This window comes from Myxine glutinosa, chromosome 2 (genome assembly GCF_964187855.1).
Source record: "Myxine glutinosa chromosome 2, kmMyxGlut1.1, whole genome shotgun sequence".
NCBI classification, from domain to species: domain Eukaryota; kingdom Metazoa; phylum Chordata; class Myxini; order Myxiniformes; family Myxinidae; genus Myxine; species Myxine glutinosa.
This window is the reverse complement of record NC_136262.1, coordinates 160,710,239-160,829,099: the sequence shown is the minus strand read 5'-3', so window position 1 is coordinate 160,829,099 and position 118,861 is coordinate 160,710,239. Positions and strand designations below refer to the sequence as shown.

The window sequence follows — 118,861 nt, the reverse complement described above, 5'->3', positions numbered from 1 at the left end:
CCTCCGTTCCACACCTTTCTCGCGCGCCTTCTTTCGCACTCTCTCCCGGTACATACCCCGTACCACTCATGGGGGTGCATTCTTGCACACACCCGATCACCGCCGCACACCCCGGCTCACAAATACCTTCCGCACTCCCCATAGTCGGACATCCTTGCACACCGCCTCTTTCCACACACTCTGCACCTGTCGCACACCTTACCAGCGGCCTCTCACGAACGCCCAGGTCCAAACCAACACCCAAGCCCACTGAATCTCCCCTCACACCATATACATTCCCGAGCATATCGCCACTCACCTCAGCACCTCGTCTTCGCTCCTCCTCCGCCACCTGCAAACTCTTTATTTGGTCAGTAAGCACATCATCACGATTTGAGCACAGACCTTGCACCAATTCCATCACTTCCTCCTTCAGCTCCTTTTTAGTCTCCCTCCGTCTCTTTTTTATTTCACTTACCCCTTCTTCCACTTCCTCTAATTTTTGTCTCACCTCCTTTATTTCCCGGTGCGCCCCCTCAATTTATTCCTCTAAGGCCACCTTGGTCGTTTCTATGTGCGTCCTTACTTCCCGTTCTTTTGTCTCCATTGCCTCTACCACCCCCTCTAACCTCTTCGTCAGTCCCTCTTGTACCATCTGACATTCCCTCTTCGTCGCTATTAGTTCTTTTTTTTATCTCCTTTTGTGTCGCTTTCAACCCCCCTATCACCGCCGTGTTCTTTTCCACCTGCTCCCCCAATTCCTTTTGTCCCACCATCAGCTGCTCTACTCCCCGCGTCAGGTCTTCTATACCCCCCTGTAACCTAGCCGTACTATTCCTCACCTCTTTCTTCATGCACTCCTCACCCTGCTTTACCTCCTCGCGTACCCCCGCGACCTCTTCGCCCACTCCACGCCCTATCTCCTCCCCCATCTCTCCCATCTCTTTGGTAGATGCCGCCCTCATCTGTTCCAAATCATTCCTCTGGGCATCCAATTTGGTTTCCAACCCGATTTTTACCTCCTCTATCTGGTTCCCCATCTGTTTAATTTCCCGGGCGGATTGCTCCCCTATTTCCCTCAATTTGCCTTCCATGGTGTTTTCTAACCCCGCTAACCCATTCTTCACCCCTTCCATTTGGTTCTCCTGGGTGGCCATTCTATTTTCCAACTCCGTTAACCCATCCTTCATTTCCCCAATTTGATTACTCACGTCCTTCAGTTGGCCCCCCAATTTACCTTCTAGCCCTTCCACCGTGTTGTCTAACCCCTCAAATTTATTGTCTAACCCCTCAAATTTGTTATCTAACCCCTCAAATTTGTTATCTAACCCCTCAAATTTGTTATCTAACCCCTCAATTTTGTCATCTAACCGCTCCCCCATTCTACTTTCCAAACCTCCAATTTGGTTTCCCATGTCATTCCTCAATTCCCCAATTTGGTTTCCCACATCATTCATTGTATGGTCCGTCTTTACCATATAGGCCATCATCTGTTTCATAAATAGGCCCCAGTCCATTGACGCCGCGGGCGCGGCTGCTGCAACCTCGTGCGCAACGCCGCCATCTTGTGCACCTGAAATCTCCGCTACCCAATGCGTATTGCTCTCCTCTAGTTCCTCCCTGAGGTCCTGGGCTGCTTCTAACCCTTCTTCTTCTCGCTCCCCTACCGGCATCCGATCACCTTGATCATCCATGGCATGATTTTAAAATTTAGATGTTTTAATAAAATTTCGGCCGCTCATAATTTCGAGTGCGTTAAGCGCACTTCGGGTCCAAATCTCACTCCCCGACACCAATTGTTATGGAATCGGACGACGGCACTCCCCTTACCGAGGGGGGTTTAATCTCCTCGTCTTGTTAAGCTGGCCGTCTCCGTTCCTGGTACCTGTAACGCTCCTTTGCGAGGTGGGATGGATCAGGGTTATTGGTCAAGGTGTTCTCCCGAATACCTTCACCAATCCCTCCGCAAAACAGGGAGACAAGTACCGCTCGAAACCACGGACAAGATGGTATTTGCCGAGCGGGTTAGCAGTCCGAAGTTCGAGCCATTAACAATGACTAACCCGATTGCGGAGCTTTGGCCGGAATCATGCCACGTATATCAATTGGAAGAAGGAACGAAAGCGATCGGAAACGAAAGAAGAAACCAAAAGGTAGGAAGAACAAGGATTTATTCATTACGTACAAAAAAACCTGAAGAGGACACAAAAGTAGGGCATGTACAAGGGAAGAAGAAGAAGCAGACACAGGGCAAGCTTATACAGGCTTAACTTATCAAACACCCCAGGCAGAACGAACACACTTACATGAAAGGATGGAATCGGAAGGATGGTACGGGAAGGCAGTGAAGGGTCCAGGCAGATGGTAGGCGTCGAGGTCCGGCTCCAAGCGTGCGCTCCGATCCAAGCTTTGGGGTCGAGGCGAAAACCCGGCAAACGGCTCCGCGTGTCGTTGGACGCGACCGGACAATTATATAGCAGGGGAAAGTTGGTATGTTGCATACGCAATTCTCGGCCGGGCAATTTCCATGGCCCTCTTTCTCCGTGCTCGCTTCACTCGACCTCGATCTCAACCTCGACCTCGACAGAACTCACAATTCGTCCGACCTCTCTCGTTTTCGGTGGGGGCTTCCCATAACGGGTTATATAGCCACGCCCTGGAACCTTCACGAACCTGCTCGATCTTTCTTTCTCCGCCCTCTCAAGCCAAACCCACTCATTCTTGGTTGGTCGGCAAGGGCTTTCTTGGCTCCACCTTCTGATGACGATGGGCGGGCAACGCCCTTCTTCTCCGAGTTGGAGCACATGGGCAATGGAGGGTGAATGCAGTTGGAGATGTAGGCGAATGCAGTTGGTAATGTAGGCGAATGCAGTTGGTAATGTAGGCGAATGCAGTTGGTAATGGAGGCTTTGGGACGATTGAAAAAGGGGGGATCTATCTTATTTGATTTGGTGCAGCGTAAGATCGACTATGGGACACATGGCCTCAACTGAAACACAGAATAACGAAATAACTATAGAGAGGTTCTAGGATTGGCTACGTGCTTGTACATGGACTAGCTAAGGTGCGCATTTCAATTAACAGCCAATTAAGGGGGAAATGTACACAGGGGTTATTTATAAGGAATTTTAATGCTAAATTTGATGTGAAAGTTCTAAAAACTGTAACAATATATTTGCAGTTTTAATTTAATTTACAATTTAATTGTTTACAAGTTTAACTTTTAATTAAATGTAATGATTGTTTTCCTGATTTTCTAAACACTTGAGTTATAATCCAGCATTGCTTACAGGATTATTTTAAGCCGTTAATATGCGGTTGATTTTTGAATTTGGTCAGTAACGTCTCCGTTCACGAGAGTGGTGTGATACGGTTTCATTGGCTGTCCAGCTTTGCCCACCCCACTTTGCATATACCTCGCCCACTTTGCATATAAGGGGATGTTGAGATGATTTTATCACTCTTGAGGAAGATTAACGGAGGCGAGTGGCTTCACATGTTGTTAATCGAAATGTTGAGTCATTGTTTGTTCAATTAAAGGTTGGAGATCTTACCATGGAGTCATTTGGATTTACTCCCAACCGCAAATCTTTGCTTCTATATATATAACTAGAACTATATATATCTGTCTCCCTCTTCCAAATCCTGGTGGCGTCTCGTCAAATCTGTTTCTGGTGTTTGTTCCCCCTCCATCCCCTCCCTTACCTCAAACGGCCACACAGCTGACACCGCACGTGAAAAAGCTGAATGCCTCAACTCTGTGTTTGCCTCTAAATCTTGTGTCCCAAAGCCATCCCTCGCTGTACCCACTATACCCAGTCATACCCAGCTGCTCCTGGACTCTGTGTCCTTTCCTCCTGACAAGGTGGAAAAGTTTCTGTCAACCCTCGACTCAACTGGATCTGACGGCATCAGCCCACGGGTCCTAAAATCCTGTTCTTCCGCTCTTTCACTCCCTCTCTCTGTTCTCTTCACCCTCTCTTTTGCTCAAGGTCATCTGCCATCTGCTTGGAAATCAGCCAACATCAACACTTTACACAAAAAATGTGCAAAAACAGATCCTAGCAACTACAGACCAATCAGCCTTCTCCCAATTATCAGCAAAGTCATGGAATCCATCATTGCTTCGGATATGAAATCTTTCCTCTTCTCCAATGGCTTGATCTCTGATCATCAATTTGGTTTCAGACCAGGTCACTCTACTCTGGACATGCTGCTTCTGCTGTCTCAACAATGGATGGAGGTCCTCAATGCCAAACAGGAAATTCGAGCTGTCTCCCTTGACATATCACGTGCCTTCGATACAGTCTGGTACCCCGCTCTGCTCACCAAACTCTCCTCCTTTGGCATCCATGTAAATCTCCACACATGGCTGGCGGACTTCCTCTCTAGTCGTAGTCAACGTGTGGCCCTGAATGGGTTTCTCTCATCTCCTCTTCCTGTTCAGGCTGTAGTTCCCCAAGGCAGTGTTCTGGGCCCTGTGCGTTTTCTGGTCTTCATCAATGATCTCTCTGACCCTCTTGAAAACCCTCTCTATCTCTTTGCTGATGACTCCACTCTCTGACGCTCCTTTCCTCATCCCTCAGATCGGCAGTCTGCAGCCTCCTCACTCTCTGCAGACCTGGACAAAATCACAGACTGGTTAAACAAGTGGAACATGTCTTTCAATCCTGACAATTCTCACACTCTTACGATATCTCTCCGAAAAGACCGACTGGACAACCCTCCCATCCAATTTCTGAATAATCCTCTCCAAGAAGTTCTGTCACTCAAGCTTTTGGGTCTCACTATCTGCCATGATCTTTCCTGGGAAAACCACATTTCAAATCTGGCCTACAATGCCAGTCGCCGACTGGGCATCCTCCGTCATGCGAAGTCCTTCCTTGGCACACCGGAGCTCCTCACCACATACAAGGCTTTCATCCGCAGCTCAATGGAATACTGCTCTCCCCTCTGGCTGGTGCTCCTGCCTCACACCTAGCTCGTCTTCACGCTGTTGAAACCAAAGCGTTCAGAATCATTGGAATCCCCCACAATGAAGCTAACTCCGAGGGCCTTTCACTTAATCACCGCAGGCAGTTTGGTGGTCTTTCCGTCTTCTACCGACTCCTCTCCGGCCTTGCTCCCCCAGCTCTCTCTGGGCTCTGTCCCCCAAATATTCCTACAGGTCGCACAATATCTGCCTGCAACCCTCTTATGGTTAAACTGCCAAAATCAAGACTCTCTGCTCACCTTCACTCCTTCATTCCTCTTTTCTCCCACCTCTGGAACAAACTCCCTCACTCTCTTCAATCCCACTCCTCCCTCCAGGTCTTTAAAACAGCTGTTCACCACCATCTCTTATCTTCCCCCATCCAAAACCTTGATCTTTTCTACCCCCACTAATTTCACCCCAAATCCACTTTTTTTGAAATACTAACTTCTTTCCTGGAAGTCCTTGGTGTCCTTGTGTTTTATGCTCCTCCCATCCCCCCCCCCCCCCCAATCCCTCTCCCTCCCACACATCTCCCGATGTCCCTGCTCTCAAATGTTGTGTTTGTGTGCTTCCCCTTCTCTCCCCATCTTGTCTACCACTCCCCTTTTTATATACTTTGTTTGTCTGTTTGATTTGTTTGTGTGATAAATGTTAGCTCTGTTTGTGTACCTCGATTCTGTACACAAAAAAAAAAAAAATTCCTACCTTTATCCTCCAATTGGATTTTGTTGCACACCTCGGCCACCCATACCTCTAACCGATATTTAAACTTCCCCAACTTGAGGGTTAAAAAACCATGTCCTATGATGGGGGCCATTACCCTGGGAGCGAACTGTAAACTATGGTTTTGGCAAACACTGGATCTGGTCCCAACCATTTGCACTCAAATTTTCAGGACCACAGAGCTGATGATTGTGGTGGTTGCTCCTGTGTCCTCTTTTGCGTCGACCCCAAGGCCTTCAATTTTGCATCGAATTGTGAAAATACTGTCCTGGGATTTCCCACGTTGAAGACCGGGAAATCACGGATAGCAAATCGAGCGTTAATTCAAGGCATTCGGTTCAATAGCAGATTTTATATGTGCATGTGGGTCGAAGGAAGAAGAAGAAGAAGCTGGAAGGTTTTACCTGGACGGCCTCACATATGTCTTCTCACCATCCAATGACACCTTACGTGATGCCACCAACGATGCCAACCAACTTCGTTCAGCCGTGCAGGGTCTCTGGGCGACACCAACACATTCACCTTTGTCACACCCGGATTTTATTCCCCAGGAAATGTATACATGCATCCACGTATTCATACGATGTGACTTTGGACAGAACCCTTGCAGCAACCTTATGACGGACCTTACGAAGTTCAACAATGCTCCAAGTGGATGCAGCATTCAGGTCATTCTCCAAGTGTCTGAAACATTCATATCATTCTCCAAGTGTCTGAATCATTCATATCATTCTCCAAGTGTCTGAATCATTCATATCATTCTCCAAGTGTCTGAATCATTCATATCATTCTCCATGTGTCTGAATCATTCATATCATTCTCCAAGTGTCTGAATCATTCATATTGTTGCGGATCTCGAACTACGGCGCTCCCCTTACCGAGGGGGGTTTAATCCCCTCGTCTATTAAGCTGGCCGTCCGAGTCCTAGAAGATATCGCGCTCCTTTGCAGGGTTGAGATTGACCAGGGTGACTGGTCAATGGAGTCCCAGATACCTTCGCCAACCTCGCCGCAAAGCAGGGCGCTATTTCTGCCCGAGCCACGGACAAGATGGAATTTTGCCGAGCGGTTTAACAATCCGAAGCTCGAGCCGTTAGCGGCAGTCTAAACCCGATTATAGTGGTTCCTATATTGTGCCACTGATATTCAATTGGGGACAGGACGCAAGCGATCGGATGAGAGGAACCAAAGTAAAGCAAGAACAAATATAATTTATTAATTATTTACAAGAAACCCAAAGAGGAAAGGAAAGAAGGGAATATACAAGAAGAAGCAGAAGAAGCAGTGCCACAGGGCAGCCTTAAACAGTCTTATATTATCACACGCCCAGGACAATACAAACACACTTACACGAATGGGGTGGTGGTGGTGGGAAGGAAGATAAGGGTCCAAGCAGATGGTTCCAGGCTCCGGGTCCACCGCGAAGAATGGCAGGCAGCTTCGCGTGTCGTTGGCGCATGACCGGACCTTACATACGCGAGGGGCGGGGATGCTGCATGCGTATAGCATGTCGAATGCTCTCAAACCAAACGACAGTTCGTATCAAACGATGGTTCCAAGCGATCCTCTGTGCAGTGTTCTTATCATCCGCCATCTCTGCGCTGTTCTCTCAATCGCAACGGTCCCCTGCGCAGTTCTTCATCAATGGCCTCCCCTCGCGCATCTCTTGCATCTCTTTAGGTTTGACTCCTTCTCTCTCCCTGGCGCATCTCTGTGAGAGGGCTTGGCGCTTGCGCTTTTATAACCCGCTTAGAAATCAAGCCGCGCTTCATCGAGCCACGCCTATTAACGAGCTCACCTCAGCCCTGGTTGGTCAGAGAGGGCTCACTGGTTCCACCCTCGACGGCTCGTGGGCGAGGCCACACCTCTTCCCGTGGCTCCGCCCCTTCTTTCCTCGAGCCGACCGCATGTTCAATAGTGTTTGCAGTGAGCGCTAAGGCAGCGACGACGGCAATAAGATTATGTGACACCATTGGGAAGGACAAGCCCCGTCTGTAGGTGCTATTGGCACTTTTGGAGAGAGAGAGATTGGGGGTAATTGAAGGGGCCTAGGTTATTTGATTAATACAACGCAGAGTCAAACTATTGGGAACAGATCCTTAACTAGAACACATACAAATGAAATAACTAAAGAAGAAGCCTATGGTGTGCTACGTGCTGCTCGTGGCCTAACTAGGGTGCGACCTTTGACCTTTACACCAAAAATGGGAATATTTACAGGGGATTATTTATAAGGGAATATTACAGATATTTACAACGTGGAGGGTTCTAAAAACCACAACAATATCATTATCCAAGTGTCTGAATCATTCATATCATTCTCCAAGTGTCTGAATCATGCATATCATTCTCCAAGTGTCTGAAACATGCATATCATTCTCCAAGTGTCTGAATCATGCATATCATTCTCCAAGTGTCTGAATCATTCATATCATTCTCCAAGTGTCTGAATCATTCATATCATTCTCCAAGTGTCTGAATCATGCATATCATTCTCCAAGTGTCTGAATCATTCATATCATTCTTCAAGTGTCTGAATCATGCATATCATTCTCCAAGTGTCTGAATCATGCATATCATTCTCCAAGTGTCTGAATCATTCATATCATTCTCCAAGTGTCTGAATCATTCATATCATTCTCCAAGTGTCTGAATCATGCATATCATTCTCCAAGTGTCTGAATCATTCATATCATTCTCCAAGTGTCTGAATCATTCATATCATTCTCCAAGTGTCTGAGTCATGCATATCATTCTCCAAGTGTCTGAATCATGCATATCATTCTCCAAGTGTCTGAATCATGCATATCATTCTCCAAGTGTCTGAATCATGCATATCATTCTCCAAGTGTCTGAATCATTCATATCATTCTCCAAGTGTCTGAATCATTCATATCATTCTCCAAGTGTCTGAATCATGCATATCATTCTCCAAGTGTCTGAATCATTCATATCATTCTTCAAGTGTCTGAATCATGCATATCATTCTCCAAGTGTCTGAATCATGCATATCATTCTCCAAGTGTCTGAATCATTCATATCATTCTCCAAGTGTCTGAATCATTCATATCATTCTCCAAGTGTCTGAATCATTCATATCATTCTCCAAGTGTCTGAATCATGCATATCATTCTCCAAGTGTCTGAATCATGCATATCATTCTCCAAGTGTCTGAATCATTCATATCATTCTCCAAGTGTCTGAATCATTCATATCATTCTCCAAGTGTCTGAATCATGCATATCATTCTCCAAGTGCCTGAATCATTCATATCATTCTCCAAGTGTCTGAATCATTCATATCATTCTCCAAGTGTCTGAATCATGCATATCATTCTCCAAGTGTCTGAATCATGCATATCATTCTCCAAGTGTCTGAATCATTCATATCATTCTCCAAGTGTCTGAATCATGCATATCATTCTCCAAGTGTCTGAATCATTCATATCATTCTCCAAGTGTCTGAATCATGCATATCATTCTCCAAGTGTCTGAATCATGCATATCATTCTCCAAGTGTCTGAATCATGCATATCATTCTCCAAGTGTCTGAATCATTCATATCATTCTCCAAGTGCCTGAATCATTCATATCATTCTCCAAGTGTCTGAATCATTCATATCATTCTCCAAGTGTCTGAATCATTCATATCATTCTCCAAGTGCCTGAAGCACTCAAGGATGCACGCCATGAGAAACCGTCCATAACCGTCAGGAACCCCATAACCGTCAGGAACAGGTGGCTTGGCAAGTGCCACCTGCCTGGTTAATGAACACGCACCTGTTAGTTCTCCTCACGGTAAAAAGGTGTTACAATTGTCTCTGTGTTGGAAAGCAGCGTCTGCATTATAAATGTCGATCTTCGAATGGAGACGTTAAAGCCCAAACAAGTTTAATTGCTTGTGGCATGTGGCGTGCATGTCTGCCATCACCGGGTGTGGCATGAGGTACAATGGCGTGGGTATCATCCGGCAGGTGCGACACGGCGCCACCAAAACTCTACCTTTTTGCTATTGGGATGCCAGACCGACGGCTTAAAGGTGTCCAAATGACGTTGGGGATCGAACATCTCCAGGTGCAAGGTGAAGTTACGTGTCCCGAGATCCATTGAAAGGGATTGGCTAATCCAGGTAACGTACGGTAAAAGTAAAAGGCTCCTTCGGATCCATGAGCAACGCTTTGTGTTTTTAAGCCGGCTGTCCCATTTGCAGTTATTAATGAAAAACAAAACGAGCGTTTCATAACTCAACCAAACAGGTAACTTGACCTTCCACTAATATAAACCAAATATTCATGTTGTTTACCTAATGAGGTGTATCGAGCCACGCCACGGTAATGATGCAACCAGCACCCGGAATTTTGAATCCAATCTCGTAGGAGTTTGCGTTCTGTGTTTCCATTCGTGGGAGAGATTCAGAGAATTAAGGTAAATGGAGAAAGAACACAAATGACAACCACGCCCACCCGAAGTGGGAAACACGTGACGTCATCGTGGTTTTAACTCGCGCGAAAAGGAAGTCGTGTCCTGTATAAGAGTGTAAACGTAAGTTGAAATCATTGGTGCCCGAACTTTGTTGTGTGAATCGGTGGAACTTATGCCGACAGGTACGTACGGTTACCTTACTACCTTTACACGTTCATTTGTACTCGTTAACGCGCAGGAAAACTTGTACATTAAATTGTTCGCCGACAGGTGAATTATACATAATCTTCATCAATGTAATTTCGAGAGTTTAATCCTTCAGGGAAACTAATTACGATGTACAGTTTGGACCAATTAACTACAGTTTGGAACATCAATGAATGGCGGGAGTTTGTAATTTCGATCACATGACTTTCACGATTCGTATCGTTGCTGCGTGAAAACGCTGTGGTTGTTTCCATTTTATTTAGTTATTTGTTGTGGGCAGATGGACGTCTTTCAACCATCGGTCATGGCGTCGTGTGGCCTCAGACGCATTCGCCTGGTCGAGCCGCTCATGGCGTTGTTCCTGTTCGCCGGGAGCTTGCCCGGTCCCCTGATAAGTCCGTACATCTACCGGAGGCTGTGCGAGGACATGGCCAGCAAAAGTGGTTTCCCATTTCCCGCCAACATGCATCCCAACGGCACCTGCTACTTCAACGGGACAACGCACGAGGAGGTAGGTTCACGCAGATCGGAAACGTGCAGCCATCTGTGTACACGAGAGCTACCTACTTTCAGTATCGCCTTTAACATGTACATGTAATATATAAAAGGAGCTTGGTGGAAGTGTGCCTGCGTCCAGGGGCGCCGCCAGGGATTTTGGGCCCCATGAAAATATATCACAATGGCCCCCAATGAAGCACGTGCGCACATTTTTACCAAATGTTCTCATAATTTTTAGGGCCCCTGTCAGTGCAGGGCCCTTGGAATCATCCTAACTCCCCCCCCCCCCCCCCGGCGCCCCTGCCTGCGTCCGTCCGTCCGTTAACAAACCCTCGCCTCCCTTCGCTCATTTCCCACACACCCCCAAGTCCCAACTCCCTTACGCCTCCCCCTCTTCCTCAGATCTCTCGCGCTCTCCCTCACGCTCTCCTTTTCTCTCTCTCCACCTCTCCTTTTCTCTCTCTCCACCTCTCCTTTTCTCTCTCTCCACCTCTCCTTTTCTCTCTCTCCACCTCTCCTTTTCTCTCTCTCTCCACCTCTCATTTTCTCTCTCTCTCCACCTCTCCTTTTCTCTTTCTCCACCTCTCCTTTTCTCTCTCTCTCCACCTCTCATTTTCTCTCTCTCTCCACCTCTCCTTTTCTCTCTCTCTCCACCTCTCCTTTTCTCTCTCTCTCCACCTCTCCTTTTCTCTCTCTCTCCACCTCTCCTTTTCTCTCTCTCTCCACCTCTCCTTTTCTCTCTCTCCCCACCTCTCCTTTTCTCTCTCTCTCCACCTCTCCTTTTCTCTCTCTCTCCACCTCTCCTTTTCTCTCTCTCTCCACCTCTCCTTTTCTCTCTCTCTCCACCTCTCCTTTTCTCTCTCTCTCCACCTCTCCTTTTCTCTCTCTCCCCACCTCTCCTTTTCTTTCTCTCCCCACCTCTCCTTTTCTTTCTCTCCCCACCTCTCCTTTTCTCTCTCTCTCTCCACCTCTCCTTTTCTCTCTCTCTCTCCACCTCTCCTTTTCTCTCTCTCTCTCTCTCTCTCCACCTCTCCTTTTCTCTCTCTCTCTCCACCTCTCCTTTTCTCTCTCTCTCTCCACCTCTCCTTTTCTCTCTCTCTCTCCACCTCTCCTTTTCTCTCTCTCTCTCCACCTCTCCTTTTCTCTCTCTCTCTCCACCTCTCCTTTTCTCTCTCTCTCCACCTCTCCTTTTCTCTCTCTCTCCACCTCTCCTTTTCTCTCTCTCTCCACCTCTCCTTTTCTCTCTCTCCCCACCTCTCCTTTTCTCTCTCTCTCCACCTCTCCTTTTTTCTCTCTCTCTCCACCTCTCCTTTTCTCTCTCTCTCCACCTCTCCTTTTTTCTCTCTCTCTCCACCTCTCCTTTTCTCTCTCTCTCTCCACCTCTCCTTTTCTCTCTCTCTCTCCACCTCTCCTTTTCTCTCTCTCTCTCTCCACCTCTCCTTTTCTCTCTCTCTCCACCTCTCCTTTTTTCTCTCTCTCTCCACCTCTCCTTTTTTCTCTCTCTCTCCACCTCTCCTTTTCTCTCTCTCCACCTCGCCTTTAATGGATTTGCTGTTACATATAGTAGGGATTCAAGACTTTCTGGTAATTATGAACATCAACTGTCAATCACCCCGAGCACGAGCAGTGAAAAGCGGGAATAAGCAAATGGGTCATGTCTGTCCATCTGTCCGTCGGTCTACAAACGTCAGTTTATGATCGAGAAACGACATGTATTTTTTTTTTTTTGCATACCAAGTCGAGGCCCGTGTAAGACGTAACACATATCTATCTATAATTCCAGCAATCTCTGTGTGTCTGTGTGTCTGTGTGTCTGTGTGTGTGTTTGTCTGTGACCGCTGTTTCTCGACAACCACGGGTCCGATATACTTTAAACTTGCCAGGTATATTGCTGGGGACCCGAGGATGTGCCTTTTCAAGGTTTTAAATTAATCGGACAAGTACTTACCGAGCTATGGCGATTTAGCCGTTCGCCGTTCGCTTTGGCGTTGCGAATGGACCAAACCATTGCATGTAAATAGAGGGGGGGGTTCTGTGGTCGTTGCGAATGGACCAAACCATTCATGTAAATAGAGGGGGGGGGGGGGTTCTGTGGTCGTTACTGCCACGTGGTTTCAAAGTTTTTTTTTGTTGTTGTTGTTTGCACGCATGTTTTTTTGCACCCACGTACGGGCACGCCCTAGGATGTTTACACACACACACCCCTACACAAATTTTTTTTTTTTGGCAAGGAACGGGCACCCACGTACGGGCACGTCCTAGCTTATATATAGTACGGGCATGCCCTAGTCTATCTATAATTCCAGTAATCTCTGTGTGTATGTTTGTTTGTCTGTGACCGCTGTTTCTCGACAACCACGGGTCCGATATACTTTAAACTTGCCAGGTATATTGCTGGGGACCCGAGGATGTGCCTTTTCAAGGTTTCATATTAATCGGACAAGTAGTTACCGAGCTATGTCCAAAAAACGATTCAACCAATCAGAGAGCAGCGAGCTATCACGTGTGCCGAACGTGCCGAACAGACTCTGCCTCGGACGGCACATTTGAGAGCGTATTCATTTATTTCACGTTGGCAAACTATGTTGGCGTTAAACTATGTTTTAAAACTAATTAAAACTAATTTGCGATTCTTTCGCTTTCCTGCGCGTTTGTGCACGCTATGGCGATTTCTTTACCAAACTCCGCAAGCCGTTCGCTTTGGACCAAACCATTTCATGTAAATAGAGGGGGGGGGGGGATTGTCACCGTACTCGCAAGCCGTTCGCTTTGGACCAAACCATTTCATGTAAATAGAGGGGGGGGGATTGTCACCGTACTCGCAAGCCGTTCGCTTTGGACCAAACCATTTCATGTAAATAGAGGGGGGGGATTGTCACCGTACTCGCAAGCCGTTCGCTTTGGCTTTGCGAATGGACCAAACCATTTCATGTAAATAGAGGGGGGGGATATAATTTTAGATATATATATAGTACGGGCATGCCCTAGTAACATATAATAAAGGGAGCTGGAGACAAGAGGAGACGAGAGAGGGAAGCACAACAGAGAATCCCAGTAGGGAACAGGGATATCAAGAGATCTGTGGAAGGGAGAGGGCTTGGGGGGAGGAGGCATGGGAATGGGGGGAGGGGGGTTGGGAGACACATGCACACTGCTAGGATTTCCAGAAAAGTAGTCGGTATTTCAATTCATAAGGAAATTTCAATTTCCTGCGTTGCCAGGATTTCGTTAAATTTCCTGAAATTTCAATTCATATCAAGAGAGCGTGCTGATGAGGAGGGGGAATGTCGTTGAAGCTGAAGGGAAAGGTGTATGCTGCATGTGTGAGAAGTGTTATGATTTATAGGAGCGAGACATTGGTCATGAATGTAGAGCAGCAACGAAGGCTGGAAAGGGTGGAAATGCGAATGGTTCGATGGATGTGCGGAGTATCGTTGAGAGAGAGGAAGACAAATGATGAATTGCGAAAGATGATGGGAATAGAGCCTCGCCTGTGATTGATGCTGTGAAGAGGAACAGGTTGAGATGGTTTGGTCATGTGTTGAGGAAGGATGAAAGTGACTGGTTGAGAAGAGTGATGGAAATGAATGTAGAAGGAAGTAGGGGACGGGGAAGACCGAGAAAGACTTGGCTAAAGATGGTGGAAGAAGAAATGCGGGCAAGGGGGTTAACAAGGAGAGATGCAGAAAATAGGGCAAAATGGAGAAGATTGTCATGGGGACCGCAAGGCTAACCCCTGCTCTAGCAGGGAAAATGGCCTTAAAATGCCTGTTGTTGTTGTTGTTGTTGTTGTTGTTGTTGCTGTATTCGAACACTCGAGTACAAATCACCTTCTTTCCACTTTCAAAACCCTTCCATTTAACAGTATAGTACTTGGAAATGTTAAATAAGGTGGTGTATAAGGGTGATGCATGGGGACCGCAAGGCTAACCCCCGCTCTAGCTGGGAAAATGGCCTTAAAATGCATGTTGTTGATTGTTGTACAAGGGTGATGCATAAATACAGTACTGCTTCAATAGTACTAAACTTCCGGAATTTTTTTTAATGATATTTAAAATTCTTATTTCATTTTAAATTGAAATTAACTTGAACACCGTGAGGGGTAGCGTGTTCTATGAGCTCTCTCGGTAATTGTTTTAACGAGCATTCATATAGCACTGTCACTCCAACTTCCTGTCTCAACCGATAACTGCACGGTCATTCCCAATGACATAACTGCTGTTTTCTAAACATGTGAAACCGCAAACATTAAATTCTTTCTCCCCAGTCACATTAGTCCTTCATCCATGTAGGATGCAAAACTCTATTAGCCTGAGGATTGTATAGGCCTACAGCTCTTCGAATGTTTGATAGCTTTCACTGCCAGGTAAGTTGTTGTAAAGTGAGAGGAAATTAATTTGTGCCTGTTTACTGTGATAATGATATCCGGGAGGTTCTCATGGGCAAACAACGAATGAAGTCTTTGAATAACCGGTTGGGTGTTGACTGACTCTCGGCGCAGAGATTTAGGCCACTTTTAATCGAGGTCATACACCACTAGTAGGAAATGGGCATGGGTTGGTGTGCCATGCAGTTCTCGATAGAGGTCAACCTGGTGATGTTTCCAAGGTGCGAAAAGCCAGTGCATAGGAGACAGAAGGACAGAAGTTGGTGGAGAGGAGAGGATTCCGTTGAGAGCCACACGTTGGCTACAAAGGTATAGTCTGGGATCCGAGACCTCAAAATTTGATTTTGAAGTGACACCCCTGCTATAAAATGTTTGACCCCTAGATCATGTCTGTGGGGGTGTTAGCCACCAGAAAAGTGACTTTAGCAAGGTAGTTTGGATTGCGCGAATTCTGTAGGGACGTTTTTTAACTTGGGGCGTCAACTGTAAAAAAGCAAGAAATTTAGGGGTAGGGGAAATTCAATTGACCATATATCCCATTATACAGGGGTGAGTGCATCAAATTACCACTCATTCTTTTTGTTATAAAGTTGGCTTTTATATGAAACATGATTCAACGTGATTGGACCATCCATGAGGTCAGCAGAGGTCAAAAGGTCACGGAAAGTGGGTTAAGCTAAAAGTTTAGCTCCTTTAGTAAATAAAATCACATTTTTCCTACTTCAAGCTCAATATAGCCAAACTTTTACACCCAAAATATGTTGTTTGTACCCCTCTGATGTTTTTGGGAAAGAAATGCCCCGACTGAACTTAACTTACTGGCATGTATGTCACTTTAGATTTGCATAACTTTTAAAAAATCACCAAAATCTGGCATTCACACTATCTATTTGCACGGTACTCTTCAACATGTTTTAAAACGACAGGTCATACCACATACTGTCTGGAAAAGTGTCATTACCTCTATTTACTCATCATCATCACCGTCATCAGTCAGAAGCCATGCACATTTTTCTCTGTTGCCATTGCAGGCACATGCAATGATGCATGGTACTCCAGCTTTCGCACAAGGGCAATTCCTCAGGCAGTTCGGTTTCTTCTTACATTTGCAGTACTTCAACTTCGCAGCAGAAGGCTTTGATGGCTTGCTCTTCATGACAGGAATTAACCTGTCACCATCCACACTCCTGCCATACTCTTCAGGTGGAAGAAGCACTGGATTGCTGAGTGAAGCTTGCTTGTATAAGCTGATCTGACAAAGGCTCCCGAGAACGTGGAAGTGAAAAGCATCTTCTGTTGGAGGAAGGGAGCGCAGATCTAGTTTGCTAGATGCAAACAAGTGGGCGCGGAGCTTATCCAGGGATGAATACCCTGGCTTGCCGTAGAGATCACAAAAGAAGCTTCATGCTTCAGTTATCACCTGATCATGTGCAGAAGGTCCGGATTCATGTCGGATGAAATTGGACAACGCTGGCTGTTTGTCAACATGCTGGAGTGCGACTTTCACTGCTCTCTTCTTACCCCGTTTGAAAGGATAGCTCACCGAATCACAACCTGACAGAATGTAGGAGATGAGCAGTGTGTCTGTGAGTGCCAATACGTCCTTTCCAACTGCTTTGGCCAACTCATTCACCAAGTCATGGATGGGGAAGAACAGATCATCCTTTTCCACCCATAACTCAACAACGTTTGTCAACCGAGGGAAATGATACATTGACAAGACGATGATATCTGTATCTGTAGCCTGAATGACAACTACGCTGTTGTCACAGCTAGCAATGTGAGCAAAGATTCTGGTGTCCGCCTCCTCGTGGTTAGGGCAGTACAGCTCATCAACATTGGTATGTTCCGTCTGCGTCACACGAGTTGCCTGGGCGTTGACCCCAAGGACCAGGCAGAAGCCATCAGGCCAGGATGCCTCCTGGGACCAACGTGAAGCAAGATACGACAGCAGATTGGTCTTGTGACAAGGGTTTGACAGGAATGTGTTCCAATCAGGGATTTTCATGATGTCCGTTGGAACAAACTCTGGCAAGTTGGTATTTGACTCCCGTCTCTGGCGTTCATCCCCTTTTAGACTCTTTAACCCAAAATCATATTGATCGCCCACGAAATGCACTTCAGTGCAATGTCTGGGTTTCATGTTCAAGAGTTTGTTCCTGTACCTTTCCTGAAGTTGGTCAAATGTACTCGAACCAAGTGTGTTGAACCGCTGGATGAATGCCATTGCATCGACTACATAAACTGCATCAGATGCAGAAGGAGGCAACTCTTTTAACGGTTCCCATGACTCGGCAACCTCTGCCTGTAGAGTGGATAGATAGTTGGATTTGCAACCTTTCCGCATGGAAAATCCATTCTTCTCTGGCTCAAACAACGAGGGAGGGTACTCAAGCCATTCGTAACTAAATGCCTCAGTCCGTGCCTCATCACTCAGGTCCTGTGCGAAACAAAGTTGCCCTTGTCACTGCACTCTCCTCTCTGATGACTTCTTTCACAGTGTCCATCTTTTTCTTACTTTTCTTCAGATGCGTGGCGAATGTTTCTATCTTTGGTTGGACAATCTTGTCTGCATTCGTCATCATGGCAGCATCCATTGCCTCCAAGCCTAGACGTTTGGCATCTACCAGGGTAGTTGCTGCAAGAATCTGACCTGTGGATATGTTCATTAGTTTATCTGTCGCAAGTGAAGGATCGAATGGGTTTTTCATCTTCTCTTCCACGGTCCGTTTGATCTGCAACACGGCTTCCATGTCGTCTTTCCTCAGCTTCTCGTGGTGGTCAGATTGCGGCGAGGCCATGTGTGCCATCTGTTTTACACTTTCAGAGACAGCGGTCATGAACGGTAGAGCCTTGATGTACTTTTCTCGTGCTGATTCAGACTGTGTTATACCCTTAAAGAGGCTTGTTTTGCCTTCCCTATTGTAGGTCTGTTCAAGGGCAAGGTCTGTCCACACACCATTAAAGTCTCCTGCAGTCTGGTGAACTGTGAATTTGCCAGCTGCAAACTCCTCGTGCACTTCTGGTGCTGTTTCTGGAAGCTTTTGCATCTCACTGAGATAGATCGGAAGGCAGGACCTGTACTTACTATGGCCGGAAGCAATGGTATAGGGTAGCATATTCTGTACCTCTTGTAAGTGCTGTTGCCACAGCCCAGCTCTCAGCATGGATGTAACGCCTTAGGATAAGCCCTATGTCTATGTACATGCTCCAAAGATGGGCTGTCACTCCTAATCCCTTCTCAAAATCTCCCCAGAGCGACTCCAGTGACTATAGGCATTTCATGACTTCCTTCATGAGTGCAGCAAATTCGTCCTTCTCTTTCCTGTCAAAGGCATTTCTAAGACTTTCAAGCAGAGACGAAAGCAAAGAAAGTGTCTCCTCATTCTTCTCGAACAACCGCCATTTCTCAAATGCCTCCGACTTCAGCATGAACAATGCCTCACTCAACCATGAATGGTAACGGACCATCTTATAATAATCTTTTCCTGCCATGACTTTATTGGCTGTACCTCGACCACAGATATCACTAGAAACCAGAATGTCCTCTATGCCACTCTCCATTATGAAAAATCCAATAGATCCCAAGAAGTTCTGGGCAATATGGAATCCTCCAAGTCGAACAATAACATCTTTGTACTTTTCCAATTCCTTCCTAAACAACCCCTTTACTATGTCATATATCGCCTGGTCACAAGTCACCACCGTCTTAGCCTGACCCATCTTAAGACTCAAGGAGACAAAGTAGTCCAATGAGGTCTGGACTACATCTGCGTTGGTTGGGTTTTGTGGAAGCAATGGTCCACAACCAATCTTTGTTTTCTCTGCATGTTGCCCAGAACTGTATTCAAAGAAGCTGCTCCATGTCAGGCTACCAGTGTCCTTGTCGTTTTCACCCGTCATCAACTGTGTTGGATACATCCTCAGTAGGAACCAAACGATGTTCTTGTTAGCTAGAAAGCAGGCTTCCCCCTTGTCATCATGAGGAAGTTCAATATCACGTAATGACCTAGCCTGGCTTCTGTCCTTCAGTGTCAGTTTACTACTTACTGGAACGAATTTGTCTGGTTCACTGATAGTCAGTTTCCTGGTTTTCTTAAGGGGCACTGCCCCCACTACCTCCCCACTTCCTTCTCCCTCAAATGTGTACTGATAAATTATATTTGTTGTAGCATCAAAACTACCACCATCTTGTGTCTCTGAATGGAAGTTTAAGGCTGAAGATCGATGGTAATCATAAAGATCAGCAAGAGTGAAGCAAGTTGCTGAAACAAATGTAGCATAATAATCCCTAGCACCACACAAAAGATGAAAAGCATCAACCACCACAGTAAACCATCACTATTACGATCAATATAGGCCAGAAACAGTAGAGGGATGCAAGGAACATATTGTGACATATACATATGTGAATTATTTTATAAAGGAGCTAAATTTCCAGCTTAACCCACTTTCCGTGACCTTTTGACCTCTGCTGACCTCATGGATGGTCGAATCACGTTGAATCATGTTTCATATAAAAGCCACATTTATAACAAAAAGAATGAGTGGTAATTTGATGCACTCACCCCTGTATTATGGAATATATGGTCAATTGAATTTCCCCTACCCCTAAATTTCTTGCTTTTTTACAGTTGACGCCCCAAGTTAAAAAACGTCCTTACAGAATTCGCGCAATCCAAACTACCTTGCTAAAGTCACTTTTCTGGTGGCTAACACCCCCACAGACATGATCTAGGGGTCAAACATTTTATAGCAGGGGTGTCACTTCAAAATCACTTTTTTACACATTTCCAGGCCTCGGATCCCAGACTAGTAGAGGAAGTCAGTAGGTAACCCAAGAGTAGAGTTGGCATTGGATGCCATGGGCAGAGATTTTGGAGAGCAAGGCGGGATGGTAGACTGTACCGGAAGCTAGAGATTCGTCTGGAGAGACGGCCCTGATCTCATGTTTGACATTGAGGGCCTCCATCCATTGTTGGGAGAGTATAAGCAGCATGTACAAGGTGGCAAAGATCAAACAAACACCCCTTCCCTTCAAATCTTCCCTCTCACCACTCTTTTTCAAATCTTCCCCCTCACTCCTCCTCCTCAAAGTTGCCTCTTAACTCGTCCACAAAGCTGCCTCCTCCCCCATTCCTCTGTCTACCTTAATTTCCTTCAACCGTCATCATGCCAGCTGGGTGTGGGGACCTCTCGCTCTAGCCATGGCACCTCAGCAAAGGACTTCCGTGACTGACACAATCTGTCAATTTCCCGACCCGGATCTCGGTCAATGGTACATCATCTCTTCTAGACTTGGTTATGACTAACTTCCCTGCAAATGTCTACTGTTCTGCTACAATCCGTTAATCTGATAATTTCCTTGTTAAAGTGGACATCTCTCTGGCCATTATCAAAGAGCCTCCTCAGCGTCGACGAGTCTGGCATTTCACTCGGGCCAACTGGCACGGTATTCAAGCAGCCACAATCATCTGGACTGGTCTCCCATCTCTACTCCCTCTGACATCAACTCATCCTGGGAATTCTTCCAAAGAAAATTGCTCTCTCTCATGCACAGATTTATCCCATCTCTTCTTCAGTTGTCATACCCTTCCTCCCATCCATGGTACACTGAATCTTGTGGTGAGGTAGTTGCCCTGAAACAACTTGCCTGCGCCTCATGGAAGGCTAATCCAATTGAAGGCAATCTCAGTTCCTTCCACAAAGCTCGGACCAAGTGTGTGTCTACCCCCAGAGCCAGGAAACAAGATCTCTCTACTCTCAAGACTGAACTCTCAAACCTGTCTCCCTCCTCCAAATCCTGGTGACGTCTGGTCAAATCTGTTTCTGGTGTTTGTTCCCCTTCCAATCCCCTCCCTTACCTCAAATGGCTATACATTTGACACCGCAGGTGAAAAAGCTGAATGCCTCAACTCTGTGTTTCCCTCAAAATCTTGTGTCCCAAACCCATTACTCTCTGTACCCACCGTACCCAGTTGTACCCAGCTGCTCCTGGACTCTGTGTCCTTTTCTCCTGGCAAGGTGGAGAAGTTTTGAACTGGGAGGAGAGTGTTTCTAACCACAAAGTTTCTAGTTTCTAACCAGAAAAGGAAAGAGCAGTGTTCTGGGCACTGTGCTTTTCTGGTCTTCATCAATGATTTCTCTGACTCCATGGAAAATCCTCTCTATCTTTTTGCTGATGACTCAACTCTCTGCCACTCCATATCTCAACCCTCAGATTGGCATGCAGAGCCTCCTCACTCTCTGCAGACCTGGAAAAATTCAGACTGGTCAAACAAGTGAAACATGTCTTTCAATCCTGACAAATCTCACACTCTTACTATGTTTCTCTGAAAAGACCGACTGGACAACCCTCCCATCTACTTCCTCAACAATCCTCTCCAAGAAGTTCTGTCACTCAAGCTTTTGGGTCTCACTATCTGCCATGATCTTTCCTGGGAAAACACATCTCCAAGCTGGCCTCCAAAGCCAGTTGCCGACTGGGAATTGTTGAAGAAGAAGAATTTATTTTCCTCACGTCGTGAATTTGAAATATTTATTTGAAAATGCACGGAGAGAAGTAGATCGATCATAAATCAACAATACACAGAATACCAATGAACAACACAAAATGACGGTCTACTCTCTCAGGTTGGGCAAAATACCATGGTTTTATTTGGTGAAGAGCATAAAGGAACAGGCAGTGTCTGTCAGTGCTCAAGGCTATGTTTGATGCACACACTGATAAGGACGTCCAGGAAATTAAAAATGATAAGCATTCAAAGAGTTCTTGGAGTAATCATCCAACCAGAGAGCTTGGGAGACATACAAAGTAAAGGTTCTTGCAGTTCCTCCAATAAGAGAAGTGGGTAAACAGGTTTTACGACTGGGGAGTATAACAAATTTTATAACGATGAGAGAATAAGAGAAGTCTGCAGGACCTAGGTGTGAGGCTAGGGAGCTAGGGAGCTTGGGGAGTATAACAGTAAGAGAAGTGGGCACACATGATAAAGACTTTTCCCAAGGTGGATTGCTCAAAAAAACGTGTTTTGCCCAAAACCCTTACAGGATATTTTATTAAATAAATGTCCCACTTAATACATATTTATTTCATTTGTGATACTAGTACACCCGCAGACTCCGGGAGGGGCAGGAAGGGTCATTCCTCTTTGGGGTATATAGATTACAGTCGATCTATGGGCGGGTCTCAAGAACATTGGGTGTGTGTTCATTTACCAAGTTTCTTGTGGAGAGATCGACAAGTGGTTTAAGCATTTGAGCAAGCACTCCATTCAAAACCGTTAAGGAACAGCTGGCTTGGCAAGCACAAGCTAGCTGCTTGGTAAAGGAGCACAACCTGAGCTTCTCCCTTTCAGTTTCGTATCAAACAGCAGAAGAGTTTCAAAAGTTCGCTACAAAAAATGCCACGGTAGTGGCAGAAAGGGCCATGTTAATAACTCAACATTTGTGGGTTATATAGAGTACAGTAGATCTACACTCAGTTCTGTTCGTAAATCTTACTCCACGGATGTCGGGATTCCTCCAAATTTCTTCATTTAGTGTTATAAAGAGCATTAGCGACTGTTTAAAAAGCTAAGCATACGTGTTTGTGGTTTATAATATTTTTACTTCCTGTAGAAGCCGTTGCTTCCACAGAAATGCCATTTAAACTATAAGCTATTTATTCACGTTATCACTGCAGGAAAAACACCTTCAGGAAATGGGGCATTATTAGTATTAATATTGTTTTGTAATAACATTAACAATATGCGATTATCATTAATTTTGTTATTAAAAGCGTCTTTGGAAAAATGCCATGATAAATCTTCTTCTTTGGACAAACATCACGATAAAGCTAATTTAATATGGCTATACCGTATTGCCTCCATTGCCTTACGCCTCCTAATGCTGCCTTTGGCTTTTTGGCGCGAATTAACACGAGGCAGGCCGAGGAGGGTCGGGGCGGGACCGAATGAGGGCGGCAGAGGAGCTGACGGTAAGCGCGAGCCGCCAATCAGGGCTCAGAGGGTGTGGCGGCGGCACTGCGTCACAGGGCGTGGTTGGAAGGTTCGAGAAGGTTCAGGGCGTGTTGATATAAGCCGTTGCGCAAAGCCACCAGGGGCAGTTGGTGGAGTTCGAGCAGCAATTGAGGTACGAGGACCGAGTTGGCATTGAGTGGAGAAAGACGCGCATGAACCAGGATACGCGCTCGTATGAAAGTGACGCTCGGTTGAGCTGGAAGCCGAGCCGCATATAGTGCATTGTTACGCGAGTGATAACGCGCTGTGTGACCGCCAGCCGCGCTGAGAGACGCGTACTTTTCCTTCCTACCTCATCGTCTGCCTTTTGTTCGGGAGATGCGGTTCGAGGATCCTTCCACCGCCTGCTTGCCTTCTTCGCGGGACGTGCTGGGGCCGTGGAGAGCCGGACGGGGCCGTTCCTGGACAACCAAGTCGGCGCGTTTGGCCTGAACATCAACCTGCCTGCAATTCCCTGTGTGAGTGTGAACGGGCCCGAGTCTGGGGATAAGGATAAGACTGATTAAGTGCTGCTCTGTGTCCCTGCTTCTCCCGATCATTGTACATAATATTGGGAATAATAATTAAACTACTTTTGTTAGTGTCACCCCTTCCCCCTCTTTCTACTGGTCCTTTTGTTATGTTGTGTCCTGGTCCATTCAGTGTTCGAGCTCTTCCATAAGCCTTGACTCTGTATACAAAGAAAAGGTAGGCCACCGTACAATTGATCCACACCCGATGTTTTGCGAGAATTCCAACCTAACGATACTGTGGGATCTTTATTGTGGTTGTTGCAGATAAAGCAGTGAAATTAAAATGTCCTTTTAAGGGTGGCATCTTTCCCTTGTGCTGTCTCCCTCGCGGTCCCCCTGTGCTGTCTTTCCCTCGCGGTCCCCCTGTGCTGTCTTTCCCTCGTGGTCCACCTGTGCTGTCTTTCCCTCGTGGTCCCCCTGTGCTGTCTTTCCCTCGTGGTCCCCCTGTGCTGTCTTTCCCTCGTGGTCCCCCTGTGCTGTCTTTCCCTCGCGGTCCCCCTGTGCTGTCTTTCCCTCATGGTCCCCCTGTGCTGTCTTTCCCTCGCGGTCTCCCTGTGCTGTCTTTCCCTCGCGGTCCCCCTGTGCTGTCTTTCCCTCGCGGTCCCCCTGTACTGTCTTTCCCTCGCGGTCCCCCTGTGCTGTCTTTCCCTCGCGGTCCCCCTGTGCTGTCTTTCCCTCACGGTCCCCCTGTGCTGTCTTTCCCTCGCGGTCTCCCTGTGCTGTCTTTCCCTCGCGGTCCCCCTGTGCTGTCTTTCCCTCGCGGTCCCCCTGTGCTGTCTTTCCCTCGCGGTCCCCCTGTGCTGTCTTTCCCTCGTGGTCCCCCTGTGCTGTCTTTCCCTCGTGGTCCCCCTGTGCTGTCTTTCCCTCGTGGTCCCCCTGTGCTGTCTTTCCCTCGCGGTCCCCCTGTGCTGTCTTTCCCTCGCGGTCCCCCTGTGCTGTCTTTCCCTCGCGGTCCCCCTGTGCTGTCTTTCCCTCGCGGTCCCCCTGTGCTGTCTTTCCCTCACGGTCCCCCTGTGCTGTCTTTCCCTCGCGGTCCCCCTGTGCTGTCTTTCCCTCACGGTCCCCCTGTGCTGTCTTTCCCTCGCGGTCCCCCTGTGCTGTCTTTCCCTCGCGGTCCCCCTGTGCTGTCTTTCCCTCGCGGTCCCCCTGTGCTGTCTTTCCCTCGCGGTCCCCCTGTGCTGTCTTTCCCTCGCGGTCCCCCTGTGCTGTCTTTCCCTCGCGGTCCCCCTGTGCTGTCTTTCCCTCGCGGTCCCCCTGTGCTGTCTTTCCCTCGCGGTCCCCCTGTGCTGTCTTTCCCTCGCTGTCCCCCTGTGCTGTCTTTCCCTCGCGGTCCCCCTGTGCTGTCTTTCCCTCGCGGTCCCCCTGTGCTGTCTTTCCCTCGCGGTCCCCCTGTGCTGTCTTTCCCTCGCAGTCCCCCTGGGCTGTCTTTCCCTCGCGGTCCCCATGTGCTGTCTTTCCCTCGCGGTCCCCCTGTGCTGTCTTTCCCCCGCGGTCCCCCTGTGCTGTCTTTCCCTCGTGGTCCCCCTGTGCTGTCTTTCCCTCACGGTCCCCCTGTGCTGTCTTTCCCTCGCGGTCCCCCTGTGCTGTCTTTCCCTCGTGGTCCCCCTGTGCTGTCTTTCCCTCGCGGTCCCCCTGTGCTGTCTTTCCCTCGCGGTCCCCCTGTGCTGTCTTTCCCTCGCGGTCCCCCTGTGCTGTCTTTCCCTCGCGGTCCCCCTGTGCTGTCTTTCCCTCGCGGTCCCCCTGTGCTGTCTTTCCCTCGCGGTCCCCCTGTGCTGTCTTTCCCTCGCGGTCCCCCTGTGCTGTCTTTCCCTTGCGGTCCCCCTGTGCTGTCTTTCCCTCGCGGTCCCCCTGTGCTGTCTTTCCCTCGCGGCCCCCCTGTGCTGTCTTTCCCTCGCGGTCCCCCTGTGCTGTCTTTCCCTCGCGGTCCCCCTGTGCTGTCTTTCCCTCACGGTCCCCCTGTGCTGTCTTTCCCTGGCGGTCCCCCTGTGCTGTCTTTCCCTCGCGGTCCCCCTGTGCTGTCTTTCCCCCGTGGTCTCCCTGTGCTGTCTTTCCCTCGCGGTTGTCAGCTCTTTCACGAGCCTCGATTCAGTATACAAAAAAAACAAAAAAAAAACAATGTGTTCTTCCTTCCATTCGATTGTTCCTGTGTTTTCCATCATTGACTAAGCATGGTACGAATAGAACCGCTCGAATCGGGGTCCAATATTAACGGTGACTGCATGGACCACGTGGTACGCAATCCGCTCGGTGTACTCAAATTACACGTGGCTCGTGCGAGGCTTGGTTCCCCGCTTCCGTGGCGGTGCGGGTATTTAGGTACGAGCGAGACTTGGTCCCGAAACCCTACCTTGCGTTTGCCCGGAAGAGGCGTTTCAAGTCTCTCGGTTATGCCAGCCCCAGAAAGAACAAGGGGCTTAATCCCCCCTTGGTAAGGGTAAGAAGGGCGGCGGAAAACCGTAACAATATATTGACTGTCATATTTGTCACTGAGTGTTTGGTATCATCTACAGTCCTGAAATGAAGCATCTGTTGTCTGAGAGTTTAAATACTCCATTCATTGAATCTATTTACCTGAGATTGTCTGTTTCCCTTTTAAATGCTTCATAGACGGATAATAAAAATGAGATCGATTTTGAATATATCCTGCGCTTGGATAAAAGAGTGAGATAGCTGTTCTAATTGTAAAATATTTATTTTTGAATGACCATCATTGTGGCATGAGTCCAGTTCACACAGTCGATTATTTGGTCTTTTTATTGACTGTTTTCATATTATGACCTGCATATGATTGCATGATTTATTGTGGTTTCTGTTTTTGGACTTGGTCGTGTCCCCGTGGATGATCGCTTTCGCCGAACACATGAATATTTTTTCATGGAATATAAAATTTCCATGGTACTCTATTCCTAACTGGCTAGCCCAAACATTATTGTCCTTGAACCGGTGACATTTTCTAGGTTTTGAAAAAATTTCATATCAATTGTGTCAAGTTATACGAAGTAGTTTTGTTTCTTAAAAGACAAGACATTCCGACATTGTTTAATGTTTGCTATAAAGCTGTTGAGATTGTATGTTTTTTCTGTAGATTAAGATTTTTTTTCTAATTTCTGATTTTTTTTCTCATTTCAGGAGTTGCAAAAAGCATCATCACGATTTGATCTCTCCCTGGACCTCATAGCTTTTGTTCCTGCTTTCCTTGCAACACTCTTCTTTGGTGCATACAGCGACCGACATGGGCGCAGATTTCCTCTGTTCTTGACCTGCCTCGGCGATGCTATAAGCAACATCCTGATGGTCATATTCCTCTACCGTGACTTACCACTTTGGGTCATCTATGTACTCAATTTCATCACAAGTTTCTTTGGTGGTACAACAACACTGTTGGGCAGCAGTTTTGCTTATGTGGCAGATGTTAGTTCTGTGACATCTCGAAATGCACGAATTGCCTTTTTGGAGATGCTTATTGGTGGCGTTGGTTTCATTGGCTCCTTCATCTCAGGCTACGTTGGTGAAGTTATGCAGCTCTACCAAGTGATGCTTTTGGTCCTTGGGATTGACGTACTGTGCATGTTGTATGTGTGGCTGGTGATTGAAGAAACAGTAACCAGGGAGTCTTCCCAAGACAACATTCCTCAGCGAACCATCATGACTTACATGAAGGAAATACGTGATGGTTTCCGCACGTTGTGTCTGGCAGATGGTGACCTCAAAAAGAGGATCAAACTCATCCTGATGCTCATCACTTTCATGATGACTGCTCTTTATTTCTTTGGCGCTGGTGGCCTTTTTGCTAGGTACCAGATGAATGAGCCTCTTCTGTGGACCTCCTTAAAGCTTGGCTATTTTGGTGCTATGTTCTGCTTGATATACATCATGAGCTACCTTGGCGTCCATTTCTTCTCAAAGGTTTTGCCAGACATCCTCATTGCTGTCATTGGAATGACCTCTTTCGTCGGTGGAATGGTCATGATTTCCTTTGCGAAAACAGACATCTTTATGTACCTAGGTAAGTCTCCATTGCACTATTTTATGTTCGATTTTAAAGCAGTGTGCCATGGTAGGCCCCACAAAATGGCTATAGCTTGCAGAGTGGTTATTTCTCGTGTTTTTCAAATGCAAATTTACATCTTCCGGTTGCAGATTGCCCTTCAAAAATGAGTTTGTGCCCTAAACATCCCTTTGACTCACCCTATATATCCAGCTATAAAATCTACTTCCCATGTTCACAAAAAGGATACATCATCATCAGTCAACGTTCCCCTTTGCAACAACCACCACCATCTTCCTCCCATCCCCACCCAAATCCATTTTCCTATTCCACGAGCATTTTTTTTCCAGAATGTTTTTTTTCACTGATTTTTATCTATACGTTTATGAGAATCTCATGAATGGCATTTAGTTTTACTTCACCACAACTAACACATAACAATTATTATAATATTCTGCAGGAGGAGGCAATCCTATGGTCAAAATTTCATGTCCATCGGACTAACAGTTGTAGAATTTTCATTTTTTCATACTGATCAGATCAAGCGTTGTACTTGTCGAATCATGACGTCATAATAAAGGCAACGATGATATCATCATTAACATATCTTAGTCACCACGGGGAGTACTTGACAACGAGCCAACTTTCGATTTTTTCCATTGAGCGGTTTCGGAGATATAGAGGTGTAAATTTTTTCCAAGATGGCATCCGTACCACGTGACCAAGGACATCATGATTATTAATAGAAAACTTCTGCAGGAAGAGGCGCTCTTATGATAAAATTTCGTGTCATTCAGACCAACGGTTGCCGAGAAAATGAATTTTTAAAAGGTAGACACGCACGCCACACGTACACAACCAATTACTTAACCCTGCTTTTCGCTTCGCAAGTGCAGTCTAATTACATTTGCCAAACAGGATGAAAAAGGTAACTCATTCCACTTGGATAACAACTGCTTTCCTCATGTCCTGACATTCTAAGAAACCCATCCATTCGAAGTTAACTTACAATTGAGCAACAATCAGAGTAATTGTTATTGAAAAATACCAATAAGTCATTTTAACTTGCATAATTTACGGGTCAATCAGATTAACAGAACCAATCAATATTGTTGCGAATATGGAATTTGGCCTCCATATCCGCTTGTAAATATTCCCCTATTTTCCCCAATACTCCCCAACTATCCCCAATCCCCCATTCCCTAGTCCCATTGTTTGTAAACAACAATCAGTAGAGCCGACCTTCCCCTTTTTCCCCCATTAAATGTCGTGCCCAGGTCCACCGCATCACACGTAGACAACTTTCGGACATCTTGCTAGTTATTCTTAGTCTATGTCAGTTAAGGACTCGTTTCCATTAATTATGACTCTTCGTTGCACCAGAATGTGATTATATGGCACCAGTAGTGAGTTTAGGACCTTTCCCGTACCTCCTCCCATCTTCTTCCCCGTCTACAACAACAGAGGGGCGCTGCGCGGGGGGGAGTGTGCGTCCTCCCACCGGCTCGGTTCGCCGCCATCGACAATGCGCTCCAGACGATGCGCTCCAGACCATGCGCTCCACGGGGTTACCACGAAGGGGCTCCTTGTCAGCTCCTCGTCAGGGGCGGAGCCGGTAACCCCCCCCCCCCCCCCCCCCCCCCGCACGCACCCAATGAGAAGCAACGTGCCGATTCCACGAGGCGGAGCTGACGAGCTGAGGGCGTGTCACTCCCCGCCGGATATACGCGGCCACGTAGCGGACGTGACATCAGATGCGCCTGAACTACGGAGAGCAGAGGAAGCCACCGCCACCCCCAGCGCGACGATACCTCCCCGCATCTTTGGACCGGACCGAACCGGGTCGATTCTGCCCTGAGCCCAGGTGCACCTGGAGCCATCGATACCCGCTTTCCTGCTATCAATCCCCGTGTGAGTCAGCCTTGTCCCGTTTGCCTGTCGTCTGTTGGGGTTAATATAAGGTTGTGTCTAAGTGCCCACCTTTCTGTGCTGTACCTCTCGTCCCTGTAATCTGACCTTCCGCACGAATATAATCTCCTCCGGAGGTCTTGAGAACCGTATCCCTGGTGTCGTCATTTTAATCCCAGCCGTGTGTCTGTTCCTTCATTGACCTAGCATCGCGCGACTAGTCAACGTTCGGGTATAATATCGAGTATAATCTTGTGCAGACGTGGTCATCCCAAAACCGCTCGGTGAATAACATCCAAGCCACGTCTGTAACAATATTCAATAAGTTGTTTTATTAATGTTGTAATCTGAGTCATAAGCATTTATGTTCAAGTCTTGATTATTAAAACATCAGTTAGCAATCAAAACATTGAATGTTGTGATAAATGGTAACGAATCACCAGACTTGGTAGTGTAATGATTCGAGTGTCTGATCTGAGTCTGGGAGGTCCGTGGTTCAAATCCTGGTCAAGTCATACCAAATACTTTAAAAATGGTACGTGCTGCTTACTTGGTTGACGTTAAACATTTAAAATGATATAAAATGAACAAACAGTGCAGGGAAGGCAATGGCAAACCACCCAGTGTAACCCTTGCCAAGCAACTGCTCCGGCAGCATCAACACTCCTAGGAGTTTGGCGAGTGTGTAACCTCCGTGAAATGACAATAAATATATGAACGCATTGGGTGCCAAGTGATGTAGATGCATTTGGTGGGACATCAAAGGATGGTGTAAGCAGCTCTTATCCGACTGCAGTCATCAGATTGTGTCCTTTGCTATGTTTTTGTGAAAGTAGGAGGTGAGCAGAAACAATTGCTCGGTTAGATGATGTTTTCTTTTTGGTTTTGTTAATTCCCCTAAACTTTTTATGCTGAAGTTGTGGTTGGAGAGAGAATGTAGAGCAAGGTGTAGTAAGATTAATTGCACACTATATTCCCACCTGTGGCATAACCGAGTGTGTTGGTAGAATGGGGTTCTTGGATTTTTTCAACATGAATGTGTTTAGAGAAAGGAAATTTGCAAATGTAAAAGATTAATAAGCAATGATTAAAGAAACTACAACTTTTCTGGACAGATTAAAGCCACTTTAAGTCAATCATTAAAAATAGGATCCTCATCCTATTCATTCATTTCTCATTCCTCATTCATTGCTCATTCATTATCCTCAATCATTGCTCAAAATGTGTCCTCAATATCTCTCCTCATTTTGACCCTGTTTTCTTTCTTTCTCCATTCTAGTGAACGTTCCAATGATGTTTGCAGTTATGCCAGCTCCGGTTCTACGCTCAATGCTTTCTAAGCTGGTAAACCCAAATGAACAAGGTATCCTTCATTTTCTTCACAAGAGAATCTTTTTTTTTTTCATTTTTGTAAACATCTAACAACTTGCATGTGATTTTTTTTTTTTTTTAACTCTTTACTTTGTCAGGTAAGTCATCCAAGAGATCTTGCTTTCTGTGTCTTGCAGGTGCAGTGTTTTCTGCTGTAGCTTGTGGGGAAATGATTAGTGCTCTACTCGCCAGTATCATCTTCAACAATGTCTACGCAGCCACGGTGTCTTGGTACCCAGGACTCGCCTTCCTGCTTGCAGCTGCTATCGTCGTATTCCCTTTGACTCTACTTGGGTATGACAAGGCAGTTGTAGAACTATAATAGTCATGGTCATTCTCATTTCATAAGATGTCAGTTAAAGATGTTTGTTAATGAGTAGACAACATCTCAATGTGCATAAAGAATGTCCTTAATCACAATAGTTTTGATTATACGTAAAAATATAAAGGGACTTGGATTAGAAGAATTGCATGAATTTTTTTATTTGATGAAAACGACTGAAGTCAAATTTAGACGGCAGAGATAAACATTAAGAGGTTTGGCATTCGGAAATATTTGAGAGCACTTTAGTGAGCAGTATCTATTTTGAATACATCCTTAGTGAGTCCAGGCCCTGAAGTTGAACAAATCCCAGACGCTGACTTGAAAAGCCAAAACTCGATCTTGGAGGATGGTGACGTAGGAGAGAACTCACCATGAGGATGTGGGGTTGTCAGAGTAGACTTGTCTTCGAAGATTTGGCAAGGTCGTAAGCCTTACAAAGACACTGGAGATCACTTTACGTTGGGTTACATTTCCATGCTGAGTAGGCAAGTTGCTTCTTGGGAATAAACTCAACACTGCAATCTATGAAAAAGGTTCAAAAGCTTGGCAAGCCACCTGCATGGAGGAAGAGGTTAATTTTATTTGTATTTTTTGATAAAACATCTTGGTTTGTGGAGGATCATGTGGTAAGAGAGGATGAAAAGGAAACCTAATGACAGTGGGAACAAAATAAGCAAGAGAAACAAGTAGAAAATGTCATAGCCCTCGCCGTGGTTTTATTAAATTTGCTGTGCAGAGTTAAAGGCTAAGTCAGCCATCTTTGGTCGGATGACAAAACCAAATCTTCTGCATATGTATACAACATGACGGTATAGATATGCACATCATTTTGATTCGTGATTTGATGTAAGTCAGCCGACTGGCGGCCATTTTAGTTGTTAAAAACCCGATGTTGAAACTTTCGTCAACCGGTTGTTGGACCTGCATTTACCGATCTTGTTCAAACTTGGCATACAAATAATGAATGATGGCTTACATATGCACTTAATTGTTTTTCGAGATCAGATTCAACCGACTGGCGGCCATTTTGATAAACGTGTCCCTAACCATTTTTTGGACATGCGTGGACCAATTTTGTTCAAACTTGGCACAAAGGCAATACATGACTATACATTTGCAGAAGATTTTGTTTTGTAATCCGACCAAATATGGCCGACGGCGGCCATTGCAGTTGATCGTTTTTAGCAATCTGGTCAAAGATGGCCGACGGGCGGCCATTGCAGTTAATATTGTGCATGTCCAATCGTGACGGAGAGTTGCAGTTGGGGGCGGGGAGCGAGAAGAGAGTGCATGTCCAAGCGTTACGGAGCGATACAGGTGGTACATGTCACTTGGCCAACTCTCTTACGCACTATAACTATGTGACGCACATCATCAACATTCATTAACCAATAACCCAATCATACGCAATATTCCATGTCACATGACCACGCAAGTGTGCATACACGTAAGTCTTGTAAATATGGGCTCGTCCTTTAACTCCGTACAGCAAAATTACTAAAACCTGGGGGCGATAACATTTTTTGTCTTTGTCTCACTGTTATTGTTATTTTTTTTTATTTTTTTTTATTTTTTTTAATTTGCCTTTCCCCCACACAGTGGGAGACAGGGTTTTGTAATCGCTTTTGTGTGTCTGTCCAGGCCGTAACTCATAACTCTTTTACCATTTGAGCTTTTGTCATCTAATTTTTCAACAAACTTTTATTTTGAGAATCTGGAGAAAATAATTTAAAATGGGGTCAAAATGTGAAAGGGAAAAGTCATAGTGACTATAAATAGCCATTATTAGCGGCGCCACAGAATATCTGCACAAGCTGCGGGTTTTTTTTCACCTTGGAGACGAATCCCTTGAATGTGGAAAAGCGCTATCACATAGAGGCCCGTAAACTGTTTACTTCTCACCACAGAAAACTATTAAATGCAAAGTGATAATGTTACATCTTGATAATGATCGTCAGTTTGTACAGACCATAATATTTTTACCATTGGAGCTTTTATCATCAAGTTTCCCTCATGCAAATATGGAGAAGTTAATAATTTAATCAAAAGGGCAAAGTCATGGTGAGTACAAATAGGCCTTATCAGCTCATCCGCAGCGCCTTGATGAGACCCTCCCTTCCCTCCCCACTCCCCCCCATTTTTTGGAACGGAATTGGGAGGGAGCAGAATACAATAATTGATTGATGAATTGCGTAATTAAAATAAACAAAAATAATAATCGTAAAATAATTAATTTATTAATCATTTGGCTTATAGCATCCCTGAACCACCACTGTTTTATCCGAATCAGTAACTTTTTGAAAATTAAGTAATCGAAAATTGAGCACCAGTTCACTGGTAATTCCCTGTGTGTCGCAAGAGGCGACTAATAAGGTTGGCGGCAGGAAGGGCATCCGGCCATAAAACATTGCTTCAAAAAGGGGACCACGGTGCCCAAAAAAGGCCAACCCCTGCTCTGCGGGGGAAAATGGCCTCTAAAGGTGGTTCGTTTTCTTTTCTTACTCTTTCTGCTGCCAGACCCTGGTGTTGGCTTAGCGGTTAGGGTGCCGGCTTGGGATCCTAGGATCCTGGGTTCGAATCCCAGTCGATCACTGAATTAGCGCCAGGGGGGTTGACTCAGCCTGTCATCCTTCCAAGGTCGGCAAATTGAGAACCAGCTTGCTGGGATGAATGATCCCAGTGTGTACCCCGGTTTAGAATAGGTACACTGTATCCCTGCGTATCATAAGAGGCGACCAAGGGTTGGTGTCAGGAAGGGCATCCGGCCATAAAAAAAAAACATTGCCTCAAACAGGGAACCATGATTGTCATGGTGCCCGCAAGGCTAACCCCTGCTCTAGCGGGGAAAATGGCCTTAAAACGATCATTCATTCATTCATTTTTCACTCTTTCTGCTGCCACTACCTTACGAGGGAGACCATTTTGTGCAATAACTACTATCTGAGTGAATGACTCTTGGCTTATTGCCATCATAACTCTCCTCTTCTTTACTCTCAGGCCATTGCTTTTTCTTCCTTTGCTCTCCCTGATCCTATTACTGCCTGTTTTGCTTAAAAAATATTCTGCACTTATCATCTTTACCCTTCATTATCTTAAATATCTCGATCCTCGTCGGTCTTCATTTCATCGTCATCGGCTAAACAAGCGAGGAAAGGACAAGACGAGGCTTCTTGAGGCTCGTTTGCACAACGTGCTCGAGGCCTCCTTTCCTGCTTCCCGAGGCTCGTTTGCACGACGTGCTTGAGGCCTCCTTTCCTGCTTCCTGAGGCTCGTTTGCACGACGTGCTTGAGGCCTCCTTTCCTGCTTCCTGAGGCTCGTTTGCACGACGTGCTTGAGGCCTCCTTTCCTGCTTCCTGAGGCTCGTTTGCACGACGTGCTTGAGGGCTCCGAGTGCTTCTGCTCACTGGGGATCTCACCTTCGAAAGTGTTGCGTTTACATTCTGTACGCCCGGCCATCTTAGCTGCTTAACTTGCAGTGTAAACGAACCTTTTCTTTGTTATCAATGGTGATCTCAAGCTTGTGGAGGAGCTTGTATGTGTAATGTATTTGGGAGGACGACTCGGCCATCCTTGTGCTTTTACATGAATTACAATGACTTGGACCGGTGTGTACGGTGTGTACCCTGGTTAGAATAGGTACACCGTATCCCTGCGTGTCGTAAGAGGCGACTAAGAGGGTTGGCGTCAGGAAGGGCATCCGGCCATAAAAACATTGCCTCAAAAAGAGAACCATGACAATTACAACTACATATGGGCAGGGTACAGCCCGAAGTGGAGATCGGTTTCTGAGGTTTGGGACATGGAATGTAGGGACAATGACAGGGAGATCAGGAGAAGTGGTGGAAGTATTGATCAGAAGAAGAGTGGACATATGTTGTGTGCAAGAGACGAGATGGAAGGGAAGTGGTGTGAGAATGGTGAAGGGTAGGCAGGGACAGAAATACAAGTTTGTGTGGCAAGGGTGCCGGGAGGGCGTGAATGGTGTTGGTGTCCTGTTTTCTGAGGAGTTTGTAGACAGTGTGGTGAGTGTGACGAGAGTGAGTGATAGGTTGATGATGGTGAAAATGATGATTGGAAAGCTCTTGGAGAACGTCATCTCGGGATATGCTTCGCAGGTTGGTCGGAGCGATGAAGAGAAGGCCAAGTTCTGGTGTGCGATAGAGAAGCTGATGGAAAACGTGAAAGCTGAGGAAGTTGTTGTGGTAGGAGGAGACCTAAATGGACATGTGGGAAGGAGTATGGACGGTTTTGAGGGAGTTCATGGGGGTTACGGATATGGTGTGAGAAATGGAGAAGGTGAAAGGATTTTGGAGTTTGCTGATGGAGCTGATTTGTTGATTTGTAATACTCAGTTCCAGAAAGGGGATAATAAGCTTGTTACATACACGTCAGGTGGGTCGATGACAACCGTTGACTACCTGATGGTGCGTAGGCGAGATAGGGGGCACCTCCGGGACACAAAGGTGATCCCAGGGGAGGAGGCTGTTTCACAGCACCACTTGGTTGTCTGCGACATAAGGGTGAAAGGTGCGAGGAGAGCTCGGCAGGTGAAGTACCAACCGAGAATGAAGTTGTGGAGGTTGAAAGAGGTGACAGTAAGGGAGGCATTAAAAGAGAGGCTGAGTAGGGTAGAGGATGATGTGGTTGAGCTTGAACGTGGTTGGATGTCAATGAAAGATAGTCTGTTGGGAGCCGTTGGTGAGGTATGTGGATGGACAAAAGGACCACCGAGGCACTCGGAAACATGGTGGTGGGATGATGAAGTTGGAAAGAGGATTGACGAGAAGAGGAAGAAGTTCAAGGAGTGGCAGAAGGTGAAGGGTACGGGAGCAGAAAAAGCCGAGCATGAAAGTTATAAGGCAGCCAAGAAGGCTGCAAAGAAAGAGGTAGCAAAGCCGCAGGAGGCATGTAGGAAAATGTTCGGAGAACGCTTGGATTCGGAAGAGGGTCAGAGAGCGGCATTCAGGATTGCAAAGCAGATAGCGAAAGAGAGGTGTGATGTGATGGGGGTGAGTTGCTTGAAGGATGAAGTGGGACAAATTGTTGTGGACCCAGATGGAATTAAAGGAAGATGGAAAAGATATATGGAAATGCTGTTGAATACAGAGAATGAATGGGATGGCAACATAGAGAGTAACCCAGTTTTAGGACCGGCAGAGAAGATAACTGAGAAGGAAGTTGAGGAAGCGATAAAAGCAATGAAGAGTAGAAAAGCGGGAGGGCCGACGGGAGTTGTGGGAGATATGTTGAAGGCAGCAGGAAGTTGGGGTGTGAAGAGAATGGCAGAGATCTGTAATCTGGTGGTGAAAGAAGGTCGCATTCCAGTGGATTGGGAACTGAGTACCCTCGTCCCTCTATACAAGGGGAAAGGTGACCCTCTGGAGTGTGGCTCGTACCGAGCGATAAAGTTATTGGAGCATGGAATGAAGGTATTGGAAAGGGTGTTGGAGAGGAGGATAAGGAAGAAGGTGAAGATCGACGAAATGCAGTTTGGATTTATGCCAGGAAGAGGAACGACAGACGCGCTCTTTATTGTGAGGCAGTTGCAGGAGAAGTACATGGAGAAGAGGAAGAAGTTGTTTCTTGGGTTTGTTGATCTGGATAAAGCATTCGATAGGGTTCCACGCAAAGTATTGACATGGGCGTTGAGGAAGTTAGAAGTGGAGGAATGGTTGATCAGAGTTGTGATGGCAATGTACAAAAGAGCGCGCACAGCTGTAAGGACGAAGGGCGGGAACAGTGGTGAGTTTGAGGTGAAGGTGGGAGTGCATCAGGGGTCGGTACTAAGTCCACTACTATTTGTAGCTGTGATGGAGGTGCTGGCTCAGAACGTAAAGGAGGGTTTACCATGGGAGTTGTTGTATGCAGCTGATCTGGTGTTGATTGCAGAAAGTATGGATGGATTGAAGGAAAAGATGAACAAGTGGAAGGAATGTATGGAGACAAAAGGTCTGAAGGTGAATATAGGAAAGACAAAGGTGATGGCAAGTGGTAAAGCATGTGGTGAGGTGGAAAGAACTGGGAAGTGGCCATGTGCTGTGTGCAGGAAGGGTGTCGGAGTGAACTCCATTCAATGTACAATGTGCGCTGAGTGGGTTCATCAAAAATGTAGCGGTCTGAGAGGGTCATTAACCAGTGTGGCAGCTACATTCAAATGTAAGGTGTGCACAGAGGGAGCTGCAGATGGAGGAAACGTTGAGTTGGATCTTGGAGACGGCGTGAAGCTGGAAGGTGTGAAAACATTTTGCTACCTCGGAGACATGCTGAATGGAGAAGGTGGATCAGACTCGGCAATGGTTGCTCGAGTGAGATGTGCATGGAAGAAGTTTCGGGAACTGAGTGGCGTGCTGATGAGGAGGGGAGTGTCGTTGAAGCTGAAGGGAAAGGTGTATGCTGCATGTGTGAGAAGTGTTATGATTTATGGGAGCGAGACATGGGTCATGAATGTGGAGCAGCAACGAAGGCTGGAAAGGGTGGAAATGTGAATGGTTCGGTGGATGTGCGTAGTATCATTGAGAGAGAGAAAGACAAATGATGAATTGCGAAAGATGATGGGAATAGAGCCTGTGATTGATGCTGTGAAGAGGAACAGGTTGAGATGGTTTGGTCATGTGTTGAGGAAGGATGAAAGTGACTGGTTGAGAAGAGTGATGGAAATGAATGTAGAAGGAAGTAGAGGACAGGGAAGACTTGGCTAAAGATGGTGGAAGAAGAAATGCGGGCCAGGGGGTTAACAAGGAGAGATACAGAATATAGGGCAAAATGGAGAAGATTGTCATGGGGACCACAAGGCTAACCCCCGCTCTTGCAGGGAAAATGGCCTTAAAATGCATGTTGTTGTTGTTGTATCTTAAATATCTCGATCAAACCCCCTCATATAATCACCTCCCTTCTATGTTCAGCCGCTCCTCATAGCTTGGTCTATATAGCCCCCGGAATCGATCCCTTCGCTGAACCCTCTTTTGCCGCTATCCTTCCTCAGATGTGGTGATTAATACTCGACCAAATATTATAGATGAGGCCTCTCCCCCATATCATATGATAGAATGTGAACCAGCTGCTTCTCTTTTTCATTCGCCTCCTGCATTAATTACCCCAGGGCCTTTTCACAAATGTGCTCAAATATCGCTCGGTACGGAAGACGTGTCACACTTCAACTTTTTTGAATTTTTAGTCAGCATTTTTTGCTGAAAGATTGTTGAATATGGAGATGAATGCAAATCAAATAAATAAATAAAAATACAAATTGTAAATTAATGATTTTATGCAGCCTTGACCTTTGAGCATTAGATCTAAAAAAAAAATTTAAAAAATCAGCTTCCAGCTTTTGATTGGTGAACCAATTCTGTGACCCATCATACAAATTCTTAACATTTCAAGTGAATCGGATGAAATTGATGTTTTTTGTGATGCTGACCTTTGACCTTTTGACCAAATTATTCATTTGCCTTAACCGTATTATCATAATAAAGCTTTGTTAAAATTTGATGACAAAGCTGAAATGGGTAATTAAAACTTCAGGTCAATTGGTTGAAAATTGCTGATTTTAGGGGACGCTGATTTTTGATCTTTGAACAAAATTATGAATTTGTCTTCTCCATATTCACAAAATATAACTTTGTTGAAAATGTGATGACAAAAGCTCGTGGTAAAAAAAAGTTATGGCTCGGACAGACACACAAGTGAATGCAAAACCCCATCTCCCTGCACAGGGGACAGGCTAAATAGAACAAATTGAATTTTTTATGGGATGGGCTAGATATAGGTTGGTGTGAAGTGATGTCACATAACCCCCTCTTCTCTTATCGGTCTGATGAAGTTTCTGCAATTTATTGGTGATAATAATCATAAAAGAAGTGTCTGGCGCAAGTGTCTGCAACTATTGCGGTTAAAATGACGTCTGTATATTCAAATTTTGATGCATTTTCACACCCAACATAACAAAGGTTTTTATTATTACCCTCGCCTGATGAGGGTATTGCATTTGAGTCCGTTTGTCTGTCTGTTTGTTTGTCTGCACATAATAAATATGATTTTCTCTGCCACCGTCGGTCCGATTGACAGGAAATTTTCATCATACGTGCAACTCTTTAGCTCTTTCACCAGCCTCGATGTTGTATACAAAAAAAACAAAAACTCCACCTGTATAATTTTTTTTCATGATAATTATGATGTCATAGTTCACGTGGTTCGGCCGCCATCTTGGAAAAATCGAAAAACTTTGCACCTCTATATCGCCGAAAGCGCTGTATATAAAAATTGAGACATGGCTCATTGTAAAGAACTCTCCATGGGGAATAAAATATGTTAATGATGTCATAGGTGCCTCCATTATGACGTCATAATTCGACAAGTACAAATCTTCATCCTATTAAGATGAAATTTCTTGAGCGCCATGTCGGCATAAATTGGTGGAGAAAAAAAAATATCGGTCACGTGGTTTGGCTGCCATCTTGGAAAAAACCGAAAAACTTTGCACCTCTATATCTCTGAAAGCACTGAATAGAAAAGATTGAGACATGGCTCATTGTAAAGAACTATCCATGGGGAATAAAATGTGTTAATGATGACGTCATAGGTGCCTCCATTATGACATCATAATTCGACAAGTACAAAACTTCATCCAATCAAGATGAAATTTATTGAGCATAATCTAGGAATAAATTAGTTTAGAAAAAAATAATGATGACGTCATCGGTCACGTGGTTCGGCCGCCATATTTATTTTAACACAGCCTTAAAAACCACTGAAAATACATCCTGGTGAGGGTTTGCAATCTCTGATTGCTCTTTCTTGTTTATTTTGTGGTGTGTGCAGGATTTTGTGGTTTATGAATCGTTCAGACACATCGCAGCAAAGACTTTTGCTTGAGGCAGATGCCGAACCATTGCACTATGGAAGCATTCAGAGTACTTGATGGATCAAGGGGTGCGTGTGTGTGCATGTGCGTGTATGTGGACACGGCTGGCACATATAGGTCTTCTGTAAGTTTTTATAATGTATATATTTCTATTTGTAGTTCAATTTCTTATTAGAATCAACCAAATAAGATGAAGTTATATTCTGCTGTTTTTGTTGTGCCTTTCATTTGTCAATATTGCTCTTTCATAATGTGGCATTTTTATTGGGATTCAAAGCACCTAATGGGGTATCGGCTAAACTTGCGTTTTTCAAAAGATGTTTTTTTTCATTATTGCTGTTTTTTGTGATTTCCATGTGTAAATGGTGTGTGGACATGTCACATTATTTGTGTGTATGGGTAGGCAACACTGGGCAACACTGGTCTACTTATGTTTAAAACAAAAAAGTATTGATAATAATAAATGATTGTGAAATGTTTGCAGAGTTCTGTATTCGAAAAGATTTGTGTGAAAGTGGAACAAGCTATAATGTTTCTGTAAACCTTTGATCTGTACAGAATAATTACCGAGGTGCAAGAATTTTCCGGATTTAGGATCATCTGCAAAAGGCAAGCTTCTTCAATGCCCAAAAGAATCTCACATCTGAAGCACCCGTTAAAACAGGAACCTTAGCAGCGAGTTAGACTCAGAAGATGGGCCGAATGATCATTTATTACTTATTGCACTGCGTTTATTTAATTAATTCTAACTTTACTGTTCTCCAAGGAAGTTCGACAGGGCAGAAATAATGGTGGCTCACACACACGAAAACAGATAGCTGAAACGCGTTTTCTTACCTTTTAAAGGATTTAGTTGTAAAATAAATAGGGAAAAGTGTAACAAGCTGCTATAAACAAAAGCAGAACAAATCCATGCAAGTCAAATGGACATAGAGGTAAATGGGGTATTCAAACGTGTATGTGCATTGATTGAAAGCAAAACCGAGAAAGCATCGGAAAATGCAAAGCCCGTCCATGTCTGTTTTTTTCAGACATCTTCCATATTCTCAAAATATGCAAATTCTTAAAATTGGACAAAAATTGACAATTTTATGCAACTTTGACGTTTTGATCTTTAAAAAAATCCACTCATACCTTTTTAATAATGAACCAATTCAGTGACCCGTTATGCAAATTCTCTAAATTTCAGGTCAATCGGGTGAAGATTGGCAATTTTACGCAACCTTGACCTTTGAATCTAAAAAAACAATCAGCTTGTAGCTTTTGATTGGTGAACCAATTCATTGACCCAATATGCAAATTCTTAACATTTCAGTTCAATCGGAAGAAAATTGACGATTTTATGTGATGCTGACCTTTGACCTTTTGACAAAATAATTAATTTGCCTTCTCTGTATTATCATAAAGTTTTGTTGAAAAATTTATGGCAATAGCTCAGTTGATATAAAACGTTACGACCAAGACATATACACACACACAGGCAGACAGACAGACACACAGAAGTGATTGAAAAATCCGGTCTCCTGCTGTGCAGGGGTACAGAAGGGGGCTAATCAATCAGCATTTAGTATTTCGACACCAACTGGTTTTGTTTTGGAAACTGAGAAAGTGATTGTGCAAATATGCAAATAAAGTTTACAATTTCCACAAGGTGGCATTCATGCCATGCACTGTTTCCTCAAAATAACATTTACAGTAGCTGGGAATTTCTGTTAATCAGAATTAAAGATGTAACATTCACTGGGGGTGTGTCCATGTACTATTCCCCCACTGTTTTCAAGACAACAAACATAACCCCCAACCCTTGCCCAAAACATCCACCTCCTCACATCGGACGTGACACAGACATCAGACAGACAAACAGAAAATGGAGAGTGACGTTATAGTCCATGGGCCAGATCCCAGAATTTCATGGATTGGTGTACCACCTGGGGTGGCAAAATTTCGCCATGTTTTCTTGAAAGGCATATACCCATAGATGAAAAAAAAACTTCGAAGCCAAGCTTGGAACGGTAGCCCAGTGCTACTAATCACCTCTTAAAGATGGAGGACTGGGCTTGATCCGGGACCCGAAATTATGGGGTAGGGGAAATATAAATTGCGATATCCTTTGAACTCATGGTCCAATTACTACAAATAACCACTCAAAATGTTGGAAATTTTATGTTCTACATAACTATATCTATTATTTGCCAAGATGCTAATTAAGTAGGTCACTAGAGGTGAAAAGGTCACGAAATTTGACCCCTGCTTAAAATCTGGCCATCCGTCCAAAATATCACCACAGTTACCCTACCAATGGGAATTTCTCAGCCAAAATGGGCTCAAATAGAAGTTAATAAGTGTCCAAGTCCATTTTATGCCTAAAAGTGTGGATTTTATTTGTATCTGAGCCATGGTACATAACGGAATTTGACATCTTTGAAAACGGCAATTTTTAGCCCGAAAAACATCCAAAATGAATGATGTCAATATGCTGATATTTAATTAGCATTTTTTTCACTTTCAGGCAATAATGGAGGGCACTGCAGATCTAGACCAAGTGCCCTTACTGCCACGCAAGTTGACCCGTTCCTCCTGCATCTTTGAGTGCGAGGACACAGACCTCGAGCTGAATCCGCCCCAAGATCGTTCATCTTGGGAACGGCTTCTGAAAGCAGCTGAGATCCGGAAGCATGCCGACATTCTTAGGATTGCTGCCACTGCCAGAGATGATGAGATCCCACAAATCCTGTATCACAGGGGATGCAGGAATCAATTCGTTAAGAAATGTGACCTGGATGTTATTGAAAAAGCGGCATCCGCAGAGAAGCCGGATGAGCCAAGACGGCAAGAACTGAACCGGAGAAAGTCATCAGCAGGTCTAACCTCGTCATCATCACGTGTGTGTGAACCAGTCTGCATCTTATGCCTGAAAAGCAGCAAGTATCTCACAAGCAGCACAACAGAGCCCTTGGGTCCAATGCGTCGATCTACGTTAAGATCAGACGGTTAGGCAGGCAGCAGTGGACCAAAGTGATCCAAGAATGATGGCGATTACGTCACGAGACCTAGTTGCAGCTGAGGGCTACTACCACCGGTCTTGCTATCGTAGGTATACCAAACAGACAAGCTCCAAGACCAACTCTGAAACTAGTGGTGATCCGGTGGCATTCCACCCAGACCCAGACGGGGAGTATGCTAAGACTGAAGAACAGTTATAGTGGACTGTTCAGGTTCATTAGGGATGATATATATATATATATATATATATATATATATATATATATATATATATATATATATATATATATATATATTTTGTATACAACATCGAGGCTCGTGAAAGAGCTAACCTTAATCACACAAAAAGTAAAACCGACACACAAAACATATAACATGGGGAGCGGCAGACAAGATGGGGAGAGAGGGGGAAGGATGCTTTACAAGAGTTACGCAACATGGATGATGTGGTGTTCTTACCAGCGGACAAAGGACGGGCAACGGTGCTCGTGGATCGTCTTGTATACACCAACAAAATGCAGGATATGTTGGCGGACCAAAGTACTTATGAACGGTTAACCGCAGATCCAACGAAGAAGGAGGAACGCAGGTTAAACTCAATGCTTTCCAGATTAAAAGCGACTGGTAGACGATCAGCTGCGGCGTACAAACGTCTGTACAGCAGTAAGGGAGTGGCTCCCAGGGCCTACGGGCTGCCGAAAGTGCACAAAGAGGGATTTCCGCTACGGTTCATCGTTTCCTGTATTAATGGTCCGTCATATGCTCTATCCAAGTTTTTGGCAAACATTTTGAAGCATTTGGTGGGGACAACAGAGCGAACCGTGCACAATAGCACAGCATTTGCTGAAAGAGTGAAGCAGCTCACCATCGAAGCACACGAGACCATGGTTTCATTTGATGTTGTGTCTTTATTTACCAACGTGCCCATAGCCCTGACGATTGAGGTGGCAGACCGGCGTTTGATGGAAGATGATCGATGGAAAGAGACTGCGGGAGCTTTAAGCCCGATGGACGTCTGTGACATGCTTTCTACCTGCCTCTCTTCCACCTACTTTGTATTTAATGAGGTATATTACAAGCAGGTTTATGGCACCGCTGTGGGTTCCCCGGTATCGGCTGTGATTGCCAACATGGTGATGGAGGATTTGGAGGAACGCACCATTCCAGCCCTGTTAGTGCAACCACGTGTTTGGTTCCGGTACGTGGATGACACATTTGTCATTTGTCACTGATGAGGTGGGCATCATACATGAGACCATAAATAAAACTTTTTCCTCCATTAATTTCACCATTGAAGAGGAGAAAAATGGAGCCCTTCCCTTCCTGGATACACTCGTAACGAGGGATCCCAAAGGAGCCTTAAAGGTAACGGTGTACAGAAAACCAACACACACTGATCGCTACCTTGATTTCAATTCTTGCCATCCAATGGAACACAAAAGGTCGGTGGTGCACACCCTCTCAAAAAGAGCACGTGAGTTACCATCTACCTTTGAAGACAAGATGAGTGAGGTGGACCATCTTCAAAATGTGTTAAGGGCAAATGGCTATCCTGACAGCTTGCTACCCAACAGGAAAACGATAAGGGCTTCCCCACACAACGGGCTGAGACCGAGAGAACAACCAAAGGGTTTGTGTGTTCTCCCTTTTGCACCAGAGGTTTCGCAGAGGGTCGGCAGAATTTTGAAATCGGCAGGAGTGAGGGTGAGTTTCACACCGGTTTTCACCCTTTGCCAAGCCCTTATGAGGGTCAAGGACAAGCTTCCGAGGAAGGATAGGTCAGGGGTGGTATACGTAGTGCCCTGTGGTTGTGGAGCTGAGTATGTGGGTGAAACCGGAAGGACCTTAGGTCAACGTATTACTGAACACCAAAAAGCATTTGAATGTAATTATCCCAGCATATCTGCTATTGCCAAACACGGCCTGAAGGAAGGCCACACACCTTTTTGGGATATGGTTAATATTTTGGGTTCCATACCCAACAGAAACAGAAGACGTGTTTTGGAGGCTTGGCACGCAGAAGAAACTGTTACCTCGATCACACAAGAGGTAGTTGACTTACCGGTAGCGTTTGACCCACTCTTGTGTGAACGAAGCAGGCATTCCGTACTTTGAACAACGAGTCCACATAATATGTCACACAAGGTTTTTATTCGGACAATTTGCCCCCTCCCCCCCCCACCCCCCCCCTCCAAACCACCCCTCTCCAAAACCCCCCCTCCGCTTCCACCCCCCTCTGGTCCCCCCCCCATTTTATCCCCCTATAATCCCCCTCCCTCCCGCATTCCCCTTTACCGCATACGGCCACATGTGATGATCTTGATATTATGGCAATTTTATTTTATCTCAAAAATTTTTGCTTTAATATTGTTACGGAATCGGACGACGGCACTCCACTTACCATGGGGGGTTTAATCTCCTCGTCTTGTTAAGCTGGCCGTCTCCGTTCCTGGTACCTGTAACGCTCCTTTGCGAGGTGGGATTGATCAGGGTTATTGGTCAAGGTGTTCTCCCGAATACCTTCACCAATCCCTCCGCAAAACAGGGAGACAAGTACCGCCCGAAACGGCGGACAAGATGGTATTTGCCGAGTGGGTTAGCAGTCCGAAGTTCGAGCCATTAACAATGACTAACCCGATTGTGGAGCTCTGGCCGGAATCGTGCCACGTATATCAATTGGAAGAAGGGACGAAAGCGATTGGATGCGAAAGAAGAAACCAAAAGGTAGGAAGAACAAAGATTTATTCATTACGTACAAAAAAACCCGAAGAGGAAACAAAAGAAGGGCATGTACAAGGGAAGAAGAGGAAGCAGACACAGGGCAAGCTTATACAGGCTTAACTTATCAAACACCCCAGACAGAACGAACACACTTACACGAAAGGATGGAATGGGAAGGATGGTATGGGAAGGCAGGGAAGGGTCCAGGCAGATGGTAGGCGTCGAGGTCCGGCTCCAAGCGCGCGCTCCGATCCACGCTTTGGGGTCGAGGCGAAAACCCGGCAAACGGCTCCGCGTGTCGTTGGACGCGACCGGACAATTATATAGCAGGGGAAAGTTGGTATGTTGCATACGCAATTCTCGGCCGGGCAATTTCCGTGGCCCTCTTTCTCCGTGCTCGCTTCACTCGACCTCAATCTCAACCTCGACAGAACTCGCAATTCGTCCTCACTCTCTCGTTTTCGGTGGGGGCTTCCCATAACGGGTTATATAGCTACGCCCTGGAACCTTCACGAACCTGCTCGATCAGTCTTTCTCCACCCTCTCAAGCCAAACCCACTCATTCTTGGTTGGCCGGCCAGGGCTTTCTTGGCTCCACCTTCTGATGACGATGGGCGGGCAACGCCCTTCTTCTCCGAGTTGGAGCACATGGGCAATGGAGGGTGAATGCAGTTGGAGATGTAGGCGAATGCAGTTGGAATGCAGTCATGTGCCCGGGTGATGTGAGGGATGGTGGATTTGCCATCCCACCACCTCGGGCATCTTCCATTATCAATTTTGCCCATCCAATTCCAATTCTTGCCAATCCAAAATTTGCCAATCATCTGCAAATCAAATTTTGCTCATCAATTTTTGCCAATCACCAATTCCCTATCCCTCCCAAATGTCAATTAACTTGAGCCTCGGTGCGTCTTTACATGCTCAAAGCTCGGCTTTGCCAAGCCGAGCAATGAATGTGGGTGGTCTGTCTACCGCGGTGGGATCCGTCCGGCACTCGGTTCAGGGAAGGAGGTTTGCTCGGGCCGAGATCCCAAGGTCCACCTCGGCGCGGAGCCATCCAGTCTCCCGCCCGGTGCCCCAATCTCGCCCGGCGGGAACGCCGCAACCACAAGGGGTCGCCGTGCCGACCCTTCCTACCTGCCCTCGAACCGGGCTGCCCGCTCCGCTTAGCAGAGCGCGGATGCGACCGTGCAGGGCGAGGTCCGGCCCGGATCTTGCGCGGCGCTCCGAACAGGAGCCACGTTGCACCGATCCCCGCCGGTTCTCGCAGCCAACAAAGCGCGCCGCGCACCGAGTGCCCGCATCGGCTAAACGTCAACCTAATCGCTATCCCGTTCCACGTCGATGCTTCACTTCCAGGCTCACACGCATACACGACCCCTTTCACACTCACCACGCCCGGCGTCTCCATACACTTCGTTATTGTACCTTCTCCTACACACCACCCAGTTACACTCATTCCACTCACAGACTTCGTTACACACCTGACCACCGCACACCTTGGCACACACTCGTCGTTCGCATACCTCATCAACACACCTCCTCGCGCCCATTCCTCGGTCACATCCTCTGTGACAACCATGGGTGTGAACTCTTTTGCACACCCAATCACGCGCTTCACCACCAACTCAGGTGTGCATTCCCACACGCGCTTGACCATTCCAGGTGTGCATTCTTCCATTCCAGGTGTGCATTCTTCCTCACCTGCCACAACCAACTCATACTCCATGTCACTCTTACCACCACACTCTGCCGTGCATTCACTCTCACTCTTGGCAACGCACTCACTCCTTAGCACAAACTTTTTCCTCACACACACCTCCGTTCCACACCTTTCTCGCGCGCCTTCTTTCGCACTCTCTCCCGGTACATACCCCGTACCACTCATGGGGGTGCATTCTTGCACACACCCGATCACCGCCGCACACCCCGGCTCACAAATACCTTCCGCACTCCCCATAGTCGGACATCCTTGCACACCGCCTCTTTCCACACACTCTGCACCTGTCGCACACCTTACCAGCGGCCTCTCACGAACGCCCAGGTCCAAACCAACACCCAAGCCCACTGAATCTCCCCTCACACCATATACATTCCCGAGCATATCGCCACTCACCTCAGCACCTCGTCTTCGCTCCTCCTCCGCCACCTGCAAACTCTTTATTTGGTCAGTAAGCACATCATCACGATTTGAGCACAGACCTTGCACCAATTCCATCACTTCCTCCTTCAGCTCCTTTTTAGTCTCCCTCCGTCTCTTTTTTATTTCACTTACCCCTTCTTCCACTTCCTCTAATTTTTGTCTCACCTCCTTTATTTCCCGGTGCGCCCCCTCAATTTATTCCTCTAAGGCCACCTTGGTCGTTTCTATGTGCGTCCTTACTTCCCGTTCTTTTGTCTCCATTGCCTCTACCACCCCCTCTAACCTCTTCGTCAGTCCCTCTTGTACCATCTGACATTCCCTCTTCGTCGCTATTAGTTCTTTTTTTTATCTCCTTTTGTGTCGCTTTCAACCCCCCTATCACCGCCGTGTTCTTTTCCACCTGCTCCCCCAATTCCTTTTGTCCCACCATCAGCTGCTCTACTCCCCGCGTCAGGTCTTCTATACCCCCCTGTAACCTAGCCGTACTATTCCTCACCTCTTTCTTCATGCACTCCTCACCCTGCTTTACCTCCTCGCGTACCCCCGCGACCTCTTCGCCCACTCCACGCCCTATCTCCTCCCCCATCTCTCCCATCTCTTTGGTAGATGCCGCCCTCATCTGTTCCAAATCATTCCTCTGGGCATCCAATTTGGTTTCCAACCCGATTTTTACCTCCTCTATCTGGTTCCCCATCTGTTTAATTTCCCGGGCGGATTGCTCCCCTATTTCCCTCAATTTGCCTTCCATGGTGTTTTCTAACCCCGCTAACCCATTCTTCACCCCTTCCATTTGGTTCTCCTGGGTGGCCATTCTATTTTCCAACTCCGTTAACCCATCCTTCATTTCCCCAATTTGATTACTCACGTCCTTCAGTTGGCCCCCCAATTTACCTTCTAGCCCTTCCACCGTGTTGTCTAACCCCTCAAATTTATTGTCTAACCCCTCAAATTTGTTATCTAACCCCTCAAATTTGTTATCTAACCCCTCAAATTTGTTATCTAACCCCTCAATTTTGTCATCTAACCGCTCCCCCATTCTACTTTCCAAACCTCCAATTTGGTTTCCCATGTCATTCCTCAATTCCCCAATTTGGTTTCCCACATCATTCATTGTATGGTCCGTCTTTACCATATAGGCCATCATCTGTTTCATAAATAGGCCCCAGTCCATTGACGCCGCGGGCGCGGCTGCTGCAACCTCGTGCGCAACGCCGCCATCTTGTGCACCTGAAATCTCCGCTACCCAATGCGTATTGCTCTCCTCTAGTTCCTCCCTGAGGTCCTGGGCTGCTTCTAACCCTTCTTCTTCTCGCTCCCCTACCGGCATCCGATCACCTTGATCATCCATGGCATGATTTTAAAATTTAGATGTTTTAATAAAATTTCGGCCGCTCATAATTTCGAGTGCGTTAAGCGCACTTCGGGTCCAAATCTCACTCCCCGACACCAATTGTTATGGAATCGGACGACGGCACTCCCCTTACCGAGGGGGGTTTAATCTCCTCGTCTTGTTAAGCTGGCCGTCTCCGTTCCTGGTACCTGTAACGCTCCTTTGCGAGGTGGGATGGATCAGGGTTATTGGTCAAGGTGTTCTCCCGAATACCTTCACCAATCCCTCCGCAAAACAGGGAGACAAGTACCGCTCGAAACCACGGACAAGATGGTATTTGCCGAGCGGGTTAGCAGTCCGAAGTTCGAGCCATTAACAATGACTAACCCGATTGCGGAGCTTTGGCCGGAATCATGCCACGTATATCAATTGGAAGAAGGAACGAAAGCGATCGGAAACGAAAGAAGAAACCAAAAGGTAGGAAGAACAAGGATTTATTCATTACGTACAAAAAAACCTGAAGAGGACACAAAAGTAGGGCATGTACAAGGGAAGAAGAAGAAGCAGACACAGGGCAAGCTTATACAGGCTTAACTTATCAAACACCCCAGGCAGAACGAACACACTTACATGAAAGGATGGAATCGGAAGGATGGTACGGGAAGGCAGTGAAGGGTCCAGGCAGATGGTAGGCGTCGAGGTCCGGCTCCAAGCGTGCGCTCCGATCCAAGCTTTGGGGTCGAGGCGAAAACCCGGCAAACGGCTCCGCGTGTCGTTGGACGCGACCGGACAATTATATAGCAGGGGAAAGTTGGTATGTTGCATACGCAATTCTCGGCCGGGCAATTTCCATGGCCCTCTTTCTCCGTGCTCGCTTCACTCGACCTCGATCTCAACCTCGACCTCGACAGAACTCACAATTCGTCCGACCTCTCTCGTTTTCGGTGGGGGCTTCCCATAACGGGTTATATAGCCACGCCCTGGAACCTTCACGAACCTGCTCGATCTTTCTTTCTCCGCCCTCTCAAGCCAAACCCACTCATTCTTGGTTGGTCGGCAAGGGCTTTCTTGGCTCCACCTTCTGATGACGATGGGCGGGCAACGCCCTTCTTCTCCGAGTTGGAGCACATGGGCAATGGAGGGTGAATGCAGTTGGAGATGTAGGCGAATGCAGTTGGTAATGTAGGCGAATGCAGTTGGTAATGTAGGCGAATGCAGTTGGTAATGGAGGCTTTGGGACGATTGAAAAAGGGGGGATCTATCTTATTTGATTTGGTGCAGCGTAAGATCGACTATGGGACACATGGCCTCAACTGAAACACAGAATAACGAAATAACTATAGAGAGGTTCTAGGATTGGCTACGTGCTTGTACATGGACTAGCTAAGGTGCGCATTTCAATTAACAGCCAATTAAGGGGGAAATGTACACAGGGGTTATTTATAAGGAATTTTAATGCTAAATTTGATGTGAAAGTTCTAAAAACTGTAACAATATATTTGCAGTTTTAATTTAATTTACAATTTAATTGTTTACAAGTTTAACTTTTAATTAAATGTAATGATTGTTTTCCTGATTTTCTAAACACTTGAGTTATAATCCAGCATTGCTTACAGGATTATTTTAAGCCGTTAATATGCGGTTGATTTTTGAATTTGGTCAGTAACGTCTCCGTTCACGAGAGTGGTGTGATACGGTTTCATTGGCTGTCCAGCTTTGCCCACCCCACTTTGCATATACCTCGCCCACTTTGCATATAAGGGGATGTTGAGATGATTTTATCACTCTTGAGGAAGATTAACGGAGGCGAGTGGCTTCACATGTTGTTAATCGAAATGTTGAGTCATTGTTTGTTCAATTAAAGGTTGGAGATCTTACCATGGAGTCATTTGGATTTACTCCCAACCGCAAATCTTTGCTTCTATATATATAACTAGAACTATATATATCTGTCTCCCTCTTCCAAATCCTGGTGGCGTCTCGTCAAATCTGTTTCTGGTGTTTGTTCCCCCTCCATCCCCTCCCTTACCTCAAACGGCCACACAGCTGACACCGCACGTGAAAAAGCTGAATGCCTCAACTCTGTGTTTGCCTCTAAATCTTGTGTCCCAAAGCCATCCCTCGCTGTACCCACTATACCCAGTCATACCCAGCTGCTCCTGGACTCTGTGTCCTTTCCTCCTGACAAGGTGGAAAAGTTTCTGTCAACCCTCGACTCAACTGGATCTGACGGCATCAGCCCACGGGTCCTAAAATCCTGTTCTTCCGCTCTTTCACTCCCTCTCTCTGTTCTCTTCACCCTCTCTTTTGCTCAAGGTCATCTGCCATCTGCTTGGAAATCAGCCAACATCAACACTTTACACAAAAAATGTGCAAAAACAGATCCTAGCAACTACAGACCAATCAGCCTTCTCCCAATTATCAGCAAAGTCATGGAATCCATCATTGCTTCGGATATGAAATCTTTCCTCTTCTCCAATGGCTTGATCTCTGATCATCAATTTGGTTTCAGACCAGGTCACTCTACTCTGGACATGCTGCTTCTGCTGTCTCAACAATGGATGGAGGTCCTCAATGCCAAACAGGAAATTCGAGCTGTCTCCCTTGACATATCACGTGCCTTCGATACAGTCTGGTACCCCGCTCTGCTCACCAAACTCTCCTCCTTTGGCATCCATGTAAATCTCCACACATGGCTGGCGGACTTCCTCTCTAGTCGTAGTCAACGTGTGGCCCTGAATGGGTTTCTCTCATCTCCTCTTCCTGTTCAGGCTGTAGTTCCCCAAGGCAGTGTTCTGGGCCCTGTGCGTTTTCTGGTCTTCATCAATGATCTCTCTGACCCTCTTGAAAACCCTCTCTATCTCTTTGCTGATGACTCCACTCTCTGACGCTCCTTTCCTCATCCCTCAGATCGGCAGTCTGCAGCCTCCTCACTCTCTGCAGACCTGGACAAAATCACAGACTGGTTAAACAAGTGGAACATGTCTTTCAATCCTGACAATTCTCACACTCTTACGATATCTCTCCGAAAAGACCGACTGGACAACCCTCCCATCCAATTTCTGAATAATCCTCTCCAAGAAGTTCTGTCACTCAAGCTTTTGGGTCTCACTATCTGCCATGATCTTTCCTGGGAAAACCACATTTCAAATCTGGCCTACAATGCCAGTCGCCGACTGGGCATCCTCCGTCATGCGAAGTCCTTCCTTGGCACACCGGAGCTCCTCACCACATACAAGGCTTTCATCCGCAGCTCAATGGAATACTGCTCTCCCCTCTGGCTGGTGCTCCTGCCTCACACCTAGCTCGTCTTCACGCTGTTGAAACCAAAGCGTTCAGAATCATTGGAATCCCCCACAATGAAGCTAACTCCGAGGGCCTTTCACTTAATCACCGCAGGCAGTTTGGTGGTCTTTCCGTCTTCTACCGACTCCTCTCCGGCCTTGCTCCCCCAGCTCTCTCTGGGCTCTGTCCCCCAAATATTCCTACAGGTCGCACAATATCTGCCTGCAACCCTCTTATGGTTAAACTGCCAAAATCAAGACTCTCTGCTCACCTTCACTCCTTCATTCCTCTTTTCTCCCACCTCTGGAACAAACTCCCTCACTCTCTTCAATCCCACTCCTCCCTCCAGGTCTTTAAAACAGCTGTTCACCACCATCTCTTATCTTCCCCCATCCAAAACCTTGATCTTTTCTACCCCCACTAATTTCACCCCAAATCCACTTTTTTTGAAATACTAACTTCTTTCCTGGAAGTCCTTGGTGTCCTTGTGTTTTATGCTCCTCCCATCCCCCCCCCCCCCCCCCAATCCCTCTCCCTCCCACACATCTCCCGATGTCCCTGCTCTCAAATGTTGTGTTTGTGTGCTTCCCCTTCTCTCCCCATCTTGTCTACCACTCCCCTTTTTATATACTTTGTTTGTCTGTTTGATTTGTTTGTGTGATAAATGTTAGCTCTGTTTGTGTACCTCGATTCTGTACACAAAAAAAAAAAAAATTCCTACCTTTATCCTCCAATTGGATTTTGTTGCACACCTCGGCCACCCATACCTCTAACCGATATTTAAACTTCCCCAACTTGAGGGTTAAAAAACCATGTCCTATGATGGGGGCCATTACCCTGGGAGCGAACTGTAAACTATGGTTTTGGCAAACACTGGATCTGGTCCCAACCATTTGCACTCAAATTTTCAGGACCACAGAGCTGATGATTGTGGTGGTTGCTCCTGTGTCCTCTTTTGCGTCGACCCCAAGGCCTTCAATTTTGCATCGAATTGTGAAAATACTGTCCTGGGATTTCCCACGTTGAAGACCGGGAAATCACGGATAGCAAATCGAGCGTTAATTCAAGGCATTCGGTTCAATAGCAGATTTTATATGTGCATGTGGGTCGAAGGAAGAAGAAGAAGAAGCTGGAAGGTTTTACCTGGACGGCCTCACATATGTCTTCTCACCATCCAATGACACCTTACGTGATGCCACCAACGATGCCAACCAACTTCGTTCAGCCGTGCAGGGTCTCTGGGCGACACCAACACATTCACCTTTGTCACACCCGGATTTTATTCCCCAGGAAATGTATACATGCATCCACGTATTCATACGATGTGACTTTGGACAGAACCCTTGCAGCAACCTTATGACGGACCTTACGAAGTTCAACAATGCTCCAAGTGGATGCAGCATTCAGGTCATTCTCCAAGTGTCTGAAACATTCATATCATTCTCCAAGTGTCTGAATCATTCATATCATTCTCCAAGTGTCTGAATCATTCATATCATTCTCCAAGTGTCTGAATCATTCATATCATTCTCCATGTGTCTGAATCATTCATATCATTCTCCAAGTGTCTGAATCATTCTTATTGTTGCGGATCTCGAACTACGGCGCTCCCCTTACCGAGGGGGGTTTAATCCCCTCGTCTATTAAGCTGGCCGTCCGAGTCCTAGAAGATATCGCGCTCCTTTGCAGGGTTGAGATTGACCAGGGTGACTGGTCAATGGAGTCCCAGATACCTTCGCCAACCTCGCCGCAAAGCAGGGCGCTATTTCTGCCCGAGCCACGGACAAGATGGAATTTTGCCGAGCGGTTTAACAATCCGAAGCTCGAGCCGTTAGCGGCAGTCTAAACCCGATTATAGTGGTTCCTATATTGTGCCACCGATATTCAATTGGGGACAGGACGCAAGCGATCGGATGAGAGGAACCAAAGTAAAGCAAGAACAAATATAATTTATTAATTATTTACAAGAAACCCAAAGAGGAAAGGAAAGAAGGGAATATACAAGAAGAAGCAGAAGAAGCAGTGCCACAGGGCAGCCTTAAACAGTCTTATATTATCACACGCCCAGGACAATACAAACACACTTACACGAATGGGGTGGTGGTGGTGGGAAGGAAGATAAGGGTCCAAGCAGATGGTTCCAGGCTCCGGGTCCACCGCGAAGAATGGCAGGCAGCTTCGCGTGTCGTTGGCGCATGACCGGACCTTACATACGCGAGGGGCGGGGATGCTGCATGCGTATAGCATGTCGAATGCTCTCAAACCAAACGACAGTTCGTATCAAACGATGGTTCCAAGCGATCCTCTGTGCAGTGTTCTTATCATCCGCCATCTCTGCGCTGTTCTCTCAATCGCAACGGTCCCCTGCGCAGTTCTTCATCAATGGCCTCCCCTCGCGCATCTCTTGCATCTCTTTAGGTTTGACTCCTTCTCTCTCCCTGGCGCATCTCTGTGAGAGGGCTTGGCGCTTGCGCTTTTATAACCCGCTTAGAAATCAAGCCGCGCTTCATCGAGCCACGCCTATTAACGAGCTCACCTCAGCCCTGGTTGGTCAGAGAGGGCTCACTGGTTCCACCCTCGACGGCTCGTGGGCGAGGCCACACCTCTTCCCGTGGCTCCGCCCCTTCTTTCCTCGAGCCGACCGCATGTTCAATAGTGTTTGCAGTGAGCGCTAAGGCAGCGACGACGGCAATAAGATTATGTGACACCATTGGGAAGGACAAGCCCCGTCTGTAGGTGCTATTGGCACTTTTGGAGAGAGAGAGATTGGGGGTAATTGAAGGGGCCTAGGTTATTTGATTAATACAACGCAGAGTCAAACTATTGGGAACAGATCCTTAACTAGAACACATACAAATGAAATAACTAAAGAAGAAGCCTATGGTGTGCTACGTGTTGCTCGTGGCCTAACTAGGGTGCGACCTTTGACCTTTACACCAAAAATGGGAATATTTACAGGGGATTATTTATAAGGGAATATTACAGATATTTACAACGTGGAGGGTTCTAAAAACCACAACAATATCATTATCCAAGTGTCTGAATCATTCATATCATTCTCCAAGTGTCTGAATCATGCATATCATTCTCCAAGTGTCTGAAACATGCATATCATTCTCCAAGTGTCTGAATCATGCATATCATTCTCCAAGTGTCTGAATCATTCATATCATTCTCCAAGTGTCTGAATCATTCATATCATTCTCCAAGTGTCTGAATCATGCATATCATTCTCCAAGTGTCTGAATCATTCATATCATTCTTCAAGTGTCTGAATCATGCATATCATTCTCCAAGTGTCTGAATCATGCATATCATTCTCCAAGTGTCTGAATCATTCATATCATTCTCCAAGTGTCTGAATCATTCATATCATTCTCCAAGTGTCTGAATCATGCATATCATTCTCCAAGTGTCTGAATCATTCATATCATTCTCCAAGTGTCTGAATCATTCATATCATTCTCCAAGTGTCTGAGTCATGCATATCATTCTCCAAGTGTCTGAATCATGCATATCATTCTCCAAGTGTCTGAATCATGCATATCATTCTCCAAGTGTCTGAATCATGCATATCATTCTCCAAGTGTCTGAATCATTCATATCATTCTCCAAGTGTCTGAATCATTCATATCATTCTCCAAGTGTCTGAATCATGCATATCATTCTCCAAGTGTCTGAATCATTCATATCATTCTTCAAGTGTCTGAATCATGCATATCATTCTCCAAGTGTCTGAATCATGCATATCATTCTCCAAGTGTCTGAATCATTCATATCATTCTCCAAGTGTCTGAATCATTCATATCATTCTCCAAGTGTCTGAATCATTCATATCATTCTCCAAGTGTCTGAATCATGCATATCATTCTCCAAGTGTCTGAATCATGCATATCATTCTCCAAGTGTCTGAATCATTCATATCATTCTCCAAGTGTCTGAATCATTCATATCATTCTCCAAGTGTCTGAATCATGCATATCATTCTCCAAGTGCCTGAATCATTCATATCATTCTCCAAGTGTCTGAATCATTCATATCATTCTCCAAGTGTCTGAATCATGCATATCATTCTCCAAGTGTCTGAATCATGCATATCATTCTCCAAGTGTCTGAATCATTCATATCATTCTCCAAGTGTCTGAATCATGCATATCATTCTCCAAGTGTCTGAATCATTCATATCATTCTCCAAGTGTCTGAATCATGCATATCATTCTCCAAGTGTCTGAATCATGCATATCATTCTCCAAGTGTCTGAATCATGCATATCATTCTCCAAGTGTCTGAATCATTCATATCATTCTCCAAGTGCCTGAATCATTCATATCATTCTCCAAGTGTCTGAATCATTCATATCATTCTCCAAGTGTCTGAATCATTCATATCATTCTCCAAGTGCCTGAAGCACTCAAGGATGCACGCCATGAGAAACCGTCCATAACCGTCAGGAACCCCATAACCGTCAGGAACAGGTGGCTTGGCAAGTGCCACCTGCCTGGTTAATGAACACGCACCTGTTAGTTCTCCTCACGGTAAAAAGGTGTAACAATTGTCTCTGTGTTGGAAAGCAGCGTCTGCATTATAAATGTCGATCTTCGAATGGAGACGTTAAAGCCCAAACAAGTTTAATTGCTTGTGGCATGTGGCGTGCATGTCTGCCATCACCGGGTGTGGCATGAGGTACAATGGCGTGGGTATCATCCGGCAGGTGCGACACGGCGCCACCAAAACTCTACCTTTTTGCTATTGGGATGCCAGACCGACGGCTTAAAGGTGTCCAAATGACGTTGGGGATCGAACATCTCCAGGTGCAAGGTGAAGTTACGTGTCCCGAGATCCATTGAAAGGGATTGGCTAATCCAGGTAACGTACGGTAAAAGTAAAAGGCTCCTTCGGATCCATGAGCAACGCTTTGTGTTTTTAAGCCGGCTGTCCCATTTGCAGTTATTAATGAAAAACAAAACGAGCGTTTCATAACTCAACCAAACAGGTAACTTGACCTTCCACTAATATAAACCAAATATTCATGTTGTTTACCTAATGAGGTGTATCGAGCCACGCCACGGTAATGATGCAACCAGCACCCGGAATTTTGAATCCAATCTCGTAGGAGTTTGCGTTCTGTGTTTCCATTCGTGGGAGAGATTCAGAGAATTAAGGTAAATGGAGAAAGAACACAAATGACAACCACGCCCACCCGAAGTGGGAAACACGTGACGTCATCGTGGTTTTAACTCGCGCGAAAAGGAAGTCGTGTCCTGTATAAGAGTGTAAACGTAAGTTGAAATCATTGGTGCCCGAACTTTGTTGTGTGAATCGGTGGAACTTATGCCGACAGGTACGTACGGTTACCTTACTACCTTTACACGTTCATTTGTACTCGTTAACGCGCAGGAAAACTTGTACATTAAATTGTTCACCGACAGGTGAATTATACATAATCTTCATCATTGTAATTTCGAGAGTTTAATCCTTCAGGGAAACTAATTACGATGTACAGTTTGGACCAATTAACTACAGTTTGGAACATCAATGAATGGCGGGAGTTTGTAATTTCGATCACATGACTTTCACGATTCGTATCGTTGCTGCGTGAAAACGCTGTGGTTGTTTCCATTTTATTTAGTTATTTGTTGTGGGCAGATGGACGTCTTTCAACCATCGGTCATGGCGTCGTGTGGCCTCAGACGCATTCGCCTGGTCGAGCCGCTCATGGCGTTGTTCCTGTTCGCCGGGAGCTTGCCCGGTCCCCTGATAAGTCCGTACATCTACCGGAGGCTGTGCGAGGACATGGCCAGCGAAAGTGGTTTCCCATTTCCCGCCAACATGCATCCCAACGGCACCTGCTACTTCAACGGGACAACGCACGAGGAGGTAGGTTCACGCAGATCGCAAACGTGCAGCCATCTGTGTACACGAGAGCTACCTACTTTCAGTATCGCCTTTAACATGTACATGAAGGAACTGCGCTCCAACGCGAGTCGAAAGAATTGACGCGACCAAAGACGGAATTCGTCCGAGTTGCTTTATTGAAACAAAACAGCTCAGGTATTCTGACAAGCCCGTTTTTCGGGCAACAATATATATACACATTTATGTCGGGAAGTTTGCCCGGCAAAAGCTATACCGGGCATGCCCGGGTATCAAGGGCGAGCCTTGGAAAGGCGAGTCTGGACCTGCCCGGGCGTGTTTGGCTGCGGCCTGGCAAGTCGAGGCTGGGCGTGCCCGGGCGCTCTGGGCGAGCACTGGAAAGGCGATAGCGGGCATGCCCGGACGCTCTGGGCGAGCCCTGGAAAGGCGATAGCGGGCATGCCCGGACGCTCTGGGCGAGCCCTGGAAAGGCGATAGCGGGCATGCCCGGACGCTCCGGGCGAGCCCTGGAAAGGCGATAGCGGGCATGCCCGGACGCTCTGGGCGAGCCCTGGAAAGGCGAGACCGGGCGTGCCCGGGAGGTTCGGGCGTGCCCGGGAACAGTGAGTCCGGGCATGCCCGGGAGAGGCGCGTCTGGCCGTGTTCTGGCCGGTGCAAGGCGATTATGTACATCCAGCGGTAACCGCTACATACATGTAATATATAAAAGGAGCTTGGTGGAAGTGTGCCTGCGTCCAGGGGCGCCGCCAGGGATTTTGGGCCCCATGAAAAGATATCACAATGGCCCCCAATGAAGCACGTGCGCACATTTTTACCTAATGTTCTCATAAATTTTAGGGCCCCTGTCAGTGCAGGGCCCTTGGAATCATCCTAACTCCCCCCCCCCCCCCCCGCGCCCCTGCCTGCGTCCGTCCGTCCGTCAACAAACCCTCGCCTCCCTTCGCCCATTTCCCCCACACCCCCAAGTCCCAACTCCCTTACGCCTCCCCCTCTTCCTCCGATCTCTCGCGCTCTCCCTCGCGCTCTCCTTTTCTCTCTCTCCACCTCTCCTTTTCTCTCTCTCCACCTCTCCTTTTCTCTCTCTCCACCTCTCCTTTTCTCTCTCTCCACCTCTCCTTTTCTCTCTCTCTCCACCTCTCCTTTTCTCTCTCTCTCCACCTCTCATTTTCTCTCTCTCTCCACTTCTCCTTTTCTCTTTCTCCACCTCTCCTTTTCTCTCTCTCCACCTCTCCTTTTCTCTCTCTCTCCACCTCTCCTTTTCTCTCTCTCTCCACCTCTCCTTTTCTCTCTCTCTCCACCTCTCCTTTTCTCTCTCTCTCCACCTCTCCTTTTCTCTCTCTCTCCACCTCTCCTTTTCTCTCTCTCCCCACCTCTCCTTTTCTCTCTCTCTCCACCTCTCCTTTTCTCTCTCTCCCCACCTCTCCTTTTCTCTCTCTCTCCACCTCTCCTTTTCTCTCTCTCTCCACCTCTCCTTTTCTCTCTCTCTCCACCTCTCCTTTTCTCTCTCTCTCCACCTCTCCTTTTCTCTCTCTCTCCACCTCTCCTTTTCTCTCTCTCTCTCCACCTCTCCTTTTCTCTCTCTCCCCACCTCTCCTTTTCTCTCTCTCTCCACCTCTCCTTTTTTTTCTCTCTCTCCACCTCTCCTTTTCTCTCTCTCTCTCCACCTCTCCTTTTCTCTCTCTCTCTCCACCTCTCCTTTTCTCTCTCTCTCTCCACCTCTCCTTTTCTCTCTCTCTCTCCACCTCTCCTTTTCTCTCTCTCTCTCCACCTCTCCTTTTCTCTCTCTCTCTCCACCTCTCCTTTTCTCTCTCTCTCTCCACCTCTCCTTTTCTCTCTCTCTCTCCACCTCTCCTTTTCTCTCTCTCTCTCCACCTCTCCTTTTCTCTCTCTCTCTCCACCTCTCCTTTTCTCTCTCTCTCTCTCCACCTCTCCTTTTCTCTCTCTCTCCACCTCTCCTTTTCTCTCTCTCTCTCTCCACCTCTCCTTTTCTCTCTCTCTCCACCTCTCCTTTTCTCTCTCTGTCCACCTCTCCTTTTCTCTCTCTCCACCTCTCCTTTTCTCTCTCTCTCCACCTCTCCTTTTCTCTCTCTCTCCACCTCTCCTTTTCTCTCTCTCCCCACCTCTCCTTTTCTCTCTCTCCCCACCTCTCCTTTTCTCTCTCTCTCTCCACCTCTCCTTTTTTCTCTCTCTCTCCACCTCTCCTTTTCTCTCTCTCTCTCCACCTCTCCTTTTCTCTCTCTCTCTCCACCTCTCCTTTTCTCTCTCTCTCTCCACCTCTCCTTTTCTCTCTCTCTCTCCACCTCTCCTTTTTTCTCTCTCTCTCCACCTCTCCTTTTTTCTCTCTCTCTCCACCTCTCCTTTTTTCTCTCTCTCTCCACCTCTCCTTTTTTCTCTCTCTCTCCACCTCTCCTTTTTTCTCTCTCTCTCCACCTCTCCTTTTTTCTCTCTCTCTCCACCTCTCCTTTTCGCTCTCTCTCTCTTCACCTCTCCTTTTCTCTCTCTCTCTCCACCTCTCCTTTTCTCTCTCTCTCCACCTCTCCTTTTCTCTCTCTCCACCTCGCCTTTAATGGATTTGTTGTTACATATAGTAGGGATTCAAGACTTTATGGTAATTATGAACATCAACTGTCAATCACCCCGAGCACGAGCAGTGAAAAGCGGGAATAAGCAAATGGGTCATGTCTGTCCATCTGTCCGTCGTCTACAAACGTCAGTTTATGATCGAGAAACGACATGTATTTTTTTTTTTTGCATACCAAGTCGAGGCCCGTGTAAGACGTAACACATATAACATATAATAAAGGGAGCTGGAGACAAGAGGAGACGAGAGAGGGAAGCACAACAGAGAATCCCAGTAGGGAACAGGGATATCAAGAGATCTGTGGAAGGGAGAGGGCTTGGGGGGAGGAGGCATGGGAATGGGGGGAGGGGGGTTGGGAGACACATGCACACTGCTAGGATTTCCAGGAAAGTAGTCGGTATTTCAATTCACTAGGGCATGCCCGTACTATATATATATCTAAAATTATATCCCCCCCCTCTATTTACATGAAATGGTTTGGTTCATGAAATGTTTTGGGTTCATTCGCAACGCCAAAGCGAACGGCGAACGCTTTACATGAAATGGTTTGGTTCATGAAATGTTTTGGTCCATTCGCAACGCCAAAGCGAACGGCGAACGGCTTGCGAGTACAGTGACAATCCCCCCCCCCCCCTCTATTTACATGAAATGGTTTTAATTAGTTTTAAAACATAGTTTAACGCCAACATATGGCATGCCCGTACCCGTACTATCCGTAATGGCGCACGCTCTCACAGGAGCTCCGGAAGGTCGCATATCGCAGGAAAGCGAAAGAATCGCAAATTAGTTTTAATTAGTTTTAAAACATAGTTTAACGCCAACATAGCGCCAACATAGTTTGCCGACGGGAAATAAATGAATACGCTCTCAAATGTGCCATCCGAGGCAGAGTCTGTTCGCCACGTTCGGCACACGTGATAGCTCGCTGCTCTCTGATTGGTTGAATCGTTTTTTGGACATAGCTCGGTAACTACTTCTGCGATTAATTTAAAACCTTGAAAAGGCACATCCTCGGGTCCCCAGCAATATACCTGGCAAGTTTCAAGTATATCGGACCCGTGGTTGTCGAGAAACAGCGGTCACAGACAAACATACATACAAACATACAAACATACAAACATACACACAGAGATTGCTGGAATTATAGATAGATAAGGAAATTTCAATTTCCTGCGTTGCCAGGATTTCGTTAAATTTCCTGAAATTTCAATTCATATCAAGAGAGCGTGCTGATGAGGAGGGGGGGGTGTCGTTGAAGCTGAAGGGAAAGGTGTATGCTGCATGTGTGAGAAGTGTTATGATTTATGGGAGCGAGACATGGGTCATGAATGTAGAGCAGCAACGAAGGCTGGAAAGGGTGGAAATGCGAATGGTTCGATGGATGTGCGGAGTATCGTTGAGAGAGAGGAAGACAAATGATGAATTGCGAAAGATGATGGGAATAGAGCCTGTGATTGATGCTGTGAAGAGGAACAGGTTGAGATGGTTTGGTCATGTGTTGAGGAAGGATGAAAGTGACTGGTTGAGAAGAGTGATGGAAATGAATGTAGAAGGAAGTAGGGGACGGGGAAGACCGAGAAAGACTTGGCTAAAGATGGTGGAAGAAAAAATGCGGGCAAGGGGGTTAACAAGGGGAGATGCAGAAAATAGGGCAAAATGGAGAAGATTGTCATGGGGACCGCAAGGCTAACCCCTGCTCTAGCAGGGAAAATGGCCTTAAAATGCCTGTTGTTGTTGTTGTTGTTGTTGTTGCTGTATTCGAACACTCGAGCACAAATCACCTTCTTTCCACTTTCAAAACCCTTCCATTTAACAGTACTTGGAAATGTTAAATAAGGTGGTGTATAAGGGTGATGCATGGGGACCGCAAGGCTAACCCCCGCTCTAGCTGGGAAAATGGCCTTAAAATGCATGTTGTTGATTGTTGTACAAGGGTGATGCATAAATACAGTACTGCTTCAATAGTACTAAACTTCCGGAATTTTTTTTAATGATATTTAAAATTCTTATTTCATTTTAAATTGAAATTAACTTGAACACCGTGAGGGGTAGCGTGTTCTATGAGCTCTCTCGGTAATTGTTTTAACGAGCATTCATATAGCACTGTCACTCCAACTTCCTGTCTCAACCGATAACTGCACGGTCATTCCCAATGACATAACTGCTGTTTTCTAAACATGTGAAACCGCAAACATTAAATTCTTTCTCCCCAGTCACATTAGTCCTTCATCCATGTAGGATGCAAAACTCTATTAGCCTGAGGATTGTATAGGCCTACAGCTCTTCGAATGTTTGATAGCTTTCTCTGCCAGGTAAGTTGTTGTAAAGTGAGAGGAAATTAATTTGTGCCTGTTTACTGTGATAATGATATCCGGGAGGTTCTAATGGGCAAACAACGAATGAAGTCTTTGAATAACCGGTTGGGTGTTGACTGACTCTCGTCGCAGAGATTTAGGCCACTTTTAATGGAGGTCATACACCACTAGTAGGAAATGGGCATGGGTTGGTGTGCCATGCAGTTCTCGATAGAGGTCAACCTGGTGATGTTTCCAAGGTGCGAAAAGCCAGTGCATAGGAGACAGAAGGACAGAAGTTGGTGGAGAGGAGAGGATTCCGTTGAGAGCCACACGTTGGCTACAAAGGTAGAGGAAGTCAGTAGGTAACCCAAGAGTAGAGTTGGCATTGGATGCCATGGGCAGAGAGTTTGGAGAGCAAGGCGGGATGGCAGACTGTACCAGAAGCTAGAGATTCGTCTGGAGAGACGGCCCTGATCTCATGTTTGACATTGAGGGCCTCCATCCATTGTTGGGAGAGTATAAGCAGCATGTACAAGGTGGCAAAGATCAAACAAACACCCCTTCCCTTCAAATCTTCCCTCTCACCACTCTTTTTCAAATCTTCCCTCTCACCCCTCCTCCTCAAAGTTGCCTCCTCCCCCATTCCGCTCCCTCTACCTTAATTTCCTTGTAACTTGGTCTGAATCGAAATTGGTCATCTGAGATGAGGCCGTTCGAGGAAAGGAAGGATTTCCTCTCAGCTGCGATGATGGATTCCACGATCTTGCTAATGATTGGAAGTAAGCTCAGAGGTCTGTATTTAATGGGATCAGTTTTTTCACCTTTTTACGTATGCAGTGATGTTGGCTGATTTCCAGCCAGATGGAAGATGACCTAGGGCAAATGACAGTGAAGAGAGCAGAAAGAGGATGTACAAGAGCAGCAGTTTTTAGGACACGTGAGCTGATGCCGTCTGGTCTAGTTGCAGAATCAGAGTCGAGGGTTGAAAGAACATTCTCTACATTCTCGGGTGCAAAACAACAGTCCAGGAGCAGTTGGGTTGGGTACGACTGGGAAGGATGGAAACAAAGGGTGAGGGGCTGAAGACAAAATATTTGGAAGTAAACACAGAATTGAGGCATTCAGCCTGCTCACGGGGGGACTCTGCTGCGGTGCCGTTTGAAAAAAGAGAGGCGATGGATGGGGAGCATACTCCGGAGACAAACTTAACAAGGCGCCATCAGGTTTTAGAGGGCGACAAGTTTGAAAGTTCACTTTTTGAGGTGGAACAGATGTTGTGTCCTAGTTTTCTTGAGATGCACACATACTGTTAGTGGGGGACCTATGTACTCGATTTCAAGTTCGTGTGCAGTTCATGTTAATTTTGGGCAACCACTATAAATGTATTCTACTGGGTCCTACTAATCGGAAAAATGATGTCGCCATTTTTTTCTATTGACCTTTAGTGACCTTGTCTCAAGGTCAAAGTTCAAACGTCATTACAGTGACCATACTTCATCCAAAGTATATCAACCTGGGTACCAAAATGTGGTAAATTTCACAAGGAACATTGGTTATGACATTTGTTTCGTCATTTGACCTTTCGTATATTTGCAATATGCAAATGAGCTAATTAGAGACAAAAATATGCATAATTAGCATACCCTATTAAACATATATTCCGGTTATACATGTAATGGCATCCCATACATCTCGTCTCCAGAAAATGTTAATTGTTAGTAATTAATCACAAATGTATCCTGGGTCCTATGAGCTGACTGATGTCAATATTCTTGACAATCTTGTGACCTTGAACGAAGGTCAAAGTTCAAAGAGCATATTTTGGCTAAACAATGGCGAAAAACCCAACCAACATGAGCAAATGATCATGATGAATGAACAGTATAAACAAAAGCATTGGGAACCTGAATCCAAAAAATCAATATTCTAGACATCAGACTTATTTTGCTTGATCGCATCACATGGTTAAAATGACATTTGACATTTCACCTTGGATCAAGGTAAGTAAAGTCAAGTACATGTCAAAGGTCAGTTAATATCAAGAACATGTCAACAGAAAACAATAAGCAGCATATTTTTCCAGTTCAGGTTCCAGCAGAACACATTTGAGATGGTAACTAATGATTGGCAATCAATAATAATGCGAATTGATGGGATTTACGTGTATAGTGAAAACTATATGTTAATTATGCATATTGTTTTCTCTAATTAGGTCATTTGCTTATTAATTTGCATATTGCAAAAATCTGAAAGGTCAAATGACAAAACAAATGTCATAATCAATGTTCCTTGTGAAATTTGCCACATTTTGGTACCAAGGTCGATATACTTTGAATGAAGTATGGTCACTGTAATGACGTTTGAACATTGACCTTGAGTCAAGGTCACTAAAGGTCAACAGAAAAAATGGCGACATCATTTTTCCGATTAGTAGGACCCATTAGAATACATATATAGTGGTTGCCCAAAATTAACATGAACTGCACACGAACTTGAAATTGAGTACATATTGAGCCCCCCACTATGTTGCGGACTTGATTATGAGGTTGCCTTCAGTTCGATTTGCCTTCAAGGAGGAGAATGCGTTTTTTTTTTTTTTTTTTTGTTGTTTTTTTGCTGCATACAAGATGGAGGCTCGTGAAAGAGCTAACATTAATCACACAAAAATTCAAACCGACACATAAAACAAAAAATAAGGGGAGCTGTAAACAAGATGGGGAGAGAGCGGGAAGCACACAAACACAACATTTGAGAGCAGGGACATCGGGAGAAATGTGGGAGGGAGAGGTCTTGGGGGGAGGTGGGAGAGGTATAAAACATATGAACACTGTAAGGACTTCCAGGAAAGAAGTTGGAATTTCCAAAAAAAAAAAAAGTGTATCTGGGGTGAATTACCGGGGGTAGAAAAGATCAAGGTTTTGGATGGGGGAAGATAAGAGATGGTGGTGAACAGCTGTTTTAAAGACCTGGAGGGAGGAGTGGGATTGAAGGGAGTGGGGGAGTTTGTTCCAGAGGCGGGAGAAAAGGGGAATGAAAGAGTGAAGGTGAGCAGAGTGCCTAGATTTTTGCAGTTTAACCATAAGAGGGTTGCAGGCAGATCTTGTGCGACCTGAAGGAATATTGGGGGGACAGAGCACAGAGAGAGCTGGGGGAGCAAGGCCGGAGAGGAGTCAGTAGAAGGCAGAAAGACCACCAACCTGCCTGCGGTGAGTGAGTGAAAGGCCCTCGGAGTTAACTTCATCGCAAGAGATTCCAATGATTCTGAAAGCTTTGGTTTCAACAGCGTGAAGCCGAGCTAGGTGTGAGGCAGGAGCACCAGCCCAGAGGGGGAACAGTATTCCATTGAACTGCGGATGAAAGCCTTGTATGTGGTGAGGAGCTCAGGTGTGCCAAGGAAGGACTTCGCACGACGGAGGATGCCCAGTCGGCGACTGGCTTTGGAGGCCAGCTTGTAAATGTGGTTTTCCCAAGAAAGATCATGGCAGATAGTGAGACCCAAAAGCTTGAGCGACAGAACTTCTTGGAGAGGATTGTTGAGAAAGTGGATGGGAGGGTTTTCCAGTCGGTCCTTTCGGAGAGACATTGTAAGAGTGTGAGATTTGTCAGGATTGAAAGACATGTTCCACTTGTTTGACCAGTCTGATTTTGTCCAGGTCTGCAGAGAGTGAGGAGGCTGCAGACTGCTGATCTGAGGGATGAGGAATGGAGCAGCAGATAGTGGAGTCATCAGCAAAGAGATAGAGAGGATTTTCCAGAGAGTCGGAGAGATCATTGATACAACAACAACAACAACAACAACATGCATTTTAAGGCCATTTTCCCTGCTAGAGCGGGGGTTAGCCTTGCCGTCCCCATGACAATCTTCGCCATTTTGCCCTATTTTCTGCATCTCTCCTTGTTAACCCCCTTGCCCGCATTTCTTCTTCCACCATCTTTAGCCAAGTCTTTCTCGGTCTTCCCCGTCCTCTACTTCCTTCTACATTCATTTCCATCACTCTTCTCAGCCAGTCACTTTCATCCTTCCTCAACACATGACCAAACCATCTCAACCTGTTCCTCTTCACAGCATCAATCAAAGGCTCTATTCCCATCATCTTTCGCAATTCATCATTTGTCTTCCTCTCTTTCAACGATACTCCGCACATTCACTGAACAATTCGCATTTCCACCCTTTCCATCCTTCGTTGCTACTCTACATTCATGACGCATGTCTCGCTCCCATAAATCATAACACTTCTCACACATGCAGCATACACCTTTCCCTTCAGCTTCAACGACACTCCCCTCCTCATCAGCACGCCACTCAGTTCCCGAAACTTCTTCCATGCACATCTCACTCCAGCAACCATTGCCGAGTCTGATCCACCTTCTGCATTCAGCATGTTTACGAGATAGCAAAATGTTTTCACACCTTCCAGCGTCACGCCGTCTCCAAGATGCATTTCAACATTTCCTCCATCTGCAGCTCCCTCTGTGCACACCTTACATTTGAATGTAGCTGCCACACTGGTTAATGACCCTTTCAGACCACTACATTTTTGATGAACCCACTCAGCGCACATTGTACATTGAACGGAGTTCACTCCGACACCCTTCCTGCACACAGCACATGGCCACTTCCCAGTTCTTTACACCTCACCACATGCTTTACCAATTGCCATCACCTTCATCTTTCCTATATTCACCTTCAGACCTTTTGGCTCCATACATTCCTTCCACTTGTTCATCTTTTCCTTCAGTCCATCCATACTTTCCGCAATCAACACCAGATCATCTGCATACAACAACTCCCACGGTAAACCCTCCTTTACGTTCTGAGCCAGCACCTCCATCACAGCTACAAATAGTAGTGGACTTAGTACCGACTCCTGATGCACTCCCACCTTCACCTCAAACTCACCACTGTTCCCGTCCTTCGTCCTTACAGCTGTGCACGCTCTTTTGTACATTGCCATCACTACTCTGATCAACCATTCCTCCACTTCTAACTTCCTCAATGCCCATGTCAATACTTCGCGTGGAACCCCATCGAATGCTTTCTCCAGATCAACAAACCCAAGAAACAACTTCTTCCTCTTCTCTATGTACTTCTCCTGCAACTGCCTCACAATAAAGAGCCTGTCTGTCGTTCCTCTTCCTGGCATAAATCCAAACTGCATTTCGTCGATCTTCACCTTCTTCCTTATTCTCCTCTCCAACACCCTTTCCAATACCTTCATTCCATGCTCCAATAACTTTAGCGCTCGGTACGAGCCACACTCCAGAGGGTCACCTTTCTCCTTGTATAGAGGGACGAGGGTACTCAGTTCACAATCCACTGGAATGCGGCCTTCTTTCACCACCAGATTACAGATCTCTGTCATTCTCTTCACACCCCAACTTCCTGCTGCCTTCAACATATCTCCCACAACTCCCGTCGGCCCTCACACTTTTCTGCTCTTCATTGCTTTTATCGCTTCCTCAACTTCTTTCTCTGTTATCTTTTCTGCCGGTCCTAAAACTGGGTTACTCTCTATGTTGCCATCCCATTCATTCTCTGTATTCAACAGCATTTCCATATATCTTTTCCATCTTCCTTTAATTCCATCTGGGTCCACAACGATTTGTCCCACTTCATCCTTCATGCAACTCACCCCCATCACATCGCACGTCTCTTTCGCTATCTGCTTTGCAATCCTGAATACCGCTCTCTGACCCTCTTACGAATCCAAGCGTTCTCCAAACATTTTCCAACATGCCTCCTGCGCCTTTGCTACCTCTTTCTTTGCAGCCTTCTTGGCTGCCTTATAACTTTCATGCTCTGCTTTTTCTGCTCCCGTACCCTTCGCCTTCTGCCACTCCTTGAACTTCTTCCTCTTCTCGTCAATCCTCTTTCCAACTTCATCATCCCACCACCATGTTTCCGAGTGCCTCGGTGGTCCTTTTGTCCATCCGCATACCTCACCAACGGCTCCCAACAGACTATCTTTCATTGACATCCAACCACGTTCAAGCTCAACCACATCATCCTCTACCCTACTCAGCCTCTCTTTTAATGCCTCCCTTACTGTCACCTCTTTCAACCTCCACACCTTCATTCTCGGTTGGTACTTCACCCGCCGAGCTCTCCTCGCACCTTTCACGCTTATGTCGCAGACATCCAAGTGGTGCTGTGAAACAGCCTCCTCCCCCGGGATCACCTTTGTGTACCGGAGGTGCCCCCTATCTCGCCTACGCACCATCAGGTAGTCAACGGTTGTCGTCGACACACCTGACGCGTATGTAACAAGCTTATTATCCCCTTTCTGGAACTGAGTATTACAAATCAACAAATCGGCTCCATCAGCAAACTCCAAAATCCTTTCACCTTCTCCATTTCTCACACCATATCCGTAACCCCCATGAACTCCCTCAAAACCGTCCAGACTCCTTCCCACATGTCCATTTCGGTCTCCTCCTACCACAACAACTTCCTCATCTTTCACGTTTTCCATCAGCTTCTCTATCGCACACCAGAACTTGTCCTTCTCTTCATCGCTCCGACCAAACTGCGGAGCATATCCCGAGATGACGTTCACCAAGAGCTTTCTAATCATCATTTTCACCATCATCAACCTTTCACTCACTCTAGTCACACTCACCACACTGTCTACAAACTCCTCAGAAAACAGGACACCAACACCATTCACGCCCTCCCGGCACCCTTGCCACACAAACTTGTATTGCTGTCCCTGCCTACCCTTCACCAATTCACCATTCTCACACCACTTTTTTTTTTGTATACAGAATCGAGGCTCGTGAAAGACCTAACATTTATTTCACAAACAAATCAACCAGACAAACAAAATATATAAAAAGAGGGAGCGGAAGACAAGATGGGGAGAGAGGGGAAAGCACACAAACGCAACATTTGAGAGGATGGAGATGTGTGGGATGGAGAGGGCTTTGGGGGAGGAGGCATGGGAAGGGGGGAGGGGGGGGTGGGTGGGAGAGGTATAAAACATATGGACACTGCTAGGACTTCCAGGAAAGAAGTTGGAATTTCAAAAAAAGTGGATCTGGGGTGAATTAGCGGGGGTAGAAAATATCAAGGTTTTGGATGGGGGAAGATAAGAGATGGTGGTGAACAGATGTCCCAAACCTCAGAAACCGATCTCCACTTCGGGCTGTACCCTGCCCATATGTAGTTGTAATTGTCATGGTTCTCTTTTTGAGGCAATGTTTTTAGGGCCGGATGCCCTTCCTGTCGCCAACCCTCTTTGTCGCCTCTTACGACACGCAGCGATACGGTGCACCTATTCTAGCCAGGGTACATACCGGGATGGAGAGATCATTGATGCACACCACAAATAGCACAGGGCCCAGAACACTACCTTGGGGAACTCCAGCCAGAACAGGAAGGGGAGATGAGAGAAATCCATTCAGGGCCACATGTTGCCTACGACCAGAGAGGAAGTCCGCAAGCCATGAGTGGAGATTTCCATGGATACCATAGGAGGAGAGTTTGGTGAGCAGAGCTGGGTGCCAGACCGTATCGATGGCACGTGATATGTCAAGTGAGACAGCTCTGATTTCCTGTTTGGCATTGAGGACCTCCATCCATTGTTGAGACAGCAGAAGCTAAATGTCCAGAGTAGAATGACCTGGTCTGAATCCAAATTGATGATCGGAGATCAAGCCATTGGAGAAGAGGAAGGATTTGATATCCGAAGCAATGATGGATTCCATGATTTTGCTGATAATTGGAAGCAGGCTGATTGGTCTGTAGTTGCAAGGATCTGTTTTTGCACCTTTTTTGTGTAAAGTGGAAATGTTTGCTGATTTCCAAGATGCTGGCAGATGACTTTGAGCAAAAGAGGGTGAAAAGAACAGAGAGAGGGTGAGATAGAGCGGCAGAGCAGGATTTTAGGACCCGTGGGCTGATGTCGTCTGGTCCAGTTGCAGAATCAGAGTCGAGGTTTGACAAAAACTTCTCCACCTTGTCAGGAGAGAAGGACAAAGAGTCCAGGAGCAGTTGGGTTCGACTGGGAAAGGTGGTAACAGAGAGAGATGGGTTTGGGACACAAGATTTTGAGGCAAACACAGAGTTGAGGCATTCGGCTTTGTTACGTGCGGTGTCAACTGTGCAGCCATTTGAGGTAAGGGAGGGGATGGAGGGGGAACAAACACCAGAAACGGATTTGACCAGACGCCACCAGGATTTGGAGGAAGGAGACAGGTTTGAGAGTTCAATCCTGAGTGTGGAGAGATAGTGCTTCCTGGCACTCCTGAGAGTAGACACACACTTGTTCTGAGCTTGGTGGAAGGAACTGAGATTGCCTTCAGGTGGATTAGCCTTCCAAGAGGCAAAGGCAAGTTGTTTCAGGGCAACTGCCTCACCACAAGATTCAGTGTACCATGGACGGGAGGAAGGGTAAGACAACTGAAGACGAGATGGGATAAATCTGTGCATGAGAGAGAGAGAGAGAGAGCAGTTTGCTTTGGAAGAATTCCCAGGAAGAATTTATGTCGGAGGCAGTAGAGATGGGAGACCAGTCCAGATGATTGATGGCTGCTTGCAGACCGTGCCAGTCGGCCTGAGTGAAATGCCAGACTCGTTGGAGTTGAGGAGGCTCTCTGAGAATGGCCAGGGAGATGTCCACTTTAACAAGCACATGATCAGAAGAACCGATTGGAGCAGAAGAAGCGCAGCAGACATTTGCAGGGAAGTTAGTCATAACCAAGTCCAGAAGAGAAGATACTCCATTGACTGAGATCCGGGTCGGGAAATTGACAGATTGTGTCAGTCCCAATGAGTCACAGAAGTCCTTTGCTGAGGTGCCATGGCTGGTGAGAGAGGAACCCACACCCAGCCAGCTGGCATGATGACAGTTGAAGTCGCCACATATGAGGAAGAGAGAGTTTGGATGAGTTGATAGAAGTTGGTCCATGTTGTCCGACAGCGAAATGTAAATGGAGTCATCACTGTTTGGAGGATGGTACAGAACACATATGAACAAAAGGTGGGAGTGGAGAGGAAGCCGTAGCCAGAGGTACTCCTGGTGGTGGGGTGGAGAGAGGGTCGTGTGAGGAAGTGTTTTTGATAAAGATAGCAACCTCACCACCAGGATGAGGCTTAGGTCTATCATACCGGAGGAGGGAGTAACCAGGAAGAGATATTAAGGAATCAGAGACATCTTGAAGGAGGAAAGTTTCTGTTTGGCAGATAAAGTCTGGATTGTCAGAAGCAACCTGAATGGAGATATCAATCGGGTTTGAGCGAAGGCCCCGGATGTTTGAGGTCCATACCGTTCATGAGGAGAGAGGGGGAGCATCGGGTGCAGGACAGGGGAGGGGAGGGGTAGGGTCAGATGAAGGATGAAGGATGAGAGGGAGAGGTAGGAAGAGTAGTTGATAGTGTGTCAGAGATTACAGAAGAGTTACAAGAAAGGGAAGGATGAGGAGGACGAAAGGTTTGATGGTGATGGGATGAGGCACAGTGAGGGGTTGTTTGAGGGGGCACCAGAGGAAAGTAGAAGGTTGGGGGAGGTGGAGGTATGAGATAGAAGGGAGACGAAGTGGGGAGGAGGCAGCTTTGAGAAGGAGGTGGGAGGAGGGAGAATTTGGGAGGGATGGTTGGGGGGGAGATTTGAAGAGGAGGGGCAAGGGGGGAGTTTAGGGGGGAGGGGCAAAGGGGGAGTTTAGGAGGGAAGGGGCAATGGGGGAGATTTGGAGGGGAGGGGCAAGGGGGGAGTTTAGAAAGTGGATGATTAATGAAAGATGAACATTTATAACAAATTGGGTTTGTTGTGATTTTCAAGTTAGCGATCCGTTTAAGAACGATGGAGGAGGGGTGGAATGAATGAGAATTTAGAGCATGTAGTGAGAAAGAATTATAAAAGATTGAATTTTTTTTTGAAATGGAATGAGTTGAAGAGGAAATTGAAAAGAGCCTTTTAAATAGGAAGAAAAACAGGGTGTTGTAATAAACCACTGAATAAAACACTCCAGGGGAAAGTTTAAACATATTTAAACAGAACCGTGAAGAACAGTCTTATATTCACAAAAATACCAATGGGGAGAGGGAGCCGAGAGGGACAACCACGAGTCACTTGAACAGGGGAAAAGGTGGAAGGCCAAAGTTGTTTCTTGTTGTTTCTTGGCAACTGCCTCACCACAGGATTCGGTGTACTGTATCATGGGCAGAAGGATGGGTATGGCAACTGAAGTTGAGATGGGAGTAGTATGTGCCAATAAATATCACCCAAGGGGTTTTGTGCAAGAATTCCCATGTTGGGTTGATATCGGTGTAGATAGATATCGGATAGCAGTCCTGAAGTGAGATTCCTTCTGACAGTCCCTGCCAGTTGCCTGAGTGACCCGCCAGCAATGAGGCTGTTCTCTGAGAATGAGAGATATTGATCATCACAAGCACATTATCAGATTACCAATTGGTGCAGAGGAAGAGCATGAGACATTGGCAGGGATGTTAGTCATCCAGAGTCCAGGAAGTCCAGAAAGGAGGATTTGACATTGACAGAAATACATTGATTTCTGTCAATGTCATCGCCTGATTTATCTCTTATGCTCAAGTATCGGAGAGCATGACAGATATATCAGGCAATGTGGATGTGGGAGAGTCCTATGGATGGAGAGGGAGTATAGTGGGCGAGTTATGATCATTAAGAATATTTAAATGGGGTAGTTGTTCTGAAATTATTGTACCTCTTTGATCTTGGTTTTGGTTGGATAACCAGGAGAGGTCTTTTCCATTAAGATTCCCTCCGATTTATGAAATCTGTGATATTTTGTGGGTTGGTATCCTGGTAGGCACAAATTTGTTGAAGGTGGGCAAAGGTTCATTATGTTTCTTAGAAGTTACCCTATTTTTACCTCCGCCACCAAAGGTGGATGGAGGTTATGTTTTCACCCCTGTGTCTGTCTGTCTGTCTGTCTGTTTCTTTGTTTGTCCGTTTGTGAACAAAATATCTCAACGTTGTGGATGGATTCGGATGAAATTTGGCAGTTATGTAGTGCATGTGACAAGGACGAAATGATTAGATTTTGGTGAAAATCCGGATTTGGATCCGGCTACTAGAATTTTTAAGTGAAACTTCACCATTGGGAGAAAGGGCCAAAAACGATACATAGCAGGATATCTCAGAGTTGTGGACGTATTTGGACCAAACTTGTTGGACAGGTTGTGTTAGTGACGACGGACGATTCAATTCGATTTTGGTGAATATCTGAATATGGATTCGGATATGAGAATTATTTAATGTTTGAAGTGATTCTTCACCATTGGGAGATTGGGCCAAAAACGATACATAGCAGGATATCTCTAAAAGTTATGGTTGGATTTGGACGAAACTTGTTGGACAGGTTGTGTTTGTGACGAGGACGAATTGATTCAATTTTGGTGACTATCCGGATCCAGCAAGTAGAATTTTTAAGTGATTCTTCACCATTGAGTGATATGGCGAACCATGCGGAAGTATGCTCTCTACTGAGTGCCGTTCTTGTTATTTTTGTAGAGGTAATTTCAGTGATATTGTCATTAGGAAGCAGCTTGGAGGATGTCTGTATTTGTGTTGGAAAATATTGTTTTGATGGATGAGGATGAGGAGCCTGCCTCCCCCTCCCCTTACCCCTGGCAAACTCTATTACCTTGTCCATCCTTTCTGATGAGTGTTCGGGAAGATGGGGGAGAATGTGGAGCCATTGTTAAGTTTAGTCTCCCCTCCCCTTCAAAACTCCCACCTCACCCCTCTTTTTCAAAACTCCCACCTCACCCCTCTTTTTCAAAACTCCCCCATCACCCCCTCCCCTTCAAATCTCCCCTGTCACCCTTCCCTTCAAAATTCCCCTCACCACTCTTCTTCAAATCTCCCCTGTCACCACTTCCCTTCACAACTCCCCCTCACCACTCTTTTTCAAATCTTCCCCCTCAACCCTCCCCTTCAAATCTCCCCTGTCACCCCTTCCCTTCACAACTCCCCCTCACCACTCTTTTTCAAATCTTCCCCCTCACTCCTCCTCCTCAAAGTTGCCTCTTAACTCGTCCACAAAGCTGCCTCCTCCCCCATTCCTCTGTCTACCTTAATTTCCTTCAACCGTCATCATGCCAGCTCGGTGTGGGTACCTCTCGCTCTAGCCATGGCACCTCAGCAAAGGACTTCCGTGACTGACACAATCTGTCAATTTCCCGACCCGGATCTCGGTCAATGGTACATCATCTCTTCTAGACTTGGTTATGACTAACTTCCCTGCAAATGTCTACTGTTCTGCTACAATCCGTTAATCTGATAATTTCCTTGTTAAAGTGGACATCTCTCTGGCCATTATCAAAGAGCCTCCTCAGCGTCGACGAGTCTGGCATTTCACTCGGGCCAACTGGCACGGTATTCAAGCAGCCACAATCATCTGGACTGGTCTCCCATCTCTACTCCCTCTGACATCAACTCATCCTGGGAATTCTTCCAAAGAAAATTGCTCTCTCTCATGCACAGATCTATCCCATCTCTTCTTCAGTTGTCATACTCTTCCTCCCATCCATGGTACACTGAATCTTGTGGTGAGGTAGTTGCCCTGAAACAACTTGCCTGCGCCTCATGGAAGGCTAATCCAATTGAAGGCAATCTCAGTTCCTTCCACAAAGCTCGGACCAAGTGTGTGTCTACCCTCAGAGCCAGGAAACAAGATCTCTCTACTCTCAAGACTGAACTCTCAAACCTGTCTCCCTCCTCCAAATCCTGGTGACGTCTGGTCAAATCTGTTTCTGGTGTTTGTTCCCCTTCCAATCCCCTCCCTTACCTCAAATGGCTACACATTTGACACCGCAGGTGAAAAAGCTGAATGCCTCAACTCTGTGTTTCCCTCAAAATCTTGTGTCCCAAACCCATTACTCTCTGTACCCACCGTACCCAGTTGTACCCAGCTGCTCCTGGACTCTGTGTCCTTCTCTCCTGGCAAGGTGGAGAAGTTTTGAACTGGGAGGAGAGTGTTTCTAACCACAAAGTTTCTAGTTTCTAACCAGAAAAGGAAAGAGCAGTGTTCTGGGCACTGTGCTTTTCTGGTCTTCATCAATGATTTCTCTGACTCCATGGAAAATCCTCTCTATCTTTTTGCTGATGACTCAACTCTCTGCCACTCCATATCTCAACCCTCAGATTGGCATGCAGAGCCTCCTCACTCTCTGCAGACCTGGAAAAATTCAGACTGGTCAAACAAGTGAAACATGTCTTTCAATCCTGACAAATCTCACACTCTTACTATGTTTCTCTGAAAAGACCGACTGGACAACCCTCCCATCTACTTCCTCAACAATCCTCTCCAAGAAGTTCTGTCACTCAAGCTTTTGGGTCTCACTATCTGCCATGATCTTTCCTGGGAAAACACATCTCCAAGCTGGCCTCCAAAGCCAGTTGCCGACTGGGAATTGTTGAAGAAGAAGAATTTATTTTCCTCACGTCGTGAATTTGAAATATTTATTTGAAAATGCACGGAGAGAAGTAGATCGATCATAAATCAACAATACACAGAATACCAATGAACAACACAAAACGACGGTCTACTCTCTCAGGTTGGGCAAAATACCATGGTTTTATTTGGTGAAGAGCATAAAGGAACAGGCAGTGTCTGTCAGTGCTCAAGGCTATGTTTGATGCACACACTGATAAGGACGTCCAGGAAATTAAAAATGATAAGCATTCAAAGAGTTCTTGGAGTAATCATCCAACCAGAGAGCTTGGGAGACATACAAAGTAAAGGTTCTTGCAGTTCCTCCAATAAGAGAAGTGGGTAAACAGGTTTTACGACTGGGGAGTATAACAAATTTTATAACGATGAGAGAATAAGAGAAGTCTGCAGGACCTAGGTGTGAGGCTAGGGAGCTAGGGAGCTTGGGGAGTATAACAGTAAGAGAAGTGGACACACATGATAAAGACTTTTCCCAAGGTGGATTGCTCAAAAAAACGTGTTTTGCCCAAAACCCTTACAGGATATTTTATTAAATAAATGTCCCACTTAATACATATTTATTTCATTTGTGATACTAGTACACCGCAGACTCCGGGAGGGGCAGGAAGGGTCATTCCTCTTTGGGGTATATAGATTACAGTCGATCTATGGGCGGGTCTCAAGAACATTGGGTGTGTGTTCATTTACCAAGTTTCTTGTGGAGAGATCGACAAGTGGTTTAAGCATTTGAGCAAGCACTCCATTCAAAACCGTTAAGGAACAGCTGGCTTGGCAAGCACAAGCTAGCTGCTTGGTAAAGGAGCACAACCTGAGCTTCTCCCTTTCAGTTTCGTATCAAACAGCAGAAGAGTTTCAAAAGTTCGCTACAAAAAATGCCACGGTAGTGGCAGAAAGGGCCATGTTAATAACAACATTTGTGGGTTATATAGAGTACAGTAGATCTACACTCAGTTCTGTTCGTAAATCTTACTCCACGGATGTCGGGATTCCTCCAAATTTCTTCATTTAGTGTTATAAAGAGCATTAGCGACTGTTTAAAAAGCTAAGCATACATGTTTGTGGTTTATAATATTTTTACTTCCTGTAGAAGCCGTTGCTTCCACAGAAATGCCATTTAAACTATAAGCTATTTATTCACGTTATCACTGCAGGAAAAACACCTTCGGGAAATGGGGCATTATTAGTATTAATATTGTTTTGTAATAACATTAACAATATGCGATTATCATTAATTTTGTTATTAAAAGCGTCTTTGGAAAAATGCCATGATAAATCTTCTTCTTTGGACAAACATCACGATAAAGCTAATTTAATACGGCTATACCGTATTGCCTCCATTGCCTTACGCCTCCTAATGCTGCCTTTGGCTTTTTGGTGCGAATTAACACGAGGCAGGCCGAGGAGGGTCGGGGCGGGACCGAATGAGGGTGGCAGAGGAGCTGACGGTAAGCGCGAGCCGCCAATCAGGGCTCAGAGGGTGTGGCGGCGGCACTGCGTCACAGGGCGTGGTTGGAAGGTTCGAGAAGGTTCAGGGCGTGTTGATATAAGCCGTTGCGCAAAGCCACCAGGGGCAGTTGGTGGAGTTCGAGCAGCAATTGAGGTACGAGGACCGAGTTGGCATTGAGTGGAGAAAGACGCGCATGAACCAGGATACGCGCTCGTATGAAAGTGACGCTCGGTTGAGCTGGAAGCCGAGCCGCATATAGTGCATTGTTACGCGAGTGATAACGCGCTGTGTAACCGCCAGCCGCGCTGAGAGACGCGTACTTTTCCTTCCTACCTCATCGTCTGCCTTTTGTTCGGGAGACGCGGTTCGAGGATCCTTCCACCGCCTGCTTGCCTTCTTCGCGGGACGTGCTGGGGCCGTGGAGAGCCGGACGGGGCCGTTCCTGGACAACCAAGTCGGCGCGTTTGGCCTGAACATCAACCTGCCTGCAATTCCCTGTGTGAGTGTGAACGGGCCCGAGTCTGGGGATAAGGATAAGACTGATTAAGTGCTGCTCTGTGTCCCTGCTTCTCCCGATCATTGTACATAATATTGGGAATAATAATTAAACTACTTTTGTTAGTGTCACCCCTTCCCCCCTCTCTTTCTACTGGTCCTTTTGTTATGTTGTGTCCTGGTCCGTTCAGTGTTCGAGCTCTTCCATAAGCCTTGACTCTGTATACAAAGAAAAGGTAGGCCACCGTACAATTGATCCACACCCGATGTTTTGCGAGAATTCCAACCTAACGATACTGTGGGATCTTTATTGTGGTTGTTGCAGATAAAGCAGTGAAATTAAAATGTCCTTTTAAGGGTGGCATCTTTCCCTTGTGCTGTCTCCCTCGCGGTCCCCCTGTGCTGTCTTTCCCTCGCGGTCCCCCTGTGCTGTCTTTCCCTCGTGGTCCCCCTGTGCTGTCTTTCCCTCGTGGTCCCCCTGTGCTGTCTTTCCCTCGCGGTCCCCCTGTGCTGTCTTTCCCTCGCGGTCTCCCTGTGCTGTCTTTCCCTCGCGGTCCCCCTGTGCTGTCTTTCCCTCGCGGTCCCCCTGTACTGTCTTTCCCTCGTGGTCCCCCTGTGCTGTCTTTCCCTCGCGGTCCCCCTGTGCTGTCTTTCCCTCGCGGTCCCCCTGTGCTGTCTTTCCCTCACGGTCTCCCTGTGCTGTCTTTCCCTCGCGGTCTCCCTGTGCTGTCTTTCCCTCGCGGTCCCCCTGTGCTGTCTTTACCTCGCGGTCCCCCTGTGCTGTCTTTACCTCGCGGTCCCCCTGTGCTGTCTTTCCCTCGCGGTCCCCCTGTGCTGTCTTTCCCTCGCGGTCCCCCTGTGCTGTCTTTCCCTCACGGTCCCCCTGTGCTGTCTTTCCCTCGCGGTCCCCCTGTGCTGTCTTTCCCTCGCGGTCCCCCTGTGCTGTCTTTCCCTCGCGGTCCCCCTGTGCTGTCTTTCCCTCGCGGTCCCCCTGTGCTGTCTTTCCCTCGCGGTCCCCCTGTGCTGTCTTTCCCTCGCGGTCCCCCTGTGCTGTCTTTCCCTCGCGGTCCCCCTGTGCTGTCTTTCCCTCGCGGTCCCCCTGTGCTGTCTTTCCCTCGCGGTCCCCCTGTGCTGTCTTTCCCTCGCGGTCCCCCTGTGCTGTCTTTCCCTCGCGGTCCCCCTGTGCTGTCTTTCCCTCGCGGTCCCCCTGTGCTGTCTTTCCCTCGCGGTCCCCCTGTGCTGTCTTTCCCTCGCGGTCCCCCTGTGCTGTCTTTCCCTCGCGGTCCCCCTGTGCTGTCTTTCCCTCGCGGTCCCCCTGTGCTGTCTTTCCCTCGCGGTCCCCCTGTGCTGTCTTTCCCTCGCGGTCCCCCTCTGCTGTCTTTCCCTCACGGTCCCCCTGTGCTGTCTTTCCCTCGCGGTCCCCCTGTGCTGTCTTTCCCTCGCGGTCCCCCTGTGCTGTCTTTCCCTCGCGGTCCCCCTGTGCTGTCTTTCCCTCGCGGTCCCCCTGTGCTGTCTTTCCCTCGCGGTCCCCCTGTGCTGTCTTTCCCTCGCGGTCCCCCTGTGCTGTCTTTCCCTCGCGGTCCCCCTGTGCTGTCTTTCCCTCGCGGTCCCCCTGGGCTGTCTTTCCCTCGCGGTCCCCCTGTGCTGTCTTTCCCTCGCGGTCCCCCTGTGCTGTCTTTCCCTCGCGGGCCCCCTGTGCTGTCTTTCCCTCGCGGGCCCCCTGTGCTGTCTTTCCCTCGCGGGCCCCCTGTGCTGTCTTTCCCTCGCGGGCCCCCTGTGCTGTCTTTCCCTCGCGGGCCCCCTGTGCTGTCTTTCCCTCGCGGTCCCCATGTGCTGTCTTTCCCTCGCGGTCCCCCTGTGCTGTCTTTCCCTCGCGGTCCCCCTGTGCTGTCTTTCCCTCGCGGTCCCCCTGTGCTGTCTTTCCCTCACGGTCCCCCTGTGCTGTCTTTCCCTCGCGGTCCCCCTGTGCTGTCTTTCCCCCGCGGTCTGCCTGTGCTGTCTTTCCCTCGCGGTTGTCAGCTCTTTCACGAGCCTCGATTCAGTATACAAAAAAAACAAAAAAAAAACAATGTGTTCTTCCTTCCATTCGATTGTTCCTGTGTTTTCCATCATTGACTAAGCATGGTACGAATAGAACCGCTCGAATCGGGGTCCAATATTAACGGTGACTGCGTGGACCACGTGGTACGCAATCCGCTCGGTGTACTCAAATTACACGTGGCTCGTGCGAGGCTTGGTTCCCCGCTTCCGTGGTGGCGCGGGTATTTAGGTACGAGCGAGACTTGGTCCCGAAACCCTACCTTACGTTTGCCCGGAAGAGGCGTTTCAAGTCTCTCGGTTATGCCAGCCCCAGAAAGAACAAGGGGCTTAATCCCCCCTTAGTAAGAGTAAGAAGGGCGGCGGAAAACCGTAACAATATATTGACTGTCATATTTGTCACTGAGTGTTTGGTATCATCTACAGTCCTGAAATGAAGCATCTGTTGTCTGAGAGTTTAAATACTCCATTCATTGAATCTATTTACCTGAGATTGTCTGTTTCCCTTTTAAATGCTTCATAGACGGATAATAAAAATGAGATCGATTTTGAATATATCCTGCGCTTGGATAAAAGAGTGAGATAGCTGTTCTAATTGTAAAATATTTATTTTTGAATGACCATCATTGTGGCATGAGTCCAGTTCACACAGTCGATTATTTGGTCTTTTTATTGACTGTTTTCATATTATGACCTGCATATGATTCCATGATTTATTGTGGTTTCTGTTTTTGGACTTGGTCGTGTCCCCGTGGATGATCGCTTTCGCCGAACACATGAATATTTTTTCATGGAATATAAAATTTCCATGGTACTCTATTCCTAACTGGCTAGCCCAAACATTATTGTCCTTGAACCGGTGACATTTTCTAGGTTTTGAAAAAATTTCATATCGATTGTGTCAAGTTATACGAAGTAGTTTTGTTTCTTAAAAGACAAGACATTCCGACATTGTTTAATGTTTGCTATAAAGCTGTTGAGATTGTATGTTTTTTCTGTAGATTAAGATTTTTTTTCTAATTTCTGATTTTTTTTCTCATTTCAGGAGTTGCAAAAAGCATCATCACGATTTGATCTCTCCCAGGACCTCATAGCTTTTGTTCCTGCTTTCCTTGCAACACTCTTCTTTGGTGCATACAGCGACCGACATGGGCGCAGATTTCCTCTGTTCTTGACCTGCCTCGGCGATGCTATAAGCAACTTCCTGATGGTCATATTCCTCTACCGTGACTTACCACTTTGGGTCATCTATGTACTCAATTTCATCACAAGTTTCTTTGGTGGTGCAACAACACTGTTGGGCAGCAGTTTTGCTTATGTGGCAGATGTTAGTTCTGTGACATCTCGAAATGCACGAATTGCCTTTTTGGAGATGCTTATTGGTGGCGTTGGTTTCATTGGCTCCTTCATCTCAGGCTACGTTGGTGAAGTTATGCAGCTCTACCAAGTGATGCTTTTGGTCCTTGGGATTGACGTACTGTGCATGTTGTATGTGTGGCTGGTGATTGAAGAAACAGTAACCAGGGAGTCTTCCCAAGACAACATTCCTCAGCGAACCATCATGACTTACATGAAGGAAATACGTGATGGTTTCCGCACGTTGTGTCTGGCAGATGGTGACCTCAAAAAGAGGATCAAACTCATCCTGATGCTCATCACTTTCATGATGACTGCTCTTTATTTCTTTGGCGCTGGTGGCCTTTTTGCTAGGTACCAGATGAATGAGCCTCTTCTGTGGACCTCCTTAAAGCTTGGCTATTTTGGTGCCATGTTCTGCTTGATATACATCATGAGCTACCTTGGCGTCCATTTCTTCTCAAAGGTTTTGCCAGACATCCTCATTGCTGTCATTGGAATGACCTCTTTCGTCGGTGGAATGGTCATGATTTCCTTTGCGAAAACAGACATCTTTATGTACCTAGGTAAGTCTCCATTGCACTATTTTATGTTCGATTTTAAAGCAGTGTGCCATGGTAGGCCCCACAAAATGGCTATAGCTTGCAGAGTGGTTATTTCTCATGTTTTTCAAATGCAAATTTACATCTTCCGGTTGCAGATTGCCCTTCAAAAATGAGTTTGTGCCCTAAACATCCCTTTGACTCACCCTATATATCCAGCTATAAAATCTACTTCCCATGTTCACAAAAAGGATACATCATCATCAGTCAACGTTCCCCTTTGCAACAACCACCACCATCTTCCTCCCATCCCCACCCAAATCCATTTTCCTATTCCACGAGCATTTTTTTTTCCAGAATGTTTTTTTTCACTGATTTATCTATACGTTTATGAGAATATCATGAATGGCATTTAGTTTTACTTCACCACAACTAACACATAACAATTATTATAATATTCTGCAGGAGGAGGCAATCCTATGGTCAAAATTTCATGTCCATCGGACTAACAGTTGTAGAATTTTCATTTTTTCATACTGATCAGATCAAGCGTTGTACTTGTCGAATCATGACGTCATAATAAAGGCAACTATGATATCATCATTAACATATCTTAGTCACCATGGGGAGTACTTGACAACGAGCCAACTTTCGATTTTTTCCATTGAGCGGTTTCGGAGATATAGAGGTGTAAATTTTTTCCAAGATGGCATCCGTACCACGTGACCAAGGACATCATGATTATTAATAGAAAACTTCTGCAGGAAGAGGCGCTCTTATGATAAAATTTCGTGTCATTCAGACCAACGGTTGCCGAGAAAATGAATTTTTAAAAGGTAGACACGCACGCCACACGTACACAACCAATTACTTAACCCTGCTTTTCGCTTCGCAAGTGCAGTCTAATTACATTTGCCAAACAGGATGGAAAAGGAAACTCATTCCACTTGGATAACAACTGCTTTCCTCATGTCCTGACATTCTAAGAAACCCATCCATTCGAAGTTAACTTACAATTGAGCAACAGAGTAATTGTTATTGAAAAATACCAATAAGTCATTTTAACTTGCATAATTTACGGGTCAATCAGATTAACAGAACCAATCAATATTCAATAAGTTGTTTTATTAATGTTGTAATCTGAGTCATAAGCATTTATGTTCAAGTCTTGATTATTAAAACATCAGTTAGCAATCAAAACATTGAATGTTGTGATAAATGGTAACGAATCACCAGACTTGGTGGTGTAATGATTCGAGTGTCTGATCTGAGTCTGGGAGGTCCGTGGTTCAAATCCTGGTCAAGTCATACCAAATACTTTAAAAATGGTACGTGCTGCTTACTTGGTTGACGTTAAACATTTAAAATGATATAAAATGAACAAACAGTGCAGGGAAGGCAATGGCAAACCACCCAGTGTAACCCTTGCCAAGCAACTGCTCCGGCAGCATCAACACTCCTAGGAGTTTGGCGAGTGTGTAACCTCCGTGAAATGACAATAAATATATGAACGCATTGGGTGCCAAGTGATGTAGATGCATTTGGTGGGACATCAAAGGATGGTGTAAGCAGCTCTTATCCGACTGCAGTCATCAGATTGTGTCCTTTGCTATGTTTTTGTGAAAGTAGGAGGTGAGCAGAAACAATTGCTCGGTTAGATGATGTTTTCTTTTTGGTTTTGTTAATTCCCCTAAACTTTTTATGCTGAAGTTGTGGTTGGAGAGAGAATGTAGAGCAAGGTGTAGTAAGATTAATTGCACACTATATTCCCACCTGTGGCATAACCGAGTGTGTTGGTAGAATGGGGTTCTTGGATTTTTTCAACATGAATGTGTTTAGAGAAAGGAAATTTGCAAATGTAAAAGATTAATAAGCAATGATTAAAGAAACTACAACTTTTCTGGACAGATTAAAGCCACTTTAAGTCAATCATTAAAAATAGGATCCTCATCCTATTCATTCATTTCTCATTCCTCATTCATTGCTCATTCATTATCCTCAATCATTGCTCAAAATGTGTCCTCAATATCTCTCCTCATTTTGACCCTGTTTTCTTTCTTTCTCCATTCTAGTGAACGTTCCAATGATGTTTGCAGTTATGCCAGCTCCGGTTCTACGCTCAATGCTTTCTAAGCTGGTAAACCCAAATGAACAAGGTATCCTTCATTTTCTTCACAAGATTATCTTTTTTTTTTTCATTTTTGTAAACATCTAACAACTTGCATGTGATTTTTTTTTTTTTTTAACTCTTTACTTTGTCAGGTAAGTCATCCAAGAGATCTTGCTTTCTGTGTCTTGCAGGTGCAGTGTTTTCTGCTGTAGCTTGTGGGGAAATGATTAGTGCTCTACTCGCCAGTATCATCTTCAACAATGTCTACGCAGCCACGGTGTCTTGGTACCCAGGATTCGCCTTCCTGCTTGCAGCTGCTATCGTCGTATTCCCTTTGACTCTACTTGGGTATGACAAGGCAGTTGTAGAACTATAATAGTCATGGTCATTCTCATTTCATAAGATGTCAGTTAAAGATGTTTGTTAATGAGTAGACAACATCTCAATGTGCATAAAGAATGTCCTTAATCACAATAGTTTTGATTATACGTAAAAATATAAAGGGACTTGGATTAGAAGAATTGCATGAATTTTTTTATTTGATGAAAACGACTGAAGTCAAATTTAGACGGCAGAGATAAACATTAAGAGGTTTGGCATTCGGAAATATTTGAGAGCACTTTAGTGAGCAGTATCTATTTTGAATACATCCTTAGTGAGTCCAGGCCCTGAAGTTGAACAAATCCCAGACGCTGACTTGAAAAGCCAAAACTCGATCTTGGAGGATGGTGACGTAGGAGAGAACTCACCATGAGGATGTGGGGTTGTCAGAGTAGACTTGTCTTCGAAGATTTGGCAAGGTCGTAAGCCTTACAAAGACACTGGAGATCACTTTACGTTGGGTTACATTTCCATGCTGAGTAGGCAAGTTGCTTCTTGGGAATAAACTCAACACTGCAATCTATGAAAAAGGTTCAAAAGCTTGGCAAGCCACCTGCATGGAGGAAGAGGTTAATTTTATTTGTATTTTTTGATAAAACATCTTGGTTTGTGGAGGATCATGTGGTAAGAGAGGATGAAAAGGAAACCTAATGACAGTGGGAACAAAATAAGCAAGAGAAACAAGTAGAAAATGTCATAGCCCTCGCCGTGGTTTTATTAAATTTGCTGTGCAGAGTTAAAGGCTAAGTCGGCCATCTTTGGTCGGATGACAAAACCAAATCTTCTGCATATGTATACAACATGACGGTATAGATATGCACATCATTTTGATTCGTGATTTGATGTAAGTCAGCCGACTGGCGGCCATTTTAGTTGTTAAAAACCCGATGTTGAAACTTTCGTCAACCGGTTGTTGGACCTGCATTTACCGATCTTGTTCAAACTTGGCACACAAATAATGAATGATGGCTTACATATGCACTTAATTGTTTTTTGAGATCAGATTCAACCGACTGGCGGCCATTTTGATAAACGTGTCCCTAACCATTTTTTGGACATGCGTGGACCAATTTTGTTCAAACTTGGCACAAAGGCAATACATGACTATACATTTGCAGAAGATTTTGTTTTGTAATCCGACCAAATATGGCCGACGGCGGCCATTGCAGTTGATCGTTTTTAGCAATCTGGTCAAAGATGGCCGACGGGCGGCCATTGCAGTTAATATTGTGCATGTCCAATCGTGACGGAGAGTTGCAGTTGGGGGCGGGGAGCGAGAAGAGAGTGCATGTCCAAGCGTTACGGAGCGATACAGGTGGTACATGTCACTTGGCCAACTCTCTTACGCACTATAACTATGTGACGCACATCATCAACATTCATTAACCAATAACCCAATCATACGCAATATTCCATGTCACATGACCACGCAAGTGTGCATACACGTAAATCTTGTAAATATGGGCTCGTCCTTTAACTCCGTACAGCAAAATTACTAAAACCTGGGGGCGATAACATTTTTTGTCTTTGTCTCACTGTTATTGTTATTATTATTATTATTTTTTTTTTTTTTTTTAATTTGCCTTTCCCCCACACAGTGGGAGACAGGGTTTTGTAATCGCTTTTGTGTGTCTGTCCAGGCCGTAACTCATAACTCTTTTACCATTTGAGCTTTTGTCATCTAATTTTTCAACAAACTTTTATTTTGAGAATCTGGAGAAAATAATTTAAAATGGGGTCAAAATGTGAAAGGGAAAAGTCATAGTGACTATAAATAGCCATTATTAGCGGCGCCACAGAATATCTGCACAAGCCGCGGGTTTTTTTTCACCTTGGAGACGAATCCCGGGAATGTGGAAAAGCGCTATCACATGGAGGCCCTGTCGGCCATGGAGGCCCTGTAAACTGTTTACTTCTCACCACAGAAAACTATTAAATGCAAAGTGATAATGTTACATCTTGATAATGATCGTCAGTTTGTACAGACCATAATATTTTTACCATTGGAGCTTTTATCATCAAGTTTCCCTCATGCAAATATGGAGAAGTTAATAATTTAATCAAAAGGGCAAAGTCACGGTGAGTACAAATAGGCCTTATCAGCTCATCCGCAGCGCCTTGATGAGACCCTCCCTTCCCTCCCCACTCCCCCCCCCCCCCCATTTTTTGGAACGGAATTGGGAGGGAGCAGAATACAATAATTGATTGATGAATTACGTAATTAAAATAAACAAAAATAATAATCGTAAAATAATTAATTTATTAATCATTTGGCTTATAGCATCCCTGAACCACCACTGTTTTATCCGAATCAGTAACTTTTTGAAAATTAAGTAATCGAAAATTGAGCACCAGTTCACTGGTAATTCCCTGTGTGTCGCAAGAGGCGACTAATAAGGTTGGCGGCAGGAAGGGCATCCGGCCATAAAACATTGCTTCAAAAAGGGGACCACGGTGCCCAAAAAAGGCCAACCCCTGCTCTGCGGGGGAAAATGGCCTCTAAAGGTGGTTCGTTTTCTTTTCTTACTCTTTCTGCTGCCAGAACCTGGTGTTGGCTTAGCGGTTAGGGTGCCGGCTTGGGATCCTAGGATCCTGGGTTCGAATCCCAGTCGATCACTGAATTAGCGCCAGGGGGGTTGACTCAGCCTGTCATCCTTCCAAGGTCGGCAAATTGAGAACCAGCTTGCTGGGATGAATGATCCCAGTGTGTACCCCGGTTTAGAATAGGTACACTGTATCCCTGCGTATCATAAGAGGCGACCAAGAGTTGGCGTCAGGAAGGGCATCCGGCCATAAAAAAAAAACATTGCCTCAAACAGGGAACCATGATTGTCATGGTGCCCGCAAGGCTAACCCCTGCTCTAGCGGGGAAAATGGCCTTAAAACGATCATTCATTCATTCATTTTTCACTCTTTCTGCTGCCACTACCTTACGAGGGAGACCATTTTGTGCAATAACTACTATCTGAGTGAATGACTCTTGGCTTATTGCCATCATAACTCTCCTCTTCTTTACTCTCAGGCCATTGCTTTTTCTTCCTTTGCTCTCCCTGATCCTATTACTGCCTGTTTTGCTTAAAAAATATTCTGCACTTATCATCTTTACCCTTCATTATCTTAAATATCTCGATCCTCGTCCGTCTTCATTTCATCGTCATCGGCTAAACAAGCGAGGAAAGGACAAGACGAGGCTTCTTGAGGCTCGTTTGCACAACGTGCTTGAGGCCTCCTTTCAGCTTCCTGAGGCTCGTTTGCACGACGTGCTCGAGGCCTCCTTTCCTGCTTCCTGAGGCTCGTTTGCACGACGTGCTTGAGGCCTCCTTTCCTGCTTCCCGAGGCTTGTTTGCACGACGTGCTCGAGGCCTCCTTTCCTGCTTCCTGAGGCTCGTTTGCACGACGTGCTTGAGGCCTCCTTTCCTGCTTCCTGAGGCTCGTTTGCACGACGTGCTTGAGGCCTCCTTTCCTGCTTCCTGAGGCTCGTTTGCACGACGTGCTTGAGGGCTCCGAGTGCTTCTGCTCACTGGGGATCTCACCTTCGAAAGTGTTGCGTTTACATTCTGTACGCCCGGCCATCTTAGCTGCTTAACGTGCAGTGTAAACGAACCTTTTCTTTGTTATCAATGGTGATCTCAAGCTTGTGGAGGAGCTTGTATGTGTAATGTATTTGGGAGGACGACTCGGCCATCCTTGTGCTTTTACATGAATTACAATGACTTGGACCGGTGTGTACGGTGTGTACCCTGGTTAGAATAGGTACACCGTATCCCTGCATGTCGTAAGAGGCGACTAAGAGGGTTGGCGTCAGGAAGGGCATCCGGCCATAAAAACATTGCCTCAAAAAGAGAACCATGACAATTACAACTACATATGGGCAGGGTACAGCCCGAAGTGGAGATCGGTTTCTGAGGTTTGGGACATGGAATGTAGGGACAATGACAGGGAGATCAGGAGAAGTGGTGGAAGTATTGATCAGAAGAAGAGTGGACATATGTTGTGTGCAAGAGACGAGATGGAAGGGAAGTGGTGTGAGAATGGTGAAGGGTAGGCAGGGACAGAAATACAAGTTTGTGTGGCAAGGGTGCCGGGAGGGCGTGAATGGTGTTGGTGTCCTGTTTTCTGAGGAGTTTGTAGACAGTGTGGTGAGTGTGACGAGAGTGAGTGATAGGTTGATGATGGTGAAAATGATGATTGGAAAGCTCTTGGTGAACGTCATCTCGGGATATGCTTCGCAGGTTGGTCGGAGCGATGAAGAGAAGGCCAAGTTCTGGTGTGCGATAGAGAAGCTGATGGAAAACGTGAAAGCTGAGGAAGTTGTTGTGGTAGGAGGAGACCTAAATGGACATGTGGGAAGGAGTATGGACGGTTTTGAGGGAGTTCATGGGGGTTACGGATATGGTGTGAGAAATGGAGAAGGTGAAAGGATTTTGGAGTTTGCTGATGGAGCTGATTTGTTGATTTGTAATACTCAGTTCCAGAAAGGGGATAATAAGCTTGTTACATACACGTCAGGTGGGTCGACGACAACCGTTGACTACCTGATGGTGCGTAGGCGAGATAGGGGGCACCTCCGGGACACAAAGGTGATCCCAGGGGAGGAGGCTGTTTCACAGCACCACTTGGTTGTCTGCGACATAAGGGTGAAAGGTGCGAGGAGAGCTCGGCAGGTGAAGTACCAACCGAGAATGAAGTTGTGGAGGTTGAAAGAGGTGACAGTAAGGGAGGCATTAAAAGAGAGGCTGAGTAGGGTAGAGGATGATGTGGTTGAGCTTGAACGTGGTTGGATGTCAATGAAAGATAGTCTGTTGGGAGCCGTTGTTGAGGTATGTGGATGGACAAAAGGACCACCGAGGCACTCGGAAACATGGTGGTGGGATGATGAAGTTGGAAAGAGGATTGACGAGAAGAGGAAGAAGTTCAAGGAGTGGCAGAAGGTGAAGGGTACGGGAGCAGAAAAAGCCGAGCATGAAAGTTATAAGGCAGCCAAGAAGGCTGCAAAGAAAGAGGTAGCAAAGCCGCAGGAGGCATGTAGGAAAATGTTCGGAGAACGCTTGGATTCGGAAGAGGGTCAGAGAGCGGCATTCAGGATTGCAAAGCAGATAGCGAAAGAGAGGTGTGATGTGATGGGGGTGAGTTGCTTGAAGGATGAAGTGGGCCAAATTGTTGTGGACCCAGATGGAATTAAAGGAAGATGGAAAAGATATATGGAAATGCTGTTGAATACAGAGAATGAATGGGATGGCAACATAGAGAGTAACCCAGTTTTAGGACCGGCAGAGAAGATAACTGAGAAGGAAGTTGAGGAAGCGATAAAAGCAATGAAGAGTAGAAAAGCGGGAGGGCCGACGGGAGTTGTGGGAGATATGTTGAAGGCAGCAGGAAATTGGGGTGTGAAGAGAATGGCAGAGATCTGTAATCTGGTGGTGAAAGAAGGTCGCATTCCAGTGGATTGGGAACTGAGTACCCTCGTCCCTCTATACAAGGGGAAAGGTGACCCTCTGGAGTGTGGCTCGTACCGAGCGATAAAGTTATTGGAGCATGGAATGAAGGTATTGGAAAGGGTGTTGGAGAGGAGGATAAGGAAGAAGGTGAAGATCGACGAAATGCAGTTTGGATTTATGCCAGGAAGAGGAACGACAGACGCGCTCTTTATTGTGAGGCAGTTGCAGCAGAAGTACATGGAGAAGAGGAAAAAGTTGTTTCTTGGGTTTGTTGATCTGGAGAAAGCATTCGATAGGGTTCCACGTGAAGTATTGACATGGGCGTTGAGGAAGTTAGAAGTGGAGGAATGGTTGATCAGAGTTGTGATGGCAATGTACAAAAGAGCGCGCACAGCTGTAAGGACGAAGGACGGGAACAGTGGTGAGTTTGAGGTGAAGGTGGGAGTGCATCAGGGGTCGGTACTAAGTCCACTACTATTTGTAGCTGTGATGGAGGTGCTGGCTCAGAACGTAAAGGAGGGTTTACCATGGGAGTTGTTGTATGCAGCTGATCTGGTGTTGATTGCAGAAAGTATGGATGGACTGAAGGAAAAGATGAACAAGTGGAAGGAATGTATGGAGACGAAAGGTCTGAAGGTGAATATAGGAAAGACAAAGGTGATGGCAAGTGGTAAAGCATGTGGTGAGGTGGAAAGAACTGGGAAGTGGCCATGTGCTGTGTGCAGGAAGGGTGTCGGAGTGAACTCAATTCAATGTACAATGTGCGCTGAGTGGGTTCATCAAAAATGTAGTGGTCTGAGAGGGTCATTAACCAGTGTGGCAGCTACATTCAAATGTAAGGTGTGCACAGAGGGAGCTGCAGATGGAGGAAATGTTGAGTTGGATCTTGGAGACGGCGTGAAGCTGGAAGGTGTGAAAACATTTTGCTACCTCGGAGAAATGCTGAATGGAGAAGGTGGATCAGACTCGGCAATGGTTGCTCGAGTGAGATGTGCATGGAAGAAGTTTTGGGAATTGAGTGGTGTGCTGATGAGGAGGGGAGTGTCGTTGAAGCTGAAGGGAAAGGTGTATGCTGCATGTGTGAGAAGTGTTATGATTTATGGGAGCGAGACATGGGTCATGAATGTGGAGCAGCAACGAAGGCTGGAAAGGGTGGAAATGCGAATGGTTCGGTGGATGTGCGTAGTATCATTGAGAGAGAGAAAGACAAATGATGAATTGCGAAAGATGATGGGAATAGAGCCTGTGATTGATGCTGTGAAGAGGAACAGGTTGAGATGGTTTGGTCATGTGTTGAGGAAGGATGAAAGTGACTGGTTGAGAAGAGTGATGGAAATGAATGTAGAAGGAAGTAGAGGACAGGGAAGACTTGGCTAAAGATTGTGGAAGAAGAAATGCGGGCCAGGGGGTTAACAAGGAGAGATACAGAAAATAGGGCAAAATGGAGAAGATTGTCATGGGGACCGCAAGGCTAACCCCCGCTCTTGCAGGGAAAATGGCCTTAAAATGCATGTTGTTGTTGTTGTATCTTAAATATCTCGATCAAACCCCCTCATATAATCACCTCCCTTCTATGTTCAGCCGCTCCTCATAGCTTGGTCTATATAGCCCCCTGAATCGATCCCTTCGCTGAACTCTCTTTTGCAGCTATCCTTCCTCAGATGTGGTGATTAATACTCGACCAAATATTATAGATGAGGCCTCTCCCCCATATCATATGATAGAATGTGAACCAGCTGCTTCTCTTTTTCATTCGCCTCCTGCATTAATTACCCCAGAGCCTTTTCACAAATGTGCTCAAATATCGCTCGGTACGGAAGACGTGTCACACTTCAACTTTTTTGAATTTTTAGTCAGCATTTTTTGCTGAAAGATTGTTGAATATGGAGATGAATGCAAATCAAATAAATAAATAAAAATACAAATTGTAAATTAATGATTTTATGCAGCCTTGACCTTTGAGCATTAGATCTAAAAAAAAAATTAAAAAAATCAGCTTCCAGCTTTTGATTGGTGAACCAATTCTGTGACCCATCATACAAATTCTTAACATTTCAAGTGAATCGGATGAAATTGATGTTTTTTGTGATGCTGACCTTTGACCTTTTGACCAAATTATTCATTTGCCTTAACCGTATTATCATAACTAGGGCATGCCCGTACTATATATATATCTAAAATTATATCCCCCCCCCTCTATTTACATGAAATGGTTTGGTCCATTCGCAAAGCCAAAGCGAACGGCTTGCGAGTACGGTGACAATCCCCCCCCTCTATTTACATGAAATGGTTTGGTCCAAAGCGAACGGCTTGCGGAGTTTGGTAAAGAAATCGCCATAGCGTGCACAAACGCGCAGGAAAGCGAAAGAATCGCAAATTAGTTTTAATTAGTTTTAAAACATAGTTTAACGCCAACATAGCGGCAACATAGTTTGCCAACGTGAAATAAATGAATACGCTCTCAAATGTGCCGTCCGAGGCAGAGTCTGTTCGCCACGTTCGGCACACGTGATAACTCGCTGCTCTCTGATTGGTTGAATCGTTTTTTGGACATAGCTCGGTAACTACTTGTCCGATTAATATGAAACCTTGAAAAGGCACATCCTCGGGTCCCCAGCAATATACCTGGCAAGTTTAAAGTATATCGGACCCGTGGTTGTCGAGAAACAGCGGTCACAGACAAACAAACATACACACAGAGATTACTGGCATTATAGATAGACTAGGGCATGCCCGTACTATATATATAGGACGTGCCCGTAAGTGCGTGATGTTACCGTACAATGAATGTATCGTCCCGACGCCGCAGCTCGGATGGCGCTGCAGTTAATCGGGCCCCCAAATTCCTCATCGACGATAACTAAACAATATATTATATGAATCGCACCGTACGTACCTCCTTCTAGATCTTGTTCTTGTCTTGATATACTCACTCAGGCTCACTCTATCACGACTGAGTCCTCCCAGCTCCTCCAAATGGCGCCCGCTAGCCGCTACGTAAGTCCGGAAGTGACGTCCTCATTTGACTGTCCGGAAGGTCGCAAATCGCAGTTACGATGAATCGCAAATTAGTTTTAATTAGTTTTAAAACATAGTTTAACGGCAACATAGTTTGCCGACGGGAAATAAATGAATACGCTCTCAAATGTGCCATCCGAGGCAGAGTCTGTTCGCCACGTTCGGCACACGTGATAGCTCGCTGCTCTCTGATTGGTTGAATCGTTTTTTGGACATAGCTCGGTAACTACTTCTGCGATTAATTTCAAACCTTGAAAAGGCACATCCTCGGGTCCCCAGCAATATACCTGGCAAGTTTCAAGTATATCGGACCGGTAGTTGTCGAGAAACAGCGGTCACAGACAAACATACAAACAAACATACACACAGAGATTAGTGGAATTATAGATAGATAAAGCTTTGTTAAAATTTGATGACAAAGCTGAAATGGGTAATTAAAACTTCAGGTCAATTGGTTGAAAATTGCTGATTTTAGGGGACGCTGATTTTTGATCTTTGAACAAAATTATGAATTTGTCTTCTCCATATTCACAAAATATAACTTTGTTGAAAATGTGATGACAAAAGCTCGTGGTAAAAAAAAGTTATGGCTCGGACAGACACACAAGTGAATGCAAAACCCCATCTCCCTGCACAGGGGACAGGCTAAATAGAACAAATTGAATTTTTTATGGGATGGGCTAGATATAGGATGGTGTGAAGTGATGTCACATAACCCCCTCTTCTCTTATCGGTCTGATGAAGTTTCTGCAATTTCTTGGTGATAATAATCATAAAAGAAGTGTCTGGCGCAAGTGTCTGCAACTATTGCGGTTAAAATGACATCTGTATATTCAAATTTTGATGCATTTTCACACCCAACATAACAAAGGTTTTTATTATTACCCTCGCCTGATGAGGGTATTGCATTTGAGTCCGTTTGTCTGTCTGTTTGTCTGTCTGTTTGTTTGTCTGCACATAATAAATATGATTTTCTCTGCCACCGTCGGTCCGATTGACAGGAAATTTTCATCATACGTGCAACTCTTTAGCTCTTTCACGAGCCTCGATGTTGTATACAAAAAAAACAAAAACTCCACCTGTATAATTTTTTTTCATGATAATTATGATGTCATAGTTCACGTGGTTCGGCCGCCATCTTGGAAAAATCGAAAAACTTTGCACCTCTATATCGCCGAAAGCGCTGTATATAAAAATTGAGACATGGCTCATTGTAAAGAACTATCCATGGGGAATAAAATGTGTTAATGATGACGTCATAGGTGCCTCCATTATGACATCATAATTCGACAAGTACAAAACTTCATCCAATCAAGATGAAATTTCTTGAGCGCCATGTCGGCATAAATTGGTGGAGAAAAAAAAATATCGGTCACGTGGTTTGGCTGCCATCTTGGAAAAAACCGAAAAACTTTGCACCTCTATATCTCTGAAAGCACTGAATAGAAAAGATTGAGACATGGCTCATTGTAAAGAACTATCCATGGGGAATAAAATGTGTTAATGATGACGTCATAGGTGCCTCCATTATGACATCATAATTCGACAAGTACAAAACTTCATCCAATCAAGATGAAATTTATTGAGCATAATCTAGGAATAAATTAGTTTAGAAAAAAATAATGATGACGTCATCGGTCACGTGGTTCGGCCGCCATATTTATTTTAACACAGCCGTAAAAACCACTGAAAATACATCCTGGTGAGGGTTTGCAATCTCTGATTGCTCTTTCTTGTTTATTTTGTGGTGTGTGCAGGATTTTGTGGTTTATGAATCGTTCAGACACATCGCAGCAAAGACTTTTGCTTGAGGCAGATGCCGAACCATTGCACTATGGAACCATTCAGAGTACTTGATTGATCAAGGGGTGCGTGTGTGTGCATGTGCGTGTATCTCTGTGGGCACGGCTGGCACATATAGGTCTTCTGTAAGTTTTTATAATGTATATATTTCTATTTGTAGTTCAATTTCTTATTAGAATCAACCAAATAAGATGAAGTTATATTCTGCTGTTTTTGTTGTGCCTTTCATTTGTCAATATTGCTCTTTCATAATGTGGCATTTTTATTGGGATTCAAAGCACCTAATGGGGTATCGGCTAAACTTGCGTTTTTCAAAAGATGTTTTTTTTCATTATTGCTGTTTTTTGTGATTTCCATGTGTAAATGGTGTGTGGACATGTCACATTATTTGTGTGTATGGGTAGGCAACACTGGGCAACACTGGTCTTTTTTTTTTTTTTTTTTTTTTTTTTTCTATACTGAATCGAGGCTCGTGAAAGAGCTGACAACCGCGAGGGAAAGATAGCACATGGGGACCACGAGGGAAAGACAAAGACAGTACAGTGGGACCACGAGGGAAAGACAAAGACAGCACATGGGGACCACGAGGGAAAGACAAAGACAGTACAGTGGGACCACGAGGGAAAGACAAAGACAGCACATGGGGACCACGAGGGAAAGACAAAGACAGCACATGGGGACCGCGAGGGAAAGACAAAAACAGCACATGGGGACCGCGAGGGAAAGACAAAGACAGCACATGGGGACCACGAGGGAAAGACAAAGACAGCACATGGGGACCACGAGGGAAAGACTGTAAAGTATCTCGACAAACTGCGATCAATTGTCGTACGCGTTTATTCACTCTGCCAATCAAGGCCCGATTCACAGCAGCGCCATCCGAGCTCTGGCGTAGGGATACAACCCGGTCCCGGTGTAGGGATACAACGATGAACATTTGCACTGCATACATGACATCCTCCCCTTTAAGTCCAAAATTACCAAGAGCAATATACGTGCTAGATTTCCAGAATTGACATTTCAAAAGCAACATTTCCAAAACATGTGAAAATATGTGTGCAAACGGTTATGAGAATAATGAAAATACGTGAAAATAGAACATGTGTCAACGTGAAAAAAAACATCTTCAAAGATTCAACCGGTCGGGTGCTTTTCTCTCACGCATTGAGCGTCGCGGTGTACCAGTGGATACAGAGTCCGAGGTGATTCCTTTGGGTCGCGGTGTACCAGTGGATACAGAGTCCGAGGTGATTCCTTTGGTCTCCACGAAGGGTGTAGCGTTTGCAGAGGTTTTCGGGGCATCCGAGCTGGCTGGAGCGGCCACGACGATCTCCGGCAGTGGCGGGTCGAACTGTTGTCCTGACTGTGACGATGCTACAGGCTCCATCGACTCACAGTGACGGTAGGTTATGTGGTCCTGATGTCGACGAATTTTGCGGCCGTCCTGCAGGCGAATCACACTGGACAGTGGACCTGGCTTCTCGATGATGTCTCCCGGTAGCCACGTCGCACCTGCACCAAAATTTCGGGCAAACACTGGATCTCCAATGTTGATACATCGACTGTTGGACGTCTTATCGTGCACCAACTTTTGATTAAGCTGGCTCTGATAAACATTTGATGATATGTCTGGTTTGAGATTGTCAAGTGTCGATCTCAAGTGTCGTTTCATCAATAACTCAGACGGAGCTGCACCGGTTGTTGATTGTGGCGTGATGCGGTATTTGAACAGGAGACGAGACAGCTTTGTTTCCAGGGTTCCCTCCTGAAGTTTCTGCAATCCGGATTTGATGATTCCCACGGATCGTTCGGCCAAGCCATTTGAAGCCTGGTGATGTGGGCTGACAAACTTATGTTTGATGCCGTTCCGACGTGTGAACTTGGCAAACTCGGTACTGGAAAAACACGAACCGTTATCACTCACGATCATCCTGGGCAGACCATGAGTGGCGAAACAGCGTCTGAGTCTTTCGATGACAATGGCTGACGTAGTACCACGCGTCACATAGGCATCAATCCATTTTGTGTGCGCGTCCGTAATTATTAGAATCATGCTGCCGTTAATAGGCCCGGCATAATCGAGATGTAGGCGATGCCACGGTTCGCTGGGCCATTCCCAGGGATGCAGTGGCGCTTTCGCAGGTGTATTCCGGGTGCTCTGGCAGGGGTAACAATGTCGAACATGATGTTCGATATCAGCATCAAGATTCGGCCACCACACATAGTTTCTGGCGAGTGACTTCATCTTCACAATCCCGGGGTGACAGTCATGGATTTGATCCATGACCCTGGAACGCAGATTTTTCGGGATCACGACACGACATCCCCAGAGTAGGCAACCATTTTCCACGCTGAGTTCGTTTTTACGTGCTTTAAAAGCCGCAAAATCTGGGTCACCCTCAGGTAGCAAATGCCATCCAAGCTGTACAGCCTGGACAGTTCTGGACAGAACGGGGTCTCGTCGAGTATGAGTGCGGATCTGGCCAGAATCGACAGCACAATCTTCCAGATGATCCATCAGTGCGATAATGGATCCTGGTGTAGGCGAATCATCAACGGATTCTGGAAGGGGTAACCGACTCATGGCATCTGCATTTGTGATAGACGAACCGGGCTTATAACATATGGTGTAGTCATAAGCAGCGAGAAACAGGGACCAGCGGATGATCCTGGGCGGTAGTGTGTCAGATGTCGCCTTAGTTGGACCAAACAGACTGATCAGCGGCTTGTGATCAGTGCGAATCGTGAAATGATGTCCAAGAAGGTACTGGCGAAATTTGCCAACGCCGAAAACGATTCCCAATCCTTCCTTGTCAAGTTGGGAATAGTTTTTCTCTGCCGGGGTCAACGTTCTGGATGCAAATGCAACCGGTCTTTCTGTACCATCAGGCATCACGTGCGATAATACACTCCCCACTCCATACCGACAGGCATCGCATGTCAGCACAAGATCCTTCTCTGGATCAAAATGAACGAGAACATTGGACGATTTGAGCAGATCCTTAGAGGTCTGGAATGCTGATTGTTCACTAGACCCCCAGCTCCAGGAGACTCCTTTCCTCAAAAGCCGATAAAGGGGGCCCAAAACGTCGGTCACATTCGGGATGTAACGACCATAGAACTGAAGCAAACCGAGGTATGACTTCAATTCGGTCACATCTCGTGGAGAAAGAGCATCCTTGATAGCTCGGACTTTCTCATCTGTCGGGTGTAGACCCTCGGCATCAATCGTATGACCCAGGTACGTGACTGATGGCACCATAAACTTGCACTTGTCTCGACGCAAACGTAGGCCGGAGTCCGAAATCTTCTTCAGAACTCTCTCCAGGTTCTGTAGATGTTCCGCGTCCGTACGACCAGTAACCAGAATATCATCCTGGTAACAAACGACGTTGCGTTCGGCGGCAAACAAACTGTCCATGACACGCTGATAAATTCCAGGTGCAGATTTCACTCCAAAACTAAGTCGGTGGTACCTATACAACCCACGATGCGTGTTGATGGTAAGATACTGTTTCGAATTCTCGTCCAAGCAGAGCTGTAGATAGGCGGATTTGAGATCGAGTTTCGTAAAAGTCTTGCCTCCCGTGAGACGAGCATAGAGGTCTTCGATCCTCGGGATTGGATATTTATCCAATGAAGAACACCTGTTCACGGTCATTTTATAATCTCCACATATGCGGATGGACTGGTCCGATTTTATGACTGGAACGATGGGCGCCGCCCATTCGGCATACTGGATTTGCTCGATGATCCCCAGATTTTCAAGATGATCCAGTTCCTTGTCAATCCGCTCACGCAGGGCGAAAGGGACTGGGCGAGCCCTGCAAAATATAGGATTGGCATCCCGGTCAACCCTGAGTTTAGCCGTATGTCCTTTCAAGGTTCCAAGCTCATCCTTGAAGACATCCGGGTACGTATCCAGCACATTTTTGAGTGTGTATGCTGCGGTAGGAGAAACATTGGCTGCCCGGAGTTGATGAATGCTTTCCCACTTCAGTCGAATTATGCTCAACCAGTTCCTGCCGAGTAAGGAAGGGCCCTTTCCAGGAATGACGATCAGGGGTAGGTGAAACTCACGGTTATCGTAGCCCACCGTGACATCACATGTACCGCAGGGAACAATCTTCTCACCTGTATAGGTGGAGAGTCCATAGGTAGTAGGTTTCAGATGGGGTCGGTCAGCATCACTCCACAGGTTTGTGAAAACAGCATGGCTGATGAGCGAGACGGCCGCACCAGTGTCGACCTCCATTTGCAATGGTCGATTGTTGACGACAACATTGGCAAGAAGAGGGTCCCGCCTATGGTGAGAATCAATATGAAGCAGGTCATACGATTCTGAGTTGTCGGAAACAGAGCTCACCTGGTCAAGCTCGGGTTCCTCCGAACCGATAAACTGATGAATCTTGTCAGCAGCTTTTCCTTTTCCCGATTTGCGAGTGATGCAAGCTGGAGCAATATGGCCAGTTTTCGAACAGAAATGGCAGGTGGCATCTTTGAACCGACACGTCTCCGGAGGGTGCTTTCCGTTGCACCGAAAACAGTTGTTGTGGGTTTGAGACTGCACTGGCTTCTGACGAGGAGCCTTGTTCCAACGTTGTGGCTGAACATGATCCAACCGATTCACAGCAGGGCTGGTACCAGATGAGCGAGTGGCACCGATGCTTGTAGCGTTGCGTTCAGCACTTTCCATGGAAATTGCGGTGTCTCTGGCATTTTGGAACGTCAGTCTTCTCTCAGCAAGCAGGCGTCTACGAGTGCGGTCATCGGACATGCCAACCACCAGCAAATCACGAAGCATGTCATCAATCGTGTCCCCAAACTCACACAGATGTGACAGTTTTTTGAGGTGTGCAATGAAGTCTGCGATCGACTGACCTTGCTGCTGTCTGCACATGTAAAAATTAAACCGACACAGGATGACTGAAGGAGATGGGTTGCAATGTTCCTTCAAAGCGGCCTTGAGCTCTGCATACGTGAGCTCCTGGATTGTCCGAGGCCGAATCAGGTTTTTAACGAGTGTGAACGTCTCACCTCCGCAAACGGACAGGAAGACGGCCTTCATCAGGCCTTCGGTCGCAATGCCGTTCGCCTCGAAGTAGAAAGACAAACGCTCAGAATACGTGTCAAAATCCCCCTCATGAGGGTCGAATTCATCGATATGGCCGAAAGATGTCATGGTCTAGATGTTTACCTTCGTCGCCATGTAAAGTATCTCGACAAACTGCGATCAATTGTCGTACGCGTTTATTCACTCTGCCAATCAAGGCCCGATTCACAGCAGCGCCATCCGAGCTCTGGCGTAGGGATACAACCCGGTCCCGGTGTAGGGATACAACGATGAACATTTGCACTGCATACATGACAAAGACAAAGACAGCACATGGGGACCACGAGGGAAAGACAAAGACAGCACATGGGGACCGCGAGGGAAAGACAAAAACAGCACATGGGGACCGCGAGGGAAAGACACACTACTTATGTTTAAAACAAAAAAGTATTGATAATAATAAATGATTGTGAAATGTTTGCAGAGTTCTGTATTCGAAAAGATTTGTGTAAAAGTGGAACAAGCTATAATGTTTCTGTAAACCTTTGATCTGTACAGAATAATTACCGAGGTGCAAGAATTTTCCGGATTTAGGATCATCTGCAAAAGGCAAGCTTCTTCAATGCCCAAAAGAATCTCACATCTGAAGCACCCGTTAAAACAGGAACCTCAGCAGCAAGTTAGACTCAGAAGATGGGCCGAATGATCATTTATTACTTATTGCACTGCATTTATTTAATTAATTCTAACTTTACTGTTCTCCAAGGAAGTTCGACAGGGCAGAAATAATGGTGGCTCACACACACGAAAACAGATAGCTGAAACGCGTTTTCTTACCTTTTAAAGGATTTAGTTGTAAAATAAATAGGGAAAAGTGTAACAAGATGCTATAAACAAAAGCAGAACAAATCCATGCAAGTCAAATGGACATAGAGGTAAATGGGGTATTCAAACGTGTATGTGCATTGATTGAAAGCAAAACCGAGAAAGCATCGGAAAATGCAAAGCCCGTCCATGTCTGTTTTTTTCAGACATCTTCCATATTCTCAAAATATGCAAATTCTTAAAATTGGACAAAAATTGACAATTTTATGCAACTTTGACCTTTTGATCTTAAAAAAAATCCACTCATACCTTTTTAATAACGAGGGCATGCCCGTACTATATCTATATCTAAAATTATATCCCCCCCTCTATTTACATGAAATGGTTTGGTCCAAAGCGAACGGCTTGCGAGTACGGTGACAATCCCCCCCCTCTATTTACATGAAATGGTTTGGTCCAAAGCGAACGGCTTGCGAGTACGGTGACAATCCCCCCCCCCTCTATTTACATGAAATGGTTTGGTCCAAAGCGAACGGCTTGCGGAGTTTGGTAAAGAAATCGCCATCGCGTGCACAAAAGCGCAGGAAAGCGAAAGAATCGCAAATTAGTTTTAATTAGTTTTAAAACATAGTTTAACGGCAACATAGTTTGCCAACGTGAAATAAATGAATACGCTCTCAAATGTGCCGTCCGAGGCAGAGTGTGTTCGCCACGTTCGGCACACGCGATAGCTCGCTGCTCTCTGATTGGTTGAATCGTTTTTTGGACATAGCTCGGTAAGTAATTGTCCGATTAATATGAAACCTTGAAAAGGCACATCCTCGGGTCCCCAGCAATATACCTGGCAAGTTTAAAGTATATCGGACCCGTGGTTGTCGAGAAACAGCGGTCACAGACAAACAAACACACATACAGAGATTAGTGGAATTATAGATAGATGAACCAATTCAGTGACCCGTTATGCAAATTCTCTAAATTTCAGGTCAATCGGGTGAAGATTGGCAATTTTACGCAACCTTGACCTTTGAATCTAAAAAAACAATCAGCTTGTAGCTTTTGATTGGTGAACCAATTCATTGACCCAATATGCAAATTCTTAACATTTCAGTTCAATCGGAAGAAAATTGACGATTTTATGTGATGCTGACCTTTGACCTTTTGACAAAATAATTAATTTGCCTTCTCTGTATTATCATAAAGTTTTGTTGAAAATTTTATGGCAATAGCTCAGTTGATATAAAACGTTACGACCAAGACATTTACACACACACAGGCAGACAGACAGACACACAGAAGTGATTGCAAAATCCGGTCTCCTGCTGTGCAGGGGTACAGAAGGGGGCTAATCAATCAGCATTTAGTATTTCGACACCAACTGGTTTTGTTTTGGAAACTGAGAAAGTGATTGTGCAAATATGCAAATAAAGTTTACAATTTCCACAAGGTGGCATTCATGCCATGCACTGTTTCCTCAAAATAACATTTACAGTAGCTGGGAATTTCTGTTAATCAGAATTTAAGATGTAACATGCACTGGGGGTGTGTCCATGTACTATTCCCCCACTGTTTTCAAGACAACAAACATAACCCCCAACCCTTGCCCAAAACATCCACCTCCTCACATCGGACGTGACACAGACATCAGACAGACAAACAGAAAATGGAGAGTGACGTTATAGTCCATGGGCCAGATCCCAGAATTTCATGGATTGGTGTACCACCTGGGGTGGCAAAATTTCGCCATGTTTTCTTGAAAGGCATATACCCATAGATGAAAAAAAAACTTCGAAGCCAAGCTTGGAACGGTAGCCTAGTGCTACTAATCACCTCTTAAAGATGGAGGACTGGGCTTGATCCGGGACCCGAAATTATGGGGTAGGGGAAATATAAATTGCGATATCCTTTGAACTCATGGTCCAATTGCTACAAATAACCACTCAAAATGTTGGAAATTTTATGTTCTACATAACTATATCTATTATTTGCCAAGATGCTAATTAAGTAGGTCACTAGAGGTGAAAAGGTCACGAAATTTGACCCCTGCTTAAAATCTGGCCATCCGTCCAAAATATCACCACAGTTACCCTACCAATGGGAATTTCTCAGCCAAAATGGGCTCAAATAGAAGTTAATAAGTGTCCAAGTCCATTTTATGCCTAAAAGTGTGGATTTTATTTGTATCTGAGCTATGGTACATCACGGAATTTGACACATCTTTGAAAACGGCAATTTTTAGCCCGAAAAACATCCAAAATGAATGATGTCAATATGCTGATATTTAATTAGCATTTTTTTCACTTTCAGGCAATAATGGAGGGCACTGCAGATCTAGACCAAGTGCCCTTACTGCCACGCAAGTTGACCCGTTCCTCCTGCATCTTTGAGTGCGAGGACACAGACCTCGAGCTGAATCCGCCCCAAGATCGTTCATCTTGGGAACGGCTTCTGAAAGCAGCTGAGATCCGGAAGCATGCCGGCATTCTTAGGATTGCTGCCACTGCCAGAGATGATGAGATCCCACAAATCCTGTATCACAGGGGATGCAGGAATCAATTCGTTAAGAAATGTGACCTGGATGTTATTGAAAAAGCGGCATCCGCAGAGAAGCCGGATGAGCCAAGACGGCAAGAACTGAACCGGAGAAAGTCATCAGCAGGTCTAACCTCGTCATCATCACGTGTGTGTGAACCAGTCTGCATCTTATGCCTGAAAAGCAGCAAGTATCTCACAAGCAGCACAACAGAGCCCTTGGGTCCAATGCGTCGATCTACGTTAAGATCAGACGGTTAGGCAGGCAGCAGTGGACCAAAGTGATCCAAGAATGATGGCGATTACGTCACGAGACCTAGTTGCAGCTGAGGGCCACTACCACCGGTCTTGCTATCGTAGGTATACCAAACAGACAAGCTCCAAGACCAACTCTGAAACTAGTGGTGATCCGGTGGCATTCCACCCAGACCCAGACGGGGAGTATGCTAAGACTGAAGAACAGTTATAGTGGACTGTTCAGGTTCATTAGGGATGATATATATATATATATATATATATATATATATATATATATATATATATATATATATATATTTTTTTGTATACAACATCGAGGCTCGTGAAAGAGCTAACCTTAATCACACAAAAAGTAAAACCGACACACAAAACATATAACATGGGGAGCGACAGACAAGATGGGGAGAGAGGGGGAAGGATGCTTTACAAGAGTTACGCAACATGGATGATGTGGTGTTCTTACCAGCGGACAAAGGACGGGCAACGGTGCTCGTGGATCGTCTTGTATACACCAACAAAATGCAGGATATGTTGGCGGACCAAAGTACTTATGAACGGTTAACCGCAGATCCAACGAAGAAGGAGGAACGCAGGTTAAACTCAATGCTTTCCAGATTAAAAGCGACTGGTAGACGATCAGCTGCGGTGTACAAACGTCTGTACAGCAGTAAGGGAGTGGCTCCCAGGGCCTACGGGCTGCCGAAAGTGCACAAAGAGGGATTTCCGCTACGGTTCATCGTTTCCTGTATTAATGGTCCGTCATATGCTCTATCCAAGTTTTTGGCAAACATTTTGAAGCATTTGGTGGGGACGACAGAGCGAACCGTGCACAATAGCACAGCATTTGCTGAAAGAGTGAAGCAGCTCACCATCGAAGCACACGAGACCATGGTTTAGTTTGATGTGTCTTTATTTACCAACGTGCCCATAGCCCTGACGATTGAGGTGGCAGACCGGCGTTTGATGGAAGATGATCGATGGAAAGAGACTGCGGGAGCTTTAAGCCCGATGGACGTCTGTGACATGCTTTCTACCTGCCTCTCTTCCACCTACTTTGTATTTAATGAGGTATATTACAAGCAGGTTTATGGCACCGCTGTGGGTTCCCCAGTATCGGCTGTGATTGCCAACATGGTGATGGAGGATTTGGAGGAACGCACCATTCCAGCCCTGTTAGTGCAACCACGTGTTTGGTTCCGGTACGTGGATGACACATTTGTCATCTGTCACTGATGAGGTGGGCATCATACATGAGACCATAAATAAAACTTTTTCCTCCATTAATTTCACCATTGAAGAGGAGAAAAATGGAGCCCTTCCCTTCCTGGATACACTCGTAGCAAGGGATCCCAAAGGAGCCTTAAAGGTAACGGTGTACAGAAAACCAACACACACTGATCGCTACCTTGATTTCAATTCTTGCCATCCAATGGAACACAAAAGGTCGGTGGTGCACAACCTCTCAAAATGAGCACGTGAGTTACCATCTACCTTTGAAGACAAGATGAGTGAGGTGGACCATCTTCAAAATGTGTTAAGGGCAAATGGCTATCCTGACAGCTTGCTACCCAACAGGAAAACGATAAGGGCTTCCCCACACAACGGGCTGAGACCGAGAGAACAACCAAAGGGTTTGTGTGTTCTCCCTTTTGCACCAGAGGTTTCGCAGAGGGTCGGCAGAATTTTGAAATCGGCAGGAGTGAGGGTGAGTTTCACACCGGTTTTCACCCTTCGCCAAGCCCTTATGAGGGTCAAGGACAAGCTTCCGAGGAAGGATAGGTCAGGGGTGGTATACGTAGTGCCCTGTGGTTGTGGAGCTGAGTATGTGGGTGAAACCGGAAGGACCTTAGGTCAACGTATTACTGAACACCAAAAAGCATTTGAATGTAATTATCCCAGCATATCTGCTATTGCCAAACACGGCCTGAAGGAAGGCCACACACCTTTATGGGATATGGTTAATATTTTGGGTTCCATACCCAACAGAAACAGAAGACGTGTTTTGGAGGCTTGGCACGCAGAAGAAACTGTTACCTCGATCACACAAGAGGTAGTTGACTTACCGGTAGCGTTTGACCCACTCTTGTGTAAACGAAGCAGGCATTCCGTACTTTGAACAACGAGTCCACATAATATGTCACACAAGGTTTTTATTCGGACAATTTGCCCCCTCCCCCCCCCCTTCCCCCCTCCCTCCAAACCACCCCTCTCCAAAACCCCCCCTCCGCTTCCACCCCCCTCTGGTCCCCCCCCCCATTTTATCCCCCCCTATAATCCCCCTCCCTCCCGCATTCCCCTTTACCGCATAGGGCCACATGTGATGATCTTGATATTATGGCAATTTTATTTTATCTTAAAAATTTTTGCTTTAATATTGTTACGGAATCGGACGACGGCACTCCACTTACCGAGGGGGGTTTAATCCCCTCGTCTTGTTAAGCTGGCCGTCTCCATTCCTGGTACCTGTAACGCTCCTTTGCGAGGTGGGATTGATCAGGGTTATTGGTAAAGGTGTTCTCCCGAATACCTTCACCAATCCCTCCGCAAAACAGGGAGACAAGTACCGCCCGAAACGGCGGACAAGATGGTATTTGCCGAGTGGGTTAGCAGTCCAAAGTTCGAGCCATTAACAATGACTAACCCGATTGTGGAGCTCTGGCCGGAATCGTGCCACGTATATCAATTGGAAGAAGGGACGAAAGCGATTGGATGCGAAAGAAGAAACCAAAAGGTAGGAAGACCAAAGATTTATTCATTACGTACAAAAAAACCCGAAGAGGAAACAAAAGAAGGGCATGTACAAGGGAAGAAGAGGAAGCAGACACAGGGCAAGCTTATACAGGCTTAACTTATCAAACACCCCAGACAGAACGAACACACTTACACGAAAGGATGGAATGGGAAGGATGGTATGGGAAGGCAGGGAAGGGTCCAGGCAGATGGTAGGCGTCGAGGTCCGGCTCCAAGCGCGCGCTGCGATCCACGCTTTGGGGTCGAGGCGAAAACCCGGCAAACGGCTCCGCGTGTCGTTGGACGCGACCGGACAATTATATAGCAGGGGAAAGTTGGTATGTTGCATACGCAATTCTCGGCCGGGCAATTTCCGTGGCCCTCTTTCTCCGTGCTCGCTTCACTCGACCTCAATCTCAACCTCGACAGAACTCGCAATTCGTCCTCCCTCTCTCGTTTTCGGTGGGGGCTTCCCATAACGGGTTATATAGCTATGCCCTGGAACCTTCACGAACCTGCTCGATCAGTCTTTCTCCACCCTCTCAAGCCAAACCCACTCATTCTTGGTTGGCCGGCAAGGGCTTTCTTGGCTCCACCTTCTGATGACGATGGGCGGGCAACGCCCTTCTTCTCCGAGTTGGAGCACATGGACAATGGAGGGTGAATGCAGTTCGAGATGTAGGCGAATGCAGTTGGTAATGGAGGCTTTGGGACGATTGAAAAAGGGGGGATCTATCTTATTTGATTGGGTGCAGCGTAAGATCGACTATGGGACACATGGCCTTAACCGAAACACAGAATAACGGAATAAGTATAGAGAGGTTCTATGATTGGCTATGTGCTTGTACATGGACTAGCTAAGGTGCTCATTTCAATTAACAGCCAATTAAGGGGGAAATGTACACAGGGGTTATTTATAAGGAATTTTAATACTAAATTTGATGTGAAAGTTCTAAAAACTGTAACAATATATTTACAGTTTTAATTTAATTTACAATTTAATTGTTTACAAGTTTAACTTTTAATTAAATGTAATGATTGTTTTCCTGATTTTCTAAACACTTGAGTTATAATCCAGCATTGCTTACAGGATTATTTTAAGCCGTTAATATGCGGTTGATTTTTGAATTTGGTCAGTAACGTCTCCGTTCACGAGAGTGGTGTGATACGGTTTCATTGGCTGTCCAGCTTTGCCCACCCCACTTTGCATATACCTCGCCCACTTTGCATATAAGGGGATGTTGAGATGATTTTATCACTCTTGAGGAAGATTAACGGAGGCGTGTGGCTTCACATGTTGTTAATCGAAATGTTGAGTCATTGTTTGTTCAATTAAAGGTTGGAGATCTTACCATGGAGTCATTTGGATTTACTCCCAACCGCAAATCTTTGCTTCTATATATATAACTAGAACTATACATATCTGTCTCCCTCTTCCAAATCCTGGTGGCGTCTCGTCAAATCTGTTTCTGGTGTTTGTTCCCCCTCCATCCCCTCCCTTACCTCAAACGGCCACACAGCTGACACCGCATGTGAAAAAGCTGAATGCCTCAACTCTGTGTTTGCCTCTAAATCTTGTGTCCCAAAGCCATCCCTCGCTGTACCCACTATACCCAGTCATACCCAGCTGCTCCTGGACTCTGTGTCCTTTCCTCCTGACAAGGTGGAAAAGTTTCTGTCAACCCTCGACTCAACTGGATCTGACGGGATCAGCCCACGGGTCCTAAAATCCTGTTCTTCCGCTCTTTCACTCCCTCTCTCTGTTCTCTTCACCCTCTCTTTTGCTCAAGGTCATCTGCCATCTGCTTGGAAATTAGCCAACATCAACGCTTTACACAAAAAATGTGCAAAAACAGATCCTAGCAACTACAGACCAATCAGCCTTCTCCCAATTATCAGCAAAGTCATGGAATCCATCATTGCTTCGGATATGAAATCTTTCCTCTTCTCCAATGGCTTGATCTCTGATCATCAATTTGGTTTCAGACCAGGTCACTCTACTCTGGACATGCTGCTTCTGCTGTCTCAACAATGGATGGAGGTCCTCAATGCCAAACAGGAAATTCGAGCTGTCTCCCTTGACATATCATGTGCCTTCGATACAGTCTGGTACCCCGCTCTGCTCACCAAACTCTCCTCCTTTGGCATCCATGTAAATCTCCACACATGGCTGGCGGACTTCCTCTCTAGTCGTAGTCAACGTGTGGCCCTGAATGGGTTTCTCTCATCTCCTCTTCCTGTTCAGGCTGTAGTTCCCCAAGGCAGTGTTCTGGGCCCTGTGCGTTTTCTGGTCTTCATCAATGATCTCTCTGACCCTCTTGAAAACCCTCTCTATCTCTTTGCTGATGACTCCACTCTCTGACGCTCCTTTCCTCATCCCTCAGATCGGCAGTCTGCAGCCTCCTCACTCTCTGCAGACCTGGACAAAATCACAGACTGGTTAAACAAGTGGAACATGTCTTTCAATCCTGACAATTCTCACACTCTTACGATATCTCTCCGAAAAGACCGACTGGACAACCCTCCCATCCAATTTCTGAATAATCCTCTCCAAGAAGTTCTGTCACTCAAGCTTTTGGGTCTCACTATCTGCCATGATCTTTCCTGGGAAAACCACATTTCCAATCTGGCCTCCAAAGCCAGTCGCCGACTGGGCATCCTCCATCATGCGAAGTCCTTCCTTGGCACACCTGAGCTCCTCAACACATACAAGGCTTTCATCCGCAGCTCAATGGAATACTGCTCTCCCCTCTGGGCTGGTGCTCCTGCCTCACACCTAGCTCGTCTTCACGCTGTTGAAACCAAAGCGTTCAGAATCATTGGAATCCCCCACAATGAAGCTAACTCCGAGGGCCTTTCACTTAATCACCGCAGGCAGGTTGGTGGTCTTTCCGTCTTCTACCGACTCCTCCGGCCTTGCTCCCCCAGCTCTCTCTGGGCTCTGTCCCCCAAATATTCCTACAGGTCGCACAATATCTGCCTGCAACCCTCTTATGGTTAAACTGCCAAAATCAAGACTCTCTGCTCACCTTCACTCCTTCATTCCTCTTTTCTCCCGCCTCTGGAACAAACTCCCTCACTCTCTTCAATCCCACTCCTCCCTCCAGGTCTTTAAAACAGCTGTTCACCACCATCTCTTATCTTCCCCCATCCAAAACCTTGATCTTTTCTACCCCCACTAATTTCACCCCAAATCCACATTTTTTGAAATACTAACTTCTTTAGTGGAAGTCCTTGGTGTCCTTGTGTTTTATACTCCTCCCATCCCCCCCGCCCCCCCCCCCAAGCCCTCTCCCTCCCACACATCTCCCGATGTCCCTGCTCTCAAATGTTGTGTTTGTGTGCTTCCCCTTCTCTCCCCATCTTGTCTACCACTCCCCTTTTGATATACTTTGTTTGTCTGTTTGATTTGTTTGTGTGATAAATGTTAGCTCTGTTTGTGTACCTCGATTCTGTACACAAAAAAAAAAAAAATTCCTACCTTTATCCTCCAATTGGATGTTTGTTGCACACCTCGGCCACCCATACCTCTAACCGATATTTAAACTTCCCCAACTTGAGGGTTAAAAAACCATGTCCTATGATGGGGGCCATTACCCTGGGAGCGAACTGTAAACTATGGTTTTGGCAAACACTGGATCTGGTCCCAACCATTTGCACTCAAATTTTCAGGACCACAGAGCTGATGATTGTGGTGGTTGCTCCTGTGTCCTCTTTTGCGTCTACCCCAAGGCCTTCAATTTTGCATCGAATTGTGAAAATACTGTCCTGGGATTTCCCACGTTGAAGACCGGGAAATCACGGATAGCAAATCGAGCGTTAATTCAAGGCATTCGGTTCAATAGCAGATTTTATATGTGCATGTGGGTCGAAGAAAGAAGAAGAAGAAGCTGGAAGCTTTTACCTGGACGGCCTCACATATGTCTTCATCCTGCGAAAAGTAACTCAAATGAAAACGGATTGTAAAAATTTTCGGGAAAAATAATACAAGCGTTTATTGAATAAATATCGGGACAGGGAAAACGTGCCGGTAACTAAAACCCCCTAATGAGTGCTCCTACACACAGACGTTTAACACACACGAGGGGAGAAAATAACCTGCAAAGTAATGGTTATCATGCACTTATCTGCGAGTGGCTTGTGGGGTCAGTCTCGGCAGGGTCGCCAAAAGTCGTCCGGTGCGTTGGCGGGAACCTCCGGTCGTTGGCGCAAAGCATGCGCGTTGGCGGGAACCAGGCCTCGATGTCCTCACACGCCACAGCGCTCGTACTCTCGTCCACGCGCCGCCTCCCCCGTCAGCTGTTTCTCTCAATCCCAGATGTCAAATGAACAGGGGAACGAGGAGATGAGGCTGGCACACAACCACTTGCGCCGAGGTCCAGATGCCACGAGGAGAATATCATCAGCACACACTCGCAGGCAGGCACCAGAGCAAGAGCGAGCGAGGAGAGAGAGGAAAATATCAGTTTCGCTTTGTGGCGGACACGAAAGCCCACTGGCGTAGTGACATCATTCCGCGCACCAAGTGGGCGGCGGCCACGCCCGAGGGGTAGGCGTGGCCTGAGGATATACACGGGGCGCGCAGCCCGGAGCGCGCTAGTGTTACAGTGAGCTCCTGAAATAAAGACGCTTATAAGTTACCGCTTGTCCGCTTCCTCCTTGCTCACAAGCAGCGCGCGTAACGCCGCGCTTTACTGGTGACCCTCGACGTTGGATCTGCCGGAGCGATCCTTCCACACACGACGCCATTGCCATGGCCAACTTCATCAAACTTCCCGAATTTTGGGAGGCCCAGGCCGAAGTCTGGTTCATCCAAGCCGAAGCCCAATTTCAGCTTCGGCACCTCACCGGCGACGACACGCGCTACTGCCACGTCGTCGCCTCCCTCGGGCCCGGCACGGCCGCTCGAGTTGTGTCCGTCCTTCGCCACCCACCGGACGGCCACAAGTACGAGGCACTCAAGCGGCTACTCCTAGCCACGTTCGGCCTCACGGACGACGCACGGGCCGACCGCCTCCTGGATCTCCCCGAGCTCGGCGACACGCGCCCGTCGGTCCGAATGGACCATATGCTGTCACTGTTGGGCGACGAAGCCCCCGGTTCTCTATTCCGGGCGCTTTTCCGTCGCCAACTTCCAGCGCAGGTTCACCTCGCGTTGGCCGGGACCGTGCTAACGGAACCCCGAGCATTGGCAGCCGAGGCGGACAGGTACTTTGCGGCCGTCACGGACCTCGAGGCTGATGCTGCTGATGATGCTGATCCACAGCATCAGCTTACACAGCATACGCAGCATGCTGATACGCAGCTCGTGACCGCCGCCACGCCCCGCCCACCGCCGCGGCGAAAACCGCCACCGCGGGGAAAACCGCCACCACGGGGAAAACCGCCAACTCCACCGGCCTGGCGGAGCCAGCCGCGCTCCTCCAGCTCCACCACCTGGTGCTGGTTCCACGCCAAGTTCGGCCACGAGGCTCGGCAGTGTCATTCGCCATGCTCCTTCAACAGGTCGGGAAATGCCCGGGCCGGCGCTCAATAATGGCGATGAGCGCCGGCCGTTCGAGCAGCCTGCTGTTCATAACGGACACCTTATCCGGGTGCCATTACCTGTGCGACACGGGAGCGCAGGTGAGTGTCGTTCCCACCGGTACGTCAGACAAGCACGCCGCGGGCGGGGGCCCCGCACTGCTTGCCGCGAACGGGACGCCCATCCGTACGTACGGAAAACGCTGCCTCTCTCTGCGGTTCGGAGGGCAGGTTTTCCGATGGACGTTCGTCACCGCCGACGTGCCCATGGCACTGCTTGGCGCGGACTTCCTGTGCGCTAATGGGCTCCTGGTCGACGGAAAGCGCAGACGTCTTGTCCAGGCCGAGACGTTCAGCTCGCTCGCTTGTGCGCTGCCCAGCTCGTCGAGCAGCTCAACGAGCGGCTCGCCGAGCGGCTTGCCAAGCGGCTTGCCAAACGGTTCGGTTCCGGCCACGTTGATCTGTACGCTTCCGGCAGCGGACGCATTCACCCGCCTCCTCGCCGGCTTCCCGGCCCTCACGCGGCCCACCTTCTCGGCGGGGGCCGTCAAGCACGGGGTGGCCCATCACATCCCCACCGTCGGGCCACCTGTCTACGCCCGGGCACGCCGCCTCGAGCCGACGAAGCTGGCGGTGGCAAAAGCGGCGTTCGCTACCCTGGAGCGACTCGGCATCGTTCGGCGCTCGGAGAGTGCTTGGGTGTCGCCGCTGCACATCGTGCCGAAGCCCGGCGGGGGATGGCGACCGTGCGGGGACTATCGCCGTCTCAATGACGCCACCACTCCCGACCGCTACCCCGTCCCCCACATTCAGGACTTTTCCGCCCGTTTGGCGGGCATGTCCTTCTTCTCAAAGGTGGACCTCATACGCGGCTACCATCAGGTCCCCGTCAGGCCGGAGGACGTCCCAAAGACGGCAGTCATCATGCCATTTGGACTCTTCGAGTTTCTGCGGATGCCCTTCGGTCTGAAGAATGCGGCTCAGGCGTTCCAGCGACTGATGGACAGCGTCCTGCGCGACTTGGATTTTGTCTACGTCTACCTGGACGATATCCTCGTCGCCAGCGCGTCCCGCGAAGAGCACCTACGCCACCTCCGCACGCTCTTCGAACGCCTGGGCCAGCATGGCCTGATTGTGAACCCCGCAAAGTGCCGGTTCGGTGTCGCCGTAATCGATTTTCTGGGGCACCGTGTCACCAGGCACAGAGCCGTCCCGCTGCCGGCCAAGGTGGAGGTGGTGAAGGGGTTTCCGCGCCCCCGCACGATCAGAGGGCTGCAGGAGTTCCTGGGCATGGTGAACTTTTACCATCGGTTCCTGCCCCGTATCGCCCAGCTCCTGCGCCCCCTGCACGAAGCTCTCCGAGGTAAGCCGGGCAAAGGCGACGTTACCTGGACCGAGCAGATGGACACGGCATTCACGGGCGTGAAGCTCGCCTTGGCTAACGCCACCATGCTCGCGCACCCGGCGCCCGATGCACCGATCGCCCTCACCACCGTCGCCTCGGACTACGCGGTGGGCGCTGCACGAGCAATGGGTGCGTGGAGCTTGGCAACCGCTGGCGTTCTTTAGCCGGCAGTTTCGCCCGCCCGAACGCCGTTACAGTACCTTCGACCGCGAGTTGCTCGGGCTTCACTTGGCGGTCAGGCACTTCCGCCATCTGCTCGAGGGCCGTGCGTTCACGGCCTTCGTCGACCACAAGCCGCTGATCTTCGCGATGGGCAAGGTCACCGAGCCGTGGTCGGCCCGGCAGCAGCGTCACCTCTCGGCCGTGTCCGAGTACACGACAGACATCCGGCACGTCGCGGGGAAGGATAACCCGGTGGCGGATTGCTTTTCCCGGGCCGTCGCCCACGCAGTCCACCTCGGCATCGACTATGCCCGGATGGCAGCGGACCAGGCCGCTGACCCCGACGTCCAGGCCTTGCGGACCGCCGTCACGGGCCTCCGCGTCACCGAGGTGCCGTTCGACGGCGCGGGCGCGGCCCTCATGTGCGACGTCTCCCTCGGGCGGCCTCGCCCCATCGTGCCCGCGGGCTGGCAGCGCCAGGTGTTTGATGCCATCCACGGCCTGTCCCACCCGGGCGCGAGGGCCTCCCAAAGGTTGATCGCCGACAAGTTCGTCTGGCATGGCCTCCGGAAGGCCGTCCGCGGCTGGGCCAGGACGTGCCTCGCGTGCCAAGGTGCACCGGCACACCCAGGCCCCGTTGGCCCCGTTCACGGTGCCGGAACGCCGGTTTGACCACGTCCACGTGGACCTGGTGGGACCTCTGCCCCCCTCGCGGGGTTTCACCCACGTCCTCACCATGGTGGACCACACCACCCGGTGGCCGGAGGCCGTGCCCTTGGCGTCGACGACGGCGGCGGACGTCGCGCAGGCTTTCATCGCCACCTGGGTCGCCCGGTTCGGCGCCCCCTCAGACATCTCGTCCGACCGCGGCCCCCAGTTCACCTCGGAGCTCTGGGGGGCGGTCGCGCAGGGGCTCGGCGTCCGGCTGCACCGAACCACGGCCTACCACCCCCAGGCTAATGGCCTGTGTGAGCGATTTCACCGCTCATTGAAGGCCGCGCTCCGGGCCACCCTCCGCGACGGCGGCTGGGTCGACAGGCTCCCCTGGGTCCTGCTGGGCCTCCGGACGGCGCCCAAGGAGGACCTGCGCGCATCCGCGGCGGAGTTGGTCTTCGGGCAACCGCTGTGGGTGCCGGGCGAGTTCCTCCCCGACTCCACGGCACCAGGGACCACGGCACCGAAGCATCGGGAGCAGCGCTCCGCTCTGCAAGAGACCGCCCAGAGGTTCGCCCCGGTGCCAACGGCATGCCACGGGCACCCACCGACGCACGTCGCCCCGGAGCTTCGCACGGCGGAGTACGTCTTCGTCCGCCACGATGCCCACCGGACACCACTGCGGCCCCCGTACGACGGGCCTTTCCGCGTGCTGGAGACCGGGGCGAAGCACTTCACCCTGGACATCGGCGGTACTCCTGACCACATTTCTGTAGACCGCCTCAAGCCGGCCCACCTCGACGTGGACCATCCACCGCCAGTGGCCCGACCCCCGCGTCGGGGCCGCCCCCCTGCGGGCGGACCCCCGGCACCGCCCAGCCCCTCCGCCATGCCGCCCCCCGGTCCTACACCCATCCCAGGGGTATCCCACCTGGCATCCCTGCACCCCGGATGCCGCCGATCGCCAGGGGGCGCTTCGGCCGGGTCATCCGTCTGCCCCGCAAACTGGCCCTCCAGGTGCTCGGGAATTCTGGGGGGGGCGTGTGTGGCAGACACGAAAGCCCACTGGCGTGGTGACATCATTCCGCGCACCAAGTGGGCGGCGGCCACGCCCGAGGGGTAGGCGTGGCCTGAGGATATACACGGGGCGCGCAGCCCGGAGCGCGCTAGTGTTACAGTGAGCTCCTGAAATAAAGACGCTTATAAGTTACCGCTTGTCCGCTTCCTCCTTGCTCGCAAGTAGCGCGCGTAACGCCTCGCTTTAGCTTCACCTTTTTATAATCTCCCCTTGGCCAATCAGCTGGCTCCTTCTTGCCCCTAGGCTTCAGCTTCATGCTGATTGTCCCTCCCTACGATTGGTGTGATCTCCCCATCAAACCCCTCGACCAATCTGTCGTGAGGTGGGCGTGGCCTAAGCCAGCCTGAACAATGTTTTATAGCCATGTTTTTGCAATGCATGGGTGCTTCCTGCCTGCACTTCCGGTAAGTTTTATTGTGGGGGGGAATTTAATTATTATGTGTGGAGCTTTTGGGCCTGCCTAGTGTCTATGTGCGTTGCCATACGGGACAAAGGATAAATCACAAGGTTTCACACACAGGGGATTTAACGAAGTCCCTACGATAATTAGCAAAAGGCCATCCTCGCATGACCACAAATATACACTTACGCGAGCAAACTGCCCAAACAAACTTTTACATGTGGGGTTCCCTATCACAATAATCGGAGACAACTACCCATACATGTCTACCTGACTTGTTACATGCTCCTCCACAAACCCCGGTCACAGTGTACCTACGAGCCCCGGAAGGAGTCACGGCAGAAAGATGTGCTATTATGTGTGCCAATGACAAATGGTAAAACCACACCAATCAATCGATACCAAAAACCAAGTATTGTATTAATATCGCACAATAATAACAACTTGCACAAGTACAAGAAAACCTCAATTGCACAACAAACACCATATAATTCCTATGATGGTACCACCAGTTTCTTAACTCAATAACTCACGGTACTCCACGTGAGCGATCTGTAACACCCCCAAAGTCACTGTCACGACACCAGGCCAAAGTCGATCCACGCTCCGGTGATCACAAGAAAATAGGTCGTACTGAGACCTGAACCCAGGACGGCTGACAGTCGACGCTGCAGAAGAGCCGCTGGGTGAGATTGGGCCGACGTCGGTCAGGTAAAAGTTCACCCAAAAGGCGACTGGGAATTCACACCTTCAGTTCACCAGGCAATGACGCTGACATGAACGAGCAGCGGTTCCCAAGCGGAGAACCGCGAATTCCCGAGCGAAATCCACGACACACACGAGAACCAGGCTAACGGCTGGTGCGAGGTGAAAATGGCTGGTGCGAGGTGAAATGGCGGACGGGCCCGTAATGGAGGCGTACCTGCTCTCCAGCAATGATTCACTTTCGGAACCAACAGCAAAACCCGTCACACAGGTTTATCTGCCCCAGCAATAACGACACTGTCACAGGAATCCCTTTCCCGGGGGAAACCAATATTTGCTCGTGACCAATGTCCACCAGCGTCCGCTCGACACCTCGAAGCAGATCGGCCTTTCTTTCCCGATCTCACTTGACCCGCTCCAGCCTCTTCTTCCTCATCTTCCGGTTTCTCCCGTTCCATTTCGTTTTTCTTTTGAAACACTAATTTTTACCTTTGAAGACAGTTATCTCAATTTCAAACTGTAACAATAATAGTATATGAAACTAAAAATGCTTCCAGTGGATGAAAACCCCAAAGATGGAAGTGATGAATCCGTAACACTCTATATATCACTCTACCCCACCGACATAACAATACTCATGCCAATCTGTCCACAATAAACGACTTGCCACAGAAGTGAGAGCTATGGTCCATCTACCATTACTGCACATGGCCCTGTATACTGGGTATGACTCGGTTTCCTGGGCCCTGGCGGGGAGAGGGGAGAGGTGTGGGCACCTTGCTAGTCCGGTCTGTTCTGAGCGGAGTTGGTGGTCCAGGGTACCGGGGTCCATCCCTGCGCAGGATCTTTCAGTCCCGTGACAGGTGATCCATGCGATGACAATTAAAACACCTCAGCAGGTAAGGTGTGTGCCTCCAAATTTCCAAATTTCCCTTCCCCCTCAAATTCAGAGTTTAGGGCATTCCTTGATGACCTACCGATGCCATCACTTTAGCTGTTGGGGCTTGGCTTCAGGTCTGCCATGGCCCTGATCTTGCCAATTGCAGGTCCACCATATCCCAGACCATTCTCTCCAGGCTTTCCCCCGCTCTCGGGTGATGCCTTCCCAAGACTCTCCATTGTTTGCAGAGGCAACCTGCCTCACTGTTACCGAATGGCACTTACGCCCCCATGCCAGAGGCTTTGTCGCCTCCCATTGGGCTGCGGTCTCAATCTGCGACTCAGGGTCGGCGGGTGACAAACAGCTGAGCCCTGAGGTCGGGGTCCACAAGGGCATGGATAAAGTGCTCCAGGGCCAGGCTTTCCTGGACAGAAGCTTTCATGACCACGTGTGTGATTCCCACTGCGTGGCGAATGTCATGTGCAAATATTAGTGGAGCTTTTGCTTTCGGCCTGCGATCAGAGCTTTAACAATCTCGCTCTGCTGTTCTACTCCAGATCTGTTTCTTTTAGAGCGAAATCGAGGTGTGCTAATGATGTAGCCCTGTCGGGGATGGTGGTTAAGATCCATGAGATGCCCCCCGCCTTAATCCGCACCCCACCTTTGGTCACGCACTCAAACTGGACCAGAAATGCCCTCGGATCGGTCAGCCCATCATACTCCACCCATGTTGCTTCGGCCTTCAACGGATTATTCAGGAGCCAAAAATGGAAAAAACGTAATAATGGTTGGGGCATGAGCCGTCGCAGGCAAACTGGATGCCTTTAAATGGCACCCATTTCATTCTCCCAACAGTCCTGCATTACAAGGCTGGTTTGCGCTTTAATAGAGAACATAAAGGACATATTTAAAGAAAAGCACATCGAGCAAAGCCAAATGTTTGGTGAGGGGAAAAAACATACCAGAAGGCAGGGACGACGAATCGTCTATCTATTACATACGCAACACATCTATTGCACAAATAGTATGTCACACTTATACTAAACAAATATGAAGAAATAACTGACATTATACTAAACATTATACAATTACAATGACATATGGGCTGGGTACAGCCCAAAGTACCCCGTGGGGGACCTCAATCCCTCTCGTCAAAAAATCAAGGTGGGGAACTCATCGAAGCAAG

The 118,861-nt window shown here is 46.9% G+C and overlaps 3 protein-coding genes across 13 annotated transcripts in view; all 3 read left to right on the top strand.

Moving 5' to 3' along the window:
* The first annotated feature begins 10,036 nt into the window (after positions 1-10,036).
* On the top strand, positions 10,037-40,654 carry LOC144888206 (lysosomal proton-coupled steroid conjugate and bile acid symporter SLC46A3-like). 2 transcript variants are annotated; one of them, XM_078771867.1, is made up of 7 exons: positions 10,154-10,279; positions 10,585-10,815; positions 23,529-23,668; positions 26,852-27,728; positions 30,898-30,981; positions 31,127-31,283; positions 40,133-40,654. In XM_078771867.1, exons 1-7 carry the CDS (start codon positions 10,270-10,272, stop codon positions 40,230-40,232), a joined length of 1,599 nt encoding a protein of 532 aa, XP_078627993.1. In that variant the 5' UTR covers positions 10,154-10,269; the 3' UTR covers positions 40,233-40,654. The 2 variants fall into 2 exon arrangements, with proteins under 2 accessions (XP_078627994.1, XP_078627993.1); XM_078771868.1 differs by lacking the exon at positions 23,529-23,668 and having other exon boundaries at positions 10,037-10,279.
* A 17,272-nt stretch (positions 40,655-57,926) lies between these two features.
* Positions 57,927-101,005, top strand: LOC144890675 (lysosomal proton-coupled steroid conjugate and bile acid symporter SLC46A3-like). Of its 2 annotated transcripts, XR_013622407.1 has the most exons (7): positions 57,927-57,998; positions 58,304-58,534; positions 81,871-82,747; positions 84,796-84,879; positions 85,025-85,181; positions 95,428-96,142; positions 100,857-101,005. XR_013622407.1 is itself a non-coding variant. In XM_078771866.1 (6 exons), exons 2-6 carry the CDS (start codon positions 58,304-58,306, stop codon positions 95,525-95,527), a joined length of 1,449 nt encoding a protein of 482 aa, XP_078627992.1. In that variant the 5' UTR covers positions 57,959-57,998; the 3' UTR covers positions 95,528-96,029. The 2 variants fall into 2 exon arrangements, 1 of the variants encoding a protein (XP_078627992.1); XM_078771866.1 differs by lacking the exon at positions 100,857-101,005 and having other exon boundaries at positions 57,959-57,998; positions 95,428-96,029.
* Positions 101,006-117,825: 16,820 nt separating this feature from the next.
* The window catches only part of LOC137418735 (CUGBP Elav-like family member 1), a 68,418-nt gene continuing 67,382 nt past the window's right edge, over positions 117,826-118,861 (top strand). For 3 of the 9 annotated variants that reach the window (XM_078771873.1, XM_078771872.1, XM_078771871.1), the window contains exon 1: positions 117,841-118,861. This exon is cut by the window's right edge. The gene's annotated coding sequence lies outside the window, so the exon portion shown is untranslated. The other 6 variants (XM_078771875.1, XM_078771874.1, XM_078771886.1 and 3 more) reach the window with 5 other exon arrangements.

Bases quoted from the DNA above. Each gene is read 5' to 3' on its own strand.
- LOC144890675 (XM_078771866.1), top strand. From the start codon at position 58,304: ATGGACGTCTTTCAACCATCGGTCATGGCGTCGTGTGGCCTCAGACGC. The intron at 82,748-84,795 runs GTAAGTCTCCAT...TCTCCATTCTAG, and splicing joins AGACATCTTTATGTACCTAG to TGAACGTTCCAATGATGTTT. The intron at 84,880-85,024 runs GTATCCTTCATT...TGTGTCTTGCAG, and splicing joins GGTAAACCCAAATGAACAAG to GTGCAGTGTTTTCTGCTGTA.
- LOC144888206 (XM_078771867.1), top strand. The intron at 30,982-31,126 runs GTATCCTTCATT...TGTGTCTTGCAG, and splicing joins GGTAAACCCAAATGAACAAG to GTGCAGTGTTTTCTGCTGTA. The intron at 31,284-40,132 runs GTATGACAAGGC...TGGTGTGTGCAG, and splicing joins TTCCCTTTGACTCTACTTGG to GATTTTGTGGTTTATGAATC.